This window comes from Gorilla gorilla, chromosome 1 (genome assembly GCF_029281585.2).
Source record: "Gorilla gorilla gorilla isolate KB3781 chromosome 1, NHGRI_mGorGor1-v2.1_pri, whole genome shotgun sequence".
In the NCBI taxonomy this organism is placed as follows: domain Eukaryota; kingdom Metazoa; phylum Chordata; class Mammalia; order Primates; family Hominidae; genus Gorilla; species Gorilla gorilla.
In genome coordinates, this window is record NC_073224.2 from 124078490 (window position 1) to 124183576 (window position 105087).

Here is a 105087-nt window from a genome sequence, read left to right on the forward strand (position 1 = left end):
AGTGAATTTCCTGCTTCCCTACATGGTGCTGCCAGATTTATTGGTAATAGTTCTTTGAGTGTTAAGTGGATTGAAAATGCTGCCTATGTTATCATTTCTCTGTTGAAAGCAGCTAGACACAAAACATACATAATAACAGCTAGCCCTTGTTGGGCACTGTTGCACACAAATTGCCTTCACGTCTATTTGGTCTACCCCCTCACATGATTCATTTGAATGACCAGTGGTAGAGCTATTTCACTTGTTCACATGCTTATTAGAGTAATATGTTCAAAGTTAATTGATCTTTTTCCCCATCCTACTCTTGTTACAAAGGTAATTGACATTGAAATGGTCAAAAGACGTTCAGTAGGGATGGCCAGTAAGAGAAGTAGAAGGACCACACAATACAAATAGGATAAAAGGCTCCTCAATATGTAATAATCGAATGGCTGTAAACACATCCACACCTGGAATCTCTCTTACATATCATAGATAAAATCTCACCACCTTATTGTGCAATCTATTCCTTCATTGCTGTACTTTTTTCCCCCTGATTCTGCATACTCCTCTGCACAGCTCCTCCTGAACTGGCTGATGTCCATTATCCTGTATTATTACTCATCACTACTCCCTTAGAACCTATACTCTGAAATTGCTAATCTTATTGCAGTTTCCTGGGTATGTTATGGCTTGTCATGTATTGATCCTTTTAGGCATCCCATTCCCTCTGCACAAAGCATGATTTACTTACTAGATTGCTCCAGTGGTCCCTGGCATTGGAAGCTTCCACAGCCCTGCCTCCCAGCTAGCCAATCTGATTTCTGTTAGAGCATCTAGGAGCACCCTCCTCCAAAGCCCTTTTGACATTCTTTTGTGATAGCGTTATTTATTTACATGACTATGTGGCCCTCCTACTGTGAGCTCCTTAAGGATGTAGATTTTTTCTTATTTGCATAATTTCTGGAATATTTTAATTGAACAATTAGTGTGAATAAATAAATAGTTAAATAAATGTTCATACCACACACCTCAACTCTTTCATTTCTTTGACTTGAATTCGAGGTACATTTTATAATCTTGTATACATGGACAAAGCAAGAAGAGACACTGTAGCAAAGGAAAGATCAATAAATAAAATGACTGCAAGAAAAACAGGTTCAACGACAATGGTATAAAATAACAGAAAAAAAAATGGTCATCTTTGAGTATGTTTGCCCTCTTTATATCAAGCATACACTTCTCAAACTTATTCAGAATAATAAATGATGAATGGGTGTGGAATTATGTCTCTTAGTCCTCATTACTCTATAATAATAACAAATAACAGTTGTTTAGGAACTATGTTTTCAAAGCATTTTCACATCCATTTTTTGTTTCAGGACATGTTTACAACAACTCTGTTTTTCAGATGAAGACATTGAGACACATAGAGGAGAAGTAATTGATCAAAGATCATATAGCCACTGTGGCCTAACTGAATGGATAACATCTCAGTCTGTAAGTCAGCATGGAGTCGAGTCGTTGGGATGATTTCTGTTTCTAGATTGCCAATTTATACTTTATCTGCCAATCTAATTTCCTTAGAGTCCCTGTTTGTCCCTGCAGAATAAAAAACATACTGCTTGCTGTATAAATTATACATTGTGTAATAACTGGTTATAGTTAGTTGAAGCAAGTTACTAATGAATATGTAATCTTGGATTTGATTCTAGAATTTACCCGTTAACTTGTCTTTTCTTCCCCTATTAATAGCTTGAGCCCCCTGTCAATCTCTAAATTAAAAGCTTCTCCATAGCCTACTCTTTGAACCTAATCTCCTTTCTTTCCTTTCTCAACAGGCAGACTAGGGTCCTTCTCTTCACTTCCACCAACCTCCTATGCACATTGCTGCTTCCACACTTGTGCTCAGAACCCCCTGGACCAGTTCATCCTGCTTCACTGCCTGTTCTAGTCTATCCTTCTTAAGGCTCAGCTCATAAAGCCTTCCAGGAATGCTAGCCCCCAGTGATCTAGCCCTCCTCTGAGCTAACCAGCTGCATGTGGCCCATTCCGCTTTGTTGATGCTTGATAATACTGATCATAGTAACACTGTGTCTTGTTCCAGTTTTTACATTATCAGCATTCTTTACAGTCCATGGCAATAAATGTTTGTCAAATGAAAGAATAGGTGTTGTGTTTTCATTTAAATCCTCTAATGCCAGACTCAGCTTGAATTATCAATGAGTAGTGTTTTAAGACCATCACAGATCTTGGGCTCTTGGACCTGTAATCCTTAATGGATGAAATGGCCCTGCTCTTGATTTGAAAGTGGACTCACTTTATTAGCATTCTAATTTTGATGGTGGAGTTGCACTCTCAGGACATATTCAGAACTTCCCACACTCTTCCCTAAATTTCCCTTTCCTTTTTATCTCTGATACTCGGAATAGAAGATAAGCTCCTCTGAGAGCAGAGCATGTACTTCATTTACTCTTAGATTCCCCCCCAACACTACCAATGTTGTACCAACTTTGTATAGAATAAGAATGTAATCAGTGTTTGTTAATTTAAATTAATGGCAGTGTTAAATGCAGCTGCAGTGGACTGGGTTAAGATTGACCTTGGTGTCAAAAGCCCTGCACTCAAGTCCCAGCTCTACCACTTTCTGACTTTGGGCAAGTCATCATTGTATTTGCTCACATAGTTAGCATTACCGGGACTCTTCATTCCTTTGTGTGGATCTAGATCTCCATTTGGTATCATTTTACTTTGCTGAAAGGCTTCCTTTAAATTTTTTTTTAATAGTGAAAGTATGCTGGTGATTAATTCCTTCAGCATTTGTAGTTTGAGAAAGTTATCTTTATTTTTGAAAGGTGTTTTTGCTGGTTATAGAATACTTGTTGATAGAGTTTTTTTTTTTCCTTTTCAGTACTTTTAAGAATGTTAATCCACTTTCTACTGGCTTGCATTGATGAGAAATCTGCAATCATTCTTATCTTTATTCTTCTTCTATATTTACCATGGTTTTTTGTTTGTTTTTGTTTTTGTTTTTTTTTTTTTTTTTGGTCCCTGGCTGCTTTTAAGATTTTTCCTTTGTCCCTATTTTAATTTTTGTTTGCTTTTTAGCAACTTTATTATGTGATCATTGGTGTCTTTTATCCTATATTTTATGCTTGGGGTTTACTGAGATTCTGGATTTGTTGATTTACAATTTTCAACAAACTTGAAAAACTTTTGGCTATTGTTACTTCAAATTTTTTTCTCCTACTTTGTCCCTTGATCTCTTCTGGGGACTCGAATTGCATTGATATTAGGCCACTTCATATTTTCCAGCAACTCACTGATCCTCCGCTTATTTTTTCTCATCATTTTTTCGATGTGTTTCATTTTGGGTCATTTATATTGATATATCTTCAAGTTCACCAGCCTTTTCTTCCATAATGTCTAATCTGCTGTTATCCCCATCCAGTGATTTTTCATCTTAGGCATTGTAGCTTCCATCTCTAGAAGTTTGATTTGAGTCTTTTATATATCCTTTCCTGTCTGTACTTAACATGTTCAATGTTTCTTTTTTTCTTTTCTTTTTTTTTTTTTTTTTTTTTTTTTTTTGAGACAGAGTTCTGCTCTTCTTGCCCAGGCTGGAGTGCAGTGGCACGATCTTGGCTCACTGCAACCTCCGCCTCCCAGGTTCAAGCAATTCTCCAGCCTCAGCCTCCTGAGTAGCTGGGATTACAGGCGCCCACCACCACGCCCGGCTAATTTTTTGCATTTTTAGTAGAGACAGGGTTTTACCATGTTGGCTAGGCTGGTCTCCAACTCCTGACCTCAGGTGATCTGCCCGCCACGGCTTCCCAAGGTGCTGGGATTACAGGCATGAGCCGCCATTCCCGGCCCAATATTCCTTTTAGTATTTTAAATATATGAAATATGGATATCATAATAGTTTTTATGTTCTTGCCTACTAATTCTGTCATCTGTGTCAAGTTCTGGGTTGATTTCCATCTATTGATTTTTTTTCTCTTCATCATGGGTCACATGTTCCTGCTTCCTTGCATGTTTGGTAATTTTTATTATTATTACTATTATTATACTATAAGTTCTAGGGTACATGTGGTGCACAACGTGCAGGCTTGATACATAGGTATACATGTGCCATGTTGGTTTGCTGCACCCATCAACTAGTCATTTGCATTAGGTATTTCTCCTAATTCTATCCTTCCCCCAGGCCCCCACCCCCCAACAGGCCCCGGTGTGTGATGTTCCCCACCCTGTGTCCAAGTGATCTCATTGTTGAATTCGCACCTATGAGTGAGAACATGTGGTGTTTGGTTTTCTGTCCTTGTGATAGTTTGCTGAGAATGATGGTTTCTAGCTTCATCCGTGTCCCTGCAAAGGACATAAACGCATCCTTTTTAATGGCTGCATAGTATTCCATGGTGCATATGTGCCACATTTTCTTAATCCAGTCTATCACTGATGGACATTTGGGTTTGTTCCAAGTCTTTGCTATTGTGAACAGTGCCGCAATAGACATACATGTGCATGTGTCTTTATAGTAGCATGATTTATAATCCTTTGGGTATATACCCAGTAATGGGATTGCTGGGTCAAATGGTATTTTTAGTTCTAGATCCTTGAGGGATCACGACACTGTCTTCCACAATGGTTGAACTAATTTATACTCCCACAAACAGTGTAAAAGTGGCCCTATTTCTCCACATCCTCTCCACCACCAGTTGTTTCCTGACTTTTTAATGATCGCCATTCTAACTGGCATGAAATGGTATCTCACTGTAGTTTTGATTTGCATTTCTCTGATGGCCAGTGATGATGAGCATTTTTTCATGTGTCTGTTGGCCGCATAGATGTCTTCTTTTGAGAAGTGTCTGTTCATATCCTTTGTCTACTTTTTGATGGGGTGATTTGTTTTTTTCTTGTAAATTTGTCTGAGTTCTTTGTAGATTCCGGATATTAGCCCTTTGTCAGATGGGTAGATTGCAAAGATTTTCTCCCATTCTATAGGTTGCCTGTTCATTCTGATGGTAGTTTCTTTTGCCATGCAGAAGCTCTTTAGTTTATTTAGATCCCATTTGTCTATTTTGGCTTCTGTTGCCTTTGCTTTTGGTGTTTTAGTCATGAAGTCCTTGCCCATGCCTATGTCCTGAATGGTATTGCTTAGCTTTTCGTCTAGGGTTTTATGATTTTAGGCCTAACATTTATGTCTTTAATCCATATTGAATTAATTTTTTATAAGGTATAAGGAAGGGATCCAGTTTCATCTTTCTGCATACGGCTAGCCAGTTTTCCCAGCACCATTTATTCAATAAGGCATCCTTTCCCTATTTCCTGTTTTTGTCATGTTTGTCAAAGATCAGATGGTTGCAGATGTGTGGTGTTATTTCTGAGGCCTCTGTTCTGTTCCATTGGTCTATCTCTCTTTTGGTAGCAGTACCATGCTGTTTTGGTTACTGTAGCCTTGTAGTATAGTTTGAAGTCAGGTAGAGTAATGCCTCCAGCTTTGTTCTTTTGGCTTAGGATTGTCTTGGCAATGCAGGCTCTTTTTTGGTTCCACAGAAACTTTAAAGTAGTTTTTTCCAATTCTGTGAAGAAAGTCATTGGTAGCTTGATGGGGATGGCATTGAATCTATAAATTACCTTGGGCAGTATGGCCATTTTCACAATATTCATTCTTCCTATCCATGAGCATGGAATATTCTTCCATTTGTTTGTGTCCTCTTTTATTTCATTGAGCAGTGGTTTGTAGCTCTCCTTGAAGAGGTCCTTCCCATCCCTTGTAAGTTGGATTCCTAGGTATTTTATTCTCTTTGAAGCAATTGTGAATGGGAGTTCACTCATTATTTGGCTCTCTGTTTGTCTGTTATTGGTGTATAGGAATGCTTGTGATTTTTTTTTTTTTTTTTTTTTGAGACGGAGTCTCACTCTGTCACCCAGGCTGGATGGAGTGCAGTAGCGCGATCTCGGTTCACTGCAAGCTCCACCTCCCAGGTTCACACCATTCTCCTGCCTCAGCCTCCCAAGTAGCTGGGACTACAGGTGCCCACCACAACACCAAGCTACTTTTTTGTATTTTTTTTTTAGTAGAGACGGGGTTTCACCATGTTAACCAGGATGGTCTCAATCTCCTGACCTGGTGATCCACTTGCCTTGGCCTCCCAAAGTGCTGGGATTACAGGCGTGAGCCACCACGTCCAGCCTGGAATGCTTGTGATTTTGCACATTGATTTTGTATCCTGAGACTTTTCTGAAGTTGCTTATCAGCTTAAGTAGATTTGGGGCTGAGATGATGGGTTTTTCTAAATATACAATCATGTCATCTGCAAACAGGGACAATTTGACTTCCTCTTTTCCTAATTGAATACCCTTTATTTCTTTCTCTTGCCTGATTGCCCTGGCCAGAACTTCCAGCACTATGTTGAATACGAGTGGTGAGTGAGGGCATCCTTGTCTTGTGCTGGTTTTCAAAGGGAATGCTTCCAGCTTTTGCCCATTTAGTATGACATTGGCTGTGGGTTTGTCATAAATAGCTCTTATTATTTTGAGATACGTTCCATCAATACCTAGTTTATTGAGAGCTTTTAGCATGAAGGGCTGTTGAATTTTGTCAAAGGCCTTTTCTGCATCTATTGAGATAATCATGTGTTTTTTGTCATTGGTTCTGTTTATGTGATGGATTATGTTTATTGATTTGTGTATGTTGAACCAGCCTTGCATCCCAGGGATGAAGCCAACTTGATCATGATGGGTAAGCTTTTTGATGTGCTGCTGGATTCTGTTTGCCAGTATTTTATTGAGGATTTTCACATCGATGTTCATCAGGGATATTGGTCTAAACTTCTCTTTTTTTTGTTGTGTCTCTGCCAGGCTTTGGTATCAGGATGATGCTGGCCTCATAAAATGAGTTAGGGAGAATTCCCTCTTTTTCTATTGATAGGAATGGTACCAGCTCCTCTTTGTACCTCTGGTAGAATTCGGCTGTGAATCCGTCAGGTCCTGGACTTTTTTTGGTTGGTAGGCTATTAATTATTGCCTCAATTTCAGAGCCTGTTATTGGCCTATTCAGAGATTCAACTTCTTCCTGGTTTAGTCTTGGAAGGGTGTGTGTGTCCAGGAATTTATCCACTTCTTCTAGATTTTCTAGTTTATTTGTGTAGAGATGTTTATAGTATTCTCCGATGGTAGTTTGTATCTCCGTGGGATCGGTGGTAATATCCCCTTTATCATTTTTTATTGCATCTATTTGATTCTTCTGTCTTTTCTTCTGCATTAGTCTTGCTGGGAGTCTATTAATTTTGTTGATACTTTCAAAAAACCAGCTCCTGGATTCATTGATTTTTTGAAGGGTTTTTTTGTGTCTCTTTCAGTTCTGCTCTGATCTTAGTTATTTCTTGCCTTCTGCTAGCTTTTGAATGTGTTTTCTCTTGCTTCTCTAGTTCTTTTAATTGTGATGTTAGGCTGTCAATTTTAGATCTTTTCTTCTTTCTCTTGTGGGCATTTAGTGCTATAAATTTCCCTCTACACACTGCTTGAAATGTGTCCCAGAGATTCTGGTACGTTGTGTCTTTTTTTTTCATTGGTTTCAAAGAACATCTTTATTCCTGCCTTCATTTCATTATTTACCCAGTAGTCATTCAGGAGCATGTTGTTCAGTTTCCATGTAGTTGTGCGGTTTTCAGTGAGTTTCTTAATCCTGAGTTCTAATTTGATTGAGAGACAGTTTGTTGTGATTTCTGTTCTTTTACATTTGCTGAGGAGTGCTTTACTTCCAACTATGTGGTCAATTTTAGAATAAGTGCTATGTGGTGCTGAGAAGAATGTATACTCTGTTGATTTGGAGTGTAGAGTTCTGTAGATGTCTGTGAGGTCTACTTGGTGCAGAGCTGAGTTCAAGTCTTGGACGCTTGTTAACCTTCTGTCTCATTGATCTGTCTAATATTGACAGCGGGGTGTTAAAATCTCCCATTATTATTGTGTGGGAGTCTAGGTCTCTTTGTAGGTCTCTAAGGACTTGCTTTATAAATCTGGGTGCTCCTGTATTGGGTACATATATATTTAGGACAGTTAGCTCTTCTTGTTGAATTGATCCCTTTACCATTATGTAATGGCTTTCTTTGTCTCTTTTGATCTTTGTTAGTTTAAAGTCTATTTTATCAGAGAGTAGGATTGTAACCCCTGCTTTTTTTTGCTTTCCATTTGCTTGGTAGATCCCTTTATTTTGAGCCTATGTGCGTCTTTACATGTGAGATGGGTCTCCTGAATACAGCACACTGATGGATCTTGACTCTTTATCCGATTTGCCAGTCTGTGTCTTTTAATTGGAGCATTTAGCCCATTTACATTTAAGGTTAATATTGCTATGTGTGAATTTGATCCTGTCATTATGTTGTTAAGCTGGTTATCTTGCCCAATAATTGATGCAGTTTCTTCTTAGCATTGATGGTCTTTACAATTTGGCATGTTTTTGCAGTGGCTGGTGCCAGTTGTTCCTTTCCATGTTTAGTGCTTCCTTCAGGAGCTCTTGTAAAGCAGGCCTGGTGGTGACAAAATCTCTCAGCATTTGCTTGTCTGTAGAGGATTTTATTTCTCCTTCACTTATGAAGCTTAGTTTGGCTGGATATGAAATTCTGGGTTGAAAATTCTTTTCTTTAAGAATGTTGAATATTTGCCTCAATCTCTTCTGGCTTGTAGAGTTTCTGCAGAGAGATCTGCTGTTAGTCTGATGAGCTTCCCTTTGTGGGTAACCCAACCTTTCTCTCTGGCTGCCCTTAACATTTTTTCCTTCATTTCAACCTTGTTGAATCTGACAATTATGTGTCTTGGGGTTGCTCTTCTCAAGGAGTATCTTTGTAGTGTTCTCTGTATTTCCTGAATTTGAATGTTGGCCTGCCTTGCTAGGTTGGGGAAGTTCTCCTGGATAATATCCTGCAGTGTTTTCCAGCTTGGTTCCATTCTCCCTGTCACTTTCAGGTACACCAATCAAACGTAGATTTGGTCTTTTCACATAGCCCCATATTTCTTGGAGGCTTTGTTCATTTCTTTTTACTCTTTTTTCTCTAAACTTATCTTCTTGCTTCATTTCATTAATTTGATCTTCCATCACTGATACTCTTTCTTCCACTTGATCGAATCAGCTATTGAAGCTTGTGCATGTGCCATGAAGTTCTCGTGCCATGGTTTTCAGCTCCATCAGGTCATTTAAGATCTTCTATACACTGTTTATTCTAGTTAGTCATTCATCTAACCTTTTCCCAAGGTTTTTAGCTTCCTTGCAATGGGTTAGAACATGCTCCTTTAGCTCAGAGAAGTTTGTTATTACCAACCTTCTGAAGCCTACTTCTGTCAACTTGTCAAAGTCATTATCCGTCCAGCTTTGTTCTGTTGCTGGTGAGGAGCTATGATCCTTTGGAGGAGAAGAAGTGCTCTGACCTTTAGAATTTTCAACTTTTCCGCTCTGGTTTCTCCCCATCTTTGTAGTTTTATCTACCTTTGGTCTTTGATGATGGTGACCTACAGATGGGGTTTTGGTGTAGATGTCCTTTTTGTTGATGTTGATGCTATTCCTTTCTGTTTGTTAGTTTTCCTTCTAACATTCAGGTCTCTCAGCTGCAGGTCTGTTGGAGTTTGCTGGAGGTCCACTCCAGACCCTGTTTGCCTGGGTATCACCAGCAGAGGCTGCAGAACAGCAAATATTATTGCCTAATCCTTCCTCTGGAAGCTTTGTCCCAGAGGGGCACCCTCTTATATGAGGTGTCTGTCAGCCCCTACTGGGATGTGTCTCCCAGTTAGGCTACACAAGGGTCAGGGACCCACTTGAGGAGTCAGTCTGTCCATTCTCAGACCTCAAATGCCATGTTGGGAGAACCACTGCTGTCTTCAGAGCTGTTAGACAGGGACATTTACATCTGCAGAAGTTGTCTGCTGCCTTTTGTTCAGCTAAGCCCTGCCCATAGAGGTGGACTCTAGAGGCAGTAGGCCTTGCTGAGCTGCAGTGGACTCCACCCAGTTTGAGCTTCACGCAGCTTTGTTTACTTACTCAAGCCTCAGCAATGGCAGACATCCCTCCCGCAGCCAGGTTGCTGCCTTGCAGTAGGATCTCAGACTGCTGCACTAGCAGTGAGCAAGGCTCTGTGGGCATGGGACCTGTCGAGCCAGGCACAGGGGAGAATCTCCTTGTCTGCCAGTTGCTAAGACCTTGAGAAAAGTGCAGCATTTGGGTAGGAGTATCCCGTTTTTCTAGGTACAATCTGTCACAGCTTCCCTTGGCTAGGAAAGGGAAATCCTCCTACCCCTTGTGCTTTCTGGGTGAGAAGACACCCTGCCCTGCTTCAGCTGGCCCTCTGTGGGCTGCACCCACTGTCCAACCAGTCACAATGAGATGAGCCAGGTACCTCAGTTAGAAATGCAGAAATCACCCATCTTCTGGGTCTATCACACTGGGAGCTGCAGACCATTGCTGTTCTTGTTCTTCCATGTTGGAACCGCATGTTTGGTAATTTTTAAAATTGAATTCTATATATTGAGAATTTTACCTTGTTGCATGCTGGCTTTCATTGTATTTATACATATATTTCTGTTCTCAAGTTGTTCTGGGACATAGTCAAGTTAATTGGGAACAGTTTGATCCTTTCAGGAATTTCTTTTAAGCTTTGTTAGACGGGAGATAAGCCATGCTTAGTTTGGAGCTAATTTTTCCCTTTTACTGAGGCAAGGCCCAGTGGCCCATAAATTATGAGGGTTTCAGTTTTCAGTCTGGCTGGTGAGAATAGGAATGTTTCCTTGCCTGTGTGAGCTTTAGAGATTGCTCCCTCTAATACTTGCAGGTTTTTCCTTGGCCTCCAGTAGTGTCAACACATGCATGCTATGGTCAGTCTCAGCTGAAAACTCTAAGGGGCTCCTCTGCTGATCGCCAGAATTGTCTCGATTTTTACCTCTCTTCCCTGCAGCATTCTCTATCACACAGCTTGATTTCTTTAAGTCAGGGAGACCAGTGGACTCCACCAGGTTTCCTCATCCCTGCCCTGTAGCCTGGAAACTCTCTCTATACAGTAAGCTGGGGCAATCATAGGATTTACCCTGTGTATTTCTTGTGTCTCAGACATCTCTGTCTTTTGTCACCGAATGACAATTGCTTTATGCATTTTGTCCATTGTTTTAGTTGTTTCAGGTAGGAGGGTAAACCTGGACCCTGTTACTCTATTTGGCTGGAAGTAGAAGTCCTATGCAGCTTCTTTGTGCCCCAATTTTCTCATTTTGGAAATAGTGCTCTTAATATCGGTCTGTTCTACATTACCAAGTTATTGTTATTTTATGAAATATATAATTCATGCATAAATATAAGATCTTATTTGAATAGATGAAACGTGCATACAAATAACTGTGAGAGAAGTTATATTAAAATTATATCAGTCATTTGTACTTTAGTGAGCATGTGTTAGTAAGAGCTTTTACTAAAACAGATTCAAAGTTGATAGTAGAATTGCAGGTAGCTACCCGTTTTTGCCCCAGGCCTTCTCACTCCCCAAAATATAAGTAAGAGATTAGGGATCCAATACAGAAGAATGAGTCTAGATGATAGTAGGTTAGTCAAGGAATTATTCCAGATTGCCCTAAAATGTAATGTTAAATGTTTTATCAAAAGTCACTGAATAGGACCTGGAGCCTGGTTAGAAAAGGATGCTGCCTCTTTGAGGACATGAAGGCTTGGAGAGAGGGCAACTGCAGCCTGAAAGTATGAGAAGGCAACCTAAAAAGAGAGAAGAGTAATTCCAAGATCAGGATAAGGAATAGAGAGGAGAGTTTGCTGTCTGGAAAAGCAATAAAACTAGCAGAACTTGGAAAAGATGAAAGATTAATGCCTCCAGTAAAATCAATGCAAACAATAAACGGGGACTTTGAATTTATAACTAATTTCATCCATATATATAATATTTGTGTATATATATATATTTGTATTCTGAAATCTCATGTGTACTGAGCTATAGAAGTATCTTGGATTTGATATGTGTTGAGGAAGCCTGACTTTAGAGCCTGGAATTTTTTGGGGTATGGGGGTGGGATGGTAAAGATTTGCAGGAAAGTACCTTTTGCAGCAAGTACCTCTGTTCTCCATAGTTCTTTCTCATTCATCTTGAGGAATGACAGAAATGGAATGGGAAGAAACTTTCTACCTAGTGTCTTCTTAGAGATGCTCATTTTGTCTTGAACTCCACTGTCTATGTGCATGGCAATTATCAAAGGAGTGACAGTGCCAGGGCCTTCTTCCAACCCAGTCCTGCCTAAGATCCTAGTGGCATCAAGGGATCAAAATACATCTTCTCTATGCATTGATGACAATGATTGAATCTTCAATGCTGTGACAGAGGACTACACCTCAAACTATGGAAGATCCTTTCATTTGGATGTAACATCCACGTTCTTACATTATATTAACAGTGAAAGTCTGAATTTCCTGGTTCTTGCCCCACTTGCCTACATAGCTGAGTTTGCCTCCTTTCTGCTTCTCTGCTGATGGTCACTGTGATGATACAACAATCTCAGTCAGTGACACAGTCACCAGTCCTGGAGGTACTAGAATGACAGTCTGTGCATACCTGTGCATACCCTCCTCTCTGGACTCTGGCCACATTGGCCTTCTTTCAGTTTCATGAACATTTCATGATCACTTCCCATTCTCCCACCCCAAAGGATCTGCACTCACACTGTTTCCTCTGCCTGGAGCACTCTTTCCCCCTTTGTGTCTCTTCCCCATGAAAGGTTCAGAGGGCTAGTTAATATCTCAGCTTTCTTCAGTTATCATCTGGATCTTCATTCCCTCAAAGAAACCTTGATTCTCTTCTTCCTCCTTCTTCCACAAGTCTTGATTAAGTTCTTTTGTTAAAAACTCTCAAAGAACCAATTCTGTAGTACATTTATCCTAGGTTATAAATATATTCTCATTTGTGTGATTATTTGATTAATTTCACTTTAGTCTGTCTCTCAGGCTCATTCGCATTCTACCAGTTAATTTCTGTCTCCTGAGTCCATTCATTCTCTCTAATAATCATTTACTATACCTCAAAAGAATTGCCTACGTTCTCCATCTCTTCCCATTAGGTTATTGGATAATAATAACTGCTTTTTCACTGTGCGTATGCATGTTAATAAGATTGTATGCCTTTTTTCCCTGTTGCTCTGTCTATTGTCAATTAACTTCAACAGAATCAGACTTGAACCTTCAGAGGGAAAATCTGAACTTCCCTCCAGTGGAAAGAAGGAATGGAAGAGTGGAGGACAATGCATTCCCTCACCTCTCTCCTCTCTACTACATAGGTGCACCTAAGCAGCATTCCCTATGCCTCAGGGACACCTCCTTAAATAGCTCTTTCAAATTTTTTTGCCTATAGTGCCAAACTCCAAAGACTAAAAATCCAGCCGCTTGAGCTGGCTTGGGGATAGGAAACATTTTCTATCTTGCTCAACTTTGGCCTCAGGCACCCTTAATCAGTTAATCATTCCAGGAAATAGATACTTGATGATATGGTTTGGCTCTGTGTCCCCACCCAAATCTCGTTTCAAATTGCAATCCCCATGTGTTGGAGGAGGGGCCTGGTGGAAGGTAATTGAATCATGGGGGTGGACTTATCCCTTGCTCTTCTCATGATATTGAATTAGTTTTCATGAGATCTGGTTGTTTAAAAGTGTGTAGTGCTTTCTTCTTCATTCTGTCTCTCTCCTGACATCATGTGAAGGTGTTTCACCCTTTCACCTTCCACCATGATTGTAAGTTTCCTGAGGCTTCCCAGTCATGCTTCCTGTTAAGCATAACTATGAGTCAATTAACCCTCTTTTCCTCATAAATCATCCAGTCTCAGGTAGTTCTTTATAGTAGTGTGAAAGTGGACTATCACAGTAAATTGGTACCAGGGGTGGGACACTGCTATAAAGATACCTGAAAATGTGGAAGAGACTTTGGAACTTGGTAAGAGGCAGAGGTTGGAACAGTTTGGAGGGCTCAAAAAAAGACAAGAAGATGTGGGAAAGTTTGGAACTTCCTAGAGACTTGTTGAATAATTTTGACCAAAATGCTGATAGTAATATGGATAATGAAGTCCAGGCTGAGGTGGTCTCAGATGGAGATGAGGACCTTGTTAGGAATTGGAATAAAGGTGACCCTTGCTATGTTTTAGCAAAGAGACAGAAGGCATTTTGCCCCTGCCCTAGAGATCTGTGGAATTTTGAACTTGAGAGAAATGATTTAGGGCATCTGGTGGAAGAAATTTCTAAGCACCAAAGCATTCAAGAGGTGACTTGACTGCTGTTAAAAGCATTCAGTTTTATGTATTCACAAAGATATGCTTTGGAATTGGAACTTATATTTAAAAGGGAAACGGAGCATAAAAGTTCCAAAAATTTGCAGCCCGACAATATGATAGAAAAGAAAAACCAATTTTCTGAGGAGAAATTCAACCTGGCTGCAGAAATTTTGTAAGTAATGAGGAACCAAATGTTAATTGCCAAAACAATGGAAAAAATGTCTCCAGGGCATGTCAGAGGTCTTCACAGCAGCCCCTCCCATCACAGAACCAAAGGCCTAGGACACAGGGCACCAGGGCCTTTCTACTTTGTGTGTTCTTGGGGCTTGGTGCCCTGTGTCCCAGCTGTGGCTAAAAGGGACCAAGGTACATCTCAGGCCATGACTTCAGAGGGTGCAAGCCCCAAACTTTGGCAGCTTCCACAAGGTGTTGGGTCTGCAGGTGCACAGACGTCAAGAGTTGAGGTTTAGGAATCTCCACCTAGATTTCAGAGGATGTATGGTAATGCCTGGATGTCCAGGCAGAAGTTTGCTGCAAAGGCAGAGCGCTCATGGAGAACCTCTGCTAGAGCAGTGCAGAAGGGAAATGTGGGGTTGGACCTTCCACACAGAGTCCCCACTGGGCACTGCCTAGTGCAGCTTTGAGAAGCAGGCCATTGTCCTCCAGACCCCAGAATGGTAGATCCAACAACAGCTTGCACCATGCTCCTGGAAAAGCCATAGACACTCAATGACAGCCTGAGTCATTGAGTGCTGCCAGGGCTGTATCCTGCAGAGCAACAGGTGTAGAGCAGCCTAAGGCCTTGGGAGCCCACCCCTTGTGTCATTGTGGCCTAGATGTGAGATGTGAAGTCAAAGGAGATCATTTTGATGCTTTAAGATTTAATGACTGTCCTGCTGGATTTTGGATTTGCAGGGGGCCTGTAGCCCCTTTGTTTTGTCCAATTTCTCCCATTTAGAATGGGAGCATTTATGCAATGCCTGTACCCCCATCATATCTTGAAAGTAACTAACTTGTTTTTGATTTTACAGGCTCATAAGCAGAAGGGACTTGCCTTGTCTCAGATGAGATTTTGGACTTGGATTTTTGAATTAATGCTGGAATGAGTTAAGACTTTGGGGGACTGTTGGGAAGGCATGATTGTATTTTGAAATGTGAGAAGGACATGAGATTTGGGAGGGGCTGGGGCAGGATGATATGGTTTGGCTTTGTGCCCCCACCAACATCTCGCGTTAGTGTGTAATCCCCATGTGTTGGAGGAGTGGCCTGGTGGGAGATGACTGAATCATGGGAGTGGACTTCCTCTTTGCTATTCTCATGACAGTGAATGACTTCTCACAAAAGCTGGTTGTTTAAAAGTGTGTAGCACTTTCTCCTTCACTCTCTCTGTCTCTCTCCTGCCACCATGTTAAGAAGGTGTTTCTAATTGTGTTGTAGTCCTTTGAATCTTTCAAAATATAATCTAAAGTCCTTCAATCTCTAAACTATTATATTAAGTTTAGAAACAGCAACACAAAAAGGCTTGAATGTCATATTAATGACAGACAGAAATCAAGGATTTGTGTTGCCTGTTGTGCATTTACTGGGTGCCAGATGTAAACAGAATTGACTCTTCCCCTCCCTGCTCCTTTTATCTTGTAGCATGTGGATTACCATACCCTCCCTTTTTCCCCTCCAGTCCACTTTTCCCCGCTAAATATCAAAGCCCTCAAAATCATCTTGGGAGAAAGGCACAAAGTACAGACTGTTTCTCCATTTCCATGTTCTTGTCTTCCAGGCATGTCCTTAACCTTGGCAAAATAAGCTTCCAAACTGATTGAGAACTGTCTCAGATAGTTTTTGGTTTACAAACTTCTAGGCCTATTTTGCATCTGTTACAATGCCTAAACCATATAACATATGGAATTCCAATAAAAGGTTCATGGGGTCCTAGGAGGCCCATGAGCAGGTTTCAGGAGGTATATGTATCCTCAAAACTGAATACACAGCTTAGAAGTTAAGACAGTTTGTAGCTTTCATTAGATTCTTGTTGGATTCAGTGACCATAGCAGGTTTTGAGGCACAATGGTTGAAGGGAAGAACTTCAACTTGAGATGAGAAAGCTCTCTGATTATGAGACTTCCAAGGCAACAGCTCAGATCAATAAATTTAAGAATGTGATTCTATCAGAGCCCTTCGTGTTGAGCAGAGTTTCAGACCAACTCACATGATATTAGTATACACACCAAAACAGCCACCATGTTCAGTGGTGTGAGGGTGGAGCTTGCCCATCTAGTGACCATGCACCAGTTTCCCTCTCCTGTACTGCCTGGCCGGGGTGCCTGAGCAGCATTTCCCTGCAGACAGGGAGACCTTAAACCATTTTGTAGCCTTGCCTGTTTTCTCCTTTTGCCACAAGACTTAAAGACAATGGTAACTGGTGGGAAACAGATCACCCAGCAGCTCTTTACTGGCATCAGGATATCTGGAAAACAACCACTCAGAAGTGTGGCAAAGAAAGGGAGTTGTAGAATCAGGAGGCGTGTTTTTGTACAGACTATGATAACATCTGATGAATTCCCTCTGTACCATATCAAAGTACAACTCACTAATGACCACAGGACCCCTGTCTGCCACACGCACGATCTTCCTTTCTTTCTCTTGGAACAGTGCTGAGTAAAAGCCAAGACTTTCCTTGGCTCATTTTTGTTGAATATGCTAACCAGCCCTTTCTATTAATATATTCTTTCCAAAGAAAAAAATTATAATTCATTATGTTACAGGATTTTTTTATGTTCAATTATATTTTGATGAAATAGTCTCTTTTGATCTGGTGTCTCCTTAAACCCTTTTTTGGCATCTGCCTTCTCTCAGGATAGGTGACTTTCTTGGATGGTTAACTTCCTTCATGATTCATTGATTCTCAGTTTTCACTATCAGAGAGTTGCCTTTTCAAGTTATAGGTGTGTCTTATCCTGTCCCTTCATGTGCCCCACAAGGGAATCACCTCCCTGCTCACCATGATCATCATTGTCATTGTAATAACGAAAACATGAAAACACTGTGAAATGTAGCTTCTGTGTTAAGGTAGAGTGCTCTGTAAAAAACTTAGTATTAGTCCCCTCCTTATAATTAACCCATCAATTGTTTCTCATCTACTTAGAATTAAATCTAAACTTCTTCACCATGGTGGAGTAGTCAATGTTGGTGTTCCTTGCCTGTCCTCCAATCCCCATTTCCCTTTTTCAGCTCAGCACCCTGAATTTTCCTCTGGGGACCCACTTTTCTTACAATTTTAGTGTATACTTCAGATAGATGAATTCTTTCCTCAGATCTGAAATGGTTGCTTTATTCAGGACTGACAAATCTGCATATTCATCCTCCTGGGCACTGTGACTAATCCAAGGACAGATATGTGGCCCAGGGGGGTCTGATGAGGATAAGGTCTGGACATTTTGTGGCAATTATTAGAAAACCAGTGCAATCTTTTAGGATTGCTAAACTGCTAGACTACATGGCTGAATTTTATATTCTTTACTAACTTGTGACATTCTTGCCACATTTTGCCTTTCTGGAAATGAAGCAAGCCAGAGGAAAACAGACAGGTGAGAGAGACATGGATTGCCAGTGACACTATCTGAGCACGTTTTTGTCCACACTTGATCTTTTTGGACAACTGAGCCAATACATTCCCTTTTCCCTTGAACCAGTTTACATTGGGTTTCTGATACTAGCATCTCCCAAAGTCCAGACTATTCCCATGGCCTCAATGCTGTGGCCCCTGCTGATGTCTCCCACCTTGTCTTCTGCCATGTTCACCCACATTCTCTATATCATTGCTGTTCTGACCTTCTGTCAGTTCCTAGAAAAATCCATGTACTTTCCCACCCAAGGGACTTTTTTTTTTTTATTATTCTCTTTCCTCTAAATGGTCTTCACTGGCTGTCTTCACCTTCAGATCTCTGCCTAAGTGTTACCGTCTCTGAGGCTTTTCTGACACAGACTACACACATAGCACATACATGCTCACACACTAGACTGCAAGTTCCCTATGGGCAGGTAATTTATAGATTCAATGCCATCCCTATCAAGTTACCAATGACTTTCTTCACAGAATTGGAAAAAAGTACTTTAAAGTTCATATGGAACCAAAAAAGAGCCTGCATTGCCAAGTCAATCCTAAGCCAAAAGAACAAAGCTGGAGGCATCACACTACCTGACTTCAAACTATGCTACAAGCCTACAGTAATCAAAACAGCATGGTACTGGTACCAAAACAGAGATATAGACCAATGGAACAGAACAGAGCCCTTAGAAATAATGCCGCATAACTACAACTATCTGATCTTTGACAAACCTGAGAAATACAAGAAATGGGGAAAGGATTCCCTATTTCATAAATGGTGCTGGGAAAACTGGCTAGCCATATGTAGAAAGCTGAAACTGGATCCCTTCCTTACACCTTATACAAAAATTAATTCAAGATGGATTAAAGACTTAAATGTCAGACCTAAAACCATAAAAACCCTAGAAGAAAACCTAGGCAATACCATTCAGGACATAGGCTTGGGCAAGGACTTCATGTCTAAAACACCAAAAGCAATGGCAACAAAAGCCAAAATTGACGAATGGGATCTAATGAAACTAAAGAGCTTCTGCACAGCAAAAGAAACTACCATCGGAGTGAACAGGCAACCTACAGAATGGGAGAAAATTTTTGCAATCTACTCATCTGACAAAGGGCTAATATCCAGAATCTACAATGAACTCAAACAAATTTACAAGAAAAAAACAAACAAACCCATCAAAAAGTGGGCAAAGGATATGAACAGACACTTCTCGAAAGAAGACATTTATGCAGCCAAAAGACACAAGAAAAAATGCTCATCATCACTGGCCATCAGAGAAATGCAAATCAAAAGCACAATGAGATACCATCTCACACCAGTTAGAATGGCGATCATTAAAAAGTCAGGAAACAACAGGTGCTGGAGAGGATGTGGAGAAATAGGAACACTTTTACACTGTTGGTGGGACTGTAAACTAGTTCAACCATTGTGGAAGTCAGTGTGGCAATTCCTCAGGGATCTAGAACTAGAAATACCATTTGACCCAGCCATCCCATTACTGGATATACTCAAAGGATGATAAATCATGCTGCTATAAAGACACATGCAAACGTATGTTTATTGTGGCACTATTCACAATAGCAAAGACTTGGAACCAACCCAAATGTCCAACAATGACAGCTGGATTAAGAAAATGTGGCACATATACACCATGGAATACTATGCAGCCATAAAAAATGATGAGTTCATGTCCTTTGTAGGGACATGGATGAAATTGGAAATCATCATTCTCAGTAAACTATCGCAAGGACAAAAAAACCAAACGCCGCATGTTCCCACTCATAGGTGGGAATTGAACAATGAGAACACATGGACACAGGAAGGGGAACATCGCACACTGGGGCCTTTTGTGGGGTGGGAGGAGGGGGGGAGGGATAGCATTAGGAGATATACCTAATGTTAAATGACGAGTTAATGGGTGCAGCACACCAACATGGCACATGTATACATATGTAACAAACCTGCACGTTGTGCACATGTACCATAAAACTTAAAATATAATAAAAAAAAGAATAAATAAATAAATACTGAAGGATGGGGCTGCCTTGCCCTCCCCAGCAAAAAAAAAAAAAAAAAAGTTAATTCTTCCGTGATTTTTGTGCTGTTTCTGTTTTTAGCTTTTACATTTCACATGTAAATTATTTGAAATTTGTCTTGGCATAAAATTCAGATTTGACTTTATTTTCTAGATGACTGTCCACTTGTTCAAACAATATTTATTGAATGATTCTCTATGGAGTGTATTTATGGTAATAGCCAAATGTGAAGAATTGCCGAAGGGGAGAAAAGTGAAGTTTAATCAACATTGTCAGTGAAGATATGCTTGGCTAAGCCCTTTCTTTTTGTCCTCTTCTCCCTCCTTTCCTTTCTTCTGCTTTCTTCCCCTCTCATTCTCTTCTGTTCTTTGTTTTTCTCTTTTTGTCTTTATTTATATGTAACTTGATTCATTCTCTTTGGGGATAGAAACATTTTTAAATTTTCTTACAAATTAAAAAATTTTTTAAATTTGTAAAAAAAAAAAAAAAGTTCCCTCTGAGCAGGGACTACATGTGACTTGTTCAGCATTGTTATTCCAGTGCCTGGCACATAGTAAGTACTATAGAAATATTTGGGCAGGTTTCTTGAATGTGCCACACTTGTTCTGTTTTTCCTTCTGCCTAGAATTCTCTTTTTCTTTAATTCTTTGCATAGCCAGTTTCTTCTTATTTCAGTCTCAACCCAAGCTCCACCTTTTCAGGAAGGCCTTTCCTCATCATAAAGTCTATGATTCCTCTCCCTTAACCTGTCTTTCACATCGTCTGGTTTTACATTATTTATTATATATGCCCTGAGATTATCCAGTTCAATTTTTTGTTTATTTATTTATTTTCTATCCTCAAATGCAATGTAAGCTCCATGAGAGCAGAGACGGTCTTAATCAAAGCTTCATTTCCAACCCTCTCAGCAGTGCCTGACACATTACAGTTTCAATAAATATACACTGATTGAGTGGATGAATGAAGGAAAGTCAAGCACTAGAGATTACACTCACTTGTATGCTTTGCCTTATTTAATCCCTACAAAAGCCTTATGAAGTAAGCACTATCATACTATTCATTCCATATTACAGAGGAGAAAACTAAGTCTTAGGGGGGCAATGTAATTTGCCCAAAATCACATTGTTCATAACTTGAGAAGCTGAAATTCAAATCAAGATATGCCTGTTTTGCGGATGACAGTTCATTTTCTGCATCTTAAAATATCATTTTATTTCTTTTTTTTATTATACTTTAAGTTCTAGGGTACATGTGCATGACGTGCAGGTTTGTTACATATTTTATTTCTTATGATTCGAGTTTGGATATCACAGCTGGTCTCCAAGTAGAAAAACAGAGTTCCTACTCTCCTCCCCTTAACCCCATTAACTTTATCCTCAGAGTTACAGGCGGAACAGCTGGACATCTTGCAGCCTTAGGTAGGGGTAGGTCTTGCCTTGACAGATTCACTACACACAAGGAAGCAGGAGTGTGTACATTATTTTAGGCTTCCAGCTTCGAAAGAGAGAACCAAAGGGGCTGGCCTGGGCACGCACTAGGACCTTTTCCCCAAACTTCACTAATCAGAATGGTTTTCTCTTCTGAAGGGGTTGGGGCCAGAGGAAGGGAGAGAAGGAGGGGTCTGAGGAGAAGGGCAGAACTGTTTTCCTACTACTTCCAAGCTGGCCAAAGTTCCTGTTTTATGGATGGATGCAATAACACAGGGAGAGGGAGAAATTTCCCCAACTCCGACCCTCAATTATCAAAGAAAAACCCTTAGTTTGCAATTGATGATATTGGAGATTCTGGGGTGTAGTGGTGAGGGATATATCTGTATTGGCAGTATCAGGTCTCAGCCCCACCAGCAACACATTTAATGATATCGCTTCTAAAAATCACTCGGTACCTCTGTACTAACTTTGGAGTCAAGTTTAAACTCCTCCTCAGGGCAAGACACTTCATGAGCAGCCCCTGGCCCCTCTGCAGTCTCACCTCCTGGTATCCCACTGGCATCCCCCACAGCCATGGTAGAGAAGCCATGAACATGTTTCAACTCCTCAAATTGAACTCCTATGCCTTTGGAAATATCATTTCTTCTCCCCCTGGCTAATTCATATTCAGCTCTCAAGATTAGGCAGTTAACCATGAGCAGCTTCAAGGCAGGTTATGATTTACCTATCTCTGTATCCTTGAGCCTCTCAAAGTAGCTGCCTTGAATGAGTTTCAAAAGGTTAGCTGAAAGGTAACCTTGCTTGGAAATCTTCCTGGCACCTCAGGAGATGGTTCTCCTCCTTGCTCCCAAAGCACTCCAGCACACCTTTATTTAGAATTCTTAAACTATACCTTTTTAATTTTTTTGTATTATTTTTTAGAGGCAGGTCTCACTCTGTTGCCCAGGTTGGAGTGCAGTGGCACAGTCATGGTTCACTGCAGCCTCGAACTCCTGGGCTCAAGCAATCCTCCTGCCTCAGCCTCCCAAGTAGATAGGACTATAGCAATGTGCCACCATGCCGGGGTACTCTTCTTAAAATGTTGTTCTTTTTTCTTTTTGAGGAAAGAAGGCTGTGTCTTATGTGTCACAGGGCCTAGCACATAGGAGGTACTGGATAAATTAATTTTTGAATCAAACCTCTTCTGAGCCTCTGTGATGTGGAAGGCATGGTACTAGGCACTACTGGGGGTATACAAAGTCATGTCTCTGATTTAAGGAAATGAGAGTTCATGGGGAACAAGATATGAAAAGTTCATAAATATATTCCTTAAGGCACTGTGAGATAACTTGAAGTTAATTCTATAGAAATTTAAAAGGAGGGAACATTTCTGACTTATGTAACAATTATCACACACCCTCCTTTTCACTTGGAAATGGACTCTTATCTGTTAATTATTTTCTTAATGGTTTAGAAGTGTCTTTTATTGTGTGGCTTGGATCTGTTTTAAAAGTAGGTGGGTCATAAATAATAAATAAAGAAAACAGGTCATCAGGCTTAGGAGGCCCTCTGGGTTGTGCATTCAGACAGTATCCAGGAAGTTTGACTTGGTGTGAAAGGGTGGGATTACATGTTAATGATAGCAGGGTTTAGATTCTACACTGAAAGGAAGCAGTTAGTGAGCCCTGGGAGGAGTTGAAGAAAAGCAGTTACAAAAATGGATGCTTCCCAAGACCCTCCATTAAGCCTCCTGGGATAGGTCCCCTGTCTGTCCCTAGACCCCAGGGTACTGCTGGGCACTTCAAGAAAGACAGAGAATTTGAATACTCATGAGTCTTGGAATGTAGGAATAACAATTCATCCGAACAAGCAAACATGATAGACAATTTTTTTTTTTTACCCACTGAAGACATTGTGTCTAAAAATCTGATTTGTGCCTAGGAATTATCAGTATAGAATTTTCATTACTTTATAGAATTGATATTGCATAGTTCTGTAGGATAAGGATCTAGCACTTGAGTTATGAATAGCTCAGGATGACATAACACACAATGGTTAGTTGGACTGGATATGTCCATAAAGCTGAATTCTAATTCAACTATGAGCATCTCTGATTCTGCTTCTGATTCTAGGTGACTTTAATCCCAAATTGAATTTTCTGACATTTCTGTAAAATGGGGCATGAGAGAGCACGTCGGTTATGGGGTTTAAATATAAAAGAGTTAAGAGCTGAGAAGTGCCTCCTTGGTCAATTAAACCGCACTGACATCCCGTTTTCCTTTTCTTCTTTTTCATAATTAGAGAGGAAGTGGAGGGAAAGGAAATAAATAACTTTAACAAAGTATGCCTAGTTTAAATGCACCAGGTCCCCGCTCTTTTATAAACTCATAATTCTCATTGCATCACTAATTTGAAATTAATCACAGCTCCTTGGTGGCTCAGAACGCTTCCTATTGCTTTTCACTACGTAACTTTCCAAGTCTGTGTGCTTGGTACTCTAGCATGTTAGGCCACCAGAGGAAAGAGGATATATCTTTTTTTTTTTATACTTTAAGTTTTAGGGTACATGTGCACAATGTGCAGGTTAGTTACATATGTATACATGTGCCATGGTGGTGTGCTGCACCCATTAACTCGTCATTTAGCATTAGGTATATCTCCTAATGCTATCCCTCCCCCCTCCCCCCACCCCACAACAGTCCTCAGAGTGTGATGTTCCCCTTCCTGTGTCCATGTGTTCTTATTGTTCAATTCCCACCTATGAGTGAGAATATGCGGTGTTTGGTTTTTTGTTCTTGGCGATAGTTTACTGAGAATGATGATTTCCAATTTCATCCATGTCCCTACAAAGGACATGAACTCATCATTTTTTATGGCTGCATAGTATTCCATGGTGTATATATGCCATATTTTCTTAATCTAGTCTATCATTGTTGGACATTTTCTTTTTGATAGTCGAATTCCCTTCAACGTCTAGCACAGTGCCTTGCACATTTACCCACTCAAAAAAAATTTCGTAAGGAATTAATAAATGAATCCTTAGGAGGAAAAGTGAAAATGAAGTTTTTCTCTCAGGATGAGGTGTATTTCTCCGTTCGTTTCAGATATGCATCAGCTAGTCAGCGTAAATTGTGCTTTTTATATGCTCACCAGGTGTAGGTAAGAGCTCTGGCTGAGATGGAGAAACTCATCGCGGGAGGATAATAAAGCGGGCAAGGATTTGGCAACCTGAGAGCCGCGAGGAGGAGGCGGAGTCGCGGAGAGTTTGAGTATTTCCGTCCAATCAAAAGGAGACTGTAGGAGGAGGAGGAGGAGGAGATGACTGGGGAGCGGGAGCTCGAGAATACTGCCCAGTTACTCTAGCGCGCCAGGCCGAACCGCAGCTTCTTGGCTTAGGTACTTCTACTCACAGCGGCCGATTCCGAGGCCAACTCCAGCAATGGCTTTTGCAAATCTGCAGAAAGTGCTCATCAGTGACAGCCTGGACCCTTGCTGCCGGAAGATCTTGCAAGATGGAGGGCTGCAGGTGGTGGAAAAGCAGAACCTTAGCAAAGAGGAGCTGATAGCCGAGCTGCAGGTAAGGCGAGAGAGAGAAAATTGAGGTCTCTAGGGCAACCTCCACGGAAAAAGGCTGGCTGCGCCCAGGCCAGCGCGCCCCCCTCGCATGCCCCCCGTATCAGTTAGTTCCGGGGCCTCCTGAGATTGGGGGGTAGAGGAGAACGGGGGCGGGAGGAGGCAGAAAGAGGGAAGAACAAACGGCGGCGAGATGCAAACTTTTCTTTTAGTTTGCAACCGCGTCTTCCACGTTGGCATGCCTCCGCTAGCATTGCAAAGTGCGGGCTGCTCCAACTGGTCCTGCAGGCTGCTCGCAGATGCCAGCGCAGGATGCCAGCGCGGCGCCCCAGCGCCTTAGCGCGCAGTTGTTCTGGCAGCCTCGCGCCGCCTCTCCCCCAACCCCCAACCGCCTCCGCGCGGGGCAGTCGGGAGAGGGGCCCCAAAGTGGCTTCTTTGCGGGGAACCCAGGGACTGGCGATTCTTCCCAACCAAGTTCTGGGCCTCCCCGCCGATTCTAGCCTGCCTTGGCGGTGGCAGGGTTGGGGGCGGGGGGCGGGGGGCGGGGGGAAGCTGGCGGAGTCCCAACCAGTCTCGTGGCTGCTGGGGCAGCTGCAGGGGAAGGCAGCCCTCGTAAGGCAGCAAACGCGTACCCGCCCCTCGTCTGATGCAAGACTGCTCCGTGCTTTCGCCGCCCCTCTGCCTCCTGGGAGCCTTCGGAGGAAAGGGAGGCGGGCGGGGAGCGCTGGGGTCCAGATTTAGCCTCCTCCCCACCTTTGGTTAATCGCTGGTTGGGAGTGACCAGACTCCACTAGAATCCGATCCCAAACGCTCCCAGATGATTTATAGTCTTAGCAAATTTTTATCTCCTTTTGTTGTGATATATAATTAATCTACTTCAAATCTTTATCTACCGTGTTTGAAAAGGCCTGCTGGGCCTGGTGGCCTTGTCCGGAATATTTATTTTGTGAACTCTTCACTCCAGTGCCTGCACTTTCGACCTCTGTAGTCGACCCAGCTGCCCAGTCTCTACCTCACCTGATCCGGTATATTCTCCCCCACCCTCCAAATCGCACAACCGCCTTCTGCCAGCCTCAGCCCTGTCCACCACCTTCAGCCATCTCCTCCTCCGAGGACCCCTTAGACCGCAGAGGCTGCTGTTGTTGCTTTAGTTGTGCCACAACCACGTGGTCCTGGAAACTGCCTCGCTCACTTTGTCTGCCTTTGTATCTGCTGGCATGGATCTTGTCACCATGGCATGACACTATATCCAAGTATCCAGCTCTGCCCTGTACTCAGAAGAATTTGGTCCCTGCCTTCAAGAAGTTTGTAAGCTGGTTAGGGAGCATGGCTAATACGCAGGAGACAGTTGAGCAGATGACACAAGAGCATAGCCCCGAATTAGACCATCCAGCTCCCTAACCTTTGCGTGTTCCCCTTCTGGAAAAGCCAGAGAAAGGTCCAATCATCATGCACCGAATTGGTGGGCAAGGGCTTAGGACTTGAGTAGGATTGGATGGGTGGCAGGCTCCTCACATCTGTCACCTCCTTTCTTGTGTGAAATTGTATCAATGGCTCTGGGGAACAACCAGGAAAGGCAGTGGGGTGTCCTGCAGAACAGCCTCTGACTCTCACCTCCACCAGAGCACCAGGTTGGGAAGAGGGTGGCAATCAAGTGCTTTCACCTCTCTAAAGGAAATTAGAAACCTGATACCCCAGTGAGGGGGTGGGGATAGGGAGGGATGAGGGCAGAATTGAGAGGAATGGGAGGCCTCATCCATAATGAGGGGTTGTTCCATGAAGTCAGGAATCAGCTGGGTGGATGCTGGGAGTCTGGTGCTGAAACTTGGAGAACATTTTAAAGGCGCTGAAAACTCTTGGCTGGAGAGGAGGAGTGTTTGTTGGCTAACTTGACTGCTGGGCATTTTTGGACTGTTTGGGAGGGCTCAGCTTTCTTGTCTGTCTTTGCAACACATTTGGTTCAGAATGCCAATTAATCTCCTTGGTCAGCCCACTGAAGGGTCCTCATTTCTACACTATGCCTTTTTATTCTGCATGAAGAGGTGTCTGGCATAGTGTCTCCTGCCCTCCCCCACTGAAGTCTCTTTAATGCTGAAGGAAGCTTTGGCAGCATTGCTAGAACCGGGCCTGGCCTTGGTTCCCACTGCCTTGTATTCTGGGCAGGCAGTCTCCTCTCACTCACCCCCTGGTCAGGAAGTACAATCATTCCTCCCTGCCCTTTCAGTGGTGCTTTTCAGACTTGAAGCAAGTCATAGTTCAGTTTAAGGGGTCATGACTAGCATTTTAAAAAACAAAGTAGGAAATATCAGACAGCAATGCAGATAGTAAGGCTATAAGTATTGTTTCATGAATTTTGTTTCAATTATGTTGTGTAGTTGTATGTGTGTGGCATGTGAGTATGAAATTACAACTTAAAAATGTGTTTCTTGGCCGGGCGCGGTGGCTCACGCCTGTAACCCAACACTTCGGGAGGGGCCAAAGGAGGCAGATCATTTGAACTGAGGAGGTTGAGACCAGACTGGGCAACATGGCAAAACCCTGTCTCTACAAAAAATACGAACATTAGCTAAGCATCTTGCACAAGCCTGTAGTCTCAGCTACTGGGGGATGGGGTGGAGGGCTGAGGCCCTGGTTGCTGTCACTCTTCCCAACCTGGTGCTCTAGTGGGAGGATCGCTTGAGCCTAGGAGTTTGAGGCTGCAGTGAGCCATGATCTCGCCACTGCAATCCATCCTGGGCAACAGAGCTAGACCCTGTCCCACCCCTCCACCAACAAAGATGTGTTTCTTACAATGAGCCTCAGTCAAAAAAGTTTGGAAAACGTTGGCTTAAAATAATAAAGCATCTTGTTTGGAACTCACATCTTAAATATACCTAATATGCCAGAAAATATTTAAATAATATTACCATGTATCAGTGGCTTTTAAACTTTGACTGTGACCCACAATAAGAAATTTGTTTTATGTCATAACTTAAACACTCATACATATGTGTACACACAGACACACACAAATTTTATGAAATAATACTTACTCTTTTTACATATGATGCATTCTGGTATTTTCTTCTGTTTCATTAAGTAGCATTGCTGGTCAGGACCACTAAACTAAACACTGGTAATGGTATTTAATTTACTGAAGCACGTCCATATCTTCATATCAGTACTTGAAGAAAGATTAAGAAGGGAATAAATCTTTCCATGCCAAATTTCTTTTCAAATTTCTTTAAAATAGGAAGTTCCCAGCCTTTACACAAGGATTTAGTTTGCAAAAGTTAAATAACCATCAAATTAATCAGGATCACACATCTTGTGCAAAACAGGGTAGACCTGCCTTCCCTATAGCTGGGGAACATGACCTGGATAGTTTCATTGTCTTGCCCTATGATTTAAGTCAGAGGCATGGCAATGCTAGAATTACCTCCTAGGCCAAGCTTGTCCCCTTGGGAAAGGAAGCATGTGTGAACCTGAGGAATGGCAATGGATTCCCATTGCTGAGTTAGCAGTTTGTCTGGAACAGCCATAAATCAAGCAGTTTTCTAGCTGAACAGCAGCTAAGGACAGGGGAGCGGGAGGACTTGTAGGAAGTGTGGGAAGTGCCTGTTCCCACCACAGTGCAGACACAGAAGCCACACGCAGAGGGCAGTGAACATCAGAATTTGGTGCTGTGTAGAGAGAGACTTGCTTCCTCACCCAAGGAATGACAAAGAGAGGGGAGGATCTCTGGACACTGGAGAAGTTTTAATCGCAAACTGCGGAGGATGTGAGCAGATGGGTGCATTTGGTTAGGGCTGTGGTTTCCATAAGTAGAGGACAGGAGCAGACAGCTTGGGGCAAAGTCTTTGAAGGGGGTGCGTTGTGGCGTGAGGAGGGAAGGGGCTTGGGTGCAGGGGCTTTGAGGGTCCAGCAGGAGGTAGGTTGGATTCAGGCTGTCTGTGAATATGTGCTGATTGAATGAGTGGATAGAGTGGGTAGTTGAGGTTGTAAGAGGCCTTGGAAGCTCATTAACTCTGACTGATGTGGGATGTCTGGTTCTAATGTGGGACCAAGGTCTCCTGAGTGACAGTTTCTGCCCTTGGGAGAGGCGAGACCTGATGCTCATCTGTAGGAGTCTGACTGGGGACTCTTAGTTTCCCTGGCACCAAAGAAGGCTGGTTTGAGGGAAAAGTGAAGAGACTACAGCATAAATCTTCACAAGGGAGATCCATCCAGAGAGTCCATGCTCATGAAAGAAACAATAGTGCTGTTTCTGTGCTTGTTCAGGGGCTACAAGAATGGGTGGACTTTGGGGAGTCTGCATGCTCTCCAGCTAGTGTTGCCTGTGGGGAGCAGGTTTGCAAGGTTTGGGGAGCATTTTGGCAGCTTTGGAGAGAATATTGAAGAAGGATGGACCCTTGAGGCCCAAGGGAGTGATTGGTAGAGCCTCTGGAGCAGGACTGGGCCTGAGATGTGGGCTCTGGAACTTGATGCTAGAGAGACAAGGTGATAAGATGATGACTCTGGGTGGTCCCTTCTCCTCTTGCTCCATGCCTGCTTCTTGTCAGTTGAACTTTGACTTTTGGTCCTGAGCTGACCACTTGAAAGGAGGTTGTGTTTCCTCAGTGTGTTACCAATTTTCTAAGGTGTCAGTGCTGGCTGCAAAGAAATGACCACTAAAAATGTGCTTACCCACCCACTGCCCAGTTGCCCTCCAAAAAGGTCATGCAGTGTACACTCCTGTTTCCCTCCATGCTCACCAATGCTGAATATTATTCATTTTCTTTCTGCCAAAATGATGCCCAAAAATATCATATTTAAAAATTTATATTTCCTTGATATCTAGTGTTGAAGAGTCTGTAAACTAGTGAAACTAGTGACCACTTTGTAGTTCTTCTGTGCATTGCCTATTTATATATTTACCTATTTTTTATTGTGCTCTTTATCCTTTAAAAAAGTTGATTTGTGGTGCATGCCTATAATCCCAGCTGCTTGGGAGGCTGAAGCAGGAGAATCGCTTGAACCCGGGAGGCGGAGGTTGCAGTGAGCCAAGATCGCGCCATTGCACTCCAGCCTGGGCAATAAGAGTGAAACTCTGTCTCAAAAAAAAAAAAAAAAAAAAAAAAAAAAAGTTGATTTGTAGGAATTCTATCACTTTTGGTGATGAATCCTTGTTCTGTTACATATGGTGAAAGGAGTTTTCTCCACATATCAGGACCACTACTTGCTTTTGTTTATGGGATCTTTTTCCATGCAGAAGTTTAAAATTTGAATGTAACTGGATTTGTCAATATTTTCTTCCAGAGTTTCTAAGATTTGTGCCTTGCTTATGAAAGGTTTTCCCAATCCGAGTCATAAAAATATCCCCTGACATTTTCTTTTAATGCTTATATTTTAAAAAATTCTTTAATTCATCCGGATTTTTAAAAATCTGAAGTGAGGTAGCAATCTATTATTTTTCTTCTTGAATTTTCATAACACTATTTCTTGTTTAGTTCTTCCTTTCCCCATCAATTTGAGTTCTGCTTTTTATTTTCTAAGTTCTCACATATTCTGTTTATCTAGTGTCTATTTAGTTCTGTTGACTGATTTGTCAATTTCTGAACATGTTTTTCCTGCTTTTTTTCAACTTCTTTTAATAAGATTTTTGAAAATCCTTGAGCACTCTTAGAAGTAGACCTTATGCCTCCTTATCACATTCAAAGGAAGTGATTTCTGATGAGCAATTTTCAGGCATGTGAAGTGTTAAAGTTATTTGGGAAAGAGGGTGAAGGTGTGAGGATGGGGGACTGATGAGGGTGGTTTCTACTGGCCTTTCATCACTGAATTCATTTATTCAATGGAAGTGTATAAAACACTTCATTGTGAAGTATCAACTGTGAGCTTGCCTACAGGCCACAGGCAACTTGCTCTTCTCGACAGAGGCATTTGTGCCTATTTCTGTTATCCCCCAGCAGGCAGGCTGGCTGGGAGGAGCAGGTCACCAGAAGATCCAGGGACCTTTGTTAGGGAGCTTCTGCCATCTTGGAGAAGCCACAGGATTTCTGGCAATGTCTCTCCTGGTTTAGGTGTCTAAATGCTGTATTTGGAAGGTAGTTGGAACTCAACAGATTTGGACTTGATTCCAGCTTCTGCCATATCCTAGCTATGTGACTTCAGCAAGTTCTCTAAATTCTTTAAGTGTCAGTTTGCTTGTCTGTACTATAGGGATAATTGTAATATCTGTCTTAGGATTGCTGTGAAGCACAGTGCTGGATATAAAGTACTTGCTCAAAAAATGGTAGCTATTGTTACTAGTAAATCTCTCCAAGGGATTTTACAGTTTGGTTTTTGCACCTAACTGGCCATGGCCTTGGCTCTGGCCCTATCTTCTTGACATCTTGGTAGGTCTACCCACTCTTCTTCAGTTACAGTCTCAGAGTTAGCCAGTGGCAATGACTTTCCAGTTCTTGGCTGGTTTTTGATCTGTAAGAGTGACCTTGGGCAGGTTACCTCTCAAAGCCTCTGTTTCTTTATTTGGAAACTGGGGATAATTATACCCCTTCTCCTTGGAGCTGTGGAGAGAATAATGTAAAGCAACTGGTGTAATGCCTAGTACCCAGCAGGTGCTCAATAAATGGTTTATGTGCTGGTGAGGCTGGTACTATGGATATATGGTATAGAGTAGATAAAGTTTTAATATAAAATCCCTGCATTAGGCATAGAAAATATAACTAAGGAGACCAAACTGCAGGTCTAAGAGAGGACAACTAGATATGAAACATATTTTATTGGTGATCACAACAAAAATGGTGGGGTGTAGGGAGAGTGACAGTTCAGGGTTGTTGGCAAATGTTTCCTGGAAGATAACTTTATTGCACCTTGAAAAGTCAGTAAAGTGTGTCCAGGCAGGGAAATCCTTTTCTTTGGAGCCTGTGTGGTGGACCTGAATGTGGAAAACATGCCAGTATCCTGTTTCTGCCTGGCTTGGCTGATATTTAACTAGGCTGCTATGGGGGGAAATCAGAGTACCTCCAGGTGCTCACCTGGTGTTGGCCTCAGCATTGGGGCAGTCAGCACTGAGGTGGCTTCTGTTTGGTTCCTCTAAGCCCTGGGTGCCCATGTGACTTGTATACACCCAGGTCATAATCAGTTTAGCATAATGCCAGATACATACGTAGTGGGCATCCAATAAAATGAAGGAAAAAAAGTACAGGGGAGGGGAAGGGGAAGTAAGCAGGCTTAACTTTGTTGGGCTTCGATTTTTCCTCTGTAAAATGGGGTCGGACCAGATGCTGGTGAACATTTCTTCGAATCTCCCACTCTGACGTTCTGCTTCAGAACCTCAGATATAAAAGGGCTTGGAGTGTCTTCCAGGCAGCCTGCATGTTTCTCTCTGCTGGCAGGCACAGCCCCCAAGCAGTGAGGATGTATGATGCATAAACACCTCCAGAGAAATCGTTCTACTATTGCTCTTGAACAATTATTCCAGTATTTAGAAGCTCTTAAGGCTTAAATATTCTATGCTTCAGCCTAAGCATCATTCCTCTTCTCTTCTCAGTGGAGATAAAATTACCCACTGCTCTCCTTACATTTACTTTGTCCATATTTGCTCCTGTGCTGTAGGCTTGTGCACAACAAACACAGTGTGGGCCCTTACCCTAGGAGCCAACTTCTCATGGCCTTTCTCTATCTCCAGAATCCATGCAGTGGGAGTGAAGGGAAAAGAAGGTTTTCGAAGGTTTTCATGGGATCCAGCTGAGAGCTCTATGGTGAAAATGGATCTAAGGAGCCATGTGCTCCATCTCTTTTATTTTACAGATAGAGACTAGGGGTATAGAGTGAGGTGAATTACCGCAGTGACACACACATTGTTGGCAGACCTAGGATTAGAACTCTGTCTTCCTGATTCCCAGCTTGGTGCTTTTGAAAGCATACTTGCTGCTTTCTCACTGGCCTGGTGTCTGCCACTTTGGGACAGAGTGTGGACTTGCTCACCTGCCCCATTTCTTAGGGATTCTCATTCTGTGTTTGAGCAAGAATATTCTTATTCTGGAAAGAACCACATACCATAGGATTCTGGGTGAGCATAAGGAAGATTGTCTTGGGGATCTGACTTAGCTCACGTATAGTGGCTGTGATGAATTCAGTGTCTTATTTTTTGCATATGTGTATTTTTAGTCTAATATTGCCTGGGTGTCTGAGCAAGTCTAGATGAATTTAATTGCTCTCATTTTTCCCCTGCCCCTCTTCGTTTGGTCTCTCTTTTAGGAAATGTTTTTCTTTCAACATTGGTTTCATTCATTATTTACTCATTCGGCCAACCAACGTTTATTGAGTGCCTTCCCTGTTTTAGGGACAGGGGCTTACAAAGTAGAATTTGATCCCCCCTCTGCCCTTAGTAGCTCAGTGTCTAATGGAGGTAGTGATGTTCATTAAGCGTCGCCAGATACTATGCTAGGTGCTGTGCCTGTTCTCTCTCGCTTGCTCCTCACACACTTGAGAAGGCCGAAGCTGATTCATAGCTGGGAAGGCAGGGGCCTTGGATTTGAACCCAGGCCTGACCAATGGCAGAACCTATCAGATGTGTGGACAGATGACATTGCCTTTCTTTCTTTGGATATATTAAAATCAGCCAGCAGGTAGGAACTCTTATTTTGAGCAAGCAATGTGCAGGAATGATAGGGTATACAGAGTGGAACAGGAAATGGCCCCTGACTTCCAGCATGTGTCTGATGGACATCCAGGCTGCAGGCATCATGGTGCTGTCTAGAGAGATAAGCCAGGTGCCCAAAGCCCATGGGCCAATGCTGCCCTTTCTTGAGCATGCCAAACAAAGCACTTGGTGTGTTAGTGGCACAGTCTCCTCCGCTCTAAGTAAAAATCAGCATGAGTCTAGCCCACATGTCCCTAGTGAGTATACCAAAGATGTCTGTGAGCTGGCAGTCATCAGTGACTTCCTAAGGTTCTGGAAATGCATCTCTTACTCAGGAGTAAGCAATGATGTGCCTGCGGCTTTACGAGTTCTCACAGAATGACTTTCTGGACCCAAATGTTTCTTCTGCTTCAGGACTGTGAAGGCCTTATTGTTCGCTCTGCCACCAAGGTGACTGCTGATGTCATCAATGCAGCTGAGAAACTCCAGGTGGTGGGCAGGGCTGGCACAGGTGTGGACAATGTGGATCTGGAGGCCGCAACAAGGAAGGGCATCTTGGTTATGAAGTAAGTCATGGAGGCTGCGGGCGGTTTGGGGGTCGGGGGGTGAGTGCGGAGACTGACCACACCTAGGGAGAAAAAACTCACTTGAGAGAAAGCTGAGTCCATTGGAAAGGCTTCCAGGAGGATGCCTGGTCTAGGGCCTGCGTGGTCAACACACACAGCATAGTGGTTTCAAGGTTTTTGGAAGGCAGCTATGCTCACCACTATATCACCAATGCCATCAGGGTGTTACAGTTTTTGAAATTGAGAGTCCCTGCGTAATCTCAAAATGTTTCACGAACCCACCCCATGCGCAGTTGCTTGCACCTCTGCGACCTGGTTCAGGAATCGGAAGGTCAGTGAGTTCATCTGCATTTCCTGCTCCCACCCAGCCCCCTCTGCCTCTATTAATGCTGTTTGGGGCAGGTTTTTGTCAGCTCTACTTTACTGTGCTTGTACAGAGGCACAACCTTTGCTAGCAGACTAGTGACTAGAATCCTTGCCCTCCCCACTTCCCTGCCACCTTCTGGAACTAAGACACTAGTTTCTCTTTCAGTGCTCTAGGGCAAGAGGAGAAGGGTCCCATTTAAAGCTGTTTCTGCAGAAACACAGGGGCAGAGGTCATCAGCACGCCAGTGCTTGTACTGTACCTGTTCTGTCACTCAGATGGTATGGCAAGGCCATCCCCAGGCCTCTTTGTCCTTATGACTTTTCTCTTCCCTTGGGGACTTCATTGTCCTTAAGACCTTTCCCCTCCCCTGCGCTGCACTTCCCCCTGTAGGTTTAGAGGTTAATTGGTCACCTGACTGAAGTCAATATTCAACAGCAGAAATGTTAAACGATAACTCATCCCACATTCTTGCCTTGGACCCAGAGGCAGCCAGGCCCCAATCTCTGCACCTCTACTTGCTCCCCCATACAGCCTGTTTGCTGTGGGAGGATGAGAAGCCAGGTGGTTTTGCAGGCAGACAGACTCTGAGAGTCCGTTTATCTTATATAGGATCTCTTGACTTTTTCTTCTTGTAACCTTATTAAGCTTCATTCCAGAGATGAAAAAGACAGACCCAGTAGGGGAATAATCAGGGTGAACACGTATATGAAATTCTTTCAAAAACCTAAAAAGGATTTAAGAAAAGAAAAATAGTTTTGTGGGTTGCCACCTCTTTTTTTTATTTATAAAATGGGAAGGGTCTGGATTGCCCTGTGACTTAGGGTGTAAGGAGGCTTTCTCAGTTCAGAACTTGTTGAGAGATAGGAAGAGTAGTCAGACAGGTGGAGGTTACTAATAAAAGCTAGGTTGGGGCTGCGTGTGGGGGCTCACACCTGTAATCCCAGCACTTTGGAAGGCCAAGGTGGGAGGATCACTTGGGCCCAGGAGTTTGAGACCAGCCTGGGCAACAAAGTGAGACCCCCATCTCTACAAAAATACAAAAAAAAAAAAAGAAGGAAAGAAAAGCCAGGTATGTTGGCACCAGCCTGTAGTCTTAGCTACTGAGAAGGTTGAGCTGGAAGGATCGCTTGAGCCCTGGGAAGTCAAGGCTGCAGTGAGCTGTGATCATGCCAGTACACTCCAGCCTGGGTGACAGAGCGAGGCCTTGTCAAAAAAAAAAAAAAAAAAAAGCCAGGTTGGGTAACTTGATGAAGATATGTAGGCATTGGGCTGAGCCCTGAATTCGAGAGACTCTGACCTTGGTAAGATCAATGGTAGGAGCAGCAGGGAATTTGTGCTTTCTGGAGGCAGGTAGATCCTGAAATAGGAGAAAGAAAAGGGCTGAACCACACACAAATCTGATCATGTGAGACACTTCTCTGCCTTGGGAGGAGTGTTTGGATAGAGAGAAGCCAGATATGTTTCTCTAATGGAGGTCCCTCTGCAGGGAAACATAAAGCCAGGGGAAGGGGGTTTCTTTCCAGCCCTTGGCTTAGGGTGAGAGTACATCAGAGAACTCTGGACAGTGGCGTGGTCAGTTCATGGAGCAGGAGTGAGAGAACACAGCCTGCACTCAAGGCTTTCTCTTGGGGAAGGAGTGGGAATACTGGGTCTGTGCCCATTGATGTCCCCCTTTTCTTTGATCTTTAGCACCCCCAATGGGAACAGCCTCAGTGCCGCAGAACTCACCTGTGGGATGATCATGTGCCTGGCCAGGTAAGTCCCTGACTTCTCAGCAAAGCTAATCTCTCCGATATGCCAATTATTACCACTTGCCAAGCAAACGGACACAGAAAAACTTAGAAACATTTCGTCTCAGCGACTTGCAGACTGCTAAGAAGGCGACATGCAGACTGCAAAGAACCTTTAAGGCCATCAGGTCCTCTATTCAACATTCATTACACAGGTTCCCTAGTGCACAAAGGTGCACTTCTCTTTACTCATGTTCTGTTCTCCATGCTGCAGACACTCTGCCTTCTCTAGCCTCCAACTCTTGCAAATGTTCTCCATACCCTGCTGCCTGGAGATAACAAGGAAGGATGTTCCAGGCAGCAGGGTATGGACAGTGTCTAGGTACCCTCTGCTTACTTTTCAAGATTAAGCTTCAGTATTAATTTATCCAAGGAGCTCTCTGGCTTTTCCAGCTAGGCTATGTCCCTCACTGATTCCCCTGGCCCTCAGGGCTTATCTCTGTCACTGCTCTTACAAATCTGTATTGTAATAGAATGGAATAAGAACCTGCTTCAGGGTCCTTGTGTGTTCCTGTGGGTTCATAACACAATGGAACTCAAATGGGCAAGACTCTTGCTCTTCTAGCAGGAGTTCCAGGCCTCTTGAGTGGATGGGGCAGCCTAGAAATCAAATGGTTGTGGCACAGAATGTACTTGAGTCTCAGTGTGTTGGTTAGTAATTTGGCAAAACTGATTGCATGGAGCACTTCTATTGAACAGGCAATTCAAGCATTTATGTGGTCAAGGGGAAGAACAAGGCTCCCAATAAACAGGGTAGGAAGTTGTTCTAGGTCCCTTTGAAGCTCCATGGATTCCCTAAACCAGGGGACCTAGGCATCAAGGACTCCTTGTTTCTCTACTCAGGCCTGAAACCTTCCGAGACCAAGAAATTACTTTACCCATGGCAAGACCTGCTTTCCCTCCTGCTGGAGGAGGATCTGGGGGAATTTACCTCTGCTCTAACTCCTCCCTACAGTTTCCATCTGAGCTCTCTGGTATTCACTGATATTCACTGGTATGTGAAGGGAGGCAGTGGGGGGAAAGGAGAAACAGGGATAGCTTACACAGCAGTAGGGTCTCAGCCTAGAAGGGGCCCCCAAGCTGGCAGCCGGGTTCTCCCAGAACATCTAGGCTGAGCGTCTCTCCCCCTGGAGAAGTATAGAAGCCTGGCGCCCTGGTTTCACTTCAGCTATTAACTTCAGGGATTTTTTTTTTTTTTTTTTTTTGAGTAAGGGAAAAGATCTCAATGTGGCTTTCTGATTAATTACCTCACTTTTTTTCTGGAGGTGGAAGGAAAGGATTGGGAGCCAGCAGTACTTTCCCTCCTTTTCCAGGACCAGCTTTGTTTAAAGGAATCGGTGAAGTGCTGTGGTTTAAAAGAAGCTCCCCATTGTCACCCGCCCACCATGACCTCACTCATCAAAGGTGCATCAAAACTAGGAAATACGCACACCCTATTGGGAAGGAATGCGTTCGTTTCATCAGACTGTTCCTAGCAGGGAGGACGGTAGGAGAATGTGGGTGCTATATGTAGACTCTACAGGATTGGGCAATGTGGGTGGAGAGCAGGCATGGCCGGGCCTCACAGTAGGGACTTTGAGCAGATGGCGGGGGCTCCTGAGGTGCAGAAGAACAGCACACAGAAAGGAAGGAAGGAGAGAATCAACAAATGTAGGTTTCACCATTTTTGCCTGCTTTACCATCTCCTCCTCTAGTAAGTCAGGCCAGCAACCATTTAATTATTGTGAGGCCCCTCGCCCACATTAGAGTCCTCTCCAGTCTGGCCTGATGAGAATTCCAAAGCGTTGAAACCTGGAGAGGCTCCATGATCAGCTGGGAGCAGCAGCCAGAGAAAAGGGTTAGGGATTTCTTGTGTTCTGTGGTGCCGCATGCATACATCTTAGATAGCACTGTGGAGTCTGGTGGGAAGAAAATAGGATGTGAGGGAGAGGAGAGAGGGGCCAGGTGGGGCTCTGTCTCTCTAGGTCAAAGGCATTTTATCAGGCAAGCTTTCCCAAGAAGTGAACAGTTCCTCAAGGCAGGTCCCTGTCCTTATTACCTGCCTGATGGGTCAGAGCAGTGAGGTGAATGCAGCTTGTCCCCCATGTGGCTTGGTACTGAAGTTCTTCTGAGTTTACCCATAAGATCGTGCGCCTCTGTGATGGAGGACAGATTCCACCTTCAGCCTTGCCCTCAGATGGAGATCAATGTCCTAGTGATGTGTAGAGATGAGAGAATGTTTTTGTGTTAGAAGTTAGTGAAGTGAAAGCACGGAAGTAGCAGCTTGAGATTTCTCTTTTTGCACGCTCGCTCACTCTGAGGTTTTTGGCATCAGGTTAAAGGCCTACATTTAAGTACTCAGGAGGCTGGCCATGCTGGGGTTGACTTTGCTGGCTTTGAATCTGTTCAAGTGCCTCCAATTGGGTGATCTGGGGAGAATTGTTTAACCTCCAGTGCCTCCCTCCGTGCAGCTGTGAATGTTAGAGGAGTTAATGTGTGTCTAAACATTTCTTTTAGGATGTCTAAAATAGAGAAAGTGCTCCTTAAACATTGTTTCTCATTTCTTCCTTTTTTGCCTCCAGAGATGTGTTGATGACCCATGCCCACAGGACATAGATCGCCCTTTGACCTCTAATGTTGCCCTAATTGCCACTTCCTCTGTCTCCTCCAGAAAACACAGATGTAGACTCAGACTTCCATCTGAACTAATAGGAGGAGACAGGCTGTGAAGAGAGAGAGAGTGTGTGTGTGTGTGTGTGTGTGTGTGTGTGTGTGTGTGTGTTGGTGGTGGTGGGACAGAAAGGTGGTGCGGTTGTTTAAAAATGTTGGGACCACGCATTTAGGACAGAATGGAAGTGTCTGGGCTTTGGCATCCACCCACCCACTCTAGGGTCCAGACTAGTCTAAGACCCTCGGGGTTAAGAAACTCTCAAGGAAGCATAGGTAATTAGGTGTCCTCTTCATAATAGTAGAAGACGTCATAGGTTATGGTGCTGGATGAGATAGGAAGATGAAAATAATTCCTTGAGCTTCTGGAGTACTCGATGTCATCAGAGTTGCCCAGTACCCCACTCAGTTATCCCTACAGACCCTGGAGGATTGGCGATCGCTTAAAGTAAAAAACTCACTCTGGTTGATGCCTCAGTGGCTGAGGTGGAATCCATACCTCCTCCCAGATGCCTGGCTGGTCACAGAAATCCCAGGCTTTCTAAGTCAGATCTTGCCAAGGGTTTCTCTCTTCTGTTTTCCCTTTATCCCCCATCAGTGTTCCTAAACCTGAACCCCCAGACCCAGTTCTTGGGGAAGTGGCTGTCATGGGCAGTGACTGTGCAAACCTGATGTTGCGTCTCCTTCCTGGGCTGGCGGGAGTCCGAATGGACCCTCTGAACCTGTGTCTATCCTTGCAGGCAGATTCCCCAGGCGACGGCTTCGATGAAGGATGGCAAATGGGAGCGGAAGAAGGTGAGCAGCGGCCTTGACTCGCCCCACCTGGGCTCAGGGCCCAGGGTCCACTCATGTTGCTGACTTCAGCTTCTTTCCTTTTGCCTGTTTGGTTGCAGTTCATGGGAACAGAGCTGAATGGAAAGACCCTGGGAATTCTTGGCCTGGGCAGGATTGGGAGAGAGGTAGCTACCCGGATGCAGTCCTTTGGGATGAAGGTAAGATGTTGCTGGAACCCTGTGATGTGGGACTTCCTGCAGCAATTTTGGGAAAGGCAGCATGTCTGGGCAGAAGCCAGAAGTTTTGTTCTAGGAGGGTCTGACCCTCTCTTGGAGCCCCCATCTAAATAAGTGTTAAAGCCAAGGAAGGAGAGAACACTGGCCTGCTGATCTGGACTCAAAAGCTGGAAATACTTGGTGGGGGTCCTTTAGCTCTCTGGTGAGTGAATAGCCCTGAGTCCCAGTGAACCAGGTGTTGATGGCTGTTTTGAGACCTTGGTTCTTGTCTTCTTAGTTTAAAAGAATTTAAACAAGAGACACGGTGCAGCATTGAGGAGTTTATTGCAAAGGAAAAAGAATATTTTGAAAGTTAAGTGCAGAGTAGACAGTACACCTTGAGAGAAGAGAGAATTCAGGGTGGGCTGCTCATAAGAATGAGGCAGTGTTAGCCGGGCGCGGTGGCTCATGCCTGTAATCCAGCACTTTGGGAGGCCGAGGCAGGCAGATCATGAGGTCAGGAGATCAAGACCATCCTGGATAACATGGTAAAACCCCATCTCTACTAAAAAAAAAAACAAAAACAAACAAAAAAAAACATTAGCCAGGCATGGTGGCGGGCGCCTGTAGTCCCAGCTACTTGGGAGGATGAAGCAGGAGAATGGCATGAACCCGGGAGGCGGAGCTTGCAGTGAGCCGAGATCATGCCACTGCACTCCAGCCTGGGCGACAGAGCGAGACTCTATCTTAAAAAACAAAAACAAAAACAAAAACGAATGAGGCAGTGTTGATTATTGCTGGAGAAACTCCCTTTATAGGAGTTTTACGTGATTATTCATAAGGAGGTGGGAAGAGCTGTTACTAGTAAGCATGTTTCGGGTGGTCCTCTGGGTGCACATGAGTAGTAGCTGTACATGCTTGTTCATTTGGCACATGTCTTATTAGCATCTTAAATCTCCACCCAGGAGTGTGTTTTTTACTATTATAATGAGCCAGGGGGTCAGTTTGAGGACAGGAAAAGTCAAAGTGCACAGGCTGTCTAGATGGGAAGTTCCCTACTGAAGATAGCTTTGCTTGAATGAGCTCAGTTAGAATATGAATGCCGAGGCTTATTGTGTTGACTATAGGATCACCAAGGTTGCTGCACTTCCTTGATTACCTATCCTGCCTCACTGGGAGGGTGCTTGTGTCCTGCCCATTCTTTCTTTCCTTCCTGCTTTTGTTGTGTCTGCTTTCCTGTGATAATTTAGAAAACAGGAACAAGTTTATGGCCTCACAGTAGAGCCTTACATCCATTGTCCATCTGTCCTTCCAGTTTCCCTCCATATTTCAGAAAAGATTTAAAAGTGCTTGTATGTACACTATGATATGATTGTAGAGCCTATGGTGGCTGGAAGACCTCACACCAGTCTCAGAAATCACACCTAACTCCTGTCTTCCCCCAGGTCTCTGCCTTTTCCTACTCTGGGAGCTCAGTAGGCTTCTGGCTACTCCCTTAGCCTGATTGCAACCCTCTGGTTGCCATCAGTAGCAGTGCCACCCACTTGGGCTAATTCAGGAGACCTTGCAAATGACAGAGGCAATTCAGCTAAGAGAGGGGATCTGCAGGGCTTCCCAGATAGGCCAAAGAGATGAACCCACTAAGGCTGCTATGGGACATCTCTCTGTTCACTTTCTGTTTTAGGGAATTACAGGGATTATGGGGTCAAACTGCAGCCAGGAAGTCTTTAAACATTAGGAAATTAGTTTTGACAACCAGATCATGTCAGATCTAGAAAAGTTTACATAGAGCTGCTATGGAACTCTCCGTTTTTCTACATCCCTCCTACCTTCTTAGAGTTAGAAGGGATCTTAATAGATTAACCCTTAATTTTACATTGACATCTAGAATTTGTAAGCTTATGCCTAAGGACTCATAGCAAATGGACAGTAGCCTAGAGCCTGGTGAGCATCCCATTGTACACATTGAATATTATCCTCTCCCTCCTGCCTCCACTCCCCATCTTATTTATTTAAGTCAGCCAGATATCTTTCCTAAGCCTCTGCACTGAGAAGGGCCAGGTGTATTCTTGATCCCTGGACTCCTGAGAGAGGCAGATGTAGCCCAGCAGGATCATTGATCATGTAAACAAACCACAGCCTTGCCCTCTGTGCAGGGATGGTGGGATGCCATAAGCCACAAAGAGCACTCCCTCCTCCATCCTCTTTTGTAAGGGATCAAGGGTCAAGGTTTAGTCCATGGAGAATTTTGATCTAAGGCAGAGGTCAGGAGTTAAGTAAAACTAAGAGCACTCATAGCCAAATGGGTGAGCATTTCATTGATGAAGCAGTAACTGGGAGACAGGCTCCAGACCAGTGGCCGTTCCAAGGCTCCTGCCCCCTTCCCCAGGGGGTCCTCTTCCCCATGACTCCCCTTCCCCAGGCCTTCCTTCTCCATGGCACCACTACACATCAATATTCCTGGCAATATTCTTCATCATGGAGACTTCGGCAGTGACTTCAACCAGATGAAAAGCCCCACCTCATTCCTGAATGATTGAGGTGCTAGGTAAGCTTGTCTGTCCATCTGGTACTGCCCAACTCTCTACCCTGGAATGCTTCCAAGAGGTGCATGGGTACCTGGGACCTTGAGCATCAGTGTCAGGAAATGGCTGACACCTCTCGGGCATGTGTTTGATTGAAAGAGATGTCTATGGCCTGCTCATTTCAGTGTTAATCTGTGCCTCAGAGCAGGTCACCCACTGAATGTTTTATTCCCATTCCCAGCATGGTGTGGAGGGTGCCAGTGCCTTCACTTTGCATTTCTTCTGTCCAGATGTCTCTGGAGGGTCATTCTTAACTGTCTTGCTTCCAGAACATGCTCTTTGTAAACCCCTGAAACATGGCTTGGATCATTCCGTCTCCCACCTCAGCCCCTCCGGAGCTGCCTGGACCTCATCATTCCGGAGAGTCTAAGTGGCCTCTTCTCGTGCTCAGCTGCTTACCTGGACCACGTCATTATCATACTTTTGAGTCTGGATGAATTTTGTCTTAGGGCGGAGAGCTCACCAGTTCTACTGGTCTTGGAGAACAAGATTTTCTAAAGGGAAAGGAAGATTCTTGAACATATTGTGAAAGAGATGTATAAGCATCCAGACAGGAAATGAGGATAAGTGTTTATTAAACACAAGTTATTTCATACTAGCCTCATTCTCTCTTTGGAAACCATTATTAAACTGGTAGAGTATGGAAATCCCTAGATGTCATCTACCCGGACTATTTAAAGTTATGTTTTAATCATGTAATAAAGGAATGCATTCTCATATAAATTAAAACTTGGACAAGGCTATACTTGATTACCATCTGAACCCTAGTCTCCTCACGGTAAACATCAGTTTAGCATGTCATCTGAGACTTTTCTATGCATTTGCACAGAATGCATACAGTTCCATGCCTGTGGATGGATTCTTTGGCTGCAAAGAATAGAATATTGTTCGTGATGTTAAGAAAAAAACATGTTTATCTCAAAACAACTAAATCTAGCATATTTTTAAACAGTTGTGTGGAATTTTATTGTGCAGATAAATTGCTTTTTATTTGGCCATTCTCTCAATGATGGGTATTTAGATTGTGTATAGATATGGACTTTGGTAAGACATCATTCATGATTCCCTCGGGGTTCGGATGGAGCCCCTTGAGCTTGGTGCTATTGAAGGGATTAGTGCTTGGTGCTGTTGTGGAATGGGCCACCTCAGTTTGGAGGGAGATAGTATGCGATAGTGCTCCACCTTGCCCACCATTCTCATCAACAGCCTGAACCATGTGTCATTTGTGGATGGCAGGAAGCAAGGAGAGGTAGTTAATACTGAAGGGTGCAGAATCAGGTCCGAAAAGACATATGAAGGCTAGAATGGTTGGGCACCCTCACAGGAAATTTAGCTAGAATACATTTCTGCACCCTACTTGTGGGTCCAAAAAGCAGCTAGACAAGTTTTAGATGTAGAAGCATTTGTCAAAAGCTTTTCTGGGGGAGCAGGGCTTTGGTTTACAAAAGAGCAGTGTGGTTATCAGTGGCATAGCTGATGGAAAAGGTAACCTGACATTTGGCAGCATTAAAAGAAGTATGGCTTCCGGAGCAAGGGAGGTGACATGCCTCACGCTGTGGCCTGACCAGCCTGCAGCCTGCCTGTGGTCTGAGTCATACAGGTCTTACGCTCTATACTGTTCTGTCTGCGAGAGACTTTTTCTCAATAGTGTTGCTGAATAAACAGGTCGTGACCTCAGAGACTCAGCTTATTCATGCTGGTGCGTTCCTTAGAATGTGTTAAGAGGCACAAACCAATCAAGAAGCAAGCCTTGTGCTTTATTATCAAGGTTTTCCTTGAGGGAACAGACAAGCATCTCTTAACAGTTTCTTTGTAGCCAGTGTTGTGATGAATCCAACTTTAGCCCAGAGGGATGGATGTTGAACCTGAGGCACCAGTTATCACCGATTTTTTCAGGTCCAGCTAATGTTTGCTGAGGTCTACTGTGTTGGTTCCTGTGCTCGAAATGGCTCTGCAGGGTCAGAATTGTTATCCCAGGTTTACAGATAAGGAAACTGAGGCCCAGGAAGGTTCTATGATATGCTGAAGATAATGCGACTATGAACTGGTGAATTCTGGCTCAGCCTTCCAGGCTGGTATTCTTTGCCCAGTACCACTTGACTTTAATTCATGATCCATTTTAGGTAAACAGTCCCTGTGCCATGCCAGTATGCTTAGCTATTCCAAGGACAGATACTCTCCAGGATGGGCAGCTCCTATCTCAGTGTGTTACCTGGAATGCTTACTGCCCAGAGCAGTGATTCTCAAACTCAAGAGCCTCGGGTTCTGGCAAGGTGCCTTAGGGACACAGGTGGGAGCAAGGAGGGGCTCAGGGAGACAGCAGGTGGTGGCACATTGAGCCTTTACCTCTGCAGCTTTGAATTGACCTATTTTTATATTTGGGTCTCTGTTTAAGATTTCATTGCCGTGGTAGGGAGAGTTCCAATGCTAAACTAAAAATTCAGCTGTGGGGCAGAGAGAGCACGTGACAGTGAGGGTTCTTCTTCAGAGCCTCTTTAACTGGGAGGCCTCCTTGCTCTCCTCTTTGCTCTGCTGAGCCAGCAAGGCCCTGCAGCCAGCATACCAGCCTCTCAGGGCTGTCTTCTGTGACCTCAGGCAGGTAGGAGCCACCAGCTGCCCTGGAGTCCTGCTTAGAAAGTGAAGCTTCCTCTGTTGCCTCAACATCAGGAGTCTGCCCTGGGGCTGGGATTGAGGTCAGGGAACCCCTTCATGTTTCTCCCCAAGGCTTCTCTCCGGGAGTAGTCTTTGAATGGTGGGTACCCAGAGGTGCTCCAATGTCTGTATATTAGGACATCTGACCCTTTCCAGGACACACCAGGACCCTGACAGGCACGTATGTCCTGGGCCTGTTGTCACCCTTTCCATCCCCTCAACGTTGTCTCCTAGTGTCGGAACCCCAACCCCCAGCTGAGTTCAGCTCTTCTCTGCCCTGGTTATCTCAAATGGAAAATGAGAACAGAGGTTTGCTCAGCCAGATTCCTTCCCTGCAGTCATCTACAGATAAATGAGATACTCTGTGAAAGAAGGAAGCTGAGTCAGTGCTTCGCTCACCCCTGAGGAAGATGCTCACCTGCTCCTCTCCCCAAACCCCTCCCTCCAGCCCCAGGCACCTGTCTGTGGAGGGGGCCAGGTTCAGCCCGCAAGGTCCTTCCTCCTGCCAGCCCCAGGTTGTTCTTGGCTCCTGAGCATGGGGTAGACGTCAGTCAGGCTGGACCTTGTGATCTCTATTGGTGTTCCCTTCCTCTCCCCACTCCATATGAGAAAAAAAAATACATCTGGATTAGAGATGAACAGGGCCATTGTTCTGGCCGGCCTCAGGGCCAGCAGACAAAGAAGACTTGTGACAACGATGGCAGGGATCCCGTCTCCTCCCCTGGACACTTTCTCCTCCCCACCAGAAATCAGTAGGTTACAGCCAAGGGGAGCAGCAGTGTCTGAAAAAGACCACCAGCGTCCTGAGCTGGAGGTTCTTATAGGGCGTGGGAGAGGCAGCATCTTTCCCCAAAACCTGCGTGATGGTTGGTGTGGGGCCACTTGGCTTTCCTTATTCCACAAGGCTAATGATGAAAAAAGGGATCCAGAGGCTTCACCTTAATCATAACCATTTTAGCTTCTGCCTTAGAATTACCGAATTTGAAGTCCTCTTTCCTATTATGTTCTTTTTTATTTTGTTTTATTTTTTTTTTCTGAGCCATCTTGTTCTGTCACCCAGGCTGGAGTGCAGTGGCACAATCTTGGCTCACTGCAGCCTCAATCTCCCAGGCCCAAGTGATCCTCCTGCCTCAGCCTTCTGGGTGGCACAGGTGCATGCCCCCAAACTTGGCTAATTTTTTAAATTTTTTGTAGAGGTGGGGTCTCACTATGTTTCTCCAGCTAGTCTCTGACTCCTGGGGTCAAATGATCCTCCTGCCTCAGCCTCCCAAAGTGCTGGGATTATAGGTGTGAGCCATGGCACCCATCTTTCCCATTATATTCTAAAGTATCTATACTGTATCCCTAATTTCAAAAGTAATTTATGAATAATGTAGTAGAAAACTTGAAAGCACAGGAAAGCAAAAAGGAGAAAAATAATTCTACTATCCAGAGACAACCGCTGTTAAAGTACTATGCTGTGTATTCTTTGTTTTTGTCTAATCCTGGGCTCACTCTTTACATTCTCTCTCGGAGTTAAGGGGGATTTCTCTTCAAATAATTCCCAGTGATTGAATGTGAGAGTGAGAGATGGCTGCAATCATCTGCCCAGCTCCTTTATTTAGGTTTGAGGACCCAGGTCCAGGGGAACTGACCTGTACCTTTCCACACAGTGGGCAGTGACTGGGGGAGGACACAGGTCAGGCTTCATGATTTAGAGGGCATGCAGTCTTGCTCCCACTCTGGGTCCTGCCTTGTACCCCTGTTGTCCTCCTCCTTCGCTTCTGCTCACTCTGTTTTAGTACCTGATGCACCTGTTTCCTGGACCGGACCCTCCAGCTGCAGCTGCCATTTCTCCTTCTCCCTTTCCTAGCTGTCCGCTCCCTACATGACTGCCCTCCCTCCCTCAGGACTCCCTGCTTTCTAAGGACTTCCAAGTTCCACCTTGTCCAGACCTATATGAGCTATTGTTGCATCTGTGTGTGATCACAGCATGCAGGCAGACGCACCTTCTTTTGAGCTCTGGCTGTGCCCCTCCTCATTGTGGAAGCCCTGCTTCCCTCAGCTCTCAAGCAGACAAGAACAGTCCCAGCATCATTGTGTGGTCATGAGAATTAATTAAGCTGATCATGGTACTTAGTATATGGTAAATAGTACTTAGTATGTGGAACATGGTACTTAGTGTATGGTAAATTAACTGGAGAATTAATTAAGCTGAGCATGGCAGTTAGTATATGGTAAATGCTCAAAAAATGTTTGCCATTCTTAATAATAACAATACTAATAATTAAGAATGACACTTCCTCCCTCTGTCTTGCTTCCAACCAGACTATAGGGTATGACCCCATCATTTCCCCAGAGATCTCGGCCTCCTTTGGTGTTCAGCAGCTGCCCGTGGAGGAGATCTGGCCTCTCTGTGATTTCATCACTGTGCACACTCCTCTCCTGCCCTCCACGACAGGTAGGTGTGTCCTTACATTGTGGATTGGACACAGAAGCCACAGACCAGTTAACAAATGGGCCCTCCATCTGGGCCTTCCCCAGACAGTGGTAACCAGCTGTGGGGAGAGGTCCACCTGGGTCCTGCAGAGGCTGGTGTTTTGTTAGACACCCCTACGTTGGATAGGGGAGGGTGAGCCAGCTAGAAGTGCTTGGGGTCTAGGTGAGCTGGGCACAGGGACAACCATTGACCCCCATGGATGCTTTCTGCAGCCCCTGCAGGGCTTTCTGATTCCCAGACCCACTTGAAACAGTAATATCTCAAGAATTTCTAAGATGTTTCTAAACTGAGTCTGGCCCAGATCCATAACAGGGACTCCTGCCCCAGAGCATCTGAGGAGGAAGAGATGAGAGCAAAGAGGCTGCCGTCCAGCAGGAGAGAGGCTCTGGGAAAGAGCTGGCTCAAGGAAAGGGAAGACCTCTGGAAGCCAGGGATGAGCGTGGGGATCCTGGTGCTGCCCCAGCAGGAAGATGCTTCGCTTTCTTCCAGGCTTGCTGAATGACAACACCTTTGCCCAGTGCAAGAAGGGGGTGCGTGTGGTGAACTGTGCCCGTGGAGGGATTGTGGACGAAGGCGCCCTGCTCCGGGCCCTGCAGTCTGGCCAGTGTGCCGGGGCTGCACTGGACGTGTTTACGGAAGTAAGTGCCTGGCAGCCTCAGTGTCAGGAAGACGGGAGAGATAGGGAGCAGAGAGGCCCATGGCAGGGAAAGCCTGGCATTTTACAGAAGGCCTCTAGCTTATTGTCTCTTTCATCCATGGTAAAAGGAGAAAACTGTGTTGCCAAAAACACACTTTTGTGGTTTGAGGAGTCCTTGCGGAGCCTGGTATGGAGGCAGCTATGTGGTTTTCTGCAAAACTCGGGCTTTAAAGGTGACCCCGTTCCTGGTTCCAGGCTTCTCAGACTGCTAACATATTGACAAAGATAGAGCCACAAATCAGTTCTGAAGTTGAGGGTCTGGAGCAGGAAGAGAGGGGGCTTTAGTGTATAGTTGAGGGACCCTGATGGAAATGCAGTCCCATTGCCAAGAAAATGTCCTTTTCAGTGTCCATGGGCATTCCTTTTCCCTTCTTCTCTTGCTGGGTGGACAGAAGTCCGAGGATACTGGCAGTATTCCCTCAGGGTCCTCGGGATGGGCTGCTTTCCCAGCTGGAGCAGAGGCTCAGCCTCACACCAGATCCAGTAGGGAAGAGTGCATTTGCACTCGAATCCTTTTGGCTCCTCTCCTGAAAGATCCTGTCCCCAACATTGGAGCTTCCCCTGGTGAGGAAGGGGAAAGGACATGGACTTTGGATTAGGTAGTTGTGGTTCCCAGGTTACTAGCTGTGTGTCCTTGGAAGGTCACTGGCCCTCTCTGAGCCCCTGTAGCACTCACTGTGTACTCCCAGCCCAGGGCACACAGTGCCTTTTGGTTTGTAACCTTGGTCATCTTTCTCAACTCTTAGATCATAAGCTCCCTGAAGGCAGGGCAAGCCTTGTCCATCTTTGTATCACCATCCTCCCTAACACAGCACCTTCTCCTGCTCTCTTCAGCATCCTTGTACCACTTGCTGGTGGTACTTACATGGTTACATGTGGCCGGGACTCATAGGGTTACATGGTTACATGTGGCCAGGACTCACAGGGTTAAATGATCAAAATTCAATGGGACCAACAGAGCCCTGAGGAGAATGGCCAGAAGATGCCTAAATAACATTCCCAAGGGCAATCTTCTCAGTGAGCAGAAGGGTGGAAAAGACACTGGAGGGTGGGGTGGAGGTGCCACAGATGGGCAACCTGTCCTGATGAGAGCCAAGATGCAGTTACCTGTGTGGAGTGTCTTGGAAGAGCAGGACACTGTGCTAAAAGTCCAGCAAGGCACATCGACAGCAAGTGCTGCATGGATGCAGGGGGGTGAGTTTCGGGGAAAAGCCCAGTAACAACAACAACAGTAGCTCCCATTGGTCGAGAGCCTCCCATGTTAAAGGTGCATAATCCCCACAGTAATGTTATGAGGGAGATAGGATCAACCCATTTCACAGATAAAGAAACTGAGGCTTAGATCAAGGTTCACCCCCAAGGCACCTAGGTGGTTAAGTGGTGAAGGTGAGATTTGAATCTGGTTCACACTTTGTGCTGTGTCCACTCTGCTGAGATGGAACATTCATGTGGAAGCCCATTATTGAGTCCAGTGACCACCCTGACAAAATAGAAGTGGAAGGCACCAGAACTCCTGACTGCCTTCCCTCCAACTTTCCTGTTGCCTGGGGTGGCCCAAGAGGGTGTGACCAGTCCATGGCAGCCAACTTAGAGGTATCTCTTTCTGGGCAGGAGCCGCCACGGGACCGGGCCTTGGTGGACCATGAGAATGTCATCACCTGTCCCCACCTGGGTGCCAGCACCAAGGAGGCTCAGAGCCGCTGTGGGGAGGAAATTGCTGTTCAGTTCGTGGACATGGTGAAGGGGAAATCTCTCACGGGGGTTGTAAGTATCACCACCTGGGGCTGGGGGCCAAGAGTCAGAGGGAGGAGAGGAAGGAAGTCATCTTGTAGGGGCTGGTGGCAGCGTGGGTGAATAGATTCAGCCCTGGGAGCTGAAGACAAGGGAAATCTGCTTGAGTCAGCACTCTCCGGAGCAGGTGGGCGGGAGCCTCCCATCTCAAGCCTTGATAGCAGAGGCCTTGGCAGCAGAGAGCCCGGCTCAGGCCTGTTATATCATAGTTTTGCTGCAGAGATTGTGGCCCTTCCCAGGCCCAGCCTCTAGAGAAAGGCTCCTTTGTTCTCCACATGCCATGGGAGTGAAGGAGTGCTGCTTGGGTGCCAGCTGGACGCAGCAGGTGGGGATGTGGTTGGGGACGGCCATGTAGAAATTTCCACCCTGTAAGCTCCCCAGACCCTGCCTTGACAGCCTGCCCTACCTACTCCCAAATGAGCCCTCTGTGCTGGCTGACCCCCTTGCTTTCCCCAAATCATGGCATAAGACCCCCACTTCTTGTCTTTGCTTCCATCAAGCCCTTCCTGGCATGTGCGTCTCCTACGAGCTTAACCTGACTTAACACTTCAAGTCCTGTCTCATTCATTCAGTCTGTGGATATTCCTTAAGTTTCACTGGGTAGCAGACATTGTCATAGCTCTTGGGAGACACAGGTGCATGAGGGAGGCATAGCTCTCCTTCCAGGGGCTTGCTGCCTCCTTATGAAGTCTTGCTTGGCCTTTCCAGCCCCTTCTCAATTCTGAGAACCACGTTCTTTCTTGTTATTAAGGTTCAGTTCCATGGGATGTTTTTTTTTTTTCCCTAATCTTTCTACTTAACCTAAATTCTGAGTTCCCTGAGGACAAAAAAACATGACTTAAGCCTCTCTGCAGCTGGTGTGGGTGGGCCCAGGCCATGGAGTCAAAGGGTCAGGAAAATGGGCTGGGTGTTCTTGGTTGTCCTGGCTGACCCTCAGCTGGGTGATTTTCGCTGGTGAGGACAGCACTGTGGCAGGAGAGACGGGGATTTTGGTTCTGCCCTCCCACCTCTGGATTGAGAGCCCAGCCCTCCAGGCCTCTCTGCCCCCTCCATCCTGAGGAAAGAAGGGTGCCTCCTGCTGCCCAGCAGCCCCACACAGTCCATGGAAGTCAGCAGGGCTATGACCAGCAGCATGCGAGGAGGTCAGCAGAGACTCTGACCTGTCTGCATCCTCTGTCCTCTATGCTGTGTGGGCTCCTCAGGGCAGAGCACACTTCACTCATCTTGCACTTGGTGGGCCTCTGAGCAGGTTCATTCCTCCCAGGAGATGCTGCTCGTTTCCCAGGCTGAGGTTTGAGCTCATCATCATTGCCAGCCAATCTGGGCTTCAGGGTTTTACCCTTTCAGCCTTCTCAGAAAGCAGCTGTCTGCCTTCCCCATCGCAGCCTTGCAATTTATTGCCATTACCATTAGGTAGCAGTGACATTCCATAGCTTTTCCTGAAAAGGACTCAATATAAGCTCTTGCAGAGGGAGGGGGTGGGGGAGGGAGGGGGACCTTGCAGAGAGAGGGGGAGGAGGGGGTGAGAGGTGTATGGGCTCTGCCCTGCTGGGTGTATCTGCTGCAGGACACAGAGTTCCATCAAATGGACCACACAATGTCCCCATCTTAGGAGGTGAAACCTCTTGGTCAAAATAACTACCCTTGGCAAATTGAACTGTTCACCCACATCAGCAAATAGTCTTGGAGTAGCCATTTGGAAAAAGAAACATTTTTTGTCACATAAGAAATATATTTTCCTAATTCTTTCCTGCATTTTCCCCAGTGCAATTCTGTTCTAACCTCAGACACAGAATAACATTAGGGTCAGGTTGGTGTCCCAAAGTGCCTGACTCCTCCCTGGAATTCTCCCACCTGTCCACCAGGGAAGACTGAGAATCCTCCTTTTACTTTGGGAGCCCTGTGATGGACACCTCCCCGGGCTTGGGCTCTGCAGGCCCACACAGAGGACAGAGAGATGTGCCAAGGTGCCTGCCTTATGGGCCCTCTTAGTTGGACTTTCCTCTGCTGCTGCAGGCCCTCAGCCCCGGCAGTGGCAGCATGGTGCTCCAGATCTCCTCCCAGCAGCTAACTGCTCCACCCCACCACCCTTCTTGTCTGTGACTCCTTGGAGAGGATCCAGGAGCCCTGCAGCAGGAAGCCTGCAGACCTGTCGCCTCCCACACTGGAGAGGCTCCCGTGAAGCCCGGCCTCAGCAGTCATTTCCAATACCATGATTCTTTCTCTGTTTAAAAAAAAAAAAAATTCTTCCAATGATATCTTTACGAAAAGAGAAAGAGAAGCATCTTTGTTTCCTTCTAATTACATCTTGTAGCTGCCTGTTTGATTTGCATCTTTCTGAGATGGTTGACTTTACAAGTTATCTCAATAAAAGTGGCCACATGCCTAACTCAGAACCAGAACATTTTGAACCACAAAATGGAATTGAAATTTTGGCCCAGAACAAGCTGGTTCTGTTATCAGGCCCCTGGGTGGGGCAGGGGGCAGCCAGCCAGGTCCTAGACATAACTTTTGGGGGATATGGGGCTTGTGTCTCCTCAGTGTCACAACATGCCTCACAGTGGACTTCGCATGCGTTGATATTTGAAGCATGATCATCAAAACTTTGTGATAATTGATCGTAGTGTTTAGTAACAATGTAAACACTTAAAAAAATTCAAGATAGAAAATAAAAATGAAGGCAAGTTGGGACTGCCAGAGAAGACCCGTCGCTCCTCGTCCAAGTTATCTGCGACTCCCATATGTTTTGTGTCAAAGACTCACCTTTATTGTGCTGTCCAATCCCTTCCCCAGTGCAGAAACAAGTCTCCCATGGAGGGGGCTGGGGCAGACACAGTTTGCTGAAAGGAACAATTTTGAGTGGTTGTGGCATTCTGTGTCCATTTCTGGCTCCACAGCTTTCTTCATTTGTAGGAACAAGTCCTTGTCCTGTTGTTAGTGGCTGATGGAAGTTGTCACCCACCAGGCACCAAGGCAGGAGTGACCCTATACTGTCTTTCTTGTGGAGCCGGGTCTTGGCAGCCAGATCTTGATTCAGGATCTGCCATGCCTCTTCCTGACCACAGCCCCGCTCCTCCATCCTCTGCAGGTGAATGCCCAGGCCCTTACCAGTGCCTTCTCTCCACACACCAAGCCTTGGATTGGTCTGGCAGAAGCTCTGGGGACACTGATGCGAGCCTGGGCTGGGTCCCCCAAAGGGACCATCCAGGTGATAACACAGGGTGAGCTGGGGACCTTGCAGAGGGAGGGGGAGGAGGGGATGAGGGAGTGTGGGATCTGCCCTGCTGGGTGTACTTGCTACAGGACACAGGGTTAGTGAGAGGCAGTGGGGGTGCCTTGGACCCTGCCCTGAGTATAGCTCCCTTACTACTGGTGGGAGGGTGGTAAAGGGAGGGGTTAAACAAAGTCGTTGGAAAGATGTACTGAATATTCATAAATCATGTTTATGTAGCATTTTTAAGACCTAGATATTTTGGGCGCAAGAGAAACCTCTACGAGAGAGAGAGTTTCATGCGAGAGGTCGTAGGATGGCTGGAGGGAGGCCCTAATTAAGCAACAGGATGCTGGATTCTGGTTTTTGGCCCTGTCTCTTCCCTGCTGTGTGACTCTCCCTTCTGAGGCTTGGATTCTTCACTTGTAAAGTGAGAGTTAGGGGCAGATAAGCCAGGAGGCGGTGAGGACACTTTGTGCTCTGTAACTTGCTAAGGTGGTACCTTGGGCCGTCTGACAGCCCTCGAGAGTGTTTGCTCAGCCGTGGAGTGGGAATGAGAACAGTGCCCTCTGACCACCCCTCGGGCTGCTGAGTGGGCTGTGGCCATATTTGCAGTGGATCCAGTACTGTGCGGATGTGGTTGAGTGACCAAGGAGGGCTCCAGTTTCCTTAACCCTGTAGAGGTGTATCTTTCCCCATGGACTCTTGGGTGTCTCACAGTTGGGCAGAGATTGCAGGGTGAGGGCAGCTAAACCCCAGGCATTGACAATACCAGGGAAAAGCAGAGCCAGGGGGTCCCACTGGCCTGGGTGTCCAAGCGCCGAAGGAAACAAGGCAGGGAGCTGGGCAGCAGTTGCTTCGGTTACTTCTTTCTGCTTTGATTTCCTGAGGTTGGCAAGGCTCTGAGTGTCAGGAAGGGGTAAGAGTAGGGAATTTTCCAGTATCCCCTGGGAGAATAATAGGTAGGCCAGGATGGCCAAGCCAGGTGCAGGGTTGGGGAGCAGAGTGGAGTTGAGCTGAGTTTTGGAGAGGAGTTTCTCAGGGTGGTTAAAGCATCCTGGGTTTCCTGGCTTGGGCCCAGATTATGCCTCTTCTGAGCCCACTGAAGGGCGAGTGGACCTGCCTGGGGCAGGCTGCCCTTGGGGTCCCCAGGGCAGCGAGGAGCCCATAGTCCAGAGCTAGGTGCCAGTGGCTTCCTGCCCCCTCCTGTGGTGCTCAACAAAAAGTGACCTCATGGTAGCTTCTCTCTGTCCCCAGGAACATCCCTGAAGAATGCTGGGAACTGCCTAAGCCCCGCAGTCATTGTCGGCCTCCTGAAAGAGGCTTCCAAGCAGGCGGATGTGAACTTGGTGAACGCTAAGCTGCTGGTGAAAGAGGCTGGCCTCAATGTGCGCCCCTCTCCCCCACGCTGCCTCCCCATCCCTGTCAGCACTAGTCTTCTCCCCCACATTTCCAGAGCCCATTCGCTGAGCGGAGGCCTAGGTCCCAGCCTTGCATCGGCCTGTCTACCTGTGAGGGGTAGCTGCAGTTTCTTCATCTGCAAAATGAAGATACTGCCTGGCCCCGAGTGTTGTTAATGGCACTGCTTTGTGTACGAGTGCTGTGGGAATGGAGGCAGTAGCAGTGTCCCCATTTCACAGCCAAAGAAAATGACGAGCCAGTGTGTTTGACTCTGCCCGACATGGCTGCCAGGCCATGTTTGACTCTGCCTAACTCCCCTCAGGGCTCCTCATGCCGTAGCACCCGGGTTCTTGATTCACTTGCAAGCTCTAGGAGCCCTGCTGCCTCGCATGGCTTCCCATTGGCGCCTTCCCCTCTGGTTCCCTGTTTAGATCAAAGTCTGTTTCAAAGCCTGTTGCTCAGCCAGTGGGAGCTGGCAGAAGGGATAGGCAGTAGAGCTGCCATGTCCTCACCCCTCTGCTCCCCTCCACTCCTGCATGCCAGTCATGCCACTGATGCCGTGCAGGAGGCTGTGTCAGAGCAGGAGGGGCCAGAATGGAGTCTCCTCACAGCCCTGCCTCCCTGCTTTTCTTTCCTCCCTGTTTTCCTCCAAGCCTTCGCCTGTGCCTGGCAGATCTCTTTGCCCTCCCTTTAAGGAGATCATTGGCTGTTCCAGGAAGCTGATGCCAAAGGGCACCCAGCTTGGCCCATTTGCCCTCTCCCTTCTGGTCCTGAATTACTGAGCACATTATCCAGGCTGGAGCCCTACATCCTACCAATGGGTGATTTGGCCAAGAGAGGAGGGTGGACATGGTGCAGCCAGGAGGTGTAACAGTCGCCTTGCCTTCTCCACACAGGTCACCACCTCCCACAGCCCTGCTGCACCAGGGGAGCAAGGCTTCGGGGAATGCCTCCTGGCCGTGGCCCTGGCAGGCGCCCCTTACCAGGCTGTGGGCTTGGTCCAAGGCACTACACCTGTACTGCAGGGGCTCAATGGAGCTGTCTTCAGGCCAGAAGTGCCTCTCCGCAGGGACCTGCCCCTGCTCCTATTCCGGACTCAGACCTCTGACCCTGCAATGCTGCCTACCATGATTGGTGAGGAGGGCCCTGTAGGGCTGGCTGGTGTCCTTGAGGCTGGGGTGGGGTCTGCCCTGGAATTGAACTCTACCCACCTTCCTTTAGCCCCTCTTCATGTCCCAGGGTGTCTCTGGATCTGCACCATACAGAGGGTCTGTGATGCCAGTTTTCAGAACCTTCAGGGAGTGGATACTCAGTTCAAAGAGGGAAAGTGCCTTATCCAGGGTCACAGAGCAGCATGGCAGGGGTGGGGCCATAGCCTCTATTCCTGCCCAGCTGTGCATCCTCAGCTCGCCATGTTAGGTACACTGGACCGGCTTGTGGAGCCATAGCCCAGGAGCTCAGGGACATTGAGTGCAGGTTTCTTACTCCTGCCTGCTGGCCCTGTGGCTGTCCCTGGTGGCCAGCCCAGCTGCAGCAAAACCTACAAAGCCTCCAACCATGGTAGGCATCTTGGACCTGCCCCAGTCAGCTGGGGCTTGGGCTGCCAGGGGTTTTGGCACACGTCCATGTTTGGCGGAGGGTGTGCCTTCAAACCCTGAAGGGCCTAATTTCACCATTCTTTCTGGCTGCCCAAGGGAACTTTCCTGCTTTTCTCCCTTGCTGTTGGCTGGATAAAACTGGCAATCAGAAAGTCAAGAGCTACAGCTGATGGTCACGGTGTTCCCAGAGAGTCGGGAATATCCATGGAAGCTGAGCAGATGCCCCGTTGCTCTCCCATCTCAGCTCTTTGATTCTGAGACCATCGTCCGCTCATTGCACCTTTGATCACAAAAGCTTTGAATTTCTGACTGTGCTCCCAATCCCTCGCTCCTTTTTCCCCATCCCTTGTGCCAACCAGGAGTTTCTTCTATTTCCAGGCCTCCTGGCAGAGGCAGGCGTGCGGCTGCTGTCCTACCAGACTTCACTGGTGTCAGATGGGGAGACCTGGCACGTCATGGGCATCTCCTCCTTGCTGCCCAGCCTGGAAGCGTGGAAGCAGCATGTGACTGAAGCCTTCCAGTTCCACTTCTAACCTTGGAGCTCACTGGTCCCCGCCTCTGGGGCTTTTCTGAAGAAACCTACCCACTGTGATCAATAGGGAGAGAAAATCCACATTCTTGGGCTGAACGCGGACCTCTGACACTGCTTACACTGCACTCTGACCCTGTAGTACAGCAATAGCCGTCTAATAAAGAGCCTACCCCCAACTCCTTCTGCACTTTTGTGTGGTCTTTATCCTAAAGCGCCACCAGAGGGCGTCCAAAGGCAGACGTAGGGTTTGGTTTAGACTGCGGGAGCGGAGCGGGTGTGGGGGAAGATGGGGATGAGCAAATGGCTTGGTTGAGTTCTTTGAAGATGATCCCTCTCTTGTCTGTCGAAGGTTACTCAGAGGCACTTTTACAGGAGCAAAGCTCAATGTATTTCACAGTGCTACGGTATTTCAGACCCCTTCCATCTGGGAATATACATGCACGTTAATAAGTAAGATTCAACACACAAGCCCAGCATTCTGTACCAGGCACTGGGCTAGGTACTTTACTTTAAGAGGAGAATTCAAACCTGACCCTTTTTCCATAGAAGTGTGGTGGGAGGGACAGAGCATGCAGAGGTCACTGGAAGCAGTGAGTGATGCTACAACAGAGGTGTATAGGAAATTCTCTAGAGTCCAAAGGAGGAAGTAATTTGAGCTGAGGATATTGTTGTCTCAGGAGATGTTTAGAAGGATTTCATAAGGGAAAGAAAGTGTAAAATTATGGGGGTATGAGACTATTTGGCAAGTTCACAAAGCAAGGTCAGTGTGGGTTGGTGAACATGTCACTTTTTTTTGAAAGATGATTTTCATGCAAAATACAGCTGAATGGCACTCTACCCAAAAGATTCACTTCAGGGAATTTTTTTCCCCATTCATAAGGGATGATCCATTCTTACTCTGTGCCCAATAGTGTCTGTTTCTGAGATTCCTGGCCTGGCTAAGAAGGCTTGACACAGGGCAGCTGCTTGGCACTGGCAGGGGCGAGTCCAGCACTCTGGCTTCCTTAGTTTTGTGATGGAGCTAAGCATCAATAAGAACTCCAGCAGTATGGGCTGTGTTAGTGTCTGCAGTGAACTCAGAGGGGTTGGCCTTGCTGTAGCTCACCTTGAAGGGAATGGGCCTGGTTGTGAATGTCACGGTCAACTCTGGACAGCTGTCTGACTGGGAACTCAGTGTTTAATTATCCTAGGCCTTTGTTTCCTCATCTGTGGGAGGGCTAATGGTGCCTCTCACAGAACTGCAGTGAGAATTTACTGGATTAAACAGTGACTTATGGGAAGTGCCAGGAGCAGTTGGTGAATGTTGGTTTCTTCATCCTGTGTTAGTCTGAGAGCAGACAGGCAGGTCTCAATTCTTTACATAGAACCAACCCCATGAACCAAATACTTCTCAACATGACCTCATTGCAATTATGTTCAGCCAGATCTAGACACTGGGTGTCCTGACATCAGACAACCCATTCTCTCCAACTGGAAAAACACCTGTGCCTCACATGGCATCCACTGAGGTCACTTGAGTGCACTGATGGATAGAAAAACAGGCTGAAATTTATGAAGTTAAAAATTCAGTTAAAAATTGAGCTCAATGTTTAGCCTCTCAGCCTCCTTCCTCATAAGCCCCTAAACAAATCATGTTCTGTGCACTAAGGTCTTCGGAACAGTACTAGAAACGCAGATTACTTGAGCATCTCAAAATATCTTCCTAGACTGGGTCATGAAAGAGGGCATGGGACGATCTCATCGTATCACGTGTCCCATGGCTGTCCACATGACCTCTCCCAAACGTAAAGGGCAGGATTCGTTGTAAAATTCAGCTGGTTTCTTTAGGAAACTCTGTAATATTTTTCATAATAGCTGCATCAATTTACATTCCCATCAACAGTCTAGAAAGTTTTTCCTTTTCTCCACATCTTTACCAACACTTGCTATCTCTTGTCTTTCTGGTAATAGCCATGTTAACAGGTGTGAGGTGGTATCTCACCGTGGTTTTGATTTGCATTTCCCTGATGACTAAGTAAATAGGCCAGACACAAAAAGAAAATTATTGCACGTACTGATTTATATGTGGAATTCCCTCCCCCCAAAAAGAGGTTAAATATATTGACATAGGGACTAGAAAAGTAGTTGAGGGGGGTGTCTAGGGAGCTACAGGTCAAAGAATGTAAAGTAGAAACTACATAGGGTGAGTAAGTCAAAAGATCTAATGTACAACATGAGGACTATAGTTAATAACAGTGTATTGTACTGAGGATTTTTCCTAAATTAGTAGATTGCAGCTGCTCTTGCCATGGTGGCAGGGGGATGGGTAACTTTGTAAAATAATGAATATGTTAATTTGTTCCGTTACAGTAACCATTTTACTACATATATATATCTTACAACGTCGTGTTCTATCCCTCAAATATATACAATGAAATTTTTGAAAAATCCAGCTAGGGCTACAGGGAGGGTGCCATGAACTCCCTCATGTTCTTTGTGGCATGTGGCATCTCTTCACTGCCCCTTTAGAGTAGAAGTTCATTCTTGTACACACACAGCAGAAGGCTGGCTGTGAGCTCAGGGTGGAGGCAGGGCAAAAGCTGGGCCACGCGCAAAATCTGCCTCAACGTGCTGACTCCTGAAGTTGTGATCGGTGTGTCCCCCTAGAGCTTGGGCTTGTCTCATGGTCAGTGGCGGGGCCATCCTTTGCATCAGTTTTAACATCACATGTTGAGTATTCCCGTTTGAATGAGTGTATCATAGCCCAACACTTGCCCAATCTGCCATCCTGTCTCCTGCCCTAGGTCACCCTGTGTGAATTTTTGCCCACAGGGAAAGTCTTTATTTGTATGGTATCTGTAGACTTTAGGGTGAAAATGTTGACTGAGCCATTGGCAACTCATTCCCTCGAGTGCTGACCTTACATGGGGGAGAGGGCTTTGTTCAGAGTAGGCAGGCATCAGTGTCCCAGAGCTGCCAGAGGAAGGCCTCGGGCTCAGTATAAAAGTTAGTGAATAAGGGAAGTTGGAGGGAGCCAGTGCTGATGCCCAGCTGGTGTGCGGGGTGTGGGCAGTGTCCATTCAATTGGTCAGCCCTTGACAACCTGGTTATCGAATGTTTAATATCATTCCATTTGTGCTCAAATGCTTCCCTAGTGGAGACAGGCCTGGCCTCTGATGCAGGAAGTATGGGAAGTTCTGGTTACTGAGGCTGACTGAGGCTGATGGAGACAGTTTCAGCACCAACACCCCACAGTGAGCTTCTGTGTGGATAGAAGGCCAGGCCCGAGGCCTCTTGTCTCCAGAGCTAAGGTTAATGCTGGGTTTTCTCCCCTGCACACAGATACCGAAAGGCACATGTTGTTCTGCTAGGGATGCCAACGAGGTTGCGGGCCCCTAAACATCTTGCTGAGGAGGTGCAGGCAGCAAGAAGGTAGCGAAGAGGGGCTGCTAAGCAGCGGCTGCAGCTGGTGTGATGAGTAGAGTTTTGCAGGGACCTTGAGAGAGGCCTGGGAAGGCAGTCAGCTAATGCTGGATTCGCTGAGCAAATTGGGGCTTATCTGGGATTTGTTGTGACATGAACAGCCTTGAGCAAAACAGTGAAGGGAACAGACCCAGCTTCTCATTCCTGTGGGGCCATTCTTAAGCGCTCCCTGAGGCCTCCTCCCCTGCCCCCACCAGCTCTGCTCCCCGCCAGTGGAAAGGATCCTCTCTCTTTTCCAAGGTGCCCTTTCCTCATGGGGGTGACTGAGGAAACTTTCTAAAAGGAAGTGATGACAACACCCTGATACTTTCCCTCTCCTCCCACTCCCATCCTCAGCTCAATCCCCATCTCCCTGAACCATTGCTATTTTGTAAGAGGACCCTAGAAGAAGCAGTGCCCTCCCCCAAAGGGGAAAGATCCTGCAATGGAATAATTTCCTGCCAGGCATCAAAATTTATTTATTTTTTTAGTTTTGGCTATAGAAGGCAAAAACTCGTTAACCTTTGCCCTGTGTTTATTTGTTCAAATAACAGCGGCAAGGAATGACCAAGAAGATCTGAACTACAGCTCCTGCTGGCCCCTGTCTGCTGCTCTCTGTCTATGTGGTGTCTTTAGAACAGGGAAGTGGGCTGGGGGAAGCTGTGTTCTACTGTTCTTATTTGCCTTGTACCTGTCATAGCACTTGGCATGTGGCAGAAATAGAATGGAATTGCAAGGGGACAGAGGCAGCCTGTGAGGCGAGGACCCAGCCCTCTGACCCACAAGGTCTAGTAGGCTTGCTGCATGTTAGGCTGGGTTTGTATTCTGGGTTCCAAGAAACGCAGGAATCATTTCCTCTTTCTCTCTTTTTAATTGCTATATATTAGCTTAGAACAAGGTACAAAATTTGGAGATTCACAGGAACAGCACAGAAGTCTAACAATATTAATAATAATAAAGTTCTAACACATGACAGGAAATTTTATCTGGATCTTGAAGGCAACAGCTGATCTGCATGCACATTTCTGGAGGCCAGTGATTCAGGAAGAGGTCTTCTCTCCATTGCTCCATCTTGCTCTTTCACAAAGGACCCCTAGTCCATAGCACCATAAGCCCAGGACAGTGATTGCAGCATGGAGAGGAATGAAGGGCCCGCTAGAGATGGCTCCTCATTCTACAGGGCTGATGCTTATGGGGCTACTATGTCGATTCAAATTCATTTACCAGCTAAGAGTGGGATCTTAAAAATATGATTCACGGGGAGAAGCTCTGCTAGCATACGTTTCCCAGGAAGCTTTCCATGGATCTGTAGAACTTAAATAAACAAAAGGTCATTCAATCATGGGTCTCCTCTTGGGCACCCTGCCCCCAGTACCTGCTTCTTGCCCGAGGTGTGGCTGTGCAGAGGGGCTCTCCTAACTGCATCCTGAGGGTGCTCCCACTACGCACCCTGTGCCAAGCCTGGACACCTGAGGGATCTGTGCCCAATGCTACTGGAGCCAAGGCTGGGGGTAGGCAGGGTCCCCATCGCACATCTGCCTGTGATAGGAGAGCAGGAGGGGCAGGCTAGGGCACTGCAGAGACCTGTAGAGCTCCATCATGAGCACTGCACTGACATCAGCCCTTCATTTCTGCTAAAATCTCATTGTTGGAAGTTCACTGCTCATATTAATAATCAACATGAGAAAAGTTCAAGAGTTCTAGCTTTTTTTTTCAGGTATAATGCTGCCTAAGCACTTGCAAGAAGCTTGTCTACCATGAGAGGGAGGGAGGCTGACGTGGAAATTCTCCTTTAAAAATTCCAAATTTCTCTTTCTCTCTCCCCCTCCCGCTGACTCTCTCCCCAACCTCTCTCTCTCCCTTTCCCCCCTCCCTCCCTATTTCTCCCACTCTTCTTCTGATGAATGAACTAAGTTGACACATTTAACAGCCCCTCTTTGCTACTGACCTGCCCTTAAGAACCGTATTTCCAACATGCACACAGGCTCCCGGGCAGTACCACAGTCTTCAGGGCCTGCTAACTGAGCTCGTCCTCTCAAAGGCATCCTGCGGCCCTCAGCCCACTTGTCCACCTCTCCTAGCCCTAACAACACCTGGGCTGCAACAGCCTAGCACCTGCCAATATCCCAGCGGTAAGGAATGAACCCAGGGCCCCTCCACCTGCACCTCTGCTTCCTCTCAGGTGGCTGTATCTGTGCATCTCTGCCACCCACTGACTTCTTCCTTCCCTTCCTCTGCTCCTTCCCTGCCTCGGCACACCTTTTTCTTCTTCTCTCTCCATCTACCAAAAGGAGGGGAAAATCTTAAAAACTTGAGCATGGAGACTGCACTAATTAAAATTTATGGGTTGTAAAATAAATCTCTTCTCACTCTATCATTCTGCTTATCCTACCTATTTGGTCAACTGAAGGCAGCTACCTGGGTTCATATAAGATTCTTATTTTTGAATGTTTGCTTCCCTTCAGAAACGATCATAAAGAATATCTCCCATTTCTCCTGTCACCGCAATCCTCTTTCATTTTGCTCTCTTCTCCCTATCCTTGTGTCCACGAATTTCCTGAACCTCATTGCTTCTCCCCAGAAGGAATCCCATGATATAAGAATTGTTACATGACCCTTAGCCTAAAATTCCCTCCAGCAGAAGTGTCTGGCTTTAACAGAATCTTCAACCGCCCCATTCCTTATGAATCTGTCTCCCACACATTGGTGTGTACCATTTCTGAGGTTTTGGGGCTGTTCATCTTGGTTGTTCTGTTGCTCATCAGATCTGTTGATCTCATGCCCCTGGAGTAATGATTTCTATAGGTTCAGGTTCACAGCCTGTTCACTCAATGGATGCTCTGAATGCTAATCTGTCAAGCTTCTAGGAGAGCTTCCTATCTTCAGCAGATCAGGTAAACAAATCCAGCTCCTATTTTTCACATTCAAGATTTCAGAACATGTTTCTCCCCCAGCTTTTGCCTTTCCAAGGCAAAGAGCCCCAAGAGTTTTAATTGGTCTTTATGGTACAAATCCCCACTTCTGATTAGTTTGAAAGCTATGAACCCTCCCTGACCTGGTTAATGTTCCCAAACTACAAGATTCCTATTCTGAATACTTGCTTTTCCTTTTAAAAATTCCACAGATAATTCTCCCATTTCTCCTCTCACCCCAATCCTCTTCCATTAAACTTTCTTCTCCCTGCACCTGTCCCCATCTTCTCTCTCTGTGTTGTTACCCAGAGGAAGACATTAGGGTTTTATGTCACCAACTCTGCAAACTCTCACTCACCACCTTTAGACGGGACGCCGGGCATACTTTCGGCGATGCTGCTCGTCCACTCGCTCCAGGTACCAAGTACCTGGGAAAAGGCTGTTTGTGTCACCAGGTGGGGAGAAATTCACTGTGGAATGAGGAGAAGAGGCAGTACTCACAAAGAGTTATATGAGTTTTTGGAAGAGAAAATAGTAATGAAGATGTCCGCCCCTTCACAGTGAAGCTCTCTTGGCTGGGCTGCAAGGGGCTGCAAGGTCACCCTTAGTCCACCAAATAGAACACTGGACCCGCAGAACAAGAGGGGCAGCCATCTTGAATCTAGCACTTAAGGCCTTAATAAAAGGCTATTAAGACTGTTATTATAAGAGTACAACATTTTCCTACAGTAAACATAGCCTTCCTCCATTGAAATCTTCATCCCATCCTTTTGCCAATAGTTCCTACTTTGAGACGTAATTCCCAGCTTCCTGTTTCCTAACAGACACTTCCTTCTAAACTCTAAATTTTCTGGTTCTGATTCATTGCAGTATTTCAGTGCTTTGTCCGTTAACGTTTGTCTCAGAGGTCCTATTTTTCTTTTCTTTTTTTTTTTTTTTTGTTTTGAGACAGAGTCTTGCTGTGTCACCCAGGCTAGAGTGTGGTGGTGTGATCTCAGTTCACTGCATCCTCTGCCTCCTGGGTTCAAGTAATTCTCCTCAGCCTCCTGAGTAGCTGAGATTAGAGGTGTGTGCCACCACACTTGGCTAATTTTTACATAATTTTATTTTTTTATTATATTTATATTTTCGTATTTTTTATATTTTAAGTAGAGATGGGTTTTCACCATGTTGGCCAGGCTGGTCTCAAACTCCTGGCCTCAAGTGATCCACCTGCCTCTGCCTCCCAAAGGGCTAGCATTACAGGTGTGAGCCACTGTGCCCTGCTCCATTTTTATTTTCATTGTCTTTCTTTGCTATAACATATCCCCTGGTCCAGAAGAGATCAATGACCACTAGGTCTAGGTTTTCTGGAACGTTTCCAATTCCATATATTCTGTCTCCTTTTGAGACCATGCTGCGAAAACAACATGCATCCCAAGTTTTGTTTGAGAATATATATAAAACCTGTAGAAATCATGGTAAAACTGTGTATTACTATGGTTTTAAAACCACCAACTAATCACCCTAGTATTACCTTTGGGTTTCATTTTCCTTTCATTTGTTGCTTTTGGAGCAATATTTTGTTTTTATGTTTGGTGGAGAAAGAGGGCAATTTTGAGGGGACAGTAATATTTGTCGATAACATATTTATATAGAGTAATTCATTTAATTTGTTTGGAAATCCTGCAAAATCGGTATGATTTTAGAAATAAGACAACTGAGAAAAGTTCAACCATTTTTCCAAAGATAAACAGCTAGTCAGTGGCACAGCTCAGGGTTAGATTTGGATGTCTAGCTCTAAAGTCTGTACTCTTTCAACTGTTGCAGATGGTATTTTCAAAGACTATACTTCTGGCTTCCATGGGACTATACATTCTGGGTGTTTAGCTATATTCTATACTGGGAAGCTGCATCCTGCCTCCCTCTTCCCAACTCTATCTTCTGTTTCCCCACCCACTTCTTGCCCCTTTGGACAACAGATCTTCTAGCAAATCTTCTCCCAACCATATCTCGTAAAAGTCTTGACCCTGGACTACTAAATTCTAGATTTCTGAAGAAATCCCTGGCTCCCAGCTACTGGAATGGGGTCTGAGATAAGTAACCTTCTCTTCCTCTCTTCCTGACTTTTTTATTACCCTTATGGTAGAATTGCTCTCTTTGGTTCATTATTTCTGTGAACTCCTCAGGAGACACACACTTTCGGGAGTCTAGGCGTTTTGGCAGGTCTGATGTACTGGACACCAACTTGTCCAGGGGAGAGCCTGGGAAGCAAAAGCAAGATTGTTACACCTTTTTCATTGTCATTATCACTATTGCCAATCACGAGTCCAACAGAGAGCCAGGTTCTGTGGAAGGTTACACCCTGGAGGAACATGTGGTGTGTGTGGCTTAGAATACCAAGAAATGATAAGCAAGCATACTTGTTAGCAAAACATGCAGGCAGACACACTGATTTGGTCAAGGTGTATGCCACATAGTACTTAGATGCATGTCCTTAATCACATCAATCACAAAATAATCAATAAATTCTTATTAGGTATCTCAAATCCATCAACTTCTCTTTAATCAGTTGCAATCAAACCACCATTACCTCTTGCCTGAACTAGTTACTGGAACAATCTAAGTGGTTTCCCCATATCCAGCTTTGTTCCTTTTCAATCTAGTCTCTAAGTAGTAGCCAAATAAGTGCTTTAAACACATAAATTAAACAAACTTACTCCATGCTTAAATCCCTTCAGTGATTTACTTTGCTATTAATAATTACATAACTCTGTCAAGATGGCAGCCTCAGTAATGGTGGGGAAGAAGATGGTTATTCTACCAGATGAATCTTGTCAGGAAGACTTATTAGAAAGATGACACTCACCTGGAGAAGCATCCTGGGATACTCGAAATGAAAAGAAACTTGCTGCTAAACCAGAGCCATAAGAGAAGGCACCAATCCTGGAGCCAGCCAGTTCTTGGGCAGAGTGGCTGTGGGGAAAGAAATCAAATAAAACACACACACACACACACACACACACACACACACACACACACACACACACATATATATGTATATATATATTATATTCTGCACTTCAAATAGAACAACAGCCTATCATCCCGATCTTCTCCCTGTCTACCTCATGCAACTAGAAATGGGTTCCAGACACCCTACATAAAGAGGGACTTCTGGTAGACCCCAGGAACAGGCCTTTGTGTAGGAAACCTTGCCAAAAGGAAAGCAGCTAATATTCAAGATATATAAGGCAAAGAAAACACAAGATAATTTTTGGTGTACATAGAGCTTCTCCCCTCTCATGAGGACAGGATAAATTCAGTGCATTCTGAAGGTGTCTCCAGATGGAGATCAGACCACTGGACTCACCCTTCAGGCTCCCATGTTGATTGGTAATGGTTCAGCAGTCATAACTTTTTGATCATCCCCTGTGAGTAATAATTTGATCAAGTTCACCCATAAGCACTTTTTCCTGCCCCCCCTTTTTTTTTTTGGCAGAGTCTTGCTCTGTTGCCCAGCCTGGAGTGCCCGGAGTGCAGTGGCGTGATCATGGCTCACTGCAGCCTTTACCTCCTGGGCTCAAGTGATCCTCCCACCTCAGGATTCAGGATCCTGAGTAGCTGGGACTACAGGTGCAAGCTGCCACACCCAGCTAATTTTTTTTTTATTTTGAGACAGAGTCTCACTCTGTCACCCAAGCTATAGTGCAGTAGCTCGATCTCAGCTCACTGCAACCTCTGCCTTCTGGGTTCAAGCAATTCTCAAGCCTCAGCCTCTTGAATTGCTGGGACTACAGGCATGTACCACCATGCCCAGCTGATGTTTGTATTTTTAGTAGAGAAAGGGTTTTGCCATGTTGGCCAGGCTGTTCTCAAACTCCTGACCTCAGGTGATCTTCCCACCTTGGCCTCCCAAAGTGTTGGTATTACAGGCATGAGCCACCGTGAACATCCATGGCTAATTGTTTAAAAAAATTTTGTAGAGATGGGGCCTCCCTCTGTTCCCGAGGCTGGTCTCAAACTCCCGAGCTCAAGAGATCCTCCTGCCTGAGCTTTCCAAAGCGCTAGGATTATAGGCATGAGCCACTTCATGAGCCCTGTCTTATGTTATATGCAGTACTTCCTTATAAAACCCACAAAACAGAAAATGAATAGAAATAACATCCAACATTTGAGCTCCTGCTAAGCACTGCTATTTTAATTGTTTTAGATACTTAATGCTCATAAAAACGGTAGAACACAGGTATTATGATTGCACACATGCTACAGTTGGGGAAGGTGAGGAGCATTGAGGTTAAGTATTATCCAAAGTCAACCCTAATAAGTGGTTAAAAAAATTTGAACCCAGGTTGTGGGCTCTAAAGTCAGACCCATTTAACCACCATGCTCTGCTAAGTATAGAGATTTTAAATAAATGAGACAAAAATATGCATACCAAAGCTACTGTTTTCTTGATGTGCCCAAACAGATCTTGCCCATCCCTTGACATGTACTTGCCCATCCCTTGACATGTACTTCACTTTGGAGACCACTGTCTGATATAGACGGTAAATCTGCCTATACATACACCTTTGGTACGAGTTTCTTTCATCTTCTTTCCTTTTCCTGCCTTCTCCCTCCTTTCCTTTCTTTTATATTTATTTATTTATTTATTTATGACAGGATCTCATTCTGTCATCCAGGCTGGAGTCCAACGGCACAATCATGGCTCACTGCAACCTTCCACTCCTGGGCTCACACCATCCTCCCACTTCAGCCTCCCGAGCAGCTGGGACCACACGTGCACACAACCATGCTCAGCTAATTTTTGTAGAGATGAGGTTTCACCACGTTGCCCAGGCGGGTCTCGAACTCCTAGGTTCAGGCGATCTGCCCGCCTAAACCTCCCCAAATGCTGAGATTACAGGCATGAGCCACCACACCAGGCCCCTTCCTTTCTTTTAACTTTCTGAGCCAAAAGAGAAACCCAACTTTGTTGACCCTGCAGCCCACGGGGGCGGAGGCTGAGGGTGTGCATGGAGGACATGGAGCCAGATGCGGTACTCACTGGGACAGAAGCGAGGCCAGGCACCCGTACAGGGATGAGGTGTACATGTTCCCATTGTGCGTGGAGAGGTAAAGGGAAGCCTTGGTTTTCTTGTCGAACATGTCCTGAGAGGCCTTTAGAAGTGCTTTATCCAGGTCCTTGTTGGTGTAGGTGTCTTCCAGCCTTAGCCCCCTGTGAGGTAGCCAGAGGTAGCCATGTGAGAGGCCAGGGGAGGGGAGGCAGGGAGCAAGGGGGAAAAGTAACAGCTCCTGGAGAGGACTTTTGGGAGCGTGTTTTTTCTACAATATTTGGAAATACAGAACAGTACAAAGGAGAACATACCACTAATGGCCTTACCATTCAGAGAGAGTACTTAGGGCTTATTTTTCTGGTGGAATCCATCCCTAATTTTATAGAGCTTACTAGAAAATTAGAAAGAAAATCATGCTATGTGTTGTGGTTAGCATACTTTCTTAACTTAGTGTGTGTGTATATATATATATTTTTTTTTCCATGACATTCTATAACATTATTTGTAAAGGCTGAAGAATGGTCCATGACAGGATGTACCGCACTTTAACCTATCTTCCTGCTCCTGCTCCTCACTAGTTAAAACACTACAGTGAATAGGTAGGTGTTCTTTTAAACACATGGGATTACTGAGCCCAGAGGTTGCACATCTTTAAGGCTTTGGCTTCATGCTGTCCTGTGACTCCTCAAAACACCTGATCCATGTACGCATCCACTACTGCCCATTTTCCCACAGGCTTGACAATTCTGGGTATTCACATTTTAAAAAGACTATCTAGAGAAAATGGTAACTTGAGTAAACTTTTTATTAATGAACATGCATATTTAAAATGTGATCATATACATGTCTTCTTTGAGAAAATTTTCTGTTCATATCCTTTGCTCATTTTTCTATTAGGGTATTTATTTTATTATTGATAATATCTTTATATATTAAAGATATTAAGCTAGTATCTTTGGTATATGTTATACTTTTTGTTTCGATAGGGCTGGTCTTACAAGCAGTGTTTGTGCTAATTTTGATGTTTTAGTTAGTGGCAGGGTTAGGAGTACTAGTTAGTAACAGGGGCTACACTTGGTAGCCTATTCTACTGTTGATAAAATTGACCAAAATTTGAAATAAACAGATACCAAGAAGAAAGGGAAAGATTCCTTTCCCAGTGGAAACTGTATTGAAGACATTTCTTTGTAAATATTACTGTATTAGTGTAGGGAATCAATAAACAGCATTCTTTCTGCTTTTTCACATCTAAGGGGATGAGCTGGAACATCCCCATTTTATAGATGGGAGAAAAGCGAAAGCAGGACATGAATTAAGACAATGGCAAATGAGAATGGGACCTGACACTTCTCAAATTGCTACCCTGTAGTGTGATCATTTGCTTCTGTGTGTTTGTGTCTGTATAGGCTGTGAGATGCTCTAGGGCAGGGACCATGGAGTCACATTCATTTTAGTATCCTGAGAGGTTAATACGATGTCTAGCACATAACATGTTCAGAAAATGTTTATTGACTGAATGATTTAGCTACTCTCTTTCTCCCTTCCTCCCTTTCTCCCTTTCTCTCTTTCTTTCTTTCTCCTCTGTAGTTTCTTACTGCCCCTTGATCCTGCAGTGCTGCCAAATCCCCCATGTTTCCCTGCAATAACTCATGGAGGGCCCTACCCAGACAATAACCCACTACCCCGTGGAAGGACCTGGGATTCTTCCTGTTCTGCTGGAGGATTGCCATTTGTCCCCCACAGGGGTGCTGGTGGTCTAGACTTAAGGCATGAAGAAGCCTCCTTCTTGCTCAACCTCACCAGCCTCTAGGCTCCCCAAGAAGAGGACTCACCCGAAAGCCTCCAGCCCCTTATATAAGCTGGTTTGTGTGTCACTGCTGGCTGACAGGAAGTCATTGAACATCAGGCGAGCCAGAGACTTCTGGACCATCTTGCAAAAGGGTGTATGAAAGATCATGTACTGTAAATCGTCAAGGGTGAAGGGTCGATCGCTGCCAGCTGGAAGAGGAAGCGTGAAGGCAAGGATGTGGCATGAGGGGAGAGCCATTTAGATATCCTCCCTGAGATTTAACTGTGCCGAGTTTCTCCAGGCCTCCCAGGGAACTACTTCCCACCTCCTGCAAACACATATGAGCTTTATTTATTCATTTTACATGCACTTACTAAGCAATCTCTACGAATAGGAAAGAAGGGAAAGAAACAAAGCCTTTGTATCTACTATTACCAGCCTCTATGATACTTGTCTCAAATCAACCTTGTGTTATATAATTTTCTTCATTTTCCAGAGGAGGAACCGGTCGACAAAACATTGTCATCTGTCCAACTTTAAAAAGGCTGGCTTTGGATTCAGGTTCAGATGTCTCTGACTCTACTCTACAGACTGTCTCTCTCACTCTGAAGAAGAGGGCAATGCAATCTCTGCCCTTAGGAAAGATTACATTTTAGTGCTGGGATCCAAAGCAGCATCTGTCACCTTACATATGCAAATAAGGAGTAAAATTTAAATGCCACAAGAATTCAGAGGAGTTAGGAGCAAATAACCAATTACAGAAGACAGACAGAGGCAGAGAGGCCCAAAGCAACTTCTTGCCCATGAGGTTCACCTCTGGCAGGTGGTGTCCCACCCACTGCAGTAGAAAGGGACAAGAGGTAGCTCTTTATGCCACCCCCAAGGCATCCATGCCTTCTCCCACACTGCAATCTGTCTTTTGCGGATGCCCATCTGGGCATGCCTGAGCAGGCAAGAATACTATTTATGTCTTTAAAGTAGGTTTAACTGTATTTTATTTTTATTTATTTATATGTTTTTAGAGACAGGGTTTGTTTCACTCTGTAGTCCAGGCTGGAGGGCAGTCGCTTGATCATAGCTTACTGCATGGGCTCCTGGTCTCAAGCAATTTCCCCCATCTCAGCCTTCTGAGTAGCTGGGACTATAGGCTTATGCCACCATGCCTGGCTAACATTTGTACTTTTTTTTTAGAGACAGGGTCTTGCTTTGTTGCCCACATTGGTCTCAAATTCCTGGGTTCAAGCAATCCTCCTGCCTCAGCTTCTCAAGGTGCTGGGATTACAGGCGTAAGCCACCACTCCCTGCTTTTCTGTATTTTAAAAGGAAGATTTATTTGCTTATTTTCTGCTTATGAAAGCAGTACATATTTCTCAGGAGGGAAATTCCAAAACTAAAGGTGAAAATAAAATCAACCTGCAGTAGCATCACGAAGAGAAAAATCACTGATAACACTTCAGCGTATAGAAAATATAGGTATGATTTCTCAACGTGAGACTTTAAAAGATGGTAAACCACAAACCAAGAGCCAAACCATGCCTGACTTAACCAGAAACAAATGCCAACCACTGTAGAATGTGGCTGCCCAGCCTCTTAACGCCATCTTCCCAGGTGGCTGACATCCCTTGGTTTCATACTGGGGGCCTTGCCCTGGATTATTTACTTTCTTTTATTTAGCTCAAGTTAGAAGCAATTTTACACCTGAAGTTGAATGACATCCAAATGGATTTTAGCATAGACCCAGGGAAGAGTGTAAGAAAGAGGACAGGAAACAATTCTCTTGACATTATTTTCAAGGCAGGAGAGAAGAGACCATCTCATGGCCTTTGGGTACAAACCCTTGGCCTATGTAAATAGAGCCCCCACTTTCTGCCCTCTGAATCTCATACCTTGCTTCCACTGATTCTGGATTTTTTTACGGTATGATGTGTAACATCGATCCAAGGCCCGCAAGTAGCACTGGATGGAAAGCTTCCCATCCACTATTGGGTACTCCGAGGCCAAATTTGGTTTGTAGAAGTCATACGCATTCTCCATGTGGGTTCCCCTCAGCCCTGGAAAGGCACACAAAGTGTTTCAGAGACTACACAATGCAGCCTACCTTGAGCACAAAGGATGAGAGAACCATATAAAGGAGGTTTCTGGTCATTATCTGTGTCCCATGCCCAAGTTCAAGCCCATTCAACATCCCTTGCATATTCAAAAGGAGTTGGACAGGTTGTTGGTATTACAAAAATGAGATGTATATTTCCCTTTCCTCACCTACATGGGCTTAACAAAACCTAGAATAGAAGCCAACAGTCTCAAAGGAAAGACTTTCACTTTATATCCAGTTATACATTTTAATCTTCAATTGCCAAAAGAGTTCCCTAAGATTCCTCACCAGCATCTGCACCACTCATTCCATGCATCGTTATCCCAATGCCTGATGATGCAAGAGAGGAAACCTCGCGGATTCCCCTCTCCCATTTCTCCTCTCCTCCCTCTGCTCCATAGACCAGCCCTTTTTAGAGGCAAGCAATACCATCCTCAAACCCATACCTCAGCCCTGAGTAGCAGGTGTGCCAATGTGGGATTAGGATCTATGTTCTTGGCTATGCCATGCACAGCCTCTTGGTAATGGATTACTACAAACCTCGCTCCAGGGCCAGAGGGGCCTTGGGCCCAATCAGCATAGCCACAGCTCCGGCCCCACCTGTGGGACGAGCATTACCGCTGGGATAGACGGCAATGTCTCCACAGACCACCATGGCATAACGACCTGTAAAGAGAAACAAGAAATATTTACCATCATTACCAAATCTAGAGTAGACTGAGTGCCTACTGTGTATCAGGCACAATTCTAGGTCCTGGATATAGAGTGATAAATAAAATAAAAAATCCCAGTCCTGTGGAGCTTATGTTCTAGTGCAATTCATGATACATTTGAAATGTGAAGTCAAAATTTAGTGTCCTGACACTCTGTAAAACGCTCATTTATTCAGAATTCTGTCTCTGACTTCAGTGAAAAATGTGTTAATTCACACTTTTGGAGACAATTCAGGTTTGGGTTTGTACCCATCTCCTTATAGCACACCATGATCCTGAAATTATATCCTAAATCATAGAAGGTAAAGGACAGGGAGGGAAACTAACATTTAAAACACTAGTAGGACACTAGTTATCCTTAAACAATTCTTGAAACAATCCAATGAGGTAGGTAACATCCACATTCACAAGTGAAGACATTGCCTTCCTGAGAGACTGAGTAACTAGTGTAAGGTCACATAGCTAGTTAATATGGATTTTGATATTCAAACCCAGTTCTGACTGGATCCTGAACCACGTGCCTTGAATTGTGTGGCACTACTTTCATTGTGAAAAGAGTTTATGTTGAGTAAATGATCCGTAGTCACTAACTTTATGATAATCAGACTAGTATTCAATAAATAATTGTGGTCTTGACTATTATGTGTTCCACTTTCATCTGTCAGAAGTACTGTCCCAAAAACTCAAGTTTGTGGGTGAGATATGGTAGTAATTTTAGTATTCTGACCTGTGAGGAAGCTCCCAGTATTCACCCACAGCACTGCTTTGGGAGCCATATTTCCATATAATTTAATCCTCATGATAAATCTATATAGCAGATATAGTTATCCCCATCCTACAGATGAAGAAACTGAGGCCTAAAGAATTTAAGCCACTTGCCCAAAAACCACATAGCTAATAAATGGTAGGGTAAGGATTCAGAGTCAGGACTCCAACCCAAATTCACTGAAATCCAGGGACCTTCTCTTAAGAATTATAACAATCCCAACTCCAACATCAACAAAAAAGTATTGTTTTCTTCCCCAATGTTATGTGCATGTGTGTGTGTGTGTGTATATATATAAATATACAAATAATTTCTATAAATATATAAATGTAAGTATATATTTAGTATATATAAATATATTAGTATAAGTAAATTGGTATATTTAATATATATAAATATATATTTAAGTATATATAATTTTTATATACATAAAATTAAGGGAAGACAATACTTTTTTCTACCTGTATATAAGCACACACACACACACATTTTGAAAACTTTAGAAACTATAGAAAAGTATTTAGAATCCATTTAGGAAAAGGCCAGTAAATTTGATTATCTAAAAATCAAAGCCTTCTATCAGAAACAAAGTCAAAAGACAAATTGGGGAAGTATTTACAATACTTACAACCAACAAAAAGCAATTTATCTTCATTTATAAAAGTTTCGTTAAAAAGGCAAGCTAGGCCGGGCACAGTGGCTCACGCCTGTAATCCCAGCACTTTGGGAGGCCGAGGCAGGAGGATTGTGAGGTCAGGAGATCAAGACTATCCTGGCTAACACGGTGAAATCCCATCTCTACTAAAAATACAAAAAATGAGCCGGGTGTGGTGGTGGGCTCCTGTAGTCCCAGCTACTCGGGAGGCTGAGACAGAAGAATCGCTTGAACTTGGGAGGCAGGGGTTGCAGTGAGCTGAGATCACCGCCACTGCACTCCAGCCTGGCAACAGATCGAGACTCTGTCTAAAAAAATAAATAAATAAAAAATAAAAAAAGGCAAGCTATATAATAAAAAAAGGTCAATAAACAACATAAAAATATTCAAGATTTCTTATAGTAAAAGAAACGCAAATCAAAAACATTATAATTTTACTTGTTAAATTGGCAAAGATTAGAAAGTTTGATAATATATACATTGTAGGAATGTAAGTTAGTACAACATTTTGGAGAAGAATTTGGCACATTTTATCAAACTTTTAAATCAACTTATCCTGATATTCCACTTCTAGGAATTTATTCTTACAATACAGTGCCAAAAGTATACAAAGCTATTGTACAATGTTCATTAAAACTTTATTTGTCATTGCTAAAAACCTAAATATCCATCAATATGGGATTAATTAAATAAAATTTGGCATATCCATCAAGAATATTGTGGTTTTAAAAAGAATCAGATAGACCTTACATATGTTGATACAGAATTACCTCTAAGACCTAAGAGATGAGGAATGTTTTGTACAATGTTTAAAATGGGATAGATATGTGTATACTTGCAGGTACTTAGAAAAAATATTGGGAGAATACATATAAACCATTAGTGTTAAATTTTGGGAAGTGGTAACGGGGGTCAAATGAGGAGTCTTTCTTTGCTTTATATACTTTTGTGTATGTGTATTTTTTTTCCAAATATAACTTTTAATTATTTTCATTTAAAAAAAAAAACACAAGAAAACATGGGGACTCCCAGCCAATCTGAGCCAGAAATACTCTTCTTGTTCCTCATCCCCTCCACTTTTCTCTGGAGTGATTCAGAACTCCCTGAGTCTCAGAGCCACTCCCTCCCACCTGAGGGTCCCCAGGTGAATGATTGGCTAGGTCAGAAGCAGAGTTCTCACTCACACTGGCATCCTCTGGTCCTGGTGGTTACTGTCACCTGCAGGGTATGTAGTCCTAGTTTCTGGGCTCAAGCTTAGCTGTTTTTGTTTTAAATACAAACTAAAGATTCACATTTCAATAACTTGTTTTTAAATTTTTACTTTTATACCTAGATACCATATTTTTTTTAAAGATGCATTTGCAACCCCATCTGTGGAATACCCAGCCCCTCAGAAGAATCTACGCATTTGAAATGTCATGCTTAAGGCTGACAATGCTCTCAAGAATAGGCTCTTTGATTTTTGGTTAAAGGCTGGTGAATGCCCCTTATTTTTCATTTCTACTCCTCAACTAAATAATTGGTTGGACATATCAGTGGTGGTAATGGTGGTAGGGGTTACTAGAGAGGTAGTAATACAAGTATCAAGTAGGAGAGGCACTTTAAGAACAGACTTGATGATGTAGACTGGACCATCCCATGTCAGTGGAATTGTTAATGATGGAGCCAGGTAGGGCAGTTGGAAAAGCTTGGAATGGACTTTTGTAATTGCACTGTCTTGCTGCATGTACAGAGATAAACTGTTACACTCCTCTTGACCTCTTTTTTCTAAAGCAAAAGATATTGAATTAGATGATCTCTGAGGACTCTGCCAATATTAAGGCTTTCTGATTAATTTTATAATTAATGCTTATCATGGTTTCTAAGGTTTTTAATCCTAGTTTCAAACTTAGTAAATATAGAGTGTCTTAACTACTGCCAACATACTGTTTTTTCACATCTTTATGAAAATTTCACATTTCTATGAAGTATTTTATTCAGTCCTCTTATGAGTTAAGCCAGGCAGACAGGCAAATAACCCTGAGGCTCAAAGAGGAATTTATCAATGATTATTGATAGAGCTATGGCTTCAAACTCTCATACTGTATTGTTTCCCTTGAATCATTTCTTGCTGTAACAACAGGGGTTAGTCCTCCAATATAGCATTGGGAGAAGATATAAGTAAGATACAAGGTAATGTTAATATGTTAAGCAAAAAGCAATATGCAAGGAGCCACCTAAGGGAGAAAGAGTAGAAATACTCACAGTCTATCCTCTGGTTTTCTGGGCCTGTTTCTACGAAGGTGTTTTTTTCCCGAACATCTAAACTTGCATACATCTTTCAACATCACCAATCTCTCAGAGACTTAGGACATGTTTAAGAGAAACAGGTACAGTAAAATAGGAAATATGTCATATGTGGTTTGGCACTTTTGCCTCTGCCACTCACTATGTGTAAGATATCAGATCTTCCATGTTCTCTTCTATAAATCTGGTATAATACACACTTCCTAGGCTGTTGTAAGAATTAAATGAATGGCTATGTGAACATGCTACCTAACTGTAAAGCTATATAAGTCTAAGTGGTTGTTGTTGGATGATAGCAGCAGCTGTGTGAATATATTGTCCTTCCTTCACTAGATGAAGCCACCTGGGGAACTGAAAAGCAAAACTGGTAATATTCAGCCTCCAATTCCAGCACCTTTCTTACATAAGGTTCGTGGCAGTACATACCATCCCAGGAACTGGACTCCATCCAGTTGGCAGCATTGAAGAGGGAGGCAGTACCACCGTAGCAGGCATTGGTGGTATCTATGCCCTCAATATCAGTATTGCCTGAATCCTGGAAGAGTTCCATGAGCACTGTTTTGACAGCTTTGGACTTGTCAATGATGGTCTCAGTGCCTACTTCCAGCCTGCCCACAGAGTCCCATGGGAGCTGTATGCGCTCCATCAGCCGTTGCACCACCGTCAGGCACAGGGAGTTGATGTCCTCTTGGACTGAGCAGAAGCCCATACGGGTCTGGCCCAAGCCCACTGTATACTTTCCTGCTTCCACATTGTTATACTTCTCCAGGTCAGTTTGGTCCACATATTGGGCTGGGAAGTAGACCTCCAGGGCCAGGATGCCCACGTCCTTTGGCCAAGTATCTGTTTTGGCCAGGGGGACAGCAGAGGCTGTAGAAAACCTGTGATGGAGATAACAGTCAAACTCCCACTAATGGTCTGTAGACAATTTCCTCAAAAGACAGTAACATAGCAATCATTTAATTAATTTTCTATATTTTGAAGCTATGTTATCAGATGACTACAAGTTTAGTATTGTTATTATCTTTTCATTGAATTGACCCTTCTATCCTTATTAAATATCACTTTTCATCTTTGTGATATTCTTAGCATAAAGTTTCCTTTCCTGACGTCGATATAGCTACACTAGCTTTTTGCTTACTGTTTGCATGGTATATCTTTTTCTGTCCCTTTTTACTTTCAACTTCTTAAAGTCTTTATCTTTAACATATGTCTCTTGTGATCGGTATATATTTTTAGTCCTTTAAAAAAATTTTAATAAGTCTAACAATAGTGGTGTTTTAATTTGAGTATTTCATCCATTTATATTTGTTGTAATTACTAATATAGTTGGAACTAAATCTTTTTTTTTCTCTTTTTTGAGATGGAGTCTCACTCTGTCACCCAAGCTGGAGTGCAGTGGCATGATCTCTGCTCACTGCAAGCTCCGCCTCCTGGGTTCACACCATTCTCCTGCCTCAGCCTCCTGAGTAGCTGGGACTACAGGCACCTGCCACCACGCCCAGCTAATTTTTTGTATTTTTAGTAGAGACAGGGTTTCACCGTGTTAGCCAGGATGGTCTCAATCTCCTGACCTTGGTCTTCCAAAGTGCTGGGATTACAGGCGTGAGCCACCACGCCCAGCCGGAACTAAGTCTATTTTTTTATTTGTTTCTATTTGTCTCATTTGTTCTTTGTTCTTTTATTCCTCCTTTCCCATATCCTTTTAGAGTAAGCAAATATTTATTATTCATTTTATACCCTCTTTTCCTTTTACTGGTGACCTTAAAGATTATAACATGCATAATTGGCTTGCTGTAATCTTACTTAAATTAATACTTATCTTACTTTTGGAACACTGCAAAAACTTTAGGTTGACTTTATTTACTCTCTGTGTCCTTTTGAACCATTATTGTCATATACTTTACTTCTACATGTTATAAGCCCTTATAGGGCATAATTATACAATCTTTACTCATTTTAAAAGTGTACCTCTGTCCCTCTCCCTCTCCCTCTCCCCACGGTCTCCCTCTCCCTCTCCCCACGGTCTCCCTCTCCCTCTCCCCACGGTCTCCCTCTCCCTCTCTTTCCACGGTCTCCCTCTGATGCCGAGCGGAAGCTGGACGGTACTGCTGCCATCTCAGCTCACTGCAACCTCCCTGCCTGATTCTCCTGCCTCAGCCTGCCCAGTGCCTGCGATTGCAGGCGCGCGCCGCCACGCCTGACTGGTTTTCGTATTTTTTTGGTGGAGACGGGGTTTTGCTGTGTGGGCCGGGCTGGTCTCCAGCTCCTAACCGCGAGTGATCTGCCAGCCTCGGCCTCCCGAGGTGCCGGGATTGCAGAGGGAGTCTCGTTAACTCAGTGCTCAATGGCGCCCAGGCTGGAGTGCAGTGGCATGATCTCCGCTCGCTACAACCACCTCCCAGCCGCCTGCCTTGGCCTCCCAAAGAGCCGAGATTGCAGCCTCTGCCCGGCCGCCCCCCCGTCTGGGAAGTGAGGAGCGTCTCCGCCTGGCCGCCCATCGTCTGGGATGTGAGGAGCCCCTCTGCCTGGCTGCCCAGTCTGGAAAGTGAGGAGCGTCTCTGCCCGGCCGCCATCCCATCTAGGAAGTGAGGAGCGCCTCTTCCCGGCCACCATCACATCTGGGAAGTGAGGAGCGTCTCTGCCCGGCCGCCCATCGTCTGAGATGTGGGGAGCACCTCTGCCCTGCCGCCCCCTCCGGGATGTGAGGAGCGTCTCTGCCCGGCCGCCCTGTCTGAGAAGTGAGGAGACCCTCTGCCTGGCAACCGCCCCGTCTGAGAAGTGAGCAGCCCCTCCGCCCGGCAGCCGCCCCGTCTGAGAAGTGAGGAGCCCCTCCGCCCAGCAGCCACCCGGTCTGGGAAGTGAGGAGCGTCTCCGCCCGGCAGCCACCTCGTCCGGGAGGGAGGTGGGGGGGTCAGCCCCCCGCCCGGCCAGCCGCCCCGTCCGGGAGGGAGGTGGGGGGATCAGCCCCCCGCCCGGCCAGCCGCCCTGTCCGGGAGGTGAGGGGCGCCTCTGCCCGGCCGCCCCTACTGGGAAGTGAGGAGCCCCTCTGCCCGGCCAGCCGCTCCGTCCGGGAGGGAGGTGGGGGGGTCAGCCCCCCGCCCGGCCAGCCGCCCCGTCCGGGAGGGAGGTGGGGGGGTCAGCCCCCCGCCCGGCCAGCCGCCCCGTCTGGGAGGGAGGTGGGGGGGTCGGCCCCCCGCCTGGCCAGCCGCCCCCGTCCGGGAGGTGAGGGGCGCCTCTGCCCGGCCGCCCCTACTGGGAACTGAGGAGCCCCTCTGCCCGGCCAGCCGCTCCGTCTGGGAGGGAGGTGGGGGGGTCAGCCCCCCGCCCGGCCAGCCGCCCCGTCCGGGAGGTGAGGGGCGCCTCTGCCCGGCCGCCCCTACTGGGAAGTGAGGAGCCCCTCTGCCTGGCCAGCCGCCCCGTCTGGGAGGGAGGTAGGGGGGTCAGCCCACCGCCCAGCCAGCCGCCCCATCCGGGAGGGAGGTAGGGGGGTCAGCCCCCCGCCCGGCCAGCCGCCCCGTCTGGGAAGTGAGGGGCGCCTCTGCCTGGCCGCCCCTACTGGGAAGTGAGGAGCCCCTCTGCCCGGCCAGCCAGCCGCCCCGTCCGGGAGGGAGGTGGGGGGGGTCAGCCCCCCGCCCGGCCAGCCGCCCCGTCTGGGAGGGAGGTTGGGGGGGGTCAGCCCCCCGCCCGGCCAGCCGCCCCGTCTGGGAGGGAGGTGGGGGGATCAGCCCCCCGCCCAGCCAGCCATCCCGTCCGGGAGGTGAGGGGCGCCTCTGCCTGGCCGCCCCTACTGGGAGGTGAGGAGCCCCTCTGCCCGGCCACCACCCCGTCTGGGAGGTGTACCCAGCAGCTCATTGAGAGCGGGCCATGAAGACAATGGCGGTTTTGTGGAATAGAAAGGGGAGAAAGGTGGGGAAAAGATTGAGAAATTGGATGGTTGCCGTGTCTGTGGAGAAAGAGGTAGACATGGGAGACTTCATTTTGTTCTGTACTAAGAAAAATTCTTCTGCCTTGGGATCCTGTTGATCTGTGACCTTACCCCCAACCCTGTGCTCTCTGAAACATGTGCTGTATCCACTCAGGGTTGAATGGATTAAGGGCGGTGCAAGATGTGCTTTGTTAACCAGATGTTTGAAGGCAGCATGCTCGTTAAGAGTCATCACCACTCCCTAATCTCAAGTACCCAGGGACACAAACACTGCGGAAGGCCGCAAGGTCCTCTGCCTAGGAAAACCAGAGAACTTTGTTCACTTGTTTATCTGCTGACCTTCCCTCCACTATTGTCCTGTGACCCTGCCAAATCCCCCTCTGCAAGAAACACCCAAGAATGATCAATAAAAAATTAAAAAAAAAAAAGTGTACCTCTAATTACACGTCTTTCTCCTTCTTTCTTTTTTCTACACAAGAACATACCCACTGTTTTCCTACTTTTAAGTAAGTTTTCTGCTAGCTGATTTTTCTCATAGGGACTTCCAATGTTTATTGAGCACACCCAACACAGTTCTAGTCCAAATACACAGCAGTGAATAAGACATGCAAAGTGCCCATAAAGAGAGCACAGCCCAGTGAAAGAAGCAGACATTTTTACAGCTAAATATGCAGGGAACACAGACAGCAGAAAGAGCAATTCTAAACGAGAGCAGAGAAAAAAGAAAGGGGAAGGAGTCAGCAGAAGAAGGGAGAGATGATCTATTTCTTTTCTGGACCAATCCACTTCTCTTTAACTCAGATTCTTAATATCCCTGGTGAAAATCTGTGTTCCCTTTTGTATGGGAGCATACTGGAGGTGAACTTGGTGATCTCTGTACTGCTCCCATACAAAAGTACTTTATACTTTCTGTTCACTTTAGCAACATTCTTCATTTTATAGTTAGTGAAACCAAGGCACACACTGGTAAAGTGATGTACTCAGGGTAACTTCATAGTTTCTCACGTGTTAGAAATACTCTGTCCCTTCACTGCCCTGGGTGCCAGGCTTATAAATTTAGCTCCATTCTACAGGAGCTGGAACTCAGATTGAATGTGTCTATCAATCATCTTTGGGATTCGGAGCCTCTGGTAGCCCCAATTCTCCCAGTAGCAAGGTCACTTTTAAGGACAGCTGTGAGGCAAAAGTGGATCATATGATCACAAGATAGTGAGGCAGAGTGATAAATACGCATTATATCTGACAGGAGAGGTTTGGAGTTTATTTATCTTCCCTATTTATTTGACTCCCTCCAAATAACTGGAGTTTGTACTCTCAAATATTTACGGAGGAGCTTCCCCAGTACCCAGGAGCTAATGGTTAAGCCAGCGCTTGTCCTGCCAGTTTGGCTGCCTTTCTCTCAGCCTCATTCTCGCTCTGACTTCTCTGGGCTGGCTCCCTCCTTTTCTTCCCAGTTAGAAATCTAAGCTTGCAAGAAGAAGCTTAGAACGGGTCAGTTGGTAACTTTTGTAGCTGTCTTGGTGGGGAGCTATTTCTAGAAATGGATTATAAAGCCTTGAAGAAAATTAACACGTAGAGGCTTCCAGAAGCTTCAGCCCACCGAAGTTAAGAGTATCCTTCTCATCTTGTGCTTTCTCTAAAGAATGATCACTTTGTGTAATTTTAAATCATTTTTCTCCTGGTGTTGCCCACTTCAAGAACATGCACCACAACTTTACTTCTGTATTTCATCTTGCCTCCTTCCCTTGTGTTTCAAAATTAATTACTACACTTCAGGCACTGTGCTGGGAAGGGTTTGTGAGGGTTGAACAAAGGGGTTGGACAAAGAAAGAGGGTGAGGTTCTTGAGACCTCCTTGACCAGTGTGAGGAATGATAAGCACACATATAACCCAACTTCAAGGCAGAATGTGGTCAGGCCCACAAGAGGGATGTGGGCAAAATCCACAGGAGTTCAAAGGAAGCAGAGATTTCAGTGGGTTGGAGGATCAGGGAAGCTTCGTGGAAGAGACCGCATTTGAGGCAAACCTTGATGGATGACAGACTTCTGCCAGTGAAGAACTGGAGGGGAATGAAGGGGCAGTGGCCATGGCAGGGGGTGACTGAACAAGTAAGGAACCCTGGAGATGCAGGTGTATAGGGGAGCAGGGAGACAATATGGGAGAAATACAGGAAGTGGAGGGCACAAGTCTTACCTAATTTTGAAGACAGCAAAGCAGATGCTGAGATGGAAGTCTCTTTTAGGTTGGAGTTAGAGCCAATGTGGGTTGGATTAAAGGTGGTTAGACATATAGAGAAAAGGTGACTCATGAAAAGCAATATTAGTTCAAGCCATGCATAATGGGATTAACTGTGAATATACCAGAAGGGAAATGGGAATGATTCCAAGAGTCTGAACCAACGGAGTCAGAATGTTGGGGAGGATTGATGTGTGTCTTTTGGCTGATGGCCAACTATTGCTATCAAAACAAGCAAACCCACATCAATCTCTTCTTCACAAATATAGAAACAGGTTAAATCCTGAGCTGGGACATTTAACCCGCATGCAGGGTTTGGCAGTGCACGGGGAGACTGAGATGATGGTAGCATAATGAAAAATATAAGAAAGCTATGTGCATCCGCCTCTACCATGCACATCTATACACCCAGGTTCCTTGGGTATTTGGCAAGGAAAGACACTAGGTCAAAATCATTTTTCTAAATATTTAGTAGTCACAGAATATAGAGTAAAAATGTAACGAAATAAAGAACTAGTCCCAATGTGTAGCGGATGGTTTGGGGATTAGACAGAAACACATAGGTGGCTGGGAGCCTGAGGCACTAACAATAGCTGTGTTACCATCATCGCTGACAATGGAAAACATAAGCACTTGAGCCATGTTCAGGGACTATTTACAAAGAAAAGGAGTGTGCATGTTCTTCTTGCAAAGAGCATGTACACATACACACATAAACACACATTTCCCCTTTTCATAAAATTGGGACACAAGGCAAACACAGCTTCTCATCCTCAGTCCATTTCTGATTCTGCTGCAGTGATATAAAGTCACTGGTTTTACTAACACTGCAGTTGGCACAAGGTCCTGTGGTTCTTGGCAGAGGCTAGGGGTAAAGGTGGGAATGGTGGTGGAGAGAGGAAAGCTGTGGCCTGGTACTGATATTTCTACTGCTTCATGCAGCTGGCAGAGTAAAAGTTGCCATTGCTCACAAACACAGCATGTGTCAGAGGTTTGGGCTCTTCTCACTCTACAGCTGAAAGGGATTGTCTGTTTAGAGATGAGGTAACTGAGACCCTTTAAAGTTAACTTGCTTGTCTAAGGTAAGGCTGCTGTGCACAAGCCTTGCCACATTTTGAGTGGGATTCTAGTGAGTTTTCCCCAATAGCAGGGAAAAACTATCTTTTACTAGTTACAAGGTGCTTCTCAGAAAGTGACTCACCTTTGGTGGGCTACTGGGAGCAGGCGAGCAGGTGTGAGGGAGGTTTCCTGCATCCCTCTTGTCAGTTGCAGAATGCGCTTCACTGGAGTCAACAGACGCTGCATCTCCAGAGGAGCAAGCAGAAACCCAGCAGTTCAGAAACCCAGCAGAAACCTTGAAAGAGATGCCCAGTGGTGCCCAGCAGGACTTTATAAAGCCCCAAGACTCCTGCCTCCCTAAGCCCCGCCTCTGCTCACCGTGGCTCAGTCTGCTTCTAAAATTGGGTCAAAGGGCTCACTCAGAACATGGGCGAGTCAAAGACAAACAGCATCTCTCCAACATGTACATAGCTGCCCTGTTCCTGAGCATGTGTGGGAATGGCTGGGCATGGTTCCTCCTACTCCATCAGGCTCTGTGGCAGCCTTGATTCTGCCCAGCCATCTAAGCAGGAGGTTATGATGTTCCTTGTTGTATCACATCCCAAGGTAACCCTACGTGTCTTGTTTTAGACCCTGGCTCCTTATCTGTATTACTCTCACTGGGTGTTCCACACTCCTCTCTGTGGTGTTAGTTGTTATTATTTTAATGTGCTATGCATTATAAGAAACATCTTTCTAAACCAAAGGGAAACTCTTTTAATAGTAGCTTTTCAAGGAGTTGGGAGTGAGTGTTGGCACATAGGCCAAGGGCTGGGCGTTAGAGTATGTGGAACCTACTATATTTCTCCTGTTTATTGTCCACCCTTTTACTTGTACAGCTCTACACAATTTCCAAGTGGGATGAAATTAGTGTTGTAGTAAAGGGACAGGAGCCTCAAAGAGGTGACAGTTTGAAGCTCAATCTCCTAAGGCGGAAAGGTTTACTTTATAGATGAGGTCAGAGTTATGTATAAAGGAGTCATTTTCCCAAAGACCTGCAGCTAGGAAGTTGCAGAATGAGAACTCAACAATGTCTTTTGACTCCAGATTCTGGTCCTTCTGCTTTGCTCTTCTACTACTCAATAAAAAGGCTCCTGCCATCTGATTTTCCAAATGAATGTCTCCCTCCACTCCTCCCACAGCACCAATCTTCCTCTACCTTTTATGAGAGTCATGCATTCACTCCTTAGTTCATTCAGTCATCCCCATCACCAACCCCCTGTCTAATATGAGTGTGTAGGGAACACAGAAAAGAGCTGGAGTGGTTCCTGCTTTAGGAGGATATAGTTGACTTCATGTTCCTACAGACAGAGAATGTCTAGGTTCCCCCAGCAGTCCAGGATATCTAGGTCTTCCATCTTATCTTTAAATTCTTATCTCCATATATCTTGGTGTGTTGGTGTTCTAACTCAATCTCCTACCTTGCTGTGTCACCTCCTGCTCTTACACTGGGCCTTTTGCAAAGTTCTGTCATCAGTGAAATTCTTCATTTCCAATCTCTTCTCTGAAATACCTGTTGCTTCTTGTCAATCCAATGCACTTTAAATGCTTACAACAAGGCCTGTGTCCTCTTTGCTTCATACTATCTCTTCCAGGGTATTTCTCCTCTTCCTCCTCTCAAAAACCCTGCTGTCTTAAAGCACATGCTACAGTCTGTGCCACCCAGTGCCCTTTATTCTTGCAGTCAACTAACTGTCATGTTCCACTGTCCCTCATTGATAAAATTTAAGCACATAGATCACTACTTTCCTCTCCACCATCAGTCATCGCAATGGATGTGAGATGTCAATCTCCACATAAGATAATTCACCTGCCCTAGCCTCTCACTGAAGCTCCCACAGCCATGTCCATGTTCATGGACATGACTTTAGCCTCCCACTCCACAGTCATAATGTGGACTTTGGTATTACAGTGTCTACGCCACCTCCAACATTTTAGTTTCATGCATTCCAATTTCCAACCACCTCTATATTCCCTGCTCCTGTTTAAAGTACCCCCACACCTTTTTCTTCCACTGAGACCACCGCTGACTCCTCTATGTTTTTACCATTTATTACACCTCATCACCTCTTTTCTCTCCTTATCCAGATCAGATTAACCATGGTGCCTCACCATAAGCAATCCCTTGCACACACTTTGCAATTTGTGCTCTCTGTTGGACTGGCCTAGCAAACCTTCAATTTTGGTTAAACCCAACTCTTAATCTACTCTGCGCCTGCATCTGAGCAGCTAAACATAGATGAAGAAAAACACAACTTTGCACTAACTTGTTAGCTTTAAATTTACAAACATACATCTCAAGTGGACCCTCACCATGTCCTGGTAACTCTACTACCTTTTCCCAGTCCATTTGCTCTCCCATCCCAAGAGGGCTAGTCACAACTTCTCTTCTGCCATAGCCCCTTTCTACTCATTCTCAGCTGATCACTTTGACTCGAATTCACTGAGAAAATAGAAACAATCGGAAAAGAATAACTCCGTTTTCCATTAGCAAATCTGGCAAATTGCCTGCCTTTATACCCCACACATTGCCTTCTCACTATGCAGAGGAAGAGTCCCTCCTCTGGCCTCGGGCCAGCACCACCATGTGTGCATTGGTTGTACTGCTTGTTTCTCACATAAGGCTGTGCTCCTGCAGTTTTCCCCTCTCTTTCTCATGATCTATTTCCCCTTTCTACTACATTCTTCTTATGTTATTGTTCTTATACAATCCCATCTTTAAATACCTCCTCTTGACTCTATATGTCTTACTAAATGCCACCAAATCTATGCTGTCATCTATAGGGAAATTTATTTAAAATGTCTGCTTTCAGTGTTTTATATGCTTACCTCTCATTCTGTCTTTAATTGACCACTAAGGCTTTTGCCCCCAGTGCTCCAAGGAATTCCCTCTCATCAAGGTCACCAGTGGCTTCCTTATTGCCAAATGCAGTGTTTGCTCTTGAACCTTCAGCTTACTAGACCTCTTAGCAGCAAATGGCAAGGCTGCTCTCCCTTCTTCTCAAAGCACCTTTTTCACTTTGCCCTTAGACCTGACAATCCCATGGTTTTCCTCCAAATCCCTGGCCACTCCCCACAGGTGCTCCCCTCTTTCTGATCTCTAAATTTTGGAGTACTCAGGTAGTCTCCACATGTTCCTTATTCCACTAAGAAAATGGATAAAACTCGATAGTGTTAAAGAAAATTTAATGTGGCCCAAAACTGCCTAGGTAGGTAGGGTACTTAACCTAATATATAAACAAACCGCAACCTAACCTGAGAGTGTATTCATGTAACAAGTAGCTGAGTCTTGACCAATCTTTCAGTCAATCGCAGGCTGCAAATTGCCAAAACATGTTCCTGTAAGGCAAATGCCAGCTGTAACCAATCAAGCTATTTTTGTCTCTAAATACTGACAGTCCAATATTTATATTGGAGATCTCTAAATCTTTACTAATTCAGGGTGCTGACTTATTCATGAATGGTTTCTTTGCTCAAATAAATTCAACTAAATTTAATTTGTTCAAGGTTTTACTTTTAACAATAGAAACATTAAACTCTTACACAAACATCACACGGTATTATGGATACATCATGGCTCAGTTTGATAGAATTGAAGACCAAAACTATCCAATCCAATGCAAATTTTAATTAGTGTATATAACAAATTAGGCACTGTGATAAGCACTGGGAATACAGATAGATGGATCAACTTCATTCCCTTCTCTCTTTTAAGCTGACATGTACTAAGTAATTACTGTGTGCTAGGCACTGTGCTAAGTACTTTCTGTTCATTATCTCATTTAATTTTTACAACTGTCTGAGGTTGGCACTATTGTTAAGCCCATTTTACAGATGAGGAAACTGAGGTTCAGGAAAATTATATAACCATTTGTGGTTTTAGACCTAGTAAATGGCCTGAATGGGCTTTGGATCCAGGTATCTGGCTCTACACATAACCTGAGTCAATCATGAACCATTTTGGACTTGGGAAGGTGGAAATTTTATATGGCCAATCTAATATTAAGTTGTTCCTTTGGGATAAGGGAACTTGTAGATTGAGGAAGCACCAGGAATGCGTTATGCAAAGTATAAATTGAGGGAAATAATAGTAAAACACCATGAGGTGGTAGTTTTTCATACTGAAGGAAATCTATATGACTTAGTCAAGTAATTGTATTCAAATACAATCAAATAACTGGTTTGTCTACTAATTGCTCAAAGTGTTGAAGAAAATGGAACACAATATTTGTGTCTGAAGAAGATACTACCTCCCAAATACTTAAATAAACCCACATTTTGATACTTCCTAGATGAAAAAAGATGTATTTATTTTTGATTTGAGACTTTAGGGTCCTTCAACTCCTAGACTTCAGCTTTTCAGCTGAAGTGTTGATAAAAGGATTAATTTAAAATGCATGTTACCTGCTAGATAAGCATTAAAAGTCAGAAAAATTGATTATGAGGGATTTTAGAAGTTTAGACATCTAGGGTGAGGTCTTGCAAAAACAATGTTTGTTTTTTAAGCAATTCTGACAAAAGAGCCGGTGTAGGAGAACAAAACTATAAACAAGGTTCCCAGGCACCTGGATTTGCCTCTTTTAGCCCACATAAAGATTGCAACTCTTCTACCTCAGTAGCCCACTATTCTCCTTTCAATAAATGCTCTGAAAATGCATTTACCCCAGGTTCCCATGACTGATAAATTGAAGCAATCTTTTCCCATGCAGATTTTCCCTTTACATCTCAACCTAAGGGAAAAAGAACTTTCAAAATTCTCGGCATCAGAAAGTGGGTAGGAAAGCTATTTCTATGGAAAGTCTAGACCTAGGAAGAAGTCTTTATACTTGCAGGGTCTTTGTACCTTTGGAAATGAGCCCTGTTTATTTCACGATACTAATGCATTACTAGCATATCTGGTGCTTTATCAGTTTTCAGTTGCTTTTGCATACAGTCTTTTCTCATGAAAGTTCCATGGAGTTAACCTGAATTATTAGCCCCATTTGGAAGATATGGACATTGAGGCTTTGAGAGATTAAGCGATCTGGCTTGCGGATATGTGATTAGTGACAATGGCTGGGAGGGCATTTGATGGCCTTGGCTCCAAATCTAGGGCTCTTTCATTGCACCCACTTGTGGAGTCTGCTGTGGAAGGGGAAGAGCAAATGTTGTTTGTGATTTTGTTACTGGTTAGTACAACCTCTTATTTGCCAGGTCTTGCCTTTTCTGATTGCCTGGGGAGACATTTAGACCTTTGATTTCAAAGCCTGCAGAGTTTGGTGAGGGAGGAGTCCTGAATCCTGTGACTAGTATATATAAATTCCTAGCTAATTAGGTGAAAGGTCCAGAGGAAAGTAGGGGAAAGGGCATGGAGTCTGATGAGATCTCCCAAACAAAACCAATGAGCACTGGTGTTTTGATGCTTCTCAAGTTTCACCATTCCAGGAGTTCCTTAGTGTATGTTCAGCTTCTAGGGAGCAAACCTAACAAGCTAATTAGAGTCTCAAGTGGGAATTAAGCATCTGCATGGGGAGACCTAGTGTGCAGCTGCCCATGGCTCTCAAGGACCTGACCCCGGCATCGCTACGTGTCAATCCTTCTTAGTGTCTATTTTCAAGCTTTCATCTTCACAGACACTTAAACAGTTAAAAAAACAAAATCTGTTCTCACAGCCACTTTATATCAAACAAATAATGTCACAATAATACCCACAACTTCCTTTTCTTTTTTTGTTTTTGAGCACTAGAAGTTTATTGATAGATAATTATCGAGTATTTGTCCTAGTTCTTATCATATTTTATATTTGCATAACATTTTATCATGTCATCACTTTTCTACCTGGCAATATGGCAAACTGTCATAGGCTGTGGAGTGCTTCTTCCAAAATCAAACTGAAAGGCACTTAAAAAAAGGAAGTATTAATTTGAAAAACAATTTATAAAAAAATCTGAAAGAAATTGTTCCTGGACCAAACCGAAGGTTGGGCTGTTTATCCTTGTGGCCCAATAACGAGATGCTGGTGAACTGGGAAAGAAGAGAGTTTATTTCTATAACCAGGTACAGGGAGAAGGCCGGGAAAATATTGCCAGACCAGCTCAAAATTACAAAATTTTCCAGGGCTTATATACCTTCTAAGCTATATGTCAACGTGTAAGTGTGCATTCATCTAAAGACATCAGTGATTGACTTCTTCTCATCTATAACTAAGGTCTCAGTCCTAAAGACCTTCCTCAGGAGCCTCGTAAATTTACTTAATCTAAATGGGTCCAGGTGCTGGGGTGATTAACCTTATCTCATCTCCTGCTAAATCATGGAGATTTGGGGAGTTCCTTCAGACTCCCAATAAACTTGTTTGTGGAGGCCTGGGAAGTTTTTTTCAGACCCCCAGTAAAACTTGTTTAATTCTAAATGGGTCCTGTTAAGAATTCCTTGGTTATCTTGTAATGCTTCAAGGCCCAGGAGAGGCCTGGGCAAAACTCTTGGTGGGCTTTTGTTACAATCTAGCCTTTGTATAAGGGCACTGGCTCAATCAGCTTTTAATATTTAACTTAACCACTCAGTCAGTACTGAAACAGTTGTTACTGAGACCTGCATTAGTGAGACCTGACTTGCCACAAAATCTCTGAGGAGTTGGATGTGTAAAGGTCAGAGGCAGAGCTGGGGATGGGAAGGGCTGGAGCCTGAGGTGGAGGATGGCTGGGCGTGGTGGGAGGTGGCAGTGAGAGGAGGAACATTGTAAAAGCCCTACCGTGGGGCCTCTTTGATGACAAGAGTTGTGGACTGAGCAATCACACTCTGGCAATCACACTCTGACAGTCACTCCAACAAACCTCCATTTCCAACCCCCAGATGGGTGTCCCAGCAATAATTTCCTCCTGGTGCTCTTGCCTTCTAGCAGCTTAAATGTGAAACCTTGGTCACAGGAGTCTCCAGGTGAAGAGGCAGCAAACAGGGATGGTCTTCTGCCATGTCTAGGGCTCTCCACTGTGGGGTTCCTCCCCGTCCCTCACCTTACATATGGCTGGAGGGACATAGGCTGGGACCAGGCCTTCTGTGTTTCCCCAGAAGCACCAGCCATGACCACCAAGGAACACGAACTCACACACCAACATAATCAGACACCTGGGGATTGGAAAAGGAAGACAGCACCCTGAACAACAGGCATCACCTGAAACAGACCAAGAATGTAGAGTAATCTAGTACATGTACTCAAGGACACAAAGAAAGATTTCCTACTATAGTGCACTAAAAAGAAATCATAACTAAGAATTACATGTATAAATACTTAAATATAATGTTGAAATAAAGAATATGCTAAATGAGAAATATTACAGGATGGATGTAACTCAAAATAATTAATGAGGAGGCATATTTTTAGTCAGGAGGCGTATTTGGTTGGGGAACTCTCACAAAAAAGGAAAGAGCAAAGAGAGAAAACATTTAGAAAAGTGCTAAGATGTTGGGAGACTAGACATAAAAGTAGCAAGACTATTTGAATAACGGGATCCCCACACAGGAAAAATTAGAACTAATAAAGACATATTTCCATTTTTAAGGAAAGATGACACATCTCATTTAAAAAAAGAAAAAGAAAAAAAAAAGGCTGGGCGCAGTGGCTCATGCTTGTAATCCCAGCACTTTTGGAGGCTGAGGTGGGCAGATCACTTGAGGCCAGGGGTTCGAGACAAGCGTGGGCAACATGGAGAAACCCCGCGCTACTAAAAATACAAGAAACACCCGTGTGTCGTGGGGCACGCCTGTAATCCCAGCTACTTGGGAGGCTGAGGCAAGAGAATCGCTGGAACCTGGGAGGCGGAGGTTGCAGTGAGCTGAGATCACGCCACTGCACTCCAGCCTGGGTGACAGAACAAGACTCAGTCTCAACAAAAAAAAAAAAAAAAAAAAAAAGCTCATCAAGGAACAAACAAGAGAGTTCAGGAGAAAATGGACCTAGAGTACACAAAGACAAACAGGACATTCTAAACGCTGCTAGAGAGAAAGATCACCTAAAAAGAAAAAAGTCAGGTGGCATTGTACTACACATCAGCAACACTGGACTCAATTAGACAATGAAGTAATATATTTAAAGAACTGATGAAGATGACACATGAAATTGTCATTCAAACATAGGGGCATAACAAATATGTCCTCAGGCACTCAAAGACCCATAATGGAAACAGAATCGGAGGAAGAAGCTAAATCTCTTTACATTTGTAGAGAAAAACAAATTCAGGAGGATGCAGTACTAAGTACAGAAAAAGCATAGCTGATCAAATACTTTGATAAATGTATTGCTGATGCAACAAAGTTCCAGCAGACAACATCAGTTTATAAAAATCAGTAGGATTTCCTTACATTTGCATTAATCAACTAGAAAATTTGATGAAAAAATGAACCAACAAGAGCAATTCGCAATAACAACAAAAACTAGTGTCTAGAAATTATTTTAACCAAGGTTATAAAAGATTTCTATGAAAAACTTTTACAACTTGAACAGATAATATAGAAAATAATTTTACTTATTTATTTTATTTTTTTGTAGAGAAAATAATTTTACTTATTTATTTTATTTTATTTTTTTGTAGGGCAACATATTTTCCTATGTTGTCCAGGCTGGTCTCAAATTCCTGGGCTAAAGCGATCCTCTCACCTCGGCCTCCTAAAGTGCTGGGACTATAGGCATGAGCCACCATGCCCAGCTGATTTTAAAATAATAGAAAAATATTCTGTGCTCTTGGATGACACAATTTACTATTATAAAGGTATTTGTTTTTCCCAAATTAATCCAAAAATTCAATGCAATCCCCATACAAATTCTAGTTGGATTTTTTGAGGAACTTGAATTATTATTCTGAACTACACTGAAAAGAAATAATAAATATTCAGAAATAACTAACTTAAAATTGAAAAATAAGAATAATGAGGGAGATTTCTTTTACCAGTCACTGTAACTTAGTACAAATCTCTAGTAATAGAAACAGTGTGGTTTTGGTGCAAGAAAAAATATATCATTAGGCCGGGTGCAGTGGCTCATGCCTGTAATCCCAGCACTTTTGGAGGCCCAGGCAGGTGGATCACTGGAGGCCAGCAATTTGAGACCAGCCTGGCCAACATGGAGAAACCCTAGCTCTACTAACAATTCAAAAGTAGCCCAGTGTGGTGGTGGGTGCTTGTAATCCCAGCTACTGGGGAGGCTGAGGCATAAGAATCGCTTGAACCTGGGAGTCGGGGGTTTCAGTGAGCCATGATAGTGCCACTGCACTCCAGCCTGGGTGACAGCGCCAGACCTTGTCCCCACCTCCACCAAAAAAAAAAAAAAAAAAGACCATTGGAGTAGAACGGAGAGATCAAAAGGAAATTCATGTATAGATGGACATTTTAATGACAAATATCATACCCCAAGTCAATTGGCAGAAAATCAAATGGATTATTTAATAAATGATGTAGAGAAAAATAAAATCGAGCTCAAACAAGGAGTTGAGGGTAATTGGGTGTCCATCTTTGGGGAGAGATGGGTAAAATGTGGTTGGAGATATGACACAAAGTGCTGTGAAATTGTTAGAAAAAGCACATTAAATGTACAAATGATAGCATGGATGCATCTTAAAGGCAGTGCTAAAGTAATGCAAAGTAACATTTATATAAGTTTAAAATAAAGACCCACGAAACAAAAATATGCGTTTCACAAAAACAGATAAAAACAAAAATTGTTGCCACAGTGGATTCGGGGAGGGAACTGGAAATGGAAAAATAAATAATCATAAAAACATAAATTTTATATCCATGGCTGTATGATTTGATAGTACAGTGATAAAACATAAATTTTGTGTGTGCTTATTGGTGTTTCTTTTCCCCTTCCTTTTGAACTCAGGACATGTTTGGTTATGGGGAGACGGGATCTGGAGGAAAAGTCAAGTATTAAAGCCACTGGACAGAGCACACAGCCTCAGAAAAATGAAGTGCTTTGTTCAAGTGCACGTAGCTGGTTAAGTGGTGGTGCCAGGGACTCCGGACTCCTACTCCCGTGAAAACTCTTGTGCCTGAAAATTATTGTAAAATATCTGGAATTATTATTATTATTATTATTATTATTATTTTTTTGAGACGGAGTCTCGCTCTGTCGCCCAGGCTGGAGTGCAGTGGCGTGATCTCGGCTCACTGCAAGCTCCGCCTCCCGGGTTCACGCCATTCTCCTGCCTCAGCCTCCCGAGTAGCTGGGACTATAGGCGCCCGCCATGGCGCCCGGCTAATTTTTTGTATTTTTAGTAGAGATGGGGTTTCACCATGTTAGCCAGGATGGTCTAGATCTCCTGACCTTGTGAGCCGCCGGACTCGGCCTCCCAAAGTGCTGGGATTACAGGCGAGAGCCACCGCGCCCGGCCTGGAATTCTTAGTAAAAACATCTGGACAGCAAACGTGATTTTTTTTCCCACAGAGCAAGTTTCCTTGATTGTTCCCTTCTCAATATAAAGACAAAACTCATTTCAGAAAAGTGTAAATAAGCAAACAGAAAACACACCATGATTCTGGCACAACCCCTTTTTTTTTTAATTTGCAAAGTGAGAAACTGACACTAAGTCGAGGAGAAATTTCCTGACCCTGAGTCTTGGAACCTTCTTTTTTGGAGGAGACAATTCCAGAAAAATGGTTGTTCTGGAGCTAAAGACTTTAAACCCTGTTTTGTTTTTGTTTTACATTACTTTGGCATCTGCTGAGTTAAACAGTGACTAGAAAGTCAAGAGAACATCAGAGGCTGTGTGAAGCAGGCAGAAGGGCATGAAGTTTAATGGTGGAAACTGTAGGACCCCAGAGAGCTGATAGCTAAGGAGAAGTACCTCCTACAAAAATTTAACAAAAGGCGTTTTCTATGAAAGATCAGTAGTACTCCAGCCCTGACCCCCAGGAGGCCTTCGGGGGCCTCATGAGAGGCCAGCTATAACTCTAGGTCCAACTCACTGTTTCACAAAAAGAGTTTTCAGAGATTTGAACCTAGACAATTTCAGAACAGGAACAAACCTTAGAACGAATCTATAAGTCATCCATCTTATAGATTCTGGGAAGATGGTGGTGGCATAGTTTTCAAATCTCTGAATCCCCACATAAAAACAGAAGAAAACAAAAATTTGCAAATCAATATTTGCAATAAAGCTAAGTGACAGTGTGTCTCGTTAATAGAAGCCCCGCAAAAAAAGTGGATGAGGATAAACCAACAGTCATGAGACCTGCAGCAGCATCTGAGAGGGAGGAAGCAGAGGGCAGCAATGATGTGTCTAAGGAATCTGAATCTCTGAATAGCCAGAGAACTCACTGGAGAGCAGGCAGACCGATTCAGCAGCAGTAGCTCAAATCAGAAGCAGTTTTGCCTACCCCAATGCTGATGAGTTTAAGCTCCACTCCCCAACCCCAAATAAGATCTCAAGGGCTGGCACAGCATAAACAGTGCTGTGCTGATAACTTGCACAACCTGATTTGTAGTGTTTGCTGATTTCCATGATGTAAACACTCTCATCACGGTCGATTGCAGGCTACCGACATGAACATGACACTGGGAAGTGTTATACACAGTTGACTCTGGTGGGAGGCAGCTGTGAACTCTGGGAAGAGCCAGGGCTCTTTTCCAGGACTGGCTGGACCTTTGGGAGTGAAATAAAAACTGAGCAGGAATAAGGACAACAGCAATGAAGGGAAGAGAAGGTTGAGATAAAAAGTGGGGATGGAACAGAGCCAGGGCATTTCAGAGACCAAGCGGCCATGCTTCAGAACACTACCCAAAAAACAAAGAATAGGGAGCTCTCCAAAGTTGGATGACTTGCCTCTAACCGCCCCACCTTCTAGAAGTTCAGGAAAGGTAATGTTACATAAAAATGTACCGAGGTAAAATCCCAAGCAAAGTTATTATAAAGCATTTAACTCCATGGTTCCCAGACTTGTAGCACATGATAATCACTGGAAGCAAAAACGAAAACAGAGAATACTCTTTCTGTGCCATTTATTGTGGATATGAGGCCACACTCCTGACTACCTACAATAAGTTAAACTGACCTAACCAAAGCCATGACATTGACAGCTGTTGTCTTCAGCAGCCTCCTTCCACCCACTCAACTCGCTGCATCCTCCTAACTTTCTCCCAGTTTTCTAGAGATTTTCAGCTGCAGGGGTATCATGACAACCAATATTTCAGTGATTAATTTTAGCTGAGTAAAATTTCCTTCCCCAGTACTTTCATACAATAGCTGTAGTATTGTATGTTTTCACTCTATGACCCTCTAGGAATCACTAATGTGGGGATTTCAAAAAAAGTATAGGCTGGGGTAATGGGGAAGAAATTTTGGGTCAGAAGAGTTCAACAGTTCCAGTTCTTTGGCAGACTAGAAAGAAGGGCTGTTCATGTCCTTAGGAGGGGCAAGAACCAGGGACCCTTTGGGAATTGCAGTAGCACTTATTCAAGAACCATTTGCTTTGGGTGTGCACTCAGTAACTCAGGTTCAAAAACATTTGATTTTCAAGATTCAAATTCCTGGGTGTGGTAGCACACGACTATAATCCCAACTACACCAGAGGCTGATGTAGGAATATCCCTTAAACCCAGGAGTTCAAGACCAGTCTCGAAACCATCATGAGATCCTCCTGTCTCATTAAACAAATAAACAAAACAACTAAGAAAGTCACACACGCAAAATTAAAATTCCTAAGAATGAAACTTTAATTGGTCTGTTTTGGGTCCCATGTCCATTCTCTTGGTGTATAAGTGGGATTTTATAATCAACAGCTCTGGACTACATGGAATTTCTCAAGAAGGGAAGCATAAAAGCAAAATTATACAAGATGTCCACTGGAGGCATTTGTCTAAATTTGCCTGGTTCCAGTCAGCCTGATTAGGTAACTTGATGCATTTTGTTGAATGAAATCTAATGAGTAACTCAAGAAATTAAAATCGACCTGATGTGGCTGGTTCTCACGTGGCTTCTGTTCCATGCCACACTATCCCCGACACTGGACTTGGCACTTCTTTGCGTTGACTTTACAAAATCCTTTCATGCCCCACATCATTGATTAAAGATTTTGTGTTGAGACAGAGAAAATGAAGATATTGTATGCCACAGAGCAAACAAACTCAACCAAACTCAAATCCTATTAAGAAACTACCCCAATGCCCATCAACAATAGAATGAACAATTTAGTATATATTTCCAGAATGAAATATGACATAGCATGAAAATAAATGCTCTAGAATGATGCAATGACATGGATGATGTCACAAACAATATTGTCGGACAAAAATGAGTATATGTTATATGATCCCATGTATATGAAAACAGGCAAAGCGAGTCCACGTTGCGCTGAGTCAGGATAGTGGTTGCCTCCTTGGGGGGAGGGATCAAGAGTGGAAGTGGGCACAAAGGCAGCTTCTGGGGTGCTGTCCAGGTTCTGCTTCTTGATGTGGGTCTGGTTCCATGGCTGTGTCCTGTCTGTGAAAATTCATTCAGGTGTGTACTTATGATATGTGCACATTTCTGTTCGTGTATGATATACTCAATAAAAAGTTAAAGCAACTTTGACAGTCCTTCTCTTCCCACAGTGCCTCCTTGGCTGTCAGGCCAATTAGGGATGCTTCTGCTGTCATCTGTTAGCTGCGTCCCCACTGCACCCCTCATGCTCAGGGGTCCTGCTTTAAACGTGTGCGCATCTCTGCTCTGTACAGCTCCCTGGAAGGTGCAGTCTTCTACTGTAACTGCTTCTCTCTGGGAGGGCAGCCCTGCCTGGCCTTCTGGCTTCCCTGGTTCTTCCACAGTTCTTGTAAATGAAATGTCCTTCATCTCATGATGTTTTCAACCTGAGGAAAGTATTTGAAAATATTTACAATTTTGGATTCAAAAATTCTCTCCCTATGGGATAGATTAGGAAAAGAGACCTAGTAGTCCACTGACTTACAGTACAAACATATTTCTTCATCTTCCTTCTCTCAAGGAAGTTACATGTTAAGTACCACGGGTGCTAGTCTAGTGATCGACCTTGTGATATTTGTGCTCATGAAGTTGCCCTCAGGTCTCTGCCTGTATCCTCTCAGTTCCTGCTTTTCTCAGTACCTGCTGCTGGTGGATAAACACTGCAGCCCCCAGCCCTCAGGTAATACTCTGACGCATGTGTATTGTGTGGGAGTCTTGAATTCCCAGAGGGATGAAAGCTCAAGCAGTCCACAGTTTATAATTTATTAACACATCTTTTCTTAGCTGCCTCTCTTCACTATGGCAATTTCCCCTTCCCCTGCAGCCCTGCAGGCATTTCCTAGGATCAGCTCCCAAATAGACCAGCTCCACATGAATTCCTGCCTCAGAGTCTGAGCCTGGGGGAACTCAAAACCAAGGCAGTGATCTGCCCTTCCCATAAACATACACATGTGCCTGTGTGCACAGGTACACATGCACACACAATGAATTTTATTGGTGCGTGGCAGACATACCTTAATGTTACCCCCAGTGAGTCCTGCCCTTTGGTGGAAGGAACCTGTGACTTACCTGTAGCCAAGCGAATATAAGATGATTACTCCTGTGACTATGTTCCATTACAGCAGACTAGAGAGAGAGATTCTCTCCGGTTTTGAAGAACATGGCTACTATGTTTGAACTGTCTATGGGGTTTACAGGATGAGAACTGTGGCTGGCCTCTAGGAGCAGGGTCTAGTTTCTAGCCAACAGCCAGTGAGAAATAGGGGCCTCTGTCCCACAACCACCAGGAGATAAATTCTGTCAAAACCCAAGTCTGGAGCAGATTCTTAAAGCCTCCGATGAAAACACAGCCCTGCTGACACCCTGACAGCAACTTTACATGACCTCGGACAAGAGGACCCAGCTAGGTCATGTGTACGCTTCGGATGCACAGAAATTCAGAGATAATAAATGTGCGTTGCTTGAAGCTGCTAAGTTTGTGGTAATTTATTACACAACATGGAAAACTGTTCTCTATGGGAACTTCTGACCAGAGTTGGAGCATTATTTCTTTCCACTCTTTAGGAGTTTGTTGGCAGGGATCTGACCTCAAGGTGCCTTTCTTTCTCTTTCTTTCTTTCTTTCTCTTTCTTTCTTTCTTTCTTTCTTTCTTTCTTTCTTTCTTTCTTTCTTTCTTTCTTCTTTCTTTTTCTTTCTTTCCTTCCTTCCTTCTTTCTTTCCTTCCTTCCTTCCTTCTTCTTTCTCTTTCTCTTTCTTCCTTTCTTTCTTTCCTTCCTTCTTTCTTTCCTTCCTTCTTTCCTTCCTTCCTTCCTTCGTCTTTCTCTTTCTTTCTTCCTTCCTTCCTTCCTTCCTTTCTTTCTTCCTTTTTTTCTCTTTCTTTCTTTCTTTTCTTTCTTTCTTTCTCCTTCCTTCCTTCCTTCCTTTCTTCTTTCTTTCAAGATAGGACCTCACTCTGTTGCTCAGGCTGGAGTGTAGTGGCATGATCATAGCTCACTGCAGCCTTGAACTCCTGTACTCCAGCAATCCTCCTGCCTTGGCCTCCCAAGAAGCTGGGACTACAGGTGCCAGCCACCAGGCCCAGCCCACTTTGCTCTTTGGTTTGTTTTGAGAACAGCCAATATTGCCACCCTTTCTTGTTCCTCCTGAATGATTTTTACTGAAAGTAAATTTTAGGATGGCCCAACAATTCTCTGTTGAATACGTATTTCTTCAATAATGCTTCTCCATCATTGCTTCTGCAGGGCTTGCCAACACAGCCTGATTTTTCCAACGTCAGGACCAGGTCAAGGCTCACAGGACCTTGTTCCATGGCTCATTTCAAAAGTCTGTGGGGTAAAGTTCTGTCCTTCCTGAACATGAGTGTCATATATTTAACTTATGAATTTATGCAATCTTCTAAAATGCTATACAGCCGAAGCTCTCTCTTACTCTGCTATGAGAAATTTACCAGCATTATTTGGCAGCTCTGCCTATTTCCAAACGCAGTTTTATAGGCTTCCAAGAACTTCCCTGCAGCTGTGGAGGCATTTTCTGGAGTGAAACCACATTAGCCTCCTCGTGTTCTTCCTTTCTGATATCTGCACTCTTTCCAGTCAAGATTCAAATATTTCTTCCTAGAGAGAGTGATGGGGGAAGCTTCTTCTGGCATCTCAGCATTTCAATTTGGCTAAGTAGAGCTGCTCCCTGGCTGTCCCACACCCCAGCCCTCATCTCTGTTGGCTGTTCCCAGCTTGGGCAATAGGCACGCTTGCGTAACCCAGGCCAGGGTTGGGCCTCCATATCAGCAGGCTCCACATCTGCAGATTCAACCAAATGTGATAGAAAATATTGAATATTAGATTATTAATAAAAATAACAATATAGCAATAAAAGTTAATACAAACAAAAAACAATACAGCATAACAATTATTTACATTGTGTTAGGTATTGTAAGTAATCTAGAGTTGATTTAAAGCATTTGGGAGAATGTAAGAAGGTTATATGCAAATACTACACCATTTTATGTAAGGGACTCAGGTATCTGAGGATTTCAGTGTCTGATAAGGGTCCTGGATCTAATCACCCGCAGGATACTGGGGGGTGACTATACTGAATTCTCTCGTGCCTCAAAAAGATTAGTCTTTTGAGAAATTTAGACAAAGTTAGGATCTTTAAAAATCACTTTCTGGTTATTTCCCTTCTCTATTATCACACTGGAAGTCAGAAAAATTAATATCCTATTAAAGCTGTGGTCACTTTGTCTTCTCCTGTGAATAGTTTTTCAAACTATGTTATATTTGCCCTCATTTAAAAAAAGTCTGCAAGTAGGTGCAGCGCACCAGCATGGCTCATGTATACATATGTAACTAACCTGCACAATGTGCACATGTACCCTAAAACTTAAAGTATAATTAAAAAAATGACTATTTTAAAAAGAATTTTAAAAAGTCAATTTAAAAACTAAAAAGTTTTAAAAACTAAAAAAAAAAAAAAAAGTCTGCAAGTAGGATCCTTTCAAACTCTGGCTCATCGCAGTCCATGGGTATTCCTAATATCAAGCATCCACACCACCCACGAACCCTTCACAGGAGCAGGCTGCACTCTCTAGTGCTGGACTACTGCTGCTGTCACTCTTGATTCTGATTATCGGAGTCTGGTCAGGTACATTCACTTGATGCCTTTGTTCACTGACACAGGAGGGAGACATCTGGTCAAGGTGTTTCCATGCTTGGGATCTAAGCCCATCGCCCCTTCAGGTCCCCCTCTCACGCTCAGCCAGTGTTCCCTGAAGCCCAGCCATTGGGCTGGGAGAGCTTGTTCCCAGTAGTTTGCAGAATCAGCCATGGGCTGAGCTGACGGCACCATACCCTCCCATTCTACGGAGCGCAGAGTGCTTCTCCTGCTCTGGAGCTGCTTAGGCAGATGATCCATCTCTCCCTGTGACAACTTTGCTTACTGTGACTCTCAGGAAATTTTAGTCAAGCCTCAAAACTTTCTGTTAAATCCTTATCCCGGGACAATGACTGCCTGGGACAATACATAGTTGCCATTGATTGACAGCAGCCATTCAAATGTGTTATTTCTTGAAAGGGCAGACTCACTACAGGGGTCTAGGGACACATGTCACTGTGCTCCTAATTTAATACCTGTGTTGTCACACAATTTCATGTAATCTGTTCCACAATCATAAAAAAGTCATTCCCCCCATGCCCCCACCCTCCATTTTTTAGGTGGGAAAACAGCCTCAAAGAGGTTAGTGAGCTGTTTAAAGTCACAGAGCTATTAGTTGCCAGGCCTGGGATTGTGACCCGAGTGCATATGACAACAAAAATACATGCTTTTTCCTTGTCCTCTGACATAAAGAAAGAGAATATAAAGACTTGCCTCATGAACCTAAACACCTGAAACTGGAGCCTGTGCACCCCTTGTGCTCTGTAGAAATATGTTGGATATTGCGGGATCTGGCCAGCAGCCCGCAATGCAACGGGGCTCTCTCTTTGTTCCCAGGCAGATCGGCAGGTTGAGAAATAATAGACACACACAAGATAGTGAAAGCTGGGTCCAGGGGGGTCACCGCCTTCTGGTCCTGTGGTGCCAACAATACACTGGATATACCAGCATTTATTATTAAGTTTAGTGAGGGCGGGGGTAGGTTAGTGAGGGATTTAGGGTTATTTGATTGTGAGGTGAGATGGTCACATGGGGATGAAGTAATTCTTTAACATAACATTTGTATGTAGAAGTACAGTACATTTGTATGCAGAAGTACAGTATACAGAGATAAGAATTTACAACATAGTGTGTGCATCAGTAATTTCTAACAGAGCCTTAAAACAGAAACACAGTCTTTCCATAACCTGTGATTAGCAAGATATTAGTCAGCAGTAACAATTGCAACAAAAGCTGGTTACAAACAACCCATGGAAACAGGATGTGAAGCTAGACAACTGGTTAGACCAGAAATTCTCAGAAGGGAGTATGCCTTAACCCTAAAGAGGCCTAGAAGAGCCATGGCAAGATGAGGGCGTTTATAGCCCTGTCTTATCCATATGGACAGCTGCCTCCCATGCGTTCGTTTATAGGCTCTCCACAAGGGTTGCATTCCATTCCCAGAGCTATGAACATCTGCTTTCCTGGGATAGGAATCATGGTGATGTGAAACTTCCCTGACTGCATGTCCATTCATAGGCTCTCTGCAGGAGGAAGCACATCAGGGGTCTCCCTACAGTTGGGCAGTTTGCTTTGTTACTGGTTCTCTGGAAAAATATTTATTTTTTAAAAAAAATTTTGTGAGTATATAGTTAGGTGTATATATTTATGGGGTATGTGAGATATTTTGGTACAGGCATACAATGCATAATAATTACATCTTGGAAAATTGGATATCTAACCCCCTCAAGCATTTATCCTTTGTGTTACAAACAATCCAATTACATTCTTTTAGTTACTTTTAAATGTGCAATTAAATCATTATCAACTGTAGTCCCCCTGTTATGCTATCAAATACTAGGTATTATTTATTCTTTCTAACTGAAAAAAAATCTTAAAATGTATTTTCTTTCTTTTCTTTTTTTCTTTTTTTTTTAGAGACTACAGACAAGGTCTTACCTGTCACCCAAGCTGGTGCAGCATTGTGATCATAGCTCACTGCAGCCTCCAGCTCCTGGGCTCTAGTGAGCGTCGCACCTGAGCCTCCCAAAATGCTGGGATTGCATGTGCACACCACCATGCCCAGCCTGTATTTTTTTTAAATCACTTTAATGAGGTATTATTGATATTAAAAAGCTGTAGATATTTACCGCATACAACTTAATGTGTTTGGAGAAAAGTGTACACCTGTGAAACCATTATCACATCAACTCAATAAACTTAGCCTTCACCTCCAAAAGTTTCCACCTGCCCCCTTTGTTTTATTGAAAGTTTATTTTCATTTGGATAATAATGTGTATTTAAAAACAGAGTTTTCTAGATAACATGCTTGATTACTTTCTGAGAAATGCATTGGGATTTTCATGCTGCATTTTGCATTTATGTTAAAGTTCATTGGCATCAAGTTGTACAGTAACTGAGATAATGGGAGAGAACATAAGCTGACTTCCTCTGGAACAGGGTGTGGAGTAGAGGCCAAGTGTTGCAGGGCTCTCAAAGAACAAAGGCCTTGCACCACTTCATCTTTAAATAAAGAAAAGTAAAGTAATATTTCAGCCACAAACTGACTGTCAAACCCCAAAAGAACCTGAACCATAGCAAGGCGTTCCAGGCTTGTTTCGTAAGCCAAGTTTAGTTGCAACAAACCCACACTCTCCATGAAATCAAACTTATCTGAGTTTGAACTTTATTAGATATGTAGTTTATTTCTATTTAATATGTCATTTTCTTGGTTTTATAAGAGCTACAAGCATAACGGACACATGCTTACTTTAAGGTTTGTATGAATTTAACATAAGAAGATAGTTCTCTTATACACTGGGGAACCACAAGAATTTTTCACTATAAAAACTCTGATCATTACTCACATTTGAAAACAATATTTTTATTAAAGTACAATAGCCTTATTGTCTTTTTAGAAACAAAATATGCATGTTATAAAAAGTTAACTCTAAAAAATGTAAAGAGTAAATTTAACAGAGGTTACCTCAATCCCACCACTGCAAAAATAAACATTGTTAACAATGGTGACACGGCTTCAAATATCTACCTACATACATGCAGATGGAAGGAGAGATAAAAAATAATTTTAGTTATGGGGATATAGCAGATGCATCTATTTAAGATAAAAGTATCAGCTTTGATTTTTATATAAACTAAGCACCTATAGTGAAACTAAAGGAATTGCCTTTCTTTAAATAAATGTTTGCAGCAGAAAATATTAGTATCTGAAGAAGCATTTTTTAAACTTAAAAACCTCAGCTATTTTTATTATTATAAGTAATACATGTTTCAACTTTAGAGAGTATCTATTACCTCCTCACTTCAAAGTTAGAAAATTCATGCATTTATACTTTATTCTGTTTTCTCCCCCTTCATATTTCCAATGTCATTATAATCTTTTTTTATATTGTCATGGTTTAAAACATTTGCATTCCATTCCATTGCCATAAATCTCAGTTACTCAGCCTTAGCTCTATAATTAATTAGCCACCAATAATTTTAACTTTAATTTTAAATAATTACTATTACTGTTTTTAATTATGTTTTTTTCATTGCTGAGTCCTTTATTTGCTTCCTTTTTTGATTGTTTGGATTTCATTATTGGACAGTTTGTTTCAGGAGAGGTTTATTAGTTCTTCCATGCTTAACTATTTAGTGCCTTTTTACTCTATTACATATAAAATTATTATTCAGACTTCTTTCTTTCAGAAGCTTGTAAATATTGCTTCACTGTCTTCTGACATTGAGCATTGCTGTTAAGAAGTCTGAGACTGACAAGATATTTATTCCCAGGTATTTGTCTTTATTTTTCCTATGTACCCAATAGATTCTTTACCCATAGAGTTCAGAAACCAAGATAGCATATGTCTTAGTGTTTATCATTTTGAATGAATTTTTCCAGGAACACATGTGTCTTTTCAATGAGCAGATGCAGGTTCAATGAAATTTTCTTGTATTTTGTCTCTGAATTTTTTTTCTGTTCTATATGTTCTATTCTCTTCTTCAGGAACAAAAATTACACATTTGTTCTTTTATGTCTTCAATTTGTATCATTTTCTCTTTAACCACTTAAATATAATTGCCATTTTCCTTTTTTTGTTGTGATTTCCTCAAGCCAATTCACCATGCCACACGATTTTCTTAGTAATATTATTTCTCCCTTTAATTATTTCTACTCTCTCATTTCAATGCTAATTTCTTTCTTTTTCTTTCTACAATTCTGCCAGATCCCCTTATTATTTCGTCTCTGAGCTCTTTTGGGGAGAGGG

General features: G+C 44.2%; 2 protein-coding genes and 1 long non-coding RNA gene across 5 annotated transcripts; 2 read left to right on the forward strand and 1 right to left on the reverse strand.

Moving 5' to 3' along the window:
- The first annotated feature begins 24107 nt into the window (after positions 1 to 24107).
- Positions 24108 to 56984, forward strand: PHGDH (phosphoglycerate dehydrogenase). 2 transcript variants are annotated; one of them, XM_004026445.4, is made up of 12 exons: positions 24108 to 24900; positions 33919 to 34070; positions 36127 to 36192; positions 39614 to 39668; positions 39767 to 39865; positions 47407 to 47539; positions 48068 to 48216; positions 49887 to 50039; positions 53155 to 53287; positions 54535 to 54665; positions 55575 to 55812; positions 56655 to 56984. In XM_004026445.4, the coding sequence occupies exons 1-12, from the start codon at positions 24763 to 24765 to the stop codon at positions 56807 to 56809; spliced, it is 1602 nt and encodes a 533-aa protein (XP_004026494.1). In that variant the 5' UTR covers positions 24108 to 24762; the 3' UTR covers positions 56810 to 56984. The 2 variants fall into 2 exon arrangements, with proteins under 2 accessions (XP_004026494.1, XP_063552081.1); XM_063696011.1 differs by lacking the exons at positions 53155 to 53287; positions 54535 to 54665 and having other exon boundaries at positions 24627 to 24900.
- On the forward strand, positions 39872 to 43176 carry LOC134756808 (uncharacterized). Its single transcript, XR_010130031.1, has 2 exons — positions 39872 to 42410; positions 42717 to 43176. It is a non-coding gene; the product is annotated as an uncharacterized lncRNA (long non-coding RNA).
- Positions 56985 to 60740: 3756 nt separating the features above from the next.
- On the reverse strand, positions 60741 to 84287 carry HMGCS2 (3-hydroxy-3-methylglutaryl-CoA synthase 2). 2 transcript variants are annotated; one of them, XM_004026446.5, is made up of 10 exons: positions 83866 to 84287; positions 76928 to 77382; positions 72622 to 72747; positions 71876 to 72040; positions 70033 to 70198; positions 68191 to 68361; positions 66010 to 66116; positions 65279 to 65404; positions 63520 to 63631; positions 60741 to 61563 (listed from the first exon to the last, which is right to left on the reverse strand). In XM_004026446.5, exons 1-9 carry the CDS (start codon positions 83967 to 83969, stop codon positions 63525 to 63527), a joined length of 1527 nt encoding a protein of 508 aa, XP_004026495.3. In that variant the 5' UTR covers positions 83970 to 84287; the 3' UTR covers positions 60741 to 61563; positions 63520 to 63524. The 2 variants fall into 2 exon arrangements, with proteins under 2 accessions (XP_004026495.3, XP_018876677.3); XM_019021132.3 differs by having other exon boundaries at positions 60741 to 61555; positions 83866 to 84152.
- Positions 84288 to 105087: the final 20800 nt, after the last annotated feature.

Bases quoted from the DNA above. Each gene is read 5' to 3' on its own strand.
- PHGDH (XM_004026445.4), top strand. From the start codon at position 24,763: ATGGCTTTTGCAAATCTGCAGAAAGTGCTCATCAGTGACAGCCTGGAC. The intron at 54,666-55,574 runs GTGCGCCCCTCT...TTCTCCACACAG, and splicing joins TGAAAGAGGCTGGCCTCAAT to GTCACCACCTCCCACAGCCC. The intron at 55,813-56,654 runs GTGAGGAGGGCC...TTCTATTTCCAG, and splicing joins AATGCTGCCTACCATGATTG to GCCTCCTGGCAGAGGCAGGC.
- HMGCS2 (XM_004026446.5), bottom strand. From the start codon at position 83,969: ATGCAGCGTCTGTTGACTCCAGTGAAGCGCATTCTGCAACTGACAAGA. The intron at 70,199-71,875 runs GTATGAGATTCA...TTCCTCTTCCAG, and splicing joins CCAGAATCAGTGGAAGCAAG to CTGGCAGCGATCGACCCTTC. The intron at 68,362-70,032 runs GTGAGTCCTCTT...GCTACCTCACAG, and splicing joins AAGGGGCTGGAGGCTTTCGG to GGGGCTAAGGCTGGAAGACA.